The following is a 112,278-nucleotide window of genomic DNA, read 5'->3' on the forward strand; positions in this document are numbered from 1 at the left end:
CCACCATCAGTTTGATGATCTTCCATATCATACATAGTGTATTTTATTTGGTAGTCATCCATCTTTTAATAACAGCCACTAAATATTAGGAGTGGCAATTTATGATCCAACCCGTCAACTCGATTCGCAAACGACCCGCTTTAAGCAGGTTTAGGTTTGACATAAACGAATTTAAGTCATAAATAAGTCAACTCATCTAAATCTGTTTATTAAATAGGTTGGGTCTAGATTTAAACCTTTGACCCGTTTAACCCTTTTTGATCTATTTATTAATTGAGTCGGGTTATGACCTAACTCATTTAACATGTTTAAAACCTATTTAACCTGTTTGAAATCTGCTTAACCTATGTTTGACCTGTTTAACCCGACCTGCTTAACCTATTTAACTTGATTAAATCAATTTAACCCGTTTAAAACTCGCCTAACCCGTTTACACTGTTTAATATATAGGTTATGTGAGTCAAGCTAGGTTATTTGTTTAATAAATAGGTCGGATTTAGATTTAAAATTTTGATCTATTTAATAAATAGGTCGGGTTTGTGTTAATGAATTTTTAACCCGATTTGTATCAAACCCGATTCATATCTAACCCGACCCGACCCGACCCGACCCAATCCGATTGCCACCCCTACTAAGTATTGTACAACACTTTTTGGTATAAACAGTGCACAGCAAAGGACCTTGGGTTTAAGAACAAACTTATTCCTAATCTATTTGATGTTGCCTTTAGAAACTTGCTTGGATCTAAGGGTAACAATTCACAAAAAACCAAAGCTTCTTTAACTCCAAAAATTTTCAACACGATGCAAACTGGGACTAGAGTTAGGTACTTGGCAAATTCTTTATTTTCAATAAAGTTGTAAATTTTTACACTAACCTCGATAGAGGCCAAACAAAAAGAAGAGTACATGAAATTTAGTTTATCCGACCGAAAAGAAAAAAAGCAAAAGCGACGAGGTAAAGAGCTTTATTCCTCATCTTCACCACCCACATTGCTGCTGAGGTACCTAGTTTCTGTCAGTTGAAAAGAGGAGGCTCTTTGTAGAGAGCCCACCAGCTAGGCTGTTGCCCGAGGGGTCGGGTTCTCAAATGCAATCCGCGACGTCAAGGCCAAGATCCAGGACAAGGAGGACATCCCCTCGGATCAACTCTGCTGCCCCTCCCCTCCAATGCCTCTACCATTGCAGCCACCATCGCCGGCCTCAACGTCTCTACGGACTTCGGGGTCATTGCCGCCTTCACCGACGTCACTGTCATCGTCATCAAGCACGGAGAAGTTCATCCCCGAAAAAAGCCACTAAGCTTGAGCTCAGCATGTCTCGAAGCCCTTCCCAAAGGCGTCAGCCGCAGCCTCCAAAGCCTTCTTCTAGAACTCCTTCAAAGTGTGGTACTCTTCAACCGTTTCTGCAACCCTTGCCTCAGTATGAAAGGCCTGCTCGATGGCCTCGGTAGCCGTCGGTCTGCCTCATTAGCCCGCTATTCAGCCTCTTAGGCCCTCTGCTCGGCTTGAGCCAGCTTCGCAAAAAGATCCACCACTCTCTGATCGGCGGCTTTGAGGGCCTTCTTGGTCATGGATATCTGCGCCTCCTTCACCTCCGCCTAGATCTGCATGGCCGAGGTGCGGGCTTCTGCTGACCTGGACTCATCCTTGACGTACTTGGCCTTCACCTCGGCCATCATGGTCTTCACTTCAGCCAGTTTAACCCGCTTTACGGTCGCTTTCCATTGCTCCTCGAGCGTCAAAATATGCTTTGAGAGCTTCTCGGCCAACCGCTGCATCTCGCTGACTATATGGGCATGTTAAAAAGGGAAATGAGATCAGTAACCAAAGTGAAGGTTAGAAACTAAATGCACTAAATGCTAACAATGACATTTTGGTCTTGCAAGTAAACTAAACGCCAATTCTAAAACTTAGCAACGTTCCCTTAATTAAATATTTAATCACTCAATACGAGATGTTCCCTTGGAGCTTTAAACATTGTTCCAGTTCTCAAAGTGTCCCCATAACACTAGATGCATTACGGATCACCTAGTTGTTGTCTACAATATTTATCAAATTAATTGATAAATAATAAGTTTGTTTGGGATTTGTTGAACCTTTCTCAAGCTACCATCAGCCAAAACTTTCTCAATGCATTATAAATTCACAAAGTCCAAACAGCACAAACTTTTGCGCAGCCAACCTCAGTGCAATTCACAGCAACTCCATTGACCACCAAAACTTGTTAGCTGGTCAAGTTTATATACTTCTTAGCAAAAACAAAATAATAATTTTATAAAATTTTATCATAATAACAAGTTTATACACTCACACATCCATGCCTTAGAGTAGGTGTTAAGAATTATAAAATGGCCTGATAGTGTGTCCATCTCCATCATCCATGCCTTGGCTTATATGTTTGTCTCCTTGGAACGTTATTCATAAGGAAACTTGGAAAAGATGAGTAAGAGATTATTCTTGAAGCAAAGAATTATCCACCAAATATTCGAAAAATGGTAAACAAAGCAGTGCTGTTATGATAAGTAGTTCATTCAAAAAAATTTATTCTATATAGATTAAAAAAAACTTATTCCTCTTAATTATAATTTTATTTATATCTATTTGCTAAATACACTAGAAAGAAGGATTTGTCCTTGTAATAAAAGCCCAAATGATTATAAAAACCGATGCTTTCACTTACCTCTCTGCTTATTCTTTCAAATAAAGATTAAAGATAAATTAACAAACATATTCAATGGAATAAAGTATGTAGAAGGGATAACAACTGGGGCAGGCTTCGATGGCTACGAGGGTTGTTGATTGGCTGCAGAGGTGGGGCCCAGGGGGGCAGGAGCCGTGTCATATGAACAAGCCGACGAGATTTGTCTGCAGTCTTTTGGACTGCTTCCTCGGAAAAGAAAGCAGCGGGCGGTGCAAGGAAAGACGAGCGGGTCTTTATCTAATTGACTGTGATGCTCCCTCATAGTCTCATCTGCAGGGCTCCATTTGGATGCCTCTGGCCAGGCTGATACTTCTACCTTGGTTTGTGCTCTTCTTTTCTTTTTTTTGCTAAGACGCGGAAAAAAAAAAAAAAGAGATAGAGAGAACCTCACCTGTATAGCAATTTTTACTGAGTCTGCTCTCTGCTGAAAAGTATTCCATATAGATAGAATATTTTTTACTCATATTTTTTTCACTTGTGGCAGAGCTCCACCAATGTGGCAGCCCTATCCTCGTATGAATATATCACACCAGCACCACCTAAATACTGGCAGACTAAATAGCGACTCTAATTTGTACTTTTCTTCCCCCACTTTTCAGACCTATATTATATCCGGCAATGAACAGGATGGTACATTTAGGAGTGGTTATTTATAGTTTGATCCATAATTATTTCATTTTAAGCATACTTGAATTTGATATAAATAAATTTGAATCATAAATAAATTAACTTGTTTAAGATTCCTTTATTAAATAGATTAGATTTTAGATTTAGACCAATTATGACATGTTTAACCCCTTTTGATCAATTTAAAATTGTATCGGTTATGATCTGATCAATTTTAACTCATTGAAGACTTGTTTAATAACGTATTTTACTTATTTTATCTTGTTTAATTTAACCTGCTTAACCACTTTAACTTGTTTATCTTGTTTAACCTAATTCAATCTGTTTAATAAATGAGATATGTAAGTCGGATTGAGTCGCTTGTTACTTGGCCCAATTGGCCGTAGGCCCAAGCTCCTTTGTAGTGTGGGGTTTAGGCCCTCTCAGTCAAGGTTTTCATCTTGTCCGAGATCTTGGCCAAGATCTCGACCTATGTCGGTGTTGAGCATCTCCCGACATGATATATCAATCAAGATTACGATATCATATCGATCGAGATTACGATATTTTGATTCGAAAATATCAATCAAGAACTTGGAAATCTTGCTTCCGTCCAAATTTGGTTCCTTACCATTCTAGTCGATATAAATTGAGACCTTAGCTCATCTCTAGCTCATCAAGATAATGGATATATTGATATTTTAAAAAAACTAATCTCTAGCTCATGGTTGAATGAGATATTCAATCTCTCAATCATGACCATTTTTGTTTTACACAAGAATAATGATTAGTAAGGCCTCATATACATATCATGGTGATATCGCAGCATGCCATATATCATAGCCCTATATTGATTAATAAAAGGAGTGCCATATGGATTTATTATCCTAGTCTAACTTAAGCTTGTAGACTGTGAGTTTATGACAAGTGGTATCAAAGCGAGGCCCAATATGCATTACAACCTTTATTAATCATGCGGTCTCCTAAGTGGCTTGGTTATAGTTCTTGGAAGAGTGGACACCTATAGAGATATAGTGAAATGTGGCTTTTGGAGAGCGGGTTCTTGGGCTAGAACGCGCGTTGCACTCAAAAAATTTAACTTGGCACGGAGCTTCATTGAAGAGTATTGCATTGAACTCGAGGAGAGCTAAAATTGGTTCACACCTAAAGGGAGAGAATTTTTAGGATCATGCGTGAGATCGTGTGAAATAATTAGTGGAAGGTTGATGGTTTGGCATAGACTGAATCCAAAATGGTTTAAGCTTCTAAATTAAATTGGGTTCTAACTTATGCCTCCTCTTTCTTGAACTCGGAGTCCATACTATGGCTCTTGAAAAGTTGGTTCTTAGGCTGGAGAAGTAACACATGTTAAACTTCGAAAAGTAACTGGGTGTAGAGCTTGATTAGAGAGTGGTAGAGTGGATTCGAGGAGGTGTTGAAATGGGTGTGAAATTGAGAGGTTCGCGCCTACTCTGGCTTTCGCGAGACATGCAAGAAACGATAATAAATCTCATCGTTAAATTATTTAAATTTTAATAGTTTGCAAACCCCGAGATATTATTACTATGAAGGATAAACAAAGATCAAAACTTCTAATTCAAATAGAAAGAATGCTGAGGATCATGTACGAGATTTAGTACCATACATGAGATAATTAGTGGGAGATAGATGGATTGACATAGATAATTGAACCCAAGACTTAGTGGCTTTAACTTTTTAAGTTAATTGAATTTCCATTGTACCACCCTGTCAAAAGCCCCTCTCAAGCATGTACTTGCAGGCTAGGAGTTTGCTCATGCAAGTTTGATGATCCTTAGAAACCTTGATGCCGTACATAATTTACCAAGTTGAGAGGTTCTTGTGTTCTTGACCCACTATAATCACCTTTTCCAGCTTGGTAGAGCTTTGATCACAGTGATGGCTCAGGAAGCTCGTTTATCAACCATTGTATAAGCTTGGTTATAATGGAGTAGGCCTTGAGGAAAGTCAAAAAGAGAGGAGTTTTCACAGGAAGAGCGGGGATTCGAAGATTGGAGCTTGGGAAGAGAGCAGGAGGGAACCAAACCAAAAAATGGTTGAGAAAAAAAAAAGATTTTCTTGTTTGGGAATACAGGCATATAGTTGAGACTCTGATCCTTTAACCAACTTCACTGTTACTAAAAGTTCAGGTAGGCTACCTGAAATCTGCTTATCTTTAGATCAGGACATTAAAGGGATGAACCTTTTCAATTTCAAGAGAGACTGCTGTATTTAACTTCAGAAATGATTTTAGTATTCAGAATTCAGTTTACATTTCACAAATGGATATTGATGACACTACTCAGAAATCAAATAGGTCCAATGACAAGATTTCCTTATCCGCGATTGGATCTCAAAGTTTGCTTCCACCTTTCTTAGAAAGGCTTCCCATGGCCCTAGCCTTCTCCCTAAGAATAAACTTCTGTATCTTTCCCGTTGAAGTCTTTGGTAGATCCTCAAACACAACAGACTTGGGAGCCATATAATGAGGCAACCTACTACGGCAGAATTTTATGACATCCTCTGCAGAAACACTAGCACCCTCCTTCAGCTTCACAAAAGCACAGGGGGTCTCACCCCAATGGTGGTCTGGCCTCCCTACTACCGCCGCCTCGAGCACCGCCGGGTGGCTGAAAAGCACCGACTCTACCTCAATTGTGCTTATGTTCTCGCCACCTGATATAATAATGTCCTTCGACCGATCCTTCAGCTGTATATACCCATCAGCATGCCTGACACCAAGGTCTCCCGATCGAAACCATCCACCCGCCATTGCCTCCTTCGTTGCACTCAAATCTTTATAGTAACCATTCATCACTGTGTTGCCTCGAAGCATTACCTCGCCAATGGTTTTCCCATCAGCTGGAACACTCTTCATAGTGATTGGATCCTTGATGTCAACCCCCTCAATTCCGATATGGTTAAGCCCCTGGCGGGCCTTCATCTTCGCGCGTTCCTCGGGAAGCAAGGCATCCCATGCAGGCTTCCAGGTGCAGACAGTCGCTGGGCCATAAGTTTCTGTGAGACCATATCCATGGGTGACATGAAAACCAAGCTCCTCCATCTTGAACAGCACCTGAGGTGGTGGAGGAGCAGCACCAGTCATCACACCTACCTTGCCTGGAAGTGGTTTCCGTTCGGTGATCGAAGCGTTCACGATCACGTTGAGGACCGTCGGAGCACCACCCATGTGTGTTACCTTGTGAAGGGCAATGTTATCAAAGATTGCCTGTGCTGTAACATTTCTTAGGCAGATGTTGGTGCCTCCCTGAGCTGCCATACCCCAAGCAAGACACCATCCATTGCAATGGAACATGGGCACGGTCCACAGGTACACCGGCATTGTAGTGATGTCATTGAAAAGGACCGTCGCAATGGCGTTCAGGTACGCACCTCGGTGGCTGTAGATGACACCTTTCGGTCTGGATGTAGTGCCTGAAGTATAGTTCAGAGAGATCGGGTCGCATTCATCAAGAGGCCATTTGATCTCAAAGCAAGGTGAAGCAGTCCTCAGAAGAGTCTCATATTCCATATTTGCTGAAGCAACAGGACCCCGGATTGCAGCAACTGAATCATAGGATTCTGCAATTATGACCAGGAGAGGAGGCTTGACTTTGGATTCAGAGAGAATCTTGAGTGCCCCTTGGCCAATCTCAAGAAGCTGAGAATCGACAAAGATGACCTTTGCATCCGAATGCTTCAGCAGGACCGAGACCATGGCTGCATCAAGCCGGGTGTTCAGTGTACAGAGGACTGCACCGGCCATGGGGACACCGAAATGTAATTCATACATTGCTGGAATGTTAGCAGCAAGTGCAGCAACCTGGTGGACAAATATGAGTTCACCGAGACAAGGAATCAACATCGCAAATATGAACTAGAGATCTATGTAAATACAGCAGCAGATTAGTGATTAATTATGACAGTGAAAAGCCAGAAGGCTGGCAATCCTGATTCATGTGCCTAAATGTACACGCACACAGAAGTGTGGTAAATACTGCATAAACTTGTTATCGAAAGAGAGAACTGCTTCAACTTCTGATACCATGATAATAGGGGTTTCAGCAGTTCCATGAGCAGCAATAATGCACAAATAATCAGTGCATAAATCTGTACCATGAATCACTTAGATTCGCAATTGTTATTTTTAGGATAATTAAATCTGAAACTTGCCGAACCGAGTTCAGATACTCTCTTCTCATATGGCTAGCAGATGCTTACTGAAAGAAGACATGATATATTTCTGAAAAAAAGAAAGAAGATGCTTATATGCATGAATGAACAAGAACCAGATGAAAAACATTAGAATTTGTCCTTTTTTCCAGCTAAAAATCGGGAAAATGCAATTATACATGAATTACAAGAAGCACCGCAAGTAGGTTTGCAATAAAAATTTCATCTTACTCAATCCCTTTAAATAAGTCTGCTAGGGGAAGCAAAATGATCGGTAAATCCTGAGCACAGCTATCACCATTTCAAAGGAAATAGCAATAATATCAGCTAATCAGGTCAACTTTTCTTTTTTCCTTTCTTTTCCTTTTTTTTTTTTTGAGGAATACAAATTAGGCCAATTTAATAGTATATTTTCTTGCCTATTTCCAAAACAGAAAAAGAAAAAGATCTACTTGTAGCATGAATTTCCTGTATAGCTATCAACAACATAACCATAGCTTCACAATTTTCTCTATAAAGTGTAACAAGTTAGCATCAAATCCAAAAGCGAACATGAAAACAGAGATATCAACAACATATAGCATGAATTTCCTGTATAGCTATCAACAACATAACCATAGCTTCACAATTTTCTCTATAAAGTTAAACAAGTTAGCATCAAATCCAAAAGCGAACATGAAAACAGAGATATCGAACTGCATATCATGAAGAACCAAACAATACAATGTGGGGATATATTATTGATCCAATGAAACAATTCATGCATCTTCCACCATTTTTCTCAGAAGGAGAAAACTGTAAGAGCCATGCTGGTTTTAGACCGATGGTATTGGAATTAAAACACCACCGAACTCATTACCTCCGCCATCGTCACCTCTGCTTCTTATCCAGTTTAACATAAATTTCGAGAACATATACCCAAGATATCAGAAGTAAGGCTAATCAAAGATGATCACCCAGAAAGGACTCATAACTTAATCCATCCCAAGGTTTAGCAGGCTATCAAGACTCAAAAACTAATGATGCAGCACGATGTTCAGCAGTATAGTAAAAAAAAAATTGACAAATATTAGATAGAAACACAAAGCTGAAGAACATGGATGGTTAAGCAAATAGATAGCATAAATATCCAAATAAATCAAAACCCAATTAAGCTAGCTAAAGTGTCCAGAAAAGTTCATCAACAGACAAGACATAAGAGATCAGAACAGTAATTGGCAGATCAACATGTCCAGAAAAGTTGATCAACCAAAAAGAGCAGAGCCCAATGAGCAACCAAAGCAGCAACAGATGTAATTTACCAAACCACATATCAAAGTCAAAATCCAATAAAAGACAAGAACTATACTTCCCTCAATAAAATAAAATAAATCAGAGACATAAATAGAACAGTTGAAACAAAAAATCGTAAAGATAGAAGCGCTAAAAACAGTAATAAAAAAAAAGCCTTACGACGTCGCCTCGAGAGATCCCCAAGCTGGTGAGAGCAGAGGCGAGGCGGAGGCACCGGTCGCGGGTCTGGCTCCATGTATACGTGGTGGAGCCATAGACGACGGCCGTCCGGTCGGCGTAGACGACCGCGGCGCGCTCGAGAAAGCTGAGTGGCGAGAGGGGGACGTAGTTGGCGGAGCATAGCATGCTTCCCTCCATGACCTCCTCAAACCCACTTCCAGAGACCCAAAACAAAAAAACAAGAGGAGAAGAAGTGGGAAATGATTGATGAAAGACCGTGGAGTCCACAAGAACAGTATATCTCAAGAGAGTGCATTTTTTATCATTTTTTTTCATACATATCTTATTAAATATTAAAATTTATGTTATTTTTTTTAAACAAATAATATATATATATATAATATTTATTTTGTGTGTATATATTTTTTTTATTTTTTTATATATGTCTGCATCATTTAATACCATCAAAAAATTAGCGACTCAAAAAAAAAATATAAAAATATATATTAATAATTTATACGTAAAAAAACTATAATTTTATTTTTTTTTCCTCCATGACCATGGAGTCGACAAGATAAGTATCTTTTAAGGGAGTGCATTTTTTATTACTATGGAAAACAAAGAGATTAGCAATCTAAATTAAGATGTAGGACCCATCAAATAACCAATCACCATCGATCACACCAAAACGTTGACTAAAGCTTATTGGCCCCTTTTCCGCTGGTAGGTTGGAGAAGCGCGACCTGGGTGCCCCAACAACACCACCACCACCAACAAATAAAATTACACAAATACCCTTCTAAATATCAAATTTTATATAAATATTTTTTCAAAATTAATATTTATATATATATACCTTCGTAAAACATTTATTTTACTACTCTATTCTTTTTTATGCTTATTTTTGCATATATATCCATACCATCTAACGTCGTTAAAAAATTAATAATTTTCAAATAAAATGACTAAAATACTCTTAATGGATGATGTGCAAAAAATATATTTATATGACGATCACAATAAGAAACAAAAAAGTAATTTAAAAATTTTATTTTATTTTTAATTAAAATAAATATAGTTTTTATTAGCGGTGTTAGAAAAACAGTTATATTATGGGTATTTGTGTAAAAACAGTGTTTTATGAGGGTACAAAAATAAATATAAATTTTAAGAGATTATTTATGTAAATTTAAATTTTTAAAAAAAATATTTATGAAAAAAACCTAAAACAAAAATTAGTGTTTTGGAATTTGTGCAAAAGAATGATTGATCTTCTTTCATAAAGGGCATCCCTCACAGCACTTGTACTGTTTTGTTATTATCCATCTATGCACATCTCGGAGTGATGATTAGGTGATCCAATGGTGGCTTCGCACGAAAAAAAGGTGAATCCTTCTTTGGTGCGAAAGATACAAACCTGAGTCTCGGAGCGCCTCCTTTGACTGGCCGGCTGGCCGAGCCCACGGCGGAACCGGGGGAGGAAGGGGAGGGGTGTCGCCGTCGTTGACGGGGACGACGACGACTCTGTGGAGGCGCGAGTTCACCATGCCATAAACGTTCCACTACGTCGGATGAAATATTGACCTCAAAAGGCCGTGGTGGAGGTTAACCGTTTGGAGCGTCAAACCAAATTCCAATACATAGTTTATTTTTCTGGTTTATGAGTACTTTAACTTCCTAAGTATATTTTAATATGTTTAATAAAAATCAGTTTAATTATTGATTTTATAAGAGAAAATATTTTAACATACCAGCATAATAAAAACAGCCTATTTCCACTTCTAAGTTACAAACTATTAAACTAGATAATTTCAAAATTTTTGATACTTTTAATAGCGTAGGTCATCATTAAGATCTGGATCTTTGAGTCGGATTCAAGAGAAATAAATACCTTCTTTTTTTTGAAGTGCAAAATCCATCATATGCATATGTGTAAGTGTGTGTGTCTATATATATATATATTTGAAAAATAATACTTCAAGAATTATTTAACAGTTCTTGAGTTGGATACTCTGTTAGTGGTCTTGGAGAACCTTCTTTTTCTTTTCTTCATTAGAGCAAAATCTATGATATACATACATGTAAGTATCTGCATATATATTTGTACGTACATATATACATATATCTATATATATATACATATATATTTGCAGAATAGTACTTTGAGACTTATTTAACAGTTCTTGAGTTCTGAAAATTATTTATTAGAAACAATCAAATTGCTTTCTAAGTCTTAAAATATGTCCGCATGATTGGGTTTTTTCATGAAATTGACATACTGTTCCTTCCATTGGATTTGTCTGTGCTATCTAAAAAAAAATGTATGAACAAAGTTTCTAGATAATAAACATAAATGAGATTCCAATGTTCCAAACCAAACAAACAAGGAAAACGCTGGGAAGTAAAACCCACATGAGATTTCATTAGCTTCTGTGCAACGCGTAACCCTGCCTCCTGTAAGCTCAAGTGCGATGCTTTGAGACTCTGAAAACATCAAGAGTCCAATGAGTACTGAAAAAACTAAACAGAGCGCGTGAAAGAGATTCCAAATCAAAGAAACTCGTAACATGCTGGGAAACAAAATCAAGTTAAAATAATGCTACAGCCTGCTCATTTTATGCCTACAAATTGTTTTCCCATGCGAGTTATAGAATTAAGTACTTGGCAAGAGGTGATGCCATTTAAGCAAGTACCTGTTGATGTGTAGGCATCATATCTTAAAATACCTTCTTCTTCTTTTTTGTCCACCATAAGAACATATGTAACAATTCAGGACCTCATCCAAAATAGCTAGTCGGAGTATATTTCTTAAATTTTCTAGTTTTGTAGAAATACTCAAGATCTCTTCAATAGCTAGTAGGATTCAAATTCATTCAAATCTAATCATAAGTACCGTGATCGGTCCATGGTCAGCTCAATAAACCAGTGCCGCAGTATTTTCATAGGCCATGGGTCGAGTCCACTCTGATACCATTTTCAACAATTCAGAATTTCAACCAAAAAGACCAGACATAAGGTATTTTTAGAGTTTCTTAGTTTTGTATGAATACTCAAAAACGCTCCGGTGAATAACCGGTATGGACTAGACATGCGCCCGCACGGATTCTCATAACATCCCATTGCAATTGTAATAGAATGCAATCTAAAATGTTTTCTGTCTACTACAACCGATTCCTACACAAAGGGCATGGACTTTTAATCAATGTCTTCAGTTGAGGTCTTGCTCCTGTTGCAATTGAAGATGCGGTCTGAACCTACTCCTTAAAACAAGACATCAAGAGCCAGTCTTGCTTGCTCTGTGTTCTGTTTGCGTTGACAGTAATCCTTATGCCATGCTTATTGTTTTTTGAGTATTGGTTTATTGTTATTGGTTGCTAATGTTCTAGACTTCTAGTCATTGGTTGCTTTGACCAGAGGCACGGTGAGAGTGGACTTGTGCAGCACGCCGGACTTGGGCAGGAACTTCTTTGGGCCTCTAAAATAGGAGGTCTAACTAGTTAAGTGGGAGTAAAAGCCAAGGAGGGATATACCTATCCTTGGAAGGGAACAGAAGACAATAAATATTGTTTAATCTATTAATTTTATTTTTCATAAAATATTGGATATTTGTGGTTTTTTTTTTGAAGGATAAAATAAGTATTTTTGAAAAGTTAATTAAGTACTTTTTTTTTCCAACTTATATTTAGGAACAAATTGCTCCACTATGTAAGATGGAGTAAGAGCAAAGAGGAATAAGTTAACCTATGTATTCAGAACTAATTAATTCTACTTTCAAATGCAATTTTAACATATTCTTGAGAGTATAAAATTTTGCTAGCTTCGTATTTGATTGATTAAAGTTTAGCAATAAAAGGTAGGTTCAAAGTTAAGATTTCCTAATTGTTGGAATCCAAGGTTGGGCACCCATGAGGGTGCACTCATGTCTGTCTCAAGCCTTAGTTTAGAAGTTATTATATGGTGATAACTACTTGGAATAGTTATCACAAACCCCATGAACTTCCATAACCCTGGGAGAAATCAAGTGAGAAGAAATCTCCTCTCTATTTCAAATCCTCTAGTTTTGTAGTGGAAATTAGAGCATACCATGTTTTTCTTCTTTTGGATGATAAATTTTTCTATTTTCTTCTTTGTGTGCGCGCGTGCGCGCGCGCCGGGGAAGTGAGATAATAGAGCAATTTGCCTTGTAGAGGCCCTAGAATTGCCGACGGCACCAGGTGCTAGGGAGAAAACGGTGCTTACGCCGCTACGCTGATTCACTGGTGGACCTCGACGGCTGGCAGAAGCCGTCGAGGTAGCTTGGCAGAAGTTGCTGGAGAAGACTACAGGAGGACAATCAAATGGTGACTTGGGAGAGCAGGTAAGTCTACTCAGGCGAGTGGCTCAGGCTCAGACCGAGTCGAGCAACAAAGCCGGATCGGACTCTCCAGGCCAGCAACCTGTGGGCCGGGCCGGCAGCCCGTCCAAATTGCGGCCCATAGACTCAAAGGGTCTCGGACAGGGAAGGCGGGCCTGGGCCTGCTTAAATCCAGTGGAGGGCCGGTTTGTGGAGCTGGAGTTGGGCCGGGTAAGGGACCAAGCCTGAGCCCGTTAAAGCGGGCCAGAAGCCCGACAAAGGCGAGATCAGGGGGCCTAACCGACACCTGTGGTCTACCTGCGTCGCCTTCTACGGCCGAAAGCTCAAGAAGACGGAAGGTGGGAACCCGCCAGAGGAGCCGAAGTTCCCACCCGCCGACGGCGACGGCCAGTGACGGCGATATGCGTGGACGGCCCTGATGCGACGGTGGAGGGGGAAGGTGAGGCAAGCTCAATGGGTGAAATCGGCAAGGAGAAGGAAGGCTATAATGTATCAGGTGGTGGAACGGTTGATGTTTCGTGCCATTTGGCACAGGAATACAGTGGCCGGACTCACAATCAACTGCTTATAAAGATTATGGAAGCAGTGCAGAAACCGGCATCAGAGGAGATGAGTAAGGGTAGTGGTCTAGCTGAGAATAGTGGGGCTGGTTCCAGGCCAACAACTTGGGTTGTCCATGAAGATTATCCTTTGGAACTATCGGGGGCTGGTAAACCCATCTTTGCTCTGGCTTTTCGAAGGTTGGTGTAGCAGCACAACCCAGATATTTACGTTTTGTTTGAGATCTGGTTAGCCGGGAGGAGCATCTTGAGAGCTAGGAGAGCTCTACCGAGATTCTGGGGGTTTTATACTGTGGAATCCCAAGGGTTATCTGGAGGTATTATTGTCACTTGGAAAACTTGAATGTTGTAAGATGGACATCTTTAATATATGCAACCAAAAGGTAATAATGGTGATTTCGGAGGGTAGGTGATGACCCAAAGATTGATTTAAAGATTGATTTTGATGATCACAAAACCTTGAAGTATAATTACTAATGTTTGTGATGACCCAAAGATTGATTCATAGATTGATTTTGATGATCACAAAACCTTGAAGTATAGATACTAATGTTTATGTTGCAAGGAGAAAGATATTTATTTTGCAAGGAACATAGCAAGTTAGGAGAACACAAGAAGGCCTCCAAAGCTCTCAAGTTGGAAGAAAGCTACAATTTATTGGCCCAAGCTTAAAGTTCAAAGGATTCAAATTGGAGGAGTAAAATCAAAGGAAAAATTCAAAAGAATAGTCTTCGAGTCGACTCCTGAGAAATTCGAGTCGACTCCAATGTTTACCGAGTCGACTCCGGGGAAGTATGAGTCGACTCCTAGGAGTCACAGGCAGAAAAGTCAGAGAGCAGTTTTCGGGTCTGAGATTCGAGTCGACTCCAGTGGAACGCGAGTCGACTCCGATGGTTGGTAGGTCGACTCCAAAGAAAGCAAGAGTCGACTCTCAGCGGAACACAAGGAAAAAGTCAGAGAGCGTTTTTGGGACTCTGAGATTCGAGTCGACTCCCGCATTGCACGAGTCGACTCCGAGACTCCGCGACCATCAACAGACAGAAAACCAAGTTACTGCCTCTGAGATTCGAGTCGACTCCCAGACAGCTCGAGTCGACTCCAAGACAGCTTCACATCAAAAAGGCAGAAGACCAAGTTTCGCAAACTGAGAGCCGAGTCGACTCCAAGGAAGTTCGAGTCGACTCCAAGACTGGACGAGCCAAAAGACAGAGGATCGGGAGTTCGGGCTCTGAGATTCGAGTCGACTCCCAGGACAGTCGAGTCGACTCGAGAGGACAAAATTCAAAATTGGATCCACGGACTTCAGTGGATGAGCCGACTCCGAAATTGCCAAGTCAGCTCCAGAAGTTGGCGAGTCGACTCCAGGTTAAGACGAGTCGACTCCCAGTCGAGGCAAGCACATTAATTCAAATTTGGAACAGTGGCCGAGTCGTCTCCGGTAAAACACGAGCCGACTCCTGCAACAGGCGAGCCGACTCCTGATCGCGCGAGTCGACTCCGATCCCAACGGTAACATTGTCAGGAAATGCAGACTGTGTCCAACGGCTCTTTTTCTTGTCTCTAACGGCTATATTCTTGTTTCCACGCCATCTAAAGCTATAAAAACAAGAAGAGAGCTAGGGGAGAACTCATGGAAGTGGGAGAAAACATTTAGGGAAGAGATTCCAAGGGAAATCTCCCATAAGCACAATAAGGGCCATTCAAAGTGAAATAGAGAGAAGAAGAGCTTCCAAGTGTATCCCAAAGCTTCCTCTCCATCCGTGTGCTGCCGCGGTGATCCTCTACTTCGTGCCAAATCAGAAGAGGGTCAAGTAAAGAAGAAGTCGAGCTCCTCCATCTTCAAAATTCGTTTGAGGGCTTCTCTTTACTCTATTTGTTTATATTGTTATATTTGCTTGTTTAAGAAGCTTTGATTTGTTTTTATTCTTTGTTTTAATATCTTGTAACTTGATTCAATCAAGGGATTGAATCAAGGGGTTAAAGGTTTGTTGGTGAGCCAAAGGGAAAACCAACGGTGTAAGGTTTGTTGGTGAGCCAAAGGGAAAACCAACAGGGTTTAGGTTTGTTGGTGAGCCGAGGGTAAAACCAACGTGTAAGGGTTCGATTGTGATCCCGGAAAAACAATCGGGGGTGGTTCTAGTCGGTGAGCCTGGGAAAACCGACCGAGTTCGTTGTGACCTCGTAAAACAACAAGTTGGGTTGTGAGCTTGTAAAACAACCGGCTGTAATCTGTAGGATTATAGTGAAATTCCTAAGAAGTCTTGGGGAGTGGATGTAGGTGCTGAGGTGCACCGAACCACTATATGTTTGTTGTGTTTGTAATGCTTCTGCTTATTGTCTAACTAACACACTCACTTACTTAGATAAACTGCTTGCTTAACTCTTATCTGGACATCCTTTAGTTGCAAGCATATTTAATCAAGTCACATTCTATACATCAAACTGTTGCTAAGTTTAACTTTCACTGCGCATATATACAACTTAGCATAATTAATCAAAAAGTACTAGAAGTAGTTTAAAAGTTTTAAAAGACCCAATTCACCCCCCCTCTTGGGTTGTATCTACTGGGCAACAGTTTGTGTTGCAAGAAGAAAGATAATTTGTTTTGCAAGGAACATAGCAAGGTGGAAAAATACAAGAAGGCCTCAAAAGCTCTCAAAATGTTGAAAGAAAGTTATACTTTATTGGCCCAAGTTTCAAGTTTAAAGGATTCAAGTTGGAGGAGCAAATTCAAAGAAAGATTCAAAAGAATAGTCCTCGAGTCGACTCCTGGAAGTTCAGAGTCGACTCTCGCACTCTGGAGTTTCAAGGAACAGTGCTCGAGTCGACTCCGAGACTCTGCGAGTCGACTCTGACTGAGAACAGACAAAAAGACAGAGAGTTGATTTTCAGCGCTACAGTGCTCGAGTCGACTCTGACTGAGAACAGACAAAAAGACAGAGAGTTGATTTTCAGCGCTACAGTGCTCGAGTCGACTCCTACTTCAGCGCTACAGTGCTCGAGTCGACTTCCAGCTACAGTGTCGGCAGACTCTTATTCACGAGTCGACTCCTGCTTCAGCCGAGTCGACTCGAGCACGTTGGAAGGCATAACGGCTAGTTTTTTCTCAACTCCAACGGCTTTATTTTTGTCTCTAACGGCTAGATCTTTGTTCCTACGCCATCCAAAGCTATAAAATCAAGGGAAGCGCTAGGAGAGAAGTTAAGGAAGTGGAAGAGAACACATAGGGAAGAGATTTCAAGAGAAACCTCCTAAAAGCACAAAAAGGGCCATTCAAAGCAAAAGAGAAAGAAGAAGAGCATCTGAGTGAATCCCAATGCTTTCTCTCCAACTGTGTGCTATCTTAGTGATCCTCTACCTCGTGCGAAATTAGAAGAGGGTCAAGTAAAGAACAACCTGAGTTCCTTCATCTACAAAACTTGTTTGAGGGCTTCTTCTCTTTACTCTATTTGTTTACATTGTTATATTTGCTTGTTTAAGAAGTTTGTATTTGTTTTAAACTCGTGTTCTAATATCTTGTAACTTGATTCAATCCCTTGATTGGTGAGCCAAAGAAAAAACCAACGGTGTAAGGTTGTGGTTGGTGAACCGGGAAAAACCAACTGGGTTTGATTGTGAACCCGGAAAAACTATCGAGTGGTTCTAGTCGGTGAGCCTGTGAAAACCGACCGAGTTCGTTGTGATCTCGTGAAAACAATAAGTTAGGTTGTGAACTTGTAAAACAACCGGCTGTAATCTGAGGGATTATAGTGAAATTCTCAAGAGGTTTTGTGAAGTGGATGTAGGTGCTGGGGTGCACCGAACCACTATACGTTTGTTGTGTTTGTGATGCTTTCTTTCATTGTTTATTTTTCTCACTTACTTAGATAAATATCTAATTGAATTGCTTGCTTAACTCTTATCCGCGCATCCTTTAGTTGCAAGTATATTCAAATTGTTTAATCAAGTTTCTTTTAATAAAACTGCATTAAGATTCATTATATTGAAATGCTTGCTTGGAAAAATCTAGACTAATTGTTTATTGAGTCCGCTCCTTAATAGTTTTAATCTTGATCAGATTAGAATCAAACTATTGCTAAGTTTAAATTTCACTGTGCATATATACAACTTAGCTTAATTAATTGAAAAGTTTAGAAGTAGTTGAAAAGTTTTAAAAGACCCAATTCACCCCCCCTCTTAGGTTGTATCTACTGGGCAACAGTAGGGGAAGGCCATGGATTTTTGCTGCAGTCTATGCCAGTACAGAGTTTAGGGTGCTGAGGATTTTGTGGGAGGAGGCATCAAAGCTGGTGGACCAGGGACAACCCATGCTGATGGCAAGAGATTTTAATTGTATAGATAGCCCACAGGAGAAAATGGGGGGATGGCTTTTTCCTATAAAAGAAAGGTGAGGGAATTTCAGGAGTTTATAACTGCAAATGGGCTGATAGACTTGGGCTTCTCGGGGCCAAGATTCACTTGGTGTAACAACCGGCAGAGCTCGGCCAGAGTGTAGGAGAGGTTAGACAGGGCTTTTGCCACGGCTGGTTGGATTTAGGATTTCCTAGACTACCATATCAGCCATCTGCCAAGGATAGCATCGGATCACAGTCCGATACTGGTAAGTATTGATCGACCTATTCCTTTTCATTGCCCATTTTGGTTCAAGAAACTATAGTTCTGCTATCCTCAATCATGGGATGCTGTGAGTGAGACATGGGGTATGCCGGTAAGAGGGGATAAGAGGGGATGCTATGCATCGTGTGACCCGTAGATTGGATCTGACCAGGGGACGCTTACGGAGGTTGGAACAAAGAGAAGATGGGGAACATCTTTAGAAGGAATGAGGAATTAGAGGATGCCATCACTAGGTTATAGTCACAGGAGGCTTTTGGGGGGGGGGGGGGGGATTATCGGCAGATGAGCTGTCAAAGCTTAGATCTCTCCTAGCAATGCATGATTATCTCCTTCGTTAACAAGAGATCTTCTGAAGGCAGAAGTCAAGAGTGCAGTGGATTCTGGAAGGGGATAGAAATACCAAATTCTTTCACCAGTTGACACTTATCAGGAGGCAGCGAAACAGGATCAAAGCTATTAGGGGTGAGGATGGTCAGACCACGGAGGACCCGGATATGATACGCAAGGTTTTTGAGTAGTTCTTTAGGGCTAGATGGACAAAGCGGACGGGGAGTTGGATTTCTTCTGATCTTCCCATGCCATCAGAGGGAGGTTCAGATGAGGACACAATAGTGTTGAATAGGCCGGCGTTGGGGAGGGAGATTCAGGAGGCGGTGTTGTCCCTAGCAGGGGACAAGGAACCTAGGCCGGATGGCTTTCCACCAATATTTTTTCGCAGGTATTGGTCGATAGTTGGACAGGATGTGATTGAGGCTATACAGTAGTTTTTCAACATAGCTGTGATGCCCTCGGAGTGGCAGAGGACATTTGTGACCCTAATTCCTAAGCATTAGGATGCTACCGAGCCGGACTACTTTCAGCCGATTAGCCTATGCACTCCATTGTATAAGGTCACGGCGAAGATCTTAGCAACCAGACTGAGGAAATCTTATCCATAATTATCAGTCCAGAGTAGGGAGCCTTTATAGGGGGAGGAACATATCAGATAATGTCCTAATTGCTCAAGAGTTTATGTTTGATCTCAACAGGGCCCCGATGAGGACGTGCGTCATGGGGGTCAAGCTTAATATGAAAAGGGCATACGATAGGATGTGCTGGGAGTTTCTTCGCCTGTCTTTACAGAGCTTTGGCTTCCACGAGATATGGATCAGATGGGTCATGGGTTGCGTGGGGGGGGCCCCCTTCTCCATTTTGGTAAATGGTACGCCCTCTCGTTTCTTTGATTCATCTATTGGATTTCGCCAAGGATGTCCTATGTCCCCCCCTACTCTTCATTATTTATGTAGATGCGCTATCTAGAGCTCTTCGGCATGCCGTAGGGTCTCAAACTCTGGAGGCTTACAGGCCAGCGCAGGGGCTATACCGATTTCTCACTTGTTGTTCGCCGATGATTGCCTATTGTTGACCCGGGCTACCAGGCAAACCGCCCACATGATTGGGAGGATCCTTTGTGTCTATTGTGCTGCTTCTGGCCAACAGATTAACCTGGCCAAATCTACAATCTTCTTTAGCTCGAAGACCAAGCCTCATGTAAAGGCCGAGATTATGGAGATTTTGGGAGTTGGTGAGCAGGAGAGTCAACTAAGATACTTGGGTGTTCCGATACTTGGACGACATCTACGCCGAGGGGACTGCTCCTCCCTAGAGCTTAGCATCAGACACAGGATTGAGGGGTGGCAGATGCATACACTCTTCATAATGGGCAGGGTCACATGGGCACGGTCAGTACTCAGCTCTATTCTGATATATCTTCTATCCAACTCTATCCTACCAGTGGTGTCGTTGCGGTCAGTTGAGCAACTTATCAGAAATTTCATCTGGGGGAGGCATGGTGATAGAGACAGTACCCATTTGGTGGCATGGGAGGTGGTTTGTCAGCCGGTCAGACATGGAGAGTTCGAAGTACCGTCTTTGGTGGCGAGACAAGAGGCATCGGTGTTGCGACTTGTAGCTAGCTTTTTGTTGGAGCCCGACAGTTTATGGCCTTCATAAATGAGGGCTAAGTATGGTACCTTGTCGATTAGTGCCTAGGTGGGATGTCACCACTCCCCTATCTGGAAGGAGATTTGTGCTAGAGCTCCATTGGTACTACCAGTGATCTGCTGGGCCATTGGGACGGAACTTCTGTGAATATTCTGGAGGATAGTTGGGCGACTGAGCTACCGATCAATAGATTACCAACCATGGTGGATTTGAGCAGGTTGGAGAGATGAATATGTGATCTGCTAGTCTCATGTGAGGGGAGATGGGATGAGGACTTGGTCCGGTTGGCCTTTGGGGAGCAGTTGGTAGAGGAAATTTTGGTGTTATCGATCCCTTCTCGGGTGGAGCCAGACAGATTGGTTTGGATGCGCACCAGATATATTTATGCATGGACCTGCGGGGAGCCAGACAGACGGATTGATGGTGGATGAATTTGGAGGATGGGGGTGCATCCTCAAGTGGCACTTTTCCTCTGGAAGGTGGCTTTCCGACTAGGAGTGTGCTTGCTAGGCGGGGGATGAGGATGGCTCCGCTATGTGAGGTATGTCTGGATGCTAAGGAGACTATCAACCATGTACTACTTCGATACCCTACAGCTATGCATATCTGAAGATGTGCCCTTGTGCTGCTGCCTTCGCTATGGGAGTCGGTGGAGGACTTGCTTCGGTATCTGTGCAACTCTGTCCAGAGGCCTAGCACCGCGGAGATGGGTATTGTGATTGCTTACTTAGCCTATCATATATGGTTAAATAGGAACGACCGTCTATTTAAGGATAGGAGGTCGTCCTCACAGGTTGTGATGAAGAGAGCCATGCGATGTGCGGAGAAGGCTACTACGTTGGCCACATTGACTTCACCTGGGAGGGCCAGGGATATCTGGGGTATCTGTACTGTTGTCTCAGCATCTAGGTTTATCTTTTTCTCCTAGGTACCCCCACCCCCTGATTTTCTTAAGGTGAATTTTGATGGAGGTATGGTGGTGGATGGCGTCTCGGGGGGCGTGGGTTTTGTGATTAGGGACCATGGGGGAAGATTTATTGCAGCTGCGAGACGGGTCTTGGGGGTCGATAGCTTATTTCTTGAGGGTGACTCATCCACGGTGGTTGACTAGATCCGGAGAGTGGATAGGTACGGCGATGGTCACCCTCTGATACAGGACACACGTAAATTGGTGCGGGAGTTGACTTCTTGTTAGATAGTTTATGTGTATTGGAAGACGAACAGTGCAACAGACTGGGTCGCCTCTTATGTTGCCGGGCATTTTGAAGAGTTCATCTAGAACGAGCCTAGATTGTATCCCACACCCATTGCACTGTTTACTTTCACTTGATATGACTGATTATAATCACGTTAGAGGTATTTGAAATAAAATGCCGTTTTGATCCAAAAAAAAAAAAGGGCCCGAGGGGGAGCGTATCCCAACGGTCTGATTTTTTATTTTTCCATTGAAAAAGATGCTCTAATATTATGCTTTTTGGGAGAGTGATCAAAAATCTACAAAATAGAATATGAAAATTGATCTTCCCCCTAAGATTGCATGTAAAATTGTCATATGTATATTCTTAGGCTACTATCTATTCAATAAAAAAAAATTTAAGAGGAGGCCATCTGTTATTTTTCGCATAGAAGTGCCACTTGTCACTATATTAAAAAACTATACGAAGACGAGCCAAAGAAATGGAATTAGCTATTAGCCCTATTTTTAGATAAGTTTTTCAAAAATTTGTATTAAAAATAAAATTTAAATTGCCTTGTTCAGAACACGTCTTTTTTTTCTATTTTCTCCTTTCGTGAGGACGGCGATGCCAAAAGGGGCTGGGCTGTGGCGGTCGCGGGAGTAGGCCAGGCAGCGGCCGCGACAGCTTTATTTATTTATTTATTATTTTATTTTATTGCAATATTTTTATTTATTATCTTATTTATTTATTTATTTATTTATTTCTTCGTTCATATATATATATATATATATGTGTGTATTTATATATGTATTTATTTATGCATTTATTTATTCTTTGTTTCTTTCGGGTTTTTTTTTCTTTCTTTCCTTCGTTTTCTTTTTTTTTCTTCTTTTTCTTTCCTTTTCTTTTTTTTTCTTTTCTTTCTCTTTTCTTTATTCTTCCCTTTTCCCCCTTCTTCTTCTTCTTTCTTCTTTCTTTTGCTTTCTTCTCCTCCCGCAAGGCCGGCAGCGCCGAAAGGGAAGAAGAGGCTGCCGCAGGATAGGGCCACGGGAGGGGGCCCAGGAGGTGGTCGCGCTGCAGCTGACGACGGCTGGCTAGCGGAGAACTCTTCTCCCGTGAGGCCAGAGGCGGCCGCGGCCGGCCAGCCGCGGCAGACGCGGGCGGGGGCCTAGCCAGCGTCGGCTGCGAGACGCGGGAGGGCACCCCTTCTTCCTCTTTTTCGACACCTCCCCATCGTGAGGGTAGGGGCAATTCCGGCGCTACAGAGCCATAGCGGCCGCGGGAGGGGGTCAGGCCGTGTCCGGCGACGGCCACAACTGGTCATTGCGATCGATCTCCTTTTTCTTCCTCTTCTTCAGTGGGGATGGGAGAACAGTAACGATAGGAGCAATTTCGTCTCATAACTGATATTGAAATATAGTTGGATCGGTTGTTAAACAACCGGGGGATTAAAAATTAGAGTCGCGTGGACCGGTCATTAGTCAATAGATATTAAAAATTAGAGTCCGGTCAAAAAATGGACCGGTAATTAGTCAATACGGATTAAAAATTAGAGTCCAAACAAAAAGTCCAAACAAAAAATGGATAAGTCATCAGTTTTTCCATTATTTTATTTGTCCTCGTGTCTCTTTCCTTTTTTGGTCTACGTTGAATTTCTTTTTTTGTTTACGCCGGAACAGCAACGCCGCCTAGGATGATTTCATCCCACCGCTGATCCTACCTGCCCACACCATTTGTCATTAAACAAGCCAAAGCCTAGTCACCCTTCAATTCGCATGCCCTTTCTATAGCTATTGCACTCAGCCGTGCCCCCTTCCACCTCTTAGCCGTGCCCCCTTGCACCAGCCATGGAAGGAGGCCTCACCTCCTCCCTCCTACCCTTCCTGATCTCCCTCGCTTTGATCCTCCTTATCAAAGCCATCTTCGTCAAGGCCAAGCATCCCAAGCCACACCTTCCGCCCGGCCCGTGGCCCATCCCCATCGTCGGCCACCTCCACCTCCTCCGCCCTCCCCTCCACCAATCCTTCCACAAGCTGACGAGCCGCCACGGCCCCCTCATCCACCTCCTCCTCGGATCCACGCCCGCCGTCGTGGCCTCGTCGCCCGACACCGTGAGGGAGCTCCTCAAGACCCACGACCTCGCATTTGCCAACCGCCCCCAGTACACGGCCGTCCGCCGCTTCGCCTACGACTCCGCCGGCTTCGCCTTCGCCCCCTACGGCCCCTACTGGAAGTTCATGAAGAGGCTTTGCATGTCGGAGCTCCTCGGCGGCCGGACGGTCGACCAACTCTCCCCCGTCCGGCGTACGGAGCTCCATGCCCTCTTGCGGACCTTGCTCCACAAGGCCAGATCCAGCAACCCCGTCGACATCAGCTGGGAGCTGATCAAGATGACCAACAACGTGATCACCAGAATGACGGCGAGCTCGACGACTTCTGACACGGAGGAGGCGAGGAAGTTGGTGAAGCAGGTGGCCGAGCTCGTTGGGGTGTTCAACCTCAGTGACTACATCGGGATTTTCCGCAACTTGGACTTGCAAGGGCTGAACAAAAGGATCAACGCGGTTCATGAAAGGTTTGATGCGTTCATGGAGAGGATCATCAAGGAGAAAGAAGAGATTAGAAAGAGAAGAAAAGAGAGAGGAGAGGGAGATAATGGTGTCAAGGACTTGCTTGATATCATGCTCGACGTGTCCGAGGACGCGAATGCTGATATGAAGCTAACAAGAGAGAACATCAAGGGCTTTGTTCTGGTAAGTTACAATGATCTTTTAGGCCCCGTTTGGAAATGGAATAAGCCCCCTAATCCCGGTGTTAACCCATGTTTATTAAGGGATTACTGTGTACGTGGCCACCGCCCAACGGCAGCCTTTTTATCCCCATTTCTCACCTCTCCGTTTCTTCATCGGTAACTGAGCCTTTTGAGCTGCATGTCACCTCTACAACCAAAGAAAAAACAAATTTCACATCACAATATTTTTGAAAAAAATATAATTTTTAAAAATATAATTTTTAAAAATATAATGTTTCAAAAATAGTTTAGAATATTTGGTTGGTTGTAGAAAAGTAGCACATTATAAGTTATATTTAGTTGAGTATTTGTTTTTCTAAAAATATTAATTAAATACCTACTATACTCATGATAAATAAAAAGATTTTATTTATAAATTTTGATGGCTTAAAATTATTTTTAGAAAAAAAAATGCTGATTCCTAGTTGGCAGAAAAGTAGCTTTTTTTTATTTTTTATGAATTTTTTTACAAAATATAAAAAAATATTTTTATAAAAATACTACTTTCTCATCTTCCTCTCTAAAGAAATCCAACCAAATAAGAAGCATTTCCATAATTTTTCTTCTTGTTTTTCCATGAAGCAAATGAGTCTGAAATATCCTACTCCTTATTCTTCCTATATTATGTAGGATATTTTCACAGCGGGCTCTGATTCGTCAGCCGCTACGGTGGAATGGGCGCTAGCGGAGCTCATCAACCATCCATGCATTCTAAGAAAACTGAGGGAAGAGATTGACAAAGCTGTAGGCAAGGACAGGCTCGTCCGAGAGAGCGACATCCCGAATCTACCATATCTTTATGCTGTCGTCAAAGAGACTCTAAGGCTCCACCCGGCGGCGCCATTGGCCATAAGGGTATCAGACAAGGAAGTGAAGGTGGGAGGCTACGAGATTCCAGCCAACACGAGCCTCTTTGTCAACGTGTGGTCGATCGGAAGAGATCCCAACTGCTGGAAGGACCCGCTGGAGTTCCAGCCGGAGAGGTTCACGGCGTCCGGAGAGGATGGGCTCGGTTCAATCGACTTCAGAGGGCAGCACTTCGAGCTGCTGCCATTCGGGAGTGGCAGGAGGGTGTGCCCGGGGATCTCGCTGGCTTTGCAGGTGATACAACTGACGTTGGCTGCCTTAGTGCACTGCTTTGAGTGGAAAGTTGATGGTAAAGAAGAAGAGAGGAGTGGAGGGCTAGACATGAGTGAAGGTATCGGCATGGTGATCCTTAGGGCTCAACCTTTGGTGTGCGTTCCTGTTGCACGCTTGGACCCGTTCCCACCGCTCGATCCATGAAAGCTATTTGCCATGGCATGCTAAGGAGGCATTTATTTATCTATTCCAGTAGTTTTATGCTTTGCTCTTTGGTGGTTTTGTAATATCCTCTAGACAGATCTCGTGGAGATAAGTCGGGTTGCTTCAGTGTCTTGTTTTGTCCTTTATTTAAACCATTGTGAAGGTTATTTAAAACACGAATAAGTATGCTAGTGCTGGATTCGTTCTCTCCTTATGTGAAGATCCATCCGGATGTATATTTTGTCTCATACTAGTTATTTATTGAATAGATTTTAAATACTTATACAAGATCGAGAAACTCAAATAATACATCTAGATAGTCTTTTCAGGTGAAATCCTAAGTCGTGACAAATAATTTTGCTAGTTTCGTATTTGATTGATTAAAGTTTAGCAATAAAAGGTAGGTTCAAAGTTAAGATTTCCTAAATGTTGGAATCCAAGGTTGGACACCCATGAGGGTGTACTATCATGCCTGGCTCAAGCCTTTGTTAGTTTAGAAGTTATCATATGGCGATAACTACTTGGTATAATTATCACAACCCCCATGAACTTCCATAACCCTAGGAGAAATCGAGTGAGAAGAAATTTCCTCTCTATTCCTAATCCTCTAGTTTTGTAGTGGAAATTAGAGCATATCATGTTTTTCTTCTTTTGGATGATAAATTTCTCTATTTTCTTCTTTGTGTGTGTGTTCGCACGCGCACGCGCGTGGATATAGAGCACTTTGCCTTTTAGAGGCTCTAATATTGCTATGGCATGTTTAAAAGAATATTGATTTTAATACTTGCTGCAACTCTTGGCTCAAATACTTTCAACAATGAAGCAAGTCTCCAATGATTCATTTCTTCCTAGCAACCCTGCGTTAGTTTTTATTTTTAATACTAATATATGCTTGTTTTTTTCATCTCATTCTCAAGTTAAGAGCTTGCATTCTTTATTACCATTTCTCTCTTCAAATATAGAAGTCGATTTGCATTGCTTGCCAAGGCATTTTAACATGATCCCCCAGAAGAGCCTTTGGTGCCTCAGATGGTGCCTTAGACCCCAACTTTGAGAACACCAAATTGCTTGGGACTCTAGTCAATGCAGTCTAGTGGTATAATTGAAGGGAAGAAGAAAACAACTGAAGCTTCCTTAACAACACTTGACAGAATGTTCTTCGAATTACCATCTCCTTCTACGCATCTCAGCAGTCACTCCAAATTGAATATTAATAACCAGACATTCAATGACTGAACTCTAGGATCATTGGATTCAGGGATTATCCATCATTCTATGATTCAACTTTGCTTTCTCCATTTCCTCCGGTGTAACCTCTCTCTTCTGTTTCACCTTAGCTTCCTGCTAGGGTGCATTTTCTCAATGAAGCAAGTGGAGCCTCGCATCTTTCTCTCTCAAGAAGAGTGAAGAACTTGCAATTCTCCTTGTGGTTTAATTTATCCATTAGTATTCACATAACTACAGAGGCAATTTAACAATACTAATATGAGAACAACAACTTAAAACGTTGAAATTATTTTACAAAATACTAAATCCACCTGAATTCTATGCAACATTTAAAGCATAAGTTCAATTTATGCGCAGTTTTGTTTATCGCATGCAATTTATGGAGTTTCTTGCTTCTTATACCTTTTCCCTTGATGCTTTCTAGCTTCCCATAGCTTGGAGACTTAAGAACATATATAGCGCGAATAACATTTTAACCCGAAGTTTAAAAAAAAAAAATTATAGCTCTACCCCTTATTCGCAATATTCTAGATGACAAATTCATCTTCGTATCCAACACAAATTGAAGAAACTGTGAACTAAACCCAGCCTAACAGAGTGGGGTCAGATAATAAAATATTGCAGAAAAACAACAGAATAGATTTCAGTAACTCAAATTTGATTCCAACTCATCCACATAAACTTAAATGACAATAGCTTCCTTGTTCTTTAAACCGCAAACAAAAATCTAACAACTGGTAGATAAAGAAAGAGCAAACTCAGTGTCATACAGCAATATCTATAAATAAAGAAAAAAAATCAGAAGCAAAGCAGATAGAGCTGATTTCCTGCAACAAGAGATCATAAACTCAAAAGTCCAAATACGAAAAGCAGTAGTTATTTTACACTTTGTTGTGAACAGAGCAACAGAACAAACTTCAATGGATTGAATGTAATTTGATGGCAATTAGAAAGCTTTGATGTGGTTAATTATAGTTCCCACTTGCTTTAAACGAGAGGAAAGAGGTGGGGAAGAAAGAAAAAAAAATAAAAAAGGTCAAATCAAGAAAGCCATATCTCAGTATGAGATAGCAGTATCTATGAATGAAGTGCAAAGAAACTGTGAGCAATAAGCTAATTTGCCACAACAAGAGATCATAACGCAATCTACCAAGGAGGAGAGACAGATCTCCTCTTTCTTTTTTAATTCACACCTTTCGCACCGACCGGGTTCCGATCCTCTTCCCAGTAGCAGCAGGCTTGTCAGGATATGTCGGGGCAGAAGGCTTCTTCATCTCCTTGCTGCTCCTCACCGAGGATCTCAAGACACGGCTCGACGAGAAGTCGGCCGGCACCGATTTCCGCTCGCTATCAACCTTCTTCGAGCTCCTCCTTTTTGCCAGTTCGATGGCGATACTGGGGTCTTGGGCGATCGCCTCCTCTGCAATCTCCTCCTTCTTTCTCTTAAGCCTCGCATTCCTTCGAGCCGAGTAGAGTTCATAGAACCTCCCTCTTTCAAACATGGGACTACGGCTGCAAGCGATGGAGGAAGTAACGGCGCCACCTAGATCACCATTGGATCCAAACTCTTCCTTGGCCCTTTCCGCCAGCGCCATCAACTCCGATGAAATCATCTGGTAGACGGGCTGGATTGGCGATTCCATAGAGGAGGATCGAGCATTTTTAGAAGTTGCTGCACCAGGGAGAGATTCTTCACATAAACTGCAAGATCGGTAATTGTGAGGGAGAGAAACTGAAATGGATCGATCTCATACCTGGTGGGGTTCGAACAGAGGGAGTGGAGTGCGGAGGCCGGCGAGGACGAAGACGCCGTGGCGACACTGCAAGCGGAGGCTTCCGATCCATAGGAGATATCTGATGATGGATCAAATGTTAAGCAAGATTATTCCGGGAGGAACAAGAAAGTCGCAAAAGATCGGGAAATTGAGAGATGGATGGGATTTCCTCCCTTTGGATTGTGAATCTATGGTGTTTGGTGAGTCGGGGAGGAAGATGGCAATGGGAGAGGAGGGGGATTACCTTCACTTATTTCTCTTTCTCTCTCCCTGGGGTTTCCTCGGGTGAGATCTCCTGTCTCTGTTCTGCGGGCTTTTTGTGGGAGGGGAGGGGGGGACTCGAAATTGGAAGGGATTGAAGGGGGGCCGAGGGGGAGCGTATCCCAAATTCCCAACGGTCTGATTTTTTATTTTTCCATTTTTTTTGAATCTGCCGACCGTTGACACTTTGTGTGGGGCCCTCCGAGCGTTCTTACCCGAATGGTCGGCAGCTGAATCTTGCCATTGAAAAAGATGCTCTAATGAACGCTTTTTTGGGAAAATGATCAAAAATCTACATAATAGAATATAAAAATTGATCTTTCCACCAAGATTGCATGTAAAATTGCCATATGTATATTCTTAGGCTACTATCTATTCAATAAAAAAAAAAATAGAGGAGGCCATCTGTTATTTTTCTCTTAGAGAAGTGCCATTTGTCACTATATTAAAAACTATGCGTAGGCGAGCAAAAAAAATGGAATTAGCTGTTAGTGCTGTTTTTAGATATATTTTAAAAAATTTGTGTTGGAAATAAAATTTGAATTATCTTGTTCACAGCACAGATGTGCTTTATATATAAGTTAAGTCTCAAATATAGCAGAATACAATAATAAAATTCCATAATTATGAAAAAAATATTGAAGATCGGATATAATATGACACAATAGCAAAATTCTCTGATTTAATATAAATACTAATTTTAAAAATTACAATCAGATCCCATGATTTTTGAAGATTGATCTTAAATATCATACCAAGATTGTGCATACAATATGTGGCAGCTGTGATATTATACCAAGATTGTGCATGATTCTAAGCTGTAATATGTTTCTTTGTCATTATATTTTTAGAATTTGTTTAGCACTCTTTAGGATAATGCAATGGCCAAACATGAATTAATGATTATATTTATTATTATGATTATTATTATTATTGAGAAAGGTAGAGTTAGAATTTATTTATATGGAGAGCAGTAGGATAAGTTTAATTTGGTTTCACTTGCAAAGGTTTAAGGCATGGCATCCACAAAATAGCATAATTATCAATGATTCTTATTACGATAAAGAAAAGACATAATCTCAACATTTAAATCTATGATAAGAATAGCCACAAAACTCAGTCAATAAAATAAGAAGAGTGAAAGGAAATGGTAATCCTAATAAAAAGCATCACCAATGTGTCTAGTATTTGCTAACCAATCAGCTAGCAGGTTTGGTTCTTCATATAGGAGGAGACTTTGAAGCTGTTGATGGAGAAAACAAAATGATGATACCAAATAGGTTGAACAGAGAACTTTTGTGGCCTTAGATTGGAGACCTTGTAATAACTTTCAATATTAGTCTATTAGAATATATTTTAATATGGCATATCCTCTTGTAATTCCAAGTTCCAAATATTGTCAACTAGGAAAGCGAAGGGTCCAAAGGGAAAGCATTTATGTACTGCAGGTTCATTCTTTCTTTTCTTTTCTTTTCTTTTATTTTGGTACCCAGGACAGTGGAAAATCACTAAAAATTCTATTTATATTTATGATATCATTCACCAGCTATAATGGGATGTCTAGTTCTCTTGTCTTTTCTTTTCTTCTCTCTCTCTCTCTCTGCTAATTTGGAGGGCTTTATAGAATTTTTTAGATTAAAAATATTTTTGTGATGAGATCCAATAAACTAATGATACAACTTACTATCAATGTTAATCTTTTAAAAGAAGTCAAAAATTGGTTTGGTGCTCCCGTGTGATCAAAAGGTTACTATCAGTAGGGTTGGAAACAAAGGCTTCATAGCTAATTTTGGAGATGTATATAAAATATTAGTTCAACTCAAATTTTTACCGGGCTTTATTTCACGCATATCAACTCCAAATATCTTGAATAACACTATAGCATGAATTTAATCAGTTTCTATGTTGCTATACAAAGGCAATTCATCTGAGACCATTTGTTATGCCTTATTGTAAAACTTTCTTAGCATCACACATGAGAAGAAAACTGTACATTAGAAAGCAAAGATAACTACAAATTTAACATAAAAAAGAAACTAGATAAGTGGTGGCTATAGAACCTCGTTGTTTTGCTCTTTGCTCCTTAATAAAGGATTGTTGCTAGATATGGACTTGGTCCGCCCATAGGATCCTACTGCTATGAACATATTTCATGATCACCACTAGGGGTGTGTGCAGTTTAGGTTGGGTCGGTTTAAGGTTTTTTTTGAAACCAAATCGAGTTCAATCGGTTTTCTAAAATTGAAACCAAAATTGAACTGGCCATTTGTGAAAATTGGTTCAAACCGACCTAAAAAATTTGATTCGGTTTGATTCGATATATCAAGTTGAATACAGTTGGGCTAATTGGGCTTCCCACAGATTTCAAAATCTTAAAAGGCATGAGGTTACTTTCTTGCGCAGTTGCGCCATCATTTACAAGAGGGCCACAAATGATTTGGCCACAACAATCAAGTGAAAGATAGAACCAATTTTACCAATAGGTTGTAGCCACTAGGACAAGTCCAATACCACTCAAGGCTCACAACTAAAATACTATCAATTATATATAATATGACAGTATCTATCAGACCTTACTCCAGATTCAAAACCAGAGAAATAATAAACATTTAAAGTGTTGAACGCTTCATGAAATAGCCAGCTTAGACAAGGATTTCTGTTGAGTTTAAAATGAGAAGAGTTCTTGAAAGTTCTGTTTGTTTCAAGAAGTGTCTTCAATTTGGGTTGTGCGGGGTGGCTCGAGCGTTGTTTCTAAATCTTTTTAAACTAAATTTGCACTAAAGTTGTTGGAAAGAGATTCGACCAGGGCTAACAAACCCGTGGCATCCTTTTGATAAGTCAGTGTGGGAATATGACAATCTTCCTTATACAATCTCGCGATGCACTCATCACAGGTGGCTACCACTCAAAAGAGAGCTAGGGAGCTCAACTATAGTACTACCTATCATAGAGTCACAAACTGGCACAGACTAATAAACCTAGGTCGCACCCTTTTTTATTAGTCAATGTGAGACTATGATATAATATAGGCCAATTATTCTGTGACCCAGATACATAGTATTGAGGTGGTGTCTAAATAATGGATCTAACAACTGAACATCTATTGGATTGGGCATGGGTTTAGACATGTTCAAAAATCTGGAACATGTTAGTTTTTATACACGCCTATTCATGACATACATACATATCTAGATGGGTCCATTCATGAATTTGCATGCATGCGTACATATATACAAAGAGCATTGCTGAAAAAATCAAGAAATGCCAGGCTATTGAACCGCAATTGATGCATCCTTCAAAAAAAACGAGTTCTTATGCACATACTAATTTAGATCCTTTTGATGAGAGGCTACCAGAGCTATTATAATTCTATACATAAACATAGGAATTCTCATCCACAGTAACAACGTTAAGGAATCAAATCTATAGTATTAAACAAGTAGAACTCAAAATCAGCAAATGATACACTAGCATTCTCAATCTTTGTGACATGGTGGGCAGAGAAGCGAGAGCAAAATCTGATCCGTAAGGACGCTCATTGTTAAATGCTGGTCAGAAATTAAGGTTGTTTGTCATCAGATGCCGATTGAGAAGAAAACTTGTCGTCACTCTCTCGTTGGGAAGGATGCTCGTGATGGGATGGCAATGGGAGAAAAGAACTATAGCCAATCAATCTCGAAAAGAAAGAGGCTCTTCAAGAGTCTAAAAAGTGGAAAAAAAAAATTTTATTTTTTTATAGAGATAAATTTAATTTTTATAATAGATAAATAATTTTACTAATACGATCAATTGAATTGAATAATTTTGACTTTTCTAACGTACCTCGCCTTTACTTTGGATACCAGCACTCATGTCCTCCATCCTCCCCTCCCCACCATCGAGAAATTATTGGATGGACCCACGTTGAAATTATTTTATTTGACCTCCGCCTCGTTCCAATTTTTGGCGGACGCCGCACGCCACTTGGCCTAGGGTGATTGCATCCCACCGCTGCTCCTACCTACCCGGTCCACTTGCCATTAAACAAGCCAATGCCTCGTCACCCTTCAATATTTTATTTTTTTTTGCTAGAACACCCTTCATTAATTCGCATGCCATTAATTTCTAGAGCTATTCCTCTCAGCCGAGCCTTCTTCCACCTCTTAGGCGTGTCCCCTTCCACACCAGCCATGGAAGGAGGCCTCACCTCCTCCACCCTACCCTTCCTGATCTCCCTCGCTTTGATCCTCCTTATCAAAGCCATCTTCTTCAAGGCCAAGCATCCCAAGCCACACCTTCCGCCCGGCCCGAGGCCCATCCCCATCGTCGGCCACCTCCACCTCCTCCGCCCTCCCCTCCACCAATCCTTCCACAAGCTGACGAGCCGCCACGGCCCCCTTATCCACCTCCTCCTCGGATCCACGCCCGCCGTCGTGGCCTCGTCGCCCGACACCGTGAGGGAGCTCCTCAAGACCCACGACCTCGCATTTGCCAACCGCCCCCAGTACACGGCCGTCCGCCGCTTCGCCTACGACTCCGCCGGCTTCGCCTTCGCCCCCTACGGCCCCTACTGGAAGTTCATGAAGAGGCTTTGCATGTCGGAGCTCCTCGGCGGCCGGACGGTCGACCAACTCTCCCCGGTCCGGCGTACGGAGCTCCATGCCCTCTTGCGGACCTTGCTCCACAAGGCCAGATCCAGCAACCCCGTCGACATCAGCTGGGAGCTGATCAAGATGACCAACAACGTGATCACCAGAATGACGGCGAGCTCGACGACTTCTGACACGGAGGAGGCGAGGAAGTTGGTGAAGCAGGTGGCCGAGCTCGTTGGGGTGTTCAACCTCAGTGACTACATCGGGATTTTCCGCAACTTGGACTTGCAAGGGCTGAACAAAAGGATCAACGTGGTTCATGAAAGGTTTGATGCGTTCATGGAGAGGATCATCAAGGAGAAAGAAGAGATTAGGAAGAGAAGAAAAGAGAGAGGAGAGGGAGATAATGGTGTCAAGGACTTGCTTGATATCATGCTCGACGTGTCCGAGGACGCGAATGCTGATATGAAGCTAACAAGAGAGAACATCAAGGGCTTTGTTCTGGTAAGTTACAATGATCTTTTAGGCCCCGCTTGGAAACGGAATAAGCCCCCTAATCCCTGTGTTAACGCAGGTTTATCCAGGGATTACTGTGTACGTGGCCGCCGCCCTACGGCAGCCTTTTTATCCCTATTTCTCACCTCTCCTTTTCTTCATCCGTAGCTGAGCCTTTTGAGCTGCACGTCACCTTTTGAGCCTTTTTTTTTAAAAATAATTTTAAAAAAAATATAATGTTTGAAAAATAGGTTGGTATATTTGGTTGATCGTAGAAAAGCAGCATATTGTAGAGTGGCTTATATTTAGTTAAGTATTTATTTTTCTAAAAAATTATATTAAATATCTATTATACTAATGGAAAGATCTTATTTATGAATTTTGATAGCTTAAAATTATCTTTAGAAAAAAATCTAATTTCTAGTTGGCAGGAAAGTAGCTTTTTTTATTTTTTTATGAATTTTTTTTACTAAATATAAAAATTTATTTTTATAAAAATACTACTTTTTCATCTTCCTCTCTAAAAAAATCCAATCAAATAAGAAGCATTTTCATACTTTTCTTTCTTGTTTTTCAGTGAAGCAAATGAGTCCAAAATATCGTACTCCTTATTCTTCCTATATTATGTAGGATATTTTCACAGCAGGCTCTGATTCGTCAGCCGCTACGGTGGAATGGGCGCTAGCGGAGCTCATCAACCATCCACGCATTCTAAGAAAATTGAGGGAAGAGATTGACAAAGCTGTAGGCAAGGACAGGCTGATCCGAGAGAGCGACATCCCGAATCTACCATACCTTCGTGCTGTCGTCAAAGAGACTCTAAGGCTCCACCCGGCGGCGCCATTGGCCATAAGGGTATCGGACAAGGAAGTGAAGGTGGGAGGGTACGAGATCCCTGCCAACACGAGCCTCTTCGTCAACGTGTGGTCGATCGGAAGAGATCCCAGCTACTGGAAGGACCCGCTGGAGTTCCGGCCGGAGAGGTTCGCGGCGCCTGGAGAGGATGGGCTCAGCTCGATCGACTTCAGAGGGCAGCACTTCGAGCTGCTGCCGTTCGGGAGTGGCAGGAGGGTGTGCCCGGGGATCTCGTTAGCTTTGCAGGTGATACAACTGACGTTGGCTGCCTTAGTTCACTGCTTTGAGTGGAAAGTTGATGGTAAAGAAGAAGAGAGGAGTGGAGGGCTGGACATGAGCGAAGGTATCGGCATGGTGATTCTTAGGGCTCAGCCTTTGGTGTGTGTTCCTGTTGCACGCTTGGACCCGTTCCCACCACTCGATCCATGAAAGCTATTTGCCATGGCATGCTAAGGAGGCATATATTTGTCTATCCCAGAAGTTTTATGTTTTGCACTCTGGTACTGGTCTTGTAATATCCTCTGGACAGATCTCATGGAGATAAGTCGGGTTGTTTCAGTGTCTTGTTTTGTCCTTTATTTAAACCATGGTGAAGGTTATTTAAAACTGGAATAAGTATGCGAGTGCTGGATTGGTTTTCTCTTCACATGAAGTGTGGACGTATATTTTGTTTTATATCAATTATTTATTAAATATATCTTAAATATTTGTACAGGATCGAGAAACTCAAATAATACATTTCAGATAGTCTTTTTGGATTAAATCATAAGTCATGACAAATAATATTAGAGCGAATCCACCCGATAACTTATAACACTGCAACACATACTTATTGAGACTGACCACAGGCCGATCGTGGTACTTGTGATTAAATTTAAATGGATTTGGACTTTTAATTTAACAAGAATGCTAGAGCTTAAAAAAAAGAAATATGTGAGGATCCGTACGGACATATGTTTAGTCTCATATCGGCTATTCATTGGATAAATTTTGGGTACTTAAATTAAGAAATCTAAATAATATTTTCCGGCTAAATTTTTTGTATGAGATTCTAGATTGTTATACTTTTAGTTGTACAAAAGACAATGGTGATAAGATTTTAGTATAAGGTGCTAGGGTGCCCCACCATGAAATTTTCTCTCGGAAAGAAGTAGCTAGGTTTGGTTGATATAGTATTTAATTATACTATTCTTTTACTGTTCTTGTTGCATAATGCATGTCTGAAGTGTTGGCGTGAGTCTCTCTCAACCAGTCAAGAATGGAAAGAACCTATTTACCTAACCGTGGGTATGAGCTCCTCCATCAACCGAACATGGAGGAAACAGATATAGAAACTTCTTCATTCGAGAATTCATAGCTAAATGTAGCTGTAAATACTTTATGGAATTACTAGATTTAGAAATTTCTTTATGCTGGGATTAATAGTTTCCTAAAATAGCTTTTCTTGTATCTCTATAAATGTATATTCATTCTTTACGGAAAAAAAAAAGAGAAAGAAATTTTACATGTAGACGAATGGCCGTGACTTTTGCCTTTTTGTTGTTTGTCTAAAAAAATGAGAGCAAATCGTGGGGGAGGCAAAGTTGGATCTTCCAAGGAGAAATGCTGTATAATATAATTTTATATCTGCTAATAAAAATTCGTACAAGTGTGGGACTCCCAATGTTATGGATTCGGTCACCTACATCAATTCATCCACCTTCCAACGCACGCCTGATATAGAGTCCATAATAACCCTACAAAAACCTGAACAAAACCCAAAACTCAACGAATAATCACTAACTTTAGTATCCACCGTTGGGTGTTGCTGTAGGATTAATTATTAACTGGGTTTTGATTTGTTTTTTTTTTTTTTATGGGTAGAGAAGACTGAAACCAAATTTACCATGGGAGTCGATGGGTGAAAACCAAATAGAGTTACATCACAAGAGTTTGTATCATAAAACAAATATGTTTTCATTTTTAAAAGAAAACAAGAAATATTTTTGTTAAAAAAAAATATATAGCACTGGTATAAATGTTCTATTAGACTTGATGGCCATGATAGATACAAGGGTGTGGATGAAACAAAAACTGGGCTGCTTGGACTCTGGTTTGCCCATTTTTGGTAGCAAATCAATGTACTGAATATCACATGGATGAGAACGCCAACATGATGGTGATAGAAGGAGTTTCCTTTTTTTTATGGCATGTACATGCGATGAAATCTCTCATGGGTCACGGGATCACTGTTGTCCATGAACTACTACCATCATTGTCGGTTGTTGTCGGGTGGGAGTCGGATTCATAATGCCCCTGTAATTGGTGCTGACAGCATGGGCAGGCGCTGTCTCTGTAAGATTTCATCCATTTATCTGGACGAAGCCTCAATTACTGTGTTTTTTTTTTTTTATATAGCTAAGGCAGATGAATCATACTAAACGAGTACGGATGCACCCAATAAAATCAAAATAACTCGAAGTGCCAGAGGCGACTTCCCATCTCTAGCCCATAGAGTACTACCGGAGTGACTGACTATATAAGCAACCACCCAGTCCGCAGTCCCATTATCTTCACGGAAGACATGCCCTCCATCCCTTATCATTGTCCAAATATCTTGGAACAAAGGGTGGACGCAATCATTACTCCTTGAACCCCCAGATCCATATAGGGCTCGTTTGGTTCGCAGGAAAAGGAGGGGGGGAAAGTGTGGTCAACGGGAAAGTAATGAAATGCCTCTTGTTTGGTTGGAGTTTTCAAAGGAGAGAGATGGGAAAGTTGTATTCCCATGGGAATATGATTCCCACATTTCATGGGAAAGTCTTTCCCATGAGAAACATGGGAAAGTTACTTTCCCATGAGGTAGGAATCACTCCTTTTTTATTTTTTCCCAAAAAGACCCTTCAGCATTAAAGAAGCATTAAAGAGGCATTAAAGACCTAATTTTTATTAAGGGCATAATAGGAATTATACATAACTTTCCTAGGAAAGTGGATGGTCAACCAAACATAAGCACTTTGGAAATTTGTCACTTTCCCATGGTTAACCAAACATGCCAAAAGTACTTTCCTAGGTATCCTCTTCCTAGGAATCTGATTTCCAGGAATCATGTTCCTAGAAGGAAAAATACTTTCCGCGAACCAAACGAGCCCATAATATCTGTGGTCGAGTCTCCCTCCAGGACGATGGAACTGGTCCGTAAGGGTGGACTCAATTGTTGTACTTGGCTGGATCCGAGAACAGGCTGAAAATAGGAACCATCCACCTCTGCTCAAGAATATTTGGCGATATGCGAGAGAAGGTGTACATTCTTCCGAATAATAACAGAGCGGCGGATTGAGTTTGCATCTTTTATGGCATCGCATTCTGACGCGATAGTGTGGACCGACAGCATCAATATGCCCGCCTCTTTTTGGAATATTTTGGCTTATGGTTTCACTAGATGTATTCATTTGAAAACCCTTCTTCGGAAAATTTTGATTTCTAATTTCAGTTGTTGTATTCATTTGAGATCTATATAAATGACTGTCTATGTCAACAAAGAAAAAAAAAACCTATTGCCATCGTCCTTCTCCTTCAAATATTATTTTATATCATTTAGTTATATATATATTTTTTTTCATGGCCCCATGATTTCTCATGAGATGTCTCGTGGATCGGAGACAGCACACGCGTTCAACATTACTGGGTTATGGACGTCAATTACGTACTCTTTCTTAATCAATCATGCACATATATACATGCCATATTTTGAAATTATAGCTATCCATCATGTTTTCCATTCAACTACTTTATCCTGGTGCTCAAACAAAATTAAATCAAATTGCATACATTTCATCACTAGAGTCTAGTGCTTGTGGTGATTTTTATAAAATCAATATATTTTTTAATTTTAGAATTTTTTTATTTTAAGAATAATGCATTCGTAATTTATTTTTATCCATAAAGTTATCTAACTAGGAAATATTATTATTAATTAAAAATAGTTTTGATTTTTGAGATTCCTAATTTTTTTTTTTAAGATAGAAATTTGAAAAGATCCTATGAGAGAAAATTTTCCACCTCTTCCCCGCAAGATGTTGGTAGGAAGTTAGTGAGAAGATTGGAAAGTCCATCGGTGGGAATGTTAGGTTTCATTTATTTTAAGTTTTTGGTGGTCCTTTTAGAGGAATCATAAAGTTTTAAGATAGATTTTTTTTTTTTTTTTTGGGGTGGGAGGTAGAAAAGAGGAGCTGAAAGATACATTAGAAACGAGTATGAGGGCTACAGCACATCACCGTATCACTGGTTACCACCACAAAAAAAAACATTCAGGCTACTGGAGAAAGATAAAATCAAACAGATTAATGCAATAAAAACCTAAGATAGAGACTTTTAAGCACGGAGGAGATAACCAAGAGAATAAATGAATATTTGTTAGAAGGAACCTCTCATCTTAACAAATTTGCTGGAGACTGTGCGTAAGTGCCATGTGGACAAAGTTAGATAAAATAAATGTAGATGGAAATCACATGATCCTTACTGAGCTGGGTATAGTTCGGCTACAATAAATGCTACTAGTATGTAGAGGTACAAAATAAAGAGGTAGAACTAATCCGATCATTATACTAAGGACCAGACCAATAGATCAAAACTTGACCATGATCAATTATAATACAAAACTTATGAAGTCGGATGGCCGACAGAAAGAGTAGACCGATGACCAAATCGGTCTCCAAGGTATTTCTAAGGGATGAAAACCGCACTATAGGTCAAATAAGGAGAAGGCCAATGCAAGTATATTGGATGAGCCAAAATCGAAAATGCATACTTATCAATCTGATAGTTAGTACAAAGCAACTATGCTAATTAACATCCATAGTAGGAGGACAGCTAGCATCAGTTATTAGAACAGTTAGAAATGGAGGTCGGATATGGATAGTAACCATCAAAATGAATAGTTATTCTATTCAGTATAAATAAGTGGTGTTATACTTTGTTAAAGGAGCCTTTGATAATCCAACTTACATATGCATTTTATGTTAACTTAGCTTAACTTACTAGTAGCTTTTTACTTTAGGAATAATATTAACTTAGATTTTTACTACTGTAACCCAGGCTATATCTTTATCTCTATCGACATCTATCTCCTTCGAACAATAGTAGAACAATAGCGAAAGTCCTTGAAGGTCAAAATTTTTGGATGCATATGCTACTTTCATATATTTTCCTTCAATCACTATCTTTCCGGTTGTCCTCGTACTTCTGTAATATCCAAAAGAAAAGAATAACAGCCAGATTCCATGCGGCTAGGTCACATTTTTTGAGTGTCTTGTTTTGTACTTTATTTAAACAAATGTGAAGATTCTTTTTTTTTGGTACCATACCGTTCTAGCATGACTACATCTAAAGAAGTCATAAAAAAGAAGGTGACAAAGAGGAGATGGAGCGAACTCGTAGGTATCATAAAACCAGCTACTAGAGCGCTGCGCAACATACGAGGTAACCTAAACAACTGCACTGTTCGTCTCTCAGTAAGCATGGGAACCTTGGAGGCCACACAATCCCCCAAGAGGTTCCGACTGTCCTGCAACAGTGGGTGCTCATCGCCTACCCAGACGTGGCCCTAGATCCACCAAATCACAGTCACCGAGTCTTCTTGCAAGTGGATACGCTCTGCCTCCAAAATGACCTGCACGTGGGTGATCTCTTCTCAAGCAGCTCTGAGCTCGGTTTCAGAAATAAAAGTATCATAGAGCCGACTACTACACCCTATTGCGACCAATTTGAAATGAGCGTTTTTGATCATAAAGTCAGCACCTCCTCGACCTCCATCCTCATGCATACTACTATTGAAGTTCACATTGAAAAAACTCGGAGATGGGGGCTCTATGGAGATGAAATCATCTAAGTTGCTTCTGAACAAATAAGGGAGTCTTGGATTCATTTCCCTTTTTGTGTGCAAAGGACAAAAGCGACCATATTTTACTATTAGCTTCTGGTGTGCCCCACGATGAACTCAATTATCTATATCAGTTCATCTATCTCTACTAAAATTTTATGTAGACCTAAATATCACATGTGAAGCTTCGCATGGTGGACTTGAGGACAATGATTTGATAATGATATCTCTTCCCTCTAACCCATCTATTGCTGCCAAAATCCGACCCGACCATGAGGCACTTTATGATTGTGCTGATGAGCTCAACGAATGTTGATAAGGTCAGCAAGGTTGGTATGAGCTGAAAGATTGGCTATTGAGATGGCTGTGGCTGTGCTCAGATGGAGAAGGTAATCTGGCATGGACCGTCCGACTAAAACCAAGAAAAGAAATTCCACTTATTAGAGTTTATCCGATGGAGGATTCTTCGATGCCTAAGACTGGCAGAAATCTTAGAAAAATAGCTGAGACTTGAGAGAGATTGGCAACATGAAGAAAAGCATAGAGACTGTCAATAAAAGTGTCAAGAGAGCTATTTGAAGGTTCCTCGAATGCTGTCTATATAGGCGAGAGTCGACATCTGTTATCAAGTAAGGCAGACGTGTGCCTTAACTATTACATAACTGCCCGCTCTTTACGTGCATCAGCTTAACTATGTGCAAACATGAGCCAAGCTGTAATTGTTGTTGGAGGAGATTTAATCTTTATAGTGTCCTTAATGGAGGCCATAAGACAAATTCCAATTTGTCTATATGTGTCCTCATTGAAAGATGTCGGTTCTAGGCATATCACCATCCACTAGTTTACTTTTAGCCTTATGCTTTAATAGATGATTGATTGAGATTGATTCCAGAGTAACCCTGAAAAAACTTGACAAATACCTAAAACTCAACTAATAACTTAAACTTTTGAATCCACCATTGGGTATCCATGTAGGATTATTTATTGGGTTTCGATTTGGCTTTCGATTTGGCATATATAATTTGTTTTTGTGTATGGATAGAGTAGGCCGCAACCCAATTTATCATGGGAAACTGATGGATGAAATTAACAAAATAGAGTTAGATTACAAAAGTTTGTATCATAGAACCGGTATGTTTTTATTTTTAAAAGAAAATATGAAGATGCTATCAAAATCATGTGTAAACCTGTCATCGTTAGATATAACGACTAATACAAGTCCCACTATTATGATGACAAAATCTCCTGATAATCATACCAACATAGGTTTAAAGCTTAAATAAAATCAAAAAAAAAAAGCTATTAAAGGTCTAAAATTTTAAAAATTTTAAGATTGATAACCAGTTTCCAATTAACTTCTTTGTCCTCTCTACTTGAATGGTGCAGATTGAATTTGACAATAAGTTACTAAACCAATATCAAAACAATTCTTATTTCACTATACCTCAATGTTGCATATAGTGGCTAAAATGGTGGACCTTACTCATTTAAAACATATATTTATATTTGTATGTTAGAGGATTTCATCTAGTCTACCAAAATTCAAAATATATAACAAAAAGTAACTAAGCGAAACTAGAAAGGTACATGATACATAAACAATATTTAATAAAAAATTAAACAATAAAATTAAGTAATAATTTTTTAAAAAGAAAATTGTAGCATTAGGATAAACTTTTTTTTTAGACTTATTGGCATGATGCCAAATTAATGTACGTCATCGGCAGCAAATTAATGTACCGATGAATATATCAAATGAATGAGAAGGCAGAATAGTTCATCAGAGAGCGCTATCAATTCCAGACAAATCATTTAAGCATACTGTTAGAACGAAAAAGTGACTGCATCTCGACCAAAGATATTGTATGTTTTGGGGAGCACGCACGTGCTTAACACCATACGTGGTTCGTGCACGACAATTTTTTCTTCACGGCTTTGTCCTTCTTAAAAGGACCCTCTGAAAGGAAAGGGGTGGCCCCTCTTTATAAGGCACAATTCTTTTCGCTACTCTTTTGATATGGGATTAAAGTTCCGGGTCCCACATCTGCCCTCCAACACTACCTCCGGCAGAAAGGATTCGTACGGGGAAGTTTTGGTAGGCCCCTCCTAGCGCTATTTGTTAAAGCGGAAAAGTGACTGCATCCCAATCAGAGATATTGTCCATTTTGGAGAAACATATACGTGCTTAACACTATGTATGGTTCGTACACGACAATTTTCTCCTCACGACTTTATCTTTCTTAAAATGGTCATCTGGAAGAAGAAGGATGACCAAAATGTTATTCTCACATCAGTTATACATCATCATCAAGGACTTCAAAATTATTACCCAGTACTTATTCCCAATCACCATCAGTTATACATCATCATTAAGAGGATGAAGGCCAGAGAGACGAGGAATTCAATAACCCAGTACTCCTGCATCGGTTCACCAATCCGCATCATGAAATGCTCGTTTGTGGATCATGGACAGCAAACGTGTTCATCATTAGTTGCTGGGTTATGGCCATCAATCATGAACTCTTTTTTAATCAATCATGTGAATATGCATAATGTTATATTCTGAAATTATAACTAACTCTCATGTTTCCTATTCAACGACTTCATCATGCTTTCTCAAATAAAATTAAATCAAATTACTTACATCTCATTCCTAGATTGTACGATATGAGGTGCTCTTGCATAAATATAAATAATCTGGTAGAGGATGTATACAGACACCTCTTCAGTCAAATTGCCATAGAAAAAGTCATTATTGGTATCTAATTGACGAAAAAACCAATTGTCGCCAATAATGACGGCAAGAACATAATATATTAGAACTAATTTTGCAACGGGAGCAAAAGTGTCTTTATAATCAAGTTTTTCAATCTGAGTGTACCTCTTAACTACCAAGCGAGTTTTATGATGCTCACTGGATCCGTCAACCTTAAGCTTAGTTTTGAATACCCACTTGCAACCAATGGTCTTTTTGTCGGAAGAAAGGGATTGAAAGGTCGATGTGTGATTAGCTTTTAAGGCTTGAATTTCAGCTGCCATAGCATCACTAATGAGGGTCACGCACGGCTTGAGAGTAAGTGATAAGATCGGTGTGACAACAGATCAGATAAAAAAGCCAAATGATTGTTAGAGAAACGATAACACGAAAGAAAAGAAAACAAGAAATGAATCGTACCTGAGGAGTGCGGATGAGCTGGTAAAGCTGTGGAGGATGTGGACGGGAGAGTAGAAAATATGTAGTCTTGAAGGTAGGTAGGGGGCTTATGGGTACGTTGAGGGCGAGATTAAGGACAGGAGGAGCTTGTGGTGCAGGAGCAAGGGTGAGAGGAGGCAGGGATGAGTTGGTATGGCTGGGAGACGTGGAGGAAGTTATCGAAAAGAAATTATGAGGCCTAATCTTCTAGAGCAATGTTAGCTCAACATGGACTAAATAATATATTGTTACTTATCTTACAAAATTAAGGTATCATGTATTTATATTTATTTGATAACTTATTTCGAGTTTTTTTTTTTTTTTTGAATGCCCTTGCTTGGATCATTTCTGAGCCACCAAATCTTAGTGAAGGTGAGATTTAAACCCAAGTTTTTGGTATATCCACCAAGAGATTTTACTTGATTAGTAGGTTGGCATCTTTTGCCATCAACCAATACTTTTGTTTATTTTGAACTTCTCATATTTATTCCTATTGTATAATAAAGGATGCGTAATGCATGTGAGTGATGTAACCATTAAAAGATAATTACATAAAAACAAAAAGTGACATTGATAGCAAGGATATGGAGTCATGCACCCACTTTATGGTTATAAAGATAACAATATATCCAACTAACATTATACATGTCAAGGAAAGGCTGTAATTATATGAGAGGAGGTTTTGATATTTGCAAAGCAAGTCATCATGTTTATTCTTAAGAGGTATTACATCCAACTAGTATAACACATGTAAGAAAAAATATAGATAGTTTTAAGACATAAGATGGAAATTCTAAAAACCATGAAGAATGATCACCATGTGCCAAATGGTACAATGTTTATAAGAAATGGCATGAAATCTCATAAAACTTTCTTACAAACTTAAATGATAATTTGTTGCTATCCTGAAAAAGATTATTACATCTTGAAAATTCTCTCTCATTCTTGTATCTGGTTTCTCTTTTATCTATTGACTGGAATATAATGCTAAAATTAAAAAAAAATCTATATAATGGAAAAAGTTTCAATCTCAATCTTATGTAGCCAATTTCGTAAAATGAAGCATCCATAGAACTTTTGCCTTCAAATATCTTAACTCGAGGTAGGATCCACTATTTTAAGTAATTATTTTTCATGCTTGTTCTCTATTTAAAAAAAGTTAAATACATTTTTCATAAGTGGCTTGATTTTTCTATTTCATTGTGTCTGTTATTTGACAAAAAGAGTAAAACAAAAAGTTATGTTGATCATAGGTAGTAGTAATATAATGTATTCTATCATTTGTGTGTATGTATTTGCATATACTAATTTATATCAATTTTAAAGTATGAGAATATTTGTTATAGATTCTATTTATTATTTTTTGCACCAAGTATATTATTTCACTTTTCTAGAATACATATACAATCATCCAACAAATATGCGAAGAAAATAATTTCCTAGATAAGGAAGAAAACTTAGTTACAACTCAAGAAAGAAATATATCATAATGAACAATTTGATGAATCTAGGTTTATTTTCTCTAAGATGAGAAAATAAAAAATCACAATAAACCAATATCAATTAAATCATTTCCTAATTTTTCTTAACTATGACAAAAGGAAAAAAAATATTCACTTTTTCTCTTTTTTTTCTCCATCCTCATCTCAATTATAGACTCCTCATCTATATTCTCTGACAATTATATTTCAAGTCAAATCTGAATAGTCCTACTCATAATCGACGTTAAGTAAATTAGGATCTTTAGTTCATATTTATATATCTTATATTTTATTTTTTAATTTTATGTTTCATATCTATTACTTATTTTCTAATTTTTCTTTTTTGCTTAGATACAAACTAATAAGTATTAATTATTTTTTTTTCCCTGAAACGTATATTACACTTATATGTTTGCTACTTATTTATTTATTTATTTATCTCCGGTTGACAGATGAGGCCGTTACGTTACCGTCTCCGCATCAAGGTCTCAGAATATTCTTTCAAAAGGCTAAAATATCCCTAGTTATTTTCCTAAGTCGCACCTCTCTGCCACCTCGGAGGTCCATCTCCGATCCGAAACTCCAAATTTTTCCCGTCTACCGACCACCGAAGGAGAAGAAGAAGAAGCGAAGAAAAATAGTTAAAACCCTCTTTTCTTCCTTTCTTTCTCCCTCCGAGCTCTCATACCTCGGATCGCGTCGTTCTTGATCAGGTCAGGATTCCCTTTCGACCCGATTCAGATCTTTCCAACCTGATTTTTTTTTTTAAATTGCAAGATCTGGGCATTGGATCCGAGGTATTTTGATATTAGGAGTACTATTCATCGGCAGACTAATCTTGTTAGGAAGAATCGGTAATGTTGGGGTGAATTTTCTTATAGTGGGAGGGATCCAGTCTTGGTTGTTGGGGACTCGATTCCGTAACGGTAGTTCTTGTTTGATATTCGCTGGCATGACAAGTAATGAGGGTTTTAGGGAGGGATAATAGATAAAAGGGTGAAAGATTGAGTCATACATTTGTAGAATTTTCCAAGAATATTAATAGATTGCGAAATTTCAGATCTTGAGACAAGGGTTTGATGCATTGTAAGTTAATTCGGGCGTTAACAATCAGCATGTATGGTAGTGTAAAGTCTTTACTCAGATCCCAATAGTGAGCCGATCTTCTGAATAAAAGAAGGAAGGGGGAGGAAGTTTTTGAAATTTTATGTCTAGTTCTTGGATGTAACTAGAGCTGGATAGATGAAATTAAGCTACATTTCGTCGATCACTTGACTAGCGTGATGAAGGAAGTGGATTGGAGTTTGCTTGTATGTTCTGGAGTATGTGTTGATTTCTTGAATTTCGGGGTAGAATTTGTTGCAGAAATAGCTGGTTTTGATTATTTGTTTAATTACTCGTGAAACAGCCAATGATGGTAACGCATAGTTGCAAAAGCTTCATTATTTGTTTGACTATTTTATAATAACTGGAATATGAAATCACATTCTATTTTTAGTTTAGATTGTTATGCCTTGCTGCATCAGTGCTTAAGCTGCTTGTGTCAGTGGTAAGCTTTCATTTTTGCCTTTGTATAGGCTCAAATCAATATAATTTACAATGGCTACTGGGGAGAACACAGCCATCTCCAGTAATGAAGAGAGGATTGGTGAAAAAGTGGAAGGTCTGGAGGATGCTGCTGCAAAAATAGATGGTTCATCAGAGCAGTTTGGTGATGTATCCAACAAGATAGATGGTTCTGCTGCAAATTTCAATGTGGAAAATGGTATTCATGAAGATAATGCTAGCCCTGATGAAACCCATGACCAACTCACACAAATGGTTATTGAGCTCAGATTACAGAATGAGTACTTGAAGGCTCATTTTGGAGACCTCAAGTCAGAGATTCTTAGGTCAAACGATGCTTGTAAGCAAAACAGTGAAAATGGTGAAGATAAAGAGGCTTCTGAACAAGTGAACCGCCTACATGAACAGATAAAGTGTTTGAATAAGGAAATTCAAGAGCACAAAGAAACCCAAAAGGCAGCAGATAATGCTCTGGAGCATCTCAGGATGTCATATTCTGAGGCTGATGGAAAGGTTCAAGAGCTTACTGCAAAGCTTGTTGAAGGTTAGTTGTTTTTTCTTAATAACAAATTCACAAACTGCTTATCTTGATCTGTATTGCTTTCTTCATTTACTTCTGATTCAATTGCTTGTTTGACATCTTAAAATTAACAATCCATTATTCGAATGTTTACTCATCTTTTGTTGCAATGCTAGTAATATTAAATAGGAAAAAGTTAAATCTTGTATGCAGCACAATTTGATGTTTGACATTTCGTTAACTTGGGTCTCTTCAGGCCTTCGGTGGTATGATGCTTTCTCTCTCTAGTCTTGTCTTTCTCTTAAGATTTGTGTTCTTACAACCTACTTTCTCAAAATGGGTCCTTGCTGTTTTTTTAGTATTATTTTTCGTGCAAACTTACATGATAGCAATTTCGTTTTGTATCTAGCATGAACCTGGTTGATGATATGACTATTTTGGCCTATTCTCATTATCATTACAACAAATAATAGCAAAGCTACATGCAGAAATTTCTGAAAAGCTCTACGGTCCTCTCTTTGACAACTTTGATATGTAATGTAGAAAGCTCTAGGCTATTGGCTGCAGCGCTCAATTTGGGATGTGCCAAATAAAAATTTCTAGACAGCATCCATAGATTAACCTAACTTGAAACCGTGACATTCTTCACAAACCCTTCTCGAGCTGTCTCTAATCCTCGGGCTGCATCACAGAATCAGAGGAAATGATGAAATTGAAAAGAGATAGACTTTTGGAAGACAACTATTAATTTTTATTTGTCTCGCTACAAGATGAGATTATAAGAAAAAAGTCCTGCTATTAATGTCTATAAGATCCCATAGTGCAGAGAATCCTTTAGTGGTGGAAATGTCCTTAAATGGTCAACTGTTGAGCCTTATGATAGCCAATCTTAAATCCGAGTCAATAATTATAAGATGTTTCCATAAGATCTGCTTTGTCATGGTTTTATAATTAAAAATTATAATCAGTTTGTTTATCTTTGTGAGAGCATTTGTATGGCATGGTGTATCACTTTCTTTCTTAAACTCCCTTTGAAATCTTAAACCATTATTTAGTTTCATTTTTGTAGCTCAAAAGAAGATGGAACAGGAAATAAAAGAGCGTGATGATAAGTATGTTGAACTGGACTCCAAGTTTGGAAGGCTTCACAAACGTGCAAAACAACGTATACAAGAGTTGCAGAAGGTGAACAGTTTAAACAGATTCTTATTTGTTTTTTAGTTTTAGCGTTTGTTCTTTTCTCCTCTTTTATCTTGCGTACATTAAAATGCTCTTGCATCCACATGGGAATCTGTAGGCATCTATGGGGTCACCAAGAGTTGTTTTGAATGACATTACAAAGTGTACCATTAGTGCTGATTTTTGAAGTGAGAATAATGTAGAATAACCTTTAATCTGAACTACAATAATTTGTGTGCTGAAATTTTGGTCCATATTTTAAAAAAGAAACATAGATCTGAAATAAGTTCATATCATACATAAAATTTCTTTGGGGTCAAATCCTTGACTTATAATGGTTAGTCTCTGACTAATTCTAAAAGAATTAGTTAAGAGATACTAATTTTACAAGAATTAGTTAAGAGATAAGAAGATGAAGATACATAGAAAAATTTGTACAGTTCAATCTTTGTCTAAATAATGAAGTAATAACACTAAAATGTTCCCCTTGGAGAGTCCTAACTCCAGTATTTTATCTCCTAGTGAGAGGGATCTTCTTGAAAATTCTTGTAAAAAATAAACATACAAGAAAGTCATAATTCTTGGAGAAGGTCATGATTCTCCTCTAGGTGTCTTATGGCCGAGAAAGGGAAAAGAATTAAATTCTGCACATTATAGTGGCTGATACCTTAGAAATAGGGGAAGAATCATTCATATATTGTTCCTTTCCTTTCTCTTGATCTAGGTTATATTTCTCTTCTATTTATGTGTCCCTTTGTTATGGAAGCCAACTACTGTAAATAACTCATTGCTTAAAGTTTATTATAAAAGCTTTAGGACGTGTAATAGTGGTTACCTATGAAGAACACATTTTTGCCTTAATATGCATTTGTTGGTCCTATTAGAAGCTCATGTTATTGGTAGTACTAAAAATAATGAGCAACACTAAAAATAATGAGTAACACTGATGCTAATCTTCAGTTCTATGTAAATAAACCTTTCTTTGTTATGTAAATAATGAGTCACCATAAGCTTTTGTATGGAAAATAAATTCATAAATTAAAGTACAACTGCTTTTGTTGCAAAATTTTATGCGTATTTTTGTTTAGACATCTTTTGTTAAATATGAATTTTTTGTTTTAGAATTTTCCATCTATATTATTTATGACCTTTAATATTTTTCAAATTTTTGACTCTTGGCCTGATTATGTTTGGACCTTGCCAATGAGAGTTATATGTTGGCACTTTGAATGTTCCAAAACTTACACTATTCTGGCCCATTCCATAGTGTATAAATGCGGTACTTGGGCCCACTTCATAGGATATAAATATGGCATTCTAGCCCACTCTCCAGGGTATAAATCTTGTTCTCTGGCCTTGCCATAGGATATAAATGTGGTCGTAGTTTCATAGGTTGTTGACTTGAAATATGAACTCTTAATTTGTTCTTAAGAATATAAATATTTGAGCATACTTCTCATTATTTGATCTTTTCTTTCTTTATGCATCTTAAGAATTAGTGGCTGATAGGGCACCATTGTATGAGTGTGACAAGATGAAAGAACATAATAGTTAATGTGGCTTAGAAGTTAGAACTAGTTTTTATTTTTTAGTATAGTTTTCATAGCTATTTTGCAGCTTTCCTTCTTCGATTATATTGAACATTTGGAGAGTCGTTGAAGTTAGATTCTTTTGAACAAATTTCTTGTATTTCTTGTTAATTTTTGGACTTGTTAATTATTGAATTTGAAAATTTAGGTGCTCTGATTTTATCCACTGTCTATGTTGGATTTATTATACTATTATGTTTATATTGATTTAATTACATATTGGATGCCTTGCATGCTTGTAGGGCAATGCCATATGAGTATGAGGCGGTTGCCATGTCTCTGGTTTTTGATTTTGGGTCAGGGGTGTGACAAGTAGATCAATACTTCCTCTCATAATGAGTTTGTTGCTGCATGGTCCTCCCTTTATCTTTTGAGTGTAATTAACCAAACAAAGAACACTTCACCATCCAAATGGACCCGTTTATATATTCTAAATTTTCATTGTCCTTCATAATTAGTTTTAAATTTTTAATTATTACATATGCATATACAAGCCATCTCGATCTTTCGAGGAATGTATACTCTACCTTCTTGTTGTTGCTTTTTATAATTGTAATTTCCTCAAATTCAGGACAGCGCCCTGATTTGATGTTTTGTTTTTAATTTATTTTTTTCAGGAAAAAGATGACCTAGAAGCTCGCTTCAACGATGTTAATATTAAGGCTGAGCAAGCTTCATCTCAGCAAGCATTGGCACAACAAGAATTGGAACGCACTCGCCAACAAGCCAATGAAGCATTGCGATCAATGGATGCTGAAAGGCAACAATTACGGACAGCAAACAATAAGTAATCCCTCTCATGTAATTGTAGTTCAAACAAAAATAAGTGTACCATCTGTAGTGTTTCTGATAAAGAAAGTAACTTTTGAAAATCATGGTATGCAACATTTTGGTTACTTTCAAGTTTCAAGATAGGCTGGACAGAAACACTGCATAACTAAAAAAAATAAAACAAAAACTTAAATAAAGTTATCCTAGGAAAGCTTAGAAGTTGGAGGGAAGCAAATACTTATAACATGTCATCAGAAAATGATAATCTTTGCTAATCAGTTTGAACCAAACTCTTAAATAACATTTGAGGTTGTACCCTTGACACCAAGGAATATGAGCAACATAATAGACAATATTCATTATGTATAACATAATTGACCCTATTTATTAAAAATCAATCTACTGACAACCTTCAACATCTTCCGTAAGTTTAGATGAACCATGTTGAAGATTGAGATGTTGCAAGTGGGATAATATGAAAATGAATCAACACTCAGTGTCCTTGTATAATAGATGATGATACTATATGCCAAAAGTAGTATATGCCAATTTATGAAAAATATGTACCAATTTATGAAAAAGAATATCCTAGGCCCTTTTAGTATTAAATACCACTTTGGAGCATGAGGTGCTGCCTGTTATGTTTCATGCTATTGCTAGTCTCCTTTCTATTTACAATGATTTTGATATCTGTTCTAGGCTCATCGTTGGTTTATAATATCCAACTATATCTAAAATGAACTTATTTGTGATTTAATACACGAGAGTTCATATTCAGTGGCTTGGAGAATATGTTTGGCTGGAAGAAGCTTGACTGATAATGGACGATGGACGAGATGCCCTGCTCCAGGCTGTCCCTTGGCTTCATGGGGTTCTTCTCAGCCTTTTGGGTTTGTGATAGTCAGAAGATTCCACCATGGAGAACTTACACAATGCACAGGGTTTGAACTCAAATTTACATGTTGAGCTAGTTGTGCCTCCTCTAAGTGATCTGGTATTCTGGACAAGTGAGATTTATCTAAGTTCCATTTTGAGATCCACTTTCGATAGAAATATCCATATCCATAGCTAAGTTGAATTGAACTGATATTGACACCATATATTAGTAGTATGGTCCTGGTAAATAAACTCATTAAAGATGCAGATTTTATTCAAAGTCAGATATTACTTTTGAACAATTTGAACTTTTTGTGTGATGATCCATGAAAAGTTTTCCTATAACCGTGGTGGTTTACTTATTTACCAAGATGTTGCATATATAATTTAACAGTGGCACAAAACTTGTTGAAGGAAGCACTACATTGAATATAGGTACTTCTAGTAACTGAACTTACTCTGACTAGCATGCCCTTGCTAGAGTGAGAACTTGCCTAGAAGATATCAGAAAGGTTCTGGAATACTGATTGCAGCCTCACTAGATTGAGGTTCAAGCTGATTGTGGTAAGATTAAATAGCATAGTAATAGGGAAGCCAAGAAACCAGATGATTTGATGGCTAGGAGCCATAGGTTAAACGAACTTATCCTTTCTGTTTCTTGCCCTCAAATTTTCTATTATTTCATGATGTCTCTCAAACTGTCTAAAGTTGGCCATACTTATTTTAGCTGTTGCATGTTACAAGAATTTCATTGTGTTTACTTATTTTGTTCCTTTCAGGCAGTGAACTGCTATGCATCATTTTGATGGACATATATGAGCTGATATTTAGCAGAAGACATGTTGCTATTTTAGCATTACTTCACTTCATATTATATTTTCAACTTAAAAATGGTATCTTGCGACATATATAATTTGCATCCTAGCGACAAAATATGTTGGCGGTAACCAACGCTGTGTTTATGCAAGTCCCTATCCCCTTTTCTATAGTTACAGCTTCTGTTTAGAGCCTCTAGATTATAAGATGCTTTTACACTTCTATTGATATAAGTAATTTGCAGACATCGTGATAACATTGAGGAAATGCGTCTTACATTGGAAGCCAAGGAGAATGCCCTTGAAGGCTTACAGCAGTCCTTGCTTGAGAAGGAGCAGGTACTTTATGCTGTTAATATCTTCATTAAAACCATATGATTCCTATCATAATGCTTTTGCTGCAACAATATTGATGCATCACTAACATAGCATCTCATTTGTTGCAACAACATTGAATTATGTGGAATCCCGTTCTTTGAACCACTAATATAGCCAAGAATTGAAGTGTATTATGTGCTGATAGTGTGCAGGTATGGCATTGGCATGGAAATACTGTGCCATGTTTTGTCATTTCGTGATAGGGCTTGACACATACCGCCACAATAGCATGCTTTAGTGCTAGCACATAATCAGTATTGTATTGTTACCACATGCCATGAGGCACTAGCCTAGTGCATATTGTTGGCATTGTGCTTTGCTGATCAGCACGTAAATCAGTTGTTACAACATGACGCACTATTAGTTTGCTTATCATCATGTCACCAAATTTTAGCTGTTAATGTAATTCATCTAAAACCCTGTCAGTGCTACCACACTGGGTTATGGATAAGATTGGCGGTTGACTGCATTTTGGGGCACACTTGAGACCTCAATCTCTTCCATATTAGGCCACTTGGTTGGTATCGTTTGGTACCTAGCAAGGTAGGGATCAAAACTATTTGGTAATGATTGATTCTAACCTGGAAACATAGAAAAAGCACCTTGTTGTTGGCATTCAAAATGGGAGAGGAGGAAGGGAGAAAAAGAGGAATCTGAGTTTTAATATTGTGGACAATACACCCTGCATCTTGACATTTGGGATGGTGGAGGTCCTATCCCACCTCTATCCATTTCCTGACTTGTCTTGTTCCAACACTCGAGATGGTGCCCCATCCATCACCCTGTTGTCCCACTAATATTTAAAACATTGAAGAAAATAAAAAAAAGAACAATTAAAAAAATAAAACAAAAGGAAAAAAATCAAAACCAATCTTGATTTATGACCTAAAAAAACATGAAAAAAGCCTAAATAACAATTTAAAACATTAAAACAAAGGGGAGACAAAAACAGATCACTACATATTTTACTCGGATCACCACGTGCTTTACCATCATTCATGTCCTACTCCAATTACTTCTCTATTAGCGAAAGTGAGATAACTGCTGAAATATTCCTTTCCAATTCCAGAATTGTCACTTTCATTTCCATCTCCTTCTCGGGTATGTATTCTTCCCAATCTTCACCTCTTTGAACCTCTCAGCATTGCTATCTTTATTAAATTCTTTTACTCATCTCCATGGGCATGATACTTCTCACCAAGGTCCACCATACTATATCGAACCAGACGGTATGGGGTGTACCGTACATACCAGTTCGATATCGGTACGTGATACTGGGGGCGTACTGACATTCCGTATGCCGAACCGGCGTTTGCACTAGGCATACCAACATAGTAACAAGGTGGCACCGTTATGGGGTCCGGTACCAAGATGGTGTAGCTTGTTTCTCACCATCAATCTATTTTTTGAATACATCAAAAATCTGGCAAAGAGATTGAGTACAATGATGCAAAAAAAGAGGAAGATGGCTTCTACTCTTCATGTCACTTTTTGATGGTTGTCATTGTGCGGAAGAGGTGATAGCTATAGCTACCCTACTAGCATGGCCTTTCTTTTTCATCCTTCTAGATTTTGGTCTGTTTTGGTGGGTTAGCATGCAAAAGGGTTAGATGTTGCTTTACTGAGTATGTGTTTTATGTCCATGTCTGCCTTTAGATTTAAGGCTTTGACTTGTTTGTTAGGTGGGTTGGGTCTGGGTTGACTATCATGGTTAGATACTCCTGTCTTAGCATACCACGAATTTGACCATTTGCCACCCATATTTAAGCAACTTCTCACCAAGAAATGCCATGAATAATCATCTACGTCATAACGCATGAAACCCTGGGTTTAAAACTATGACTCACATATCTTCAATTAAAATAAGAAGGTAAAAATGAAAAAAAAAACAACAACTAACTTATCAACTATAATGATATTCGTGTATATGAACTATTTTACATATATTACAATCAATATGAGAATGTCCTAATGTAGGTCTACTTATGGAAGTATTCACTTCATGGCAGATTTTTAACTCAAAGTAACATATAGTTTATCCATAATCAGATACAACAAAGCCCCCATTTGGCATTGCTGTAGGTAGTAGAGCTTTTGTCTGTAAATTTTTGGTAGTAGAGCTTTTAATAAAAAGACTTTTGCTGTTTAGTAAGTATATTTTTGAAATGCTGTGAAACTTTAACATCTATTTAGTAACCGAACTGAGAAAGTACTTTTAGTATCAAAAAATTTATAAATTATTTATTTTGATATTTTAATCTAAATAATTTAATAAATATTTTTTTTATATTTAATAAAAAATATGATAATATTTATAGTATTATCATACTATTAATGATATTATAGTTATTATATAAAAACATGACCTTGTTATTTCAATGTATAGTATTCAAATGATATTATATTATAATATAATAATATTGTATTATTTATGATTATTATAATATAATAATATAATATTATTATATTATGTTATATTATATTATTTATATTGTACTATCATAAATGTTTGACTTTGTTCAATTAGTTACAAAATGGCAATAAAATTGTTGATATATTCACAATCATAATAGCGACATAAATATTCACCAATATTTCTCAATATCTGTTACAAGCATAATTATCCTAAACAACAAGTCCACGACTCATAAGACGATTCGCAATATGATCACGCAAAACATCCATCTCATTGTTATTTAATGTTTGACTTTGATTTGTGCTTCATTTTCCCTATGATTGATCAATCTCTTAACAATTAGAAAGGGGTAGATCCTCTTCACCATCATAAGATTAAACTCAAATCCTTGATTGCATGATTATGGCAATAAAAAGACACCAACTTAAATGATTATGGCAATAAAGAGTTTTCAATTAATTTTTTAAAAAATTCTGTTGTTGGGATTTGAACCTGGATCTCCCGGTTGAGCTTTTGCCTAAAAAACAGCTTCTCAATGCATCTCAAGTAGAGCTTTTACCTAGAAGCTGCAAATTGGAGCTTTTCTTTAGTAGACCTTTATTAGCTTTTGGAGGAGGCAGAAAGCTGTTTCAAAATTTTTACCAAACACTTCAAAATCATCCGAAAAAGCTTTTGGCCTTCCAAGAAGTGCTTTTCATCTTCAAAAGAAGTACCAAATAGGGCTTATTTCTCTTATTAAGTTGGGTTTATATAAACTCTTAAACTATGTCACCTTTTTTCCATCAATTGGAATTCTGTAGTAATTGGTACTGTGCAAGAGGAGCTCGCAGAAAATGCTTAGTTTGTTTTGACATATGTCAAACTGAATAAATATATAGATCTGTGTGTGTTTCTCACATTCTTTAACATTCACTTGTTGCAATGCCATAGATTAATTTTTACAGTAACATTAACAATTACAATACAGCGAACTTTTTAAGTCTTATTATTTTTGTTTTTTTATTTTAGTTTTGCAGTCAAAATATGAACTGATTTTTGAGATAATCCTAGTATTACTAATAAAAATTTCTGATAGATGTTAGAGCAAATTCGGGGTTCATTGCAAGCTGCAGAAGAGAAGAGGCAAGCATCAATAGCAGAGCTTTCTACTAAGCACCAAAAGGTAAAAGATGTTGGTTTAGGTGCCGTTCGGTCTAGTATGCCAGTTAAAAGAGTTTAATTACACATTTTGGCCATATATCTTCATATTTACTTCTTCATCTGCAGCAACTAGAAAGCTTGGAAACACAACTTGCTGATGCTCAATCAGAGAGAAGCAAAGCAGCTGAAACAATCTCATCTCTCCAGGTACTACATAGTATGTACCAGGCGGTTTTGCTTTATGTGTTTTAGAAGAGAGTGAATTACACTCCCTGAAGTGCTGACTCATAGGTCTTCTGGTCAAGGTCATTTCAGAACCTTGAAGTTGTGCAGTCTGACCGCAATTCTTTATTGATGTAGTTATTTTAATGTGACTGAGACTAGTGATACATGTGGATTGCACTTGCACAGGCCCAGATCCACCCTGCACCAGACCACATTGGCTCTATCTGTATCTGTGATCTGTTCATATTGAACCGATTTGAGTTCCAAACAAGACGAACCTCCAAACAGATTAAGTCTAAAAAAGGATCTGATTGGACTCCACCTGATCCATTATGAGATGACGAAAGTTACTTAGAAAATGGGTATCTAGCAACAAAGTTTTGGTTGGACACATACTCAAAAATATTTAAATCAACTAGTCCCACTCCATGTATACATCTAGATGTTGGTTTTTGAGAAACTGTTCATTTTGTGACCACATGGTCAACAGCTTAGAAGCTCTGAAAGTATCTATTCGGTAGTTTACAAACTTGTTAAAATTTGGTTCGTTTATTTTAAGATGTATAGATCACGAACCATGATGCAGAGTCCCATTGTATATAGCATCCACTGGATGTTCCGACTATCAAGATTGTAAGTTTGGAGCCCATTATCCTCTCCTCTCTCCCCTTCAAAATCACACACCTACAAGTTTTCGTGCATATGTAAATCATTGTGCTTTATTTTTATCCACAAATATCACACCAACTTGAAGATTTTATACTGAAGCCACTCATAACTTTAATTGGCATGGTATGTGTTGAAGTTTCAGTATGCTACACTCCATAGGATCATGATGCATGTGGCAGTATTATTACATCCTACTTATTATTGAGAAAGGGATGAACACATTTAAGGGCTTTCAGATGATCACCCTAATAATTTAAGAAACTAATTATCGAGTTCGCGTTTTCAATAACATTTTGAAATTGATTATTTCCTTGGCATTTTTAACTTCAATATTTAGTTATGGTCAAGCTGGATTCGAGAATTTTTCAGTTCTTTTATGGGAACAAGTAGTTCGTCTTCAACTGCAGAAACAATATGATGAATCGAATAAAGCAATAATTAGTTTGTTAACCTGTGTACTTGTATCTGAACTTTGTGATGTAATTTTATGAAAATACGGAGGTCACTTGCTCTTGGTCATTGTGAATGCTGGCCTTCCTTGGCTTTCCTTGGATTGCTTTGGCTTTCCTTATGCTTTGTTTAATGTTTTCTGCAAATGGGCTTTCTGAAGGACAGTTATTTAAGACATAAGTACCTTGATAAATGCTGGGAACAAACTGTGGCTCATATTTGATTGTTTTTATTTTTCTGCAGATGCTACTAGCTGAGAAAGATTCAAAAATTGCAGAGATGGATGCAGCTTCAACTGGGGAAGCTGTAAGACTTGGAGCTGCACTGGAGGAAGTGAGAGGAGAACTTAACCATCTTAAAGACCAACATGTATGAGGGAGAAATATATTCATTTAGTCATTTATATTTTTGGTTAGTTAGGGATAAACTACTGGTAACATATTGAGAAAATTCTATCATTTTTTAAGAGAGCCTTAAATTGGGAGAAGGGAAGAGAATGATAAGATTAATGGCAGTGGATTGGCATGGGTGGAAATGAACTTAAAATGACTTGTAATGAGAAGCTCATATATGTGGGAGTTGGGGGGCACAGTCACTAGGTTATAATCTGGTAGAAATCATAAACATACCAACAGCTGACATTAAAGACATTATTCATCACCTTAGTATACATTAATCTTTGAGCTTCTGACTTTTACACTCCATGAGTAGCTATTAAAGAACTGTTGATATCCAAGGTTGGTATTTCATGATAAAATATCCAATGTTCTTGTACGCCGACAGAAATCTAAATATATTTGCAGCAAACTTTTTGATCTGCTATATTCTTCCTGATTTACAATTCCTATGATGTTAGCAGGCATTGTTTCCTGGCCACTTGATGTGATTGTCCAGAAGAGTTGGACATGCAAACCTTTAAAAAAAATCCAGAAATGGAAGATGTCCATATTCTGTTGATTTGTTGATAATATCATCACCAATTTAATTTCCAATCATCCTGACCGTCAGAAAACCTCCAGCCTTGCCTATCTCTACTGAATTTTTTTCTCAATTCTCATTGGCATGTAGGCACTTGACTTATGTTGCTTTTTTGGTTTTATTGAAAATCTTCATCTATCTCTACATGTTCTATATATAAACAATGTAATAGGGTTGTGATAATATAATAATTATTTTAGATCATGGTTCTTAGGCATGTTTCATTATTTTGGTTTGTAATATGAAAAGTTAGTATTTGGGGGCACTTAGATGTGATATTCTTCTATTATATTATTAAAAATTGTACATTTTTTTGACGATGTCAAATAACTATAACATGTAAGCTAATATATGCCATGGTGCTCTCCCCTTTTCTTCACTAGTAGACTTGGGGCAAAATCCATTGTCATAGATTGACAGTATGTTATTTACAAAAGGTTCATATGCTAATGATTTGTGACTCTTTTTTACTTCATTTTCTTCTGTGGATCTTGCCAATTATAGTGCAAATCTTTGATGTGAATAGTAAAAGAGTTTGACATGTACCAAGAATGATGAAAAGTTTGACAAGTGCTGATGTAGATAAAGCACTATGTTTTAGTTTGTCTATTGGCATTTATCTTGATATAGATAAAGGCATAAAGCCCTTTCCTTCCTCCCACGTTCAAATCTGCATCTTCACCCACTGTTAAGTAGGCTAATAATTAAATTGCAATATTGATTAGAAAATGACTGTCCTTTTTGGATGTTTGAGCTTTGCATACATCAGGTGCATACCATTATTATTTTATGACATTTATGATGCTATAACATTCCACCTAATTCAGCTTTACATGCCTGTTGATGAACATTTATCTGGGAGCTTTGCAACTTTTGTTTTGTAAAAATAATTAGATGGTATAAAAGGTGACTGACATAAAGCGGAGATAAAAGTATGTAAAAAATAACCAATAAACACAATGTAAAATCCAATAATGAGCCATTCAGCAGTATCACTATATTTTTACCGATAAATGCATGTTTCTCTCTCTTTTCTAAGATTTCTAGATGATTGCAGTTGTCTAGAGCTCCAACACGTAATTGATGCCCATATGCAAATTTTCTCTCTGCAGGCTCATGTTTTCATATGTGATTGTTATATCTGTTCTGAGTGACAATCCTTAACTGTATATCTTATTGCTTAGCCTCGTGTCATTTACATTCTCTTTCTCTGCTTTTCTTTTCTTTTTTTTTTTCAGGAAAAAGAGCGACAGAGTTGGGAAGTAGCATGCCAAACGCTTAGAACTAAGCTAGAGGCATCTGAGAGTGCCTGCCTACGATCTGAAATTGAATCAGCAAAAATGAGAAGTATATTTTTTAAATTATATGTATTTCTGTAATTATTTAGTTTAAGGATAAAGAGATAACACAACTCTTGTTGACTTTACAGGTCAATTGGAATTAGAGTTATCTATGCAGAATCAATTACTGAATACAAGAGATGCTGAACTTATGGCTGCCAAAGATGAGGTACATCAACTCTATTAGCAAGTGAATTACATAAATATTGAATCTAATGCCCTCTTAGATAGCATTTAATGTCAAGGCTCAAAAGCTAGAATTTGCTTTCAGACTCCACCAGGGCATTGGTTCTGGTAGTATCAGCAGTTTTTCCTGGGTAGTTAATATCCAAAAGGAAAAAAAAGTCCAAAAAAACAAAGGGTAAATTACAAGAAAATTCTTGGAAGATGCCACTTCCATCGAATCTTCTGTTTCGTAGGTAGTATCGGCAGTTTTTCCTGGGTAGTTAATATCTAAAAGGAAAAAAAATCCAAAAAAACAAAGAGTAAATTACAAGAAAATTCGTGGAAGATGCCACTTCCATAAAATCTTCTGTTTCGTAGGGGAATTTTTGCTTTTGTTCGCTATATAGTTGAGTGGATGATTTTTCCCTAGAGAAAAGTATCAGATGGATCCCGTCTGGACATCATTAGGAACTTAGGATGGATACATGATATTTGAAAGTGAGACCCACATGAATTGTTCTGTCCACTTTTACGCTCCAGAGTTATCACCCAGTTGGATCAAATCACACGATATCTCTTCCATGGGTCCCATAGATCGTGATGCTATGGAACTTGTATCAACACATGACCTATAGATCGTATGATATCTCTTCCATGGATCAGCATGACCCATAAATAATATTTGAAAGTGGGGCCCACATGAATTGTTTCATCCATTTTTACCCTCGCCTATTATCACCTAACTAGATCATATAATATTTCTTCTGTGTCCCCCATAGATGGATAATGCTGTTGGACGTGGATCAACACAACTCATCCTTCAGTTCTACCACCATGCCTTCGGCACAAGCCTTGTACCGCCTCGTACAGAGACATACCATCTCGTACCGAGGCGTACCAACCTGTACCAAGGCGTACCAAGATATATCGACCTGTACCAATGCGTATCAAGGTATACCGATCTGTACCAAGCCGTAATAAGGTATATCGAGGTACGTACTGGCCCGTACCGAAGTGTACCAACCTGTATTGAGGCGTACCGAGATAAAAAATTGAGAAAAATAGTTAGAAAGCTATTTCAGTACAGAGGCGTATTGTACTAAACCAATAAGGAACCGATACGGTGTCTAGTGTCGAGATTGTAGTCCTTACGGCAGATAGATCAGGATAGGGATAGATAGCCAGAGGCAAGCTTATTTGCATGTGCTATCATTCAAGTAAATGAGATATTTACTTAAGTCACTATATGTAAAGAAGAAAGGACTCCCTATTTGAATTCACAAAAAATACTTAAAAATTCCAATTCTCTAACAATAACAGTTGATTTCTCAGTTTTAGTTCAAACTACAGATTTTTAGCCTCGGGTCAAAAATTCAACTTTAAATGCTAGGATATTTCTTAAATCTTAGATTTCATAAATCTATTTTATGCCAAAATGTTGTTAAAATCCAATAATCCGGTAAAAATGTCATATAGATTAGTCTCCAAGACATATAACTTCTTTCAGCATTATGGCAATCACATTCATGACACTACTTAGCAAACACCCTCTTCTAGAATTATATATTTTCTTTTAAAGAAAAATCTAAAACAAATCTACGTAAAAGAGTGTGTTGCACGAAATTCACACCAAACTAATGGATTTCATGTAGGTAAGCAAATTCTACTGTGTTTTGTTAGCTTCCATAGATCCAAGTAAGGAAATAAAAGGTGTTCAGTTTAAGCAAATTACCTATTTTGGCTTCTTGCTGAACCCAGCAAGAGATTTGTCTTAAATGCATTTAAATCCAGTCAAATAATGGAATGCTCACTCTGAAACATGAAAACCTGGCCTCTGAATGTGAAATTAGAAAAAGGGGGCTTACAAATGGTTGACGATGTGTGAACACACATGCAGCCCTGCCTAAGAATGAGCTGCTGTTGGCTTGCTTGTGACGGCTGGTTGCAGCTGAAACCTATTAAAGCTGCCAAAATTGAGTTTCACAGATTAATTTTAGCTCAGTTCTAGTGGCAAAAACATTAAATTTGAATCTTGATTTACTTTTCACAAGTAGAATAGGTGGATGCTCAGCTGGGGAATATTGGAGTGAGGTCAGGATCAAACCTAGATTTCGTCTATCAAGACAAGAGGCTTTACCAACTCGGTTGGTTGGCATCTTCTTGTTTCACATATCTTTAATTAGTATCCATTATTTAGTTTTTTATGCTGGATTTTATTTTTGATTGATCACTTATATGTTATGTAAGTCCTTGATGTTGTGTAAAACTCACTTCATAGTCTTTTTACTCATGAAATAAGTTGTTTATAACATATGATAAACTCATTGTACTGTGTTATGCTGATGTATTGGAAACTCTACGTTCATAAGGTTAATTTTTGGTAGCAAATATTATAATCATCTGTGTTATTCAAACTTCCTTGCAGCACATTTACTATAGCTCTTGCATGACCTCTGAAATGTTTGTCTATACATGCCTAGTGTTTTTTGTGTTGAATGTTCTCAGCTAAGGTCCATGGTGTTGCATATTGTGCAAGTATTTGTTACTTTGAAAGTAATAGACTGTGTTCTGCTGAATATTAGCACAGAATTACATAGAAGGTACTTAAATCATTTGAAAGATTTACTAGAGGTACATAAGGACTCGATTTGATGACCTATTTTTTTCTAATTGAAATGTTTTTCTATAGCCTTAGAACAAAGAATATAATTGTTTCTAAACATATGTATCACATAATTGGTTCATTTAAAAACTGTGAATCCTGTACATCATTTTTTTATGCTCGGATTATTCTGTGTTTATACCCATGACTTAAATTCCTTGACATTATTAAGGTACCAGAATCAACAATTATGGACACCATTATGGGTCAATATTTTTTGAAAGTTTCTTCAACATCCAGTTACTTGAAGAGGTCTAGTTGAAAAATGAAAAGATTCCCATAATTCTATGTACCAAATTTCAGTGAATTCCATACCTGTTTACATTCTTTCACTACCTTTAGCTGACTAAATCACAAGGACATTTATATGAAGCATAAGGTCAAGGAAATTGAGTTACTGGGTTTCATCAAAGTTATGCCTCATGTAAGCTGGCTAGAAGGAATATCATAAAAGCAACAAGCCTATCCACCACAATTACTTCACATGACATGCATAACATCTAGCAAATTCTCATGGACCATACTAGTTGTTTTAGTAAGGTCTTATGAAAAAACTCTTGATATTGATGTTCCTAGTCTCCCGATTGAGTTGGCTGTCTGGATTTTCTTTAATTGATTAGTTCATTCTTCTAGCCCTTCTGAGTTCTAATAGATGAGAAGGCTTGTGTTTTAGTTTGTCTGCCTTCTTATATCATCTAGAATAAGTCATGTTTCCCTACAAAGTATCTACCTTTGATAGCAGCATATAATATGCTGAGATTGTACAAAATGTTATTCAATGAGTGGAAATGAATGGTTTCAGAATTTTTAACTCCTAGTCTAGATTCAGTTTTTTTTAGTTCATCTTTTAATCTTGTAGTCTCAAATTTATATTTTGAGTCCTAGATCGAGTGAGCAGGTGAAACTAATTTTAAGAACAATTCTCCATAAAGATTTCAAACTTTTATTTGTCAAAGGCCTCCATTGTATGACAGATCAATGCACATCTTTTTGGAGCCATAATAGGTGTTATTTAACATTATATACTGGGAAAATGCTCTTCAAATTATATACTATTCATTTGTTGGATGGCGGTTTCACTTGCTATTTTTTTTTGCAGATCGACCGTTTAGAAAGTGAATTTTCTGCATACAAGGTCCGCGCACACGCACTTTTGCAAAAGAAGGATGCTGAGCTTTCTGCAGCTAAGAACTCAGAATTAATCAAAGCTCAGGAGGAAGCAATCAGAGTATGCAAATTTCTTCATTATTACAGCCTAATGATAACCTTAAATGCATTTGGAAGAAATTTTTGTTTCCATGTTACGCTTATTGTGCCCTTTGTTTACTTTAGGAAGCCGAAAGAGAAGTAGTTATGGCATTAGTAGAAAGGGACAAAGCTATCCACGATCTTCAAGATGCTTTGGTCAACCATGATAAAGAAATTTCTGCAAGGTAAATAGGTTTCCATGTACGACCACTACTTTTAAAACTGTCTCCTTGGCCAAGTAGGTGCCAACCCCAATGTTTTTGCATCTTATTAGTATTGAATAGTCATGTTGCACTTCTTATTGACTTGCTACATCTTTTTTGATATGTATTATATCATTTTATTTTTTTCTTATAACTATAATTTTACATAAGGTTTGTCGTACTAGTCGGCACCGTACTGTACTGGTACTGAACTAGTACGTTATGTCATACCGAATCGACACTCGGTATGCTTAGTGTATCGTACTAAATTGCATACCGATACTGTAATAGGATAGTACCAATCCGAGATCTAATACCGAGACGACGAACCTTGATTTTGTATTTCTCATCATATTCATTACTCATTAGATCTCTAATTTATCATTTTTGGGCTGACCTTGGGTGCAGGTGCTAGGTGGCTACTTGGCTTCCTATTTGCTGCCTATGTTATTCTAAAATGTTCTGTATGACAAACAGACATATCTAGACGATTAACTAGCTATGTCAGAATTGTTCGATTCCGCTTGGTTTTGAGTAGTTTGACTCAGTTCGAAGGTTGAATCGACCTAATATTACATTTAAAGCCTCCTACCCTGATTCATTTGAGTCGTGCTTGCCATGCGCGAGCCTCTTGCTCATGATCTTTTGCAAGGTCAAGATCCTTGTCGCCAAGGTTTTCGACTTTTCAGTATCATCGCTACCGATGTGAACAATGAGCCGATAGTGGGTTCCCTCTCTGCTTGTCCCTCCCTCTCTCCCTCTCCATCTCTCTCTCTCTCTCTCTCTCAGTCTCCCTCCCTCTCTCCGTCTCTCTCTCTCTCTCTCTCCCCCCTTGCCCTCTCTCCCCCCTAGCTCTAGTATGCCACAGGCCAGTACGGTATTGCTGATATCGTACCAAACTAGTGGCTTGTGGTATTGCTGATATCGTACCAAACTAGTAGTCGGCTGGTACAACCTCTGATACTGGTTCGGTAGACCTTAATAATAGTATTATTAGTGGATTTGGTGTTATGTGAGTGAGGGAACACTGATATGAAACAATATGCAAGTCCTATTTCCATAATGGGGAAAACATTGTGTTCATTGAGCCACATCATGTATGGGTAAGGATATTGCAAAGTAACTCTATATTCAAACAAAGAATATGCAATTTGTTCAGAGATAAACTTGTAATCGTTATTGTTTATTTGTTCTACGGGGGCTATGTGAGAACCCATGTGGGCATGTGTTTAGCTCCACATCTATTATGTGCTTGGGAGATCTTAGGTACATATACATGGCTGATGAAATAAATAATAATTCTCTAGCTAGCCTTTTTGGAGTAAGGTCTTGGGCTGTTACAAATGGTATTTGAGCGGACTTGGCTAACAGCCATGCAAACAAAAAGACAATGCAACACAAATTCTTTTGAGGCTAACTATAGGCCGATCCTGGTATTTGCAATTGGATTTAATTGAACCTTGAGCCTAGAGAGGATGCTAGGACTTAAATGGGGGATTATGTGAGAACCCATACAGGTGTGTGTTTAATCCCACTTCTATTTAGCAATGGATTGATCTTGGGCACTTATACCGGTCCAAGAAACCCAAATGATAGTCTTCTGGCGTGCCATTTTGAATGAGGTCCTAGGTTGTTACAAAATGAATACTTGCAATAATTTAAAATAAAAAGGTCAGCAAATTGGATCATGTTTTTTTTCTTCTGGAAAGGCAACATAATTCTGAGATTCACAAAAAATGGGGTGTGTGTGTGGGGGGGTAGCAGTCCAAAGATAATGCCAAACCATTATTCAAGAAAACAAGATCAGTATGGTTGGAGTATTTTGCATTGTGGCTGTGCTTTCTAGGGACCAAGACAATAGGTATAATGTGTTGGCACTTGGCATGCACAGGAACAAATAGGTGGATACTAAATCAGTCCTTTAAAACATTATCCTTGACAAGATGGTGGTATGTTTCTTCTCCAAGTTATGTCAAATATAGTCATTTACAAGATGTTGTTTTGATCTCTTAAACTGAGATTTTTGGGCTGATGTAATATCATATTATCTGATTGTCTGGTTTGATAGCAGTTTTCAGAAGGTTTATGGGCTGTCACATCAATTTCATTGGAAAAATCAGTCCCATGTTGAAGGAGAATATGGAGTAAATTGTACAAGGAATTGTGATAGCAAGGCATGAGAGACCATGCGTACCAGGATAACCATTTAGAACCTTAATAGTGATATATTAGGTGGTTTTAACTTGGCCTAGAAGTGAGGGATTCAAAATCTTGTATACATGGGATAATCCACAGAAGGGAGGGATTCTGAAATGGAAGAGGATCGATTAATTCTGCGGAACATTTGTTTGTTTCTAACTTTTAACTTGACTTCCACATGTGGTCTAAAGGCTTCTCTCTGAGAAGACGAAGGTTAATCACATTGATTAATCTTGTTAGAGAAGCTCTGTGATGTAGAACATTGAACAATTACTCTGTCAAAGCTGAAATGCCAAAATAGTAGAATTGACAGAGAAGGACCATAAGTTAAGTTATAAGAGAAGTAATCTCATGATATTTCTATTTCTTACCAATGAAGGTGGCAGCTTGCCAGAAACTAAGTTTAGATGAAGGCCTTATTGCTGAGTTGTGATCACCCATTATTTTGGGTCTTAGGTATGGTCTTTTCCTGCTTACCATGACCATTATGCTAAATTTTAAGTCCCCATCAGTTTGACCCATGACTTTGTTTCCAAGTGAAGTGTGTTATGGAAGTCAACTCTCAGAATATGATCTCATAGACAAATCATGGTGAGCAGTCTAGGAGACTTATGTCCATCTATGTCTATAATTGTAACAATAGCCTTGCTATTGGAGTCCAAGTATACTCATTTTTTGAATGGCACAAACAATTGATTGGATTCTTTCCCATGTGAAGGCCAGAGAACAATTTAGTATCTTTGTGCTCCTTGTCATCTGACTAATCTTGATGAGAATCTTTGTTTCTAATTCATATAGCTTCTTTCTTGTGTTAAGTAAATTTTTTCTACCTCTCTGGCTATGTTGCTCATTGACCCAGTAATATCAGGCAATGCTTCTTCGCTGTCATGATGCCCAATATTCTTTTGTTCTATCTCAAGTCTGGAATAAAAAGTGTTACAAGCAAAATGAATTTTTGTAAATCTAGAAGGCAAGAAAAATTTGTTCAGTGTCAAGATTTGGGGATTTTATGCCATGGGGAAACACCCTTATACCACACCTTGCTTTTCCTTGAGAAGAAAGAGTTAGAATGCAAATATAGGAGATAACCCATTAGTAATAATCAAGCTCTGAATATATTATTGTATCAAATAATGATTTGGTACTCAAATAACATATTTTTGTTGTAATTGCAGTTGATGACTTGTGGACAGTTTGAGGATTTGTCCTAACATTTCCACCTTCAGATATCATTTCATTTGGCAAATCTTAACATATTTATCAGCTAAACATAGTATTCTGCTAGCCTAAAACCTTGATATTCTGGGACCAATTTTCTATTATTCTTTGAAATTTGTTTGAACTTTTCAGAACAGCAGGTTGTCCAGTTAAACCTTTTAATAGCTTGCAAATGTTTTGCAGACTTTTAACAGCAGGTAGATAGAATCATCTTCAATTGAATTTTGATTTCAGGGATGCAGCTATTAATGATGCTGAGGAACGGATAAGAAACGTAACTATGAAACTTGATGCTGCTGCCTCTCAATACCTGTCTGAAAAAGAAACTTGGCAAAAAAACTTGGAGAGTATAGAGGAACATTGGAGATGTAAACTCTCTCAAGCCTGCACAAGCACATGCACAAATATATGCATGCGTGCCACACACACAGAGAAGCACAAACACATAGCGCTGTCTAGTAATATGGTTAATAATATATAAGTAAGAGGTATACACTTTGCAGTGAAATATCATACATTGGAGGCTCAAAATATTAACTGTATTGGAGATGATGTGCAGAAGGAGTTGGAAGATCTTAAACTACAATATGAAAAGCTCAAGGTATCTTGGACTTGCAATTAGATGTTTGGTTTGATCTATCTTGTTTAGTTTCTGACTTTGTCAAATTCTAGGAAGAGCATTATACATTTCGTGATATTGCTGATAGAGCAATTGAAGAGAAAGAAAAGGAGATGACCAGACTTATTGAGGATAATAAGAATCTTCATCACTCTTTGGAATTGAGGCCATCTGTAAGTGCATTGACACCATACTTCTGTAATGCCTTTTTTGTGTGTTATTTTCTTTCTATATTTGAATAGATTCGAGCATTTATATTTGTTGTCTGAATTATAATCATTGCCATTTGCTTTTTACTGTTAATAAAAACATGTACATGAATCTTCTGTACTTTAGGATTTTTGCTGAAAACCCATTCTGAAAGTTTAACCTTGTAAAATAAAATCCTCAAGCAACTTGACCATTTGGGCTGAGTGAGGAAACTGCAATTAATATTCTTAAACAGGGTCCTGAAGTTTGCAGGAAACGACCAATTGCCCGTAAGCTTTTCATGCTTTTCCCTTGTAATTGTCAACTCAGACTCGTTATTCAGCATAAGATGGATAGGTATTAGCATCCCATATCATCCATTCCACTTTTAGTTAGTTGCTACTACAGTCCTACTGGAGAGAAGTTGAATCTTTTTGAAGTTTCTTTCGGGTTTTTTTTTTTGCATGCCAAATAATCTGATTGGTTAGGGGTTAAAGAAACCACAGTATGTCAATCAAAGTTTGCTATCTCAGTACCGGATCACATACTGATGCCATACTAGCATAGTATCGGTATGGTACGGTACGTAGTTTTTTTGGCATACCGAGTGTCGGTATGCCATACATATCGGAGTACCGGTACGGTACGGTACGCTCCACACTGTCTGGTTCGGGCTGGTACAACGTACCTTTTAATGTCAATTAATCTTGAAAAAAAATAAATAATGAAATGAATTTGAAGGTAAATGCAAGATTACTTGTACGAGGTAGAACTAATATAAAAAAATCTTGTCTTATTCACATCGGCTGTGCCTTCTGAACAACTCTTCATTTTGTTTGGGATGTTTAATTTTAATTTGTCATCTTTCATTTGTCATGGGCCAAGATCAGAGTCAAAATGAGTTTTCACCCTTAGTTGGCATCATTTCTACCTAAAAAATTGACATAGTATTACGAAAAAAATGGGGTTTATTTCATAGTTCAACCCTTTCTTACAACGCGTTCTCATCCTACTGCCATCTATCCACTTTTTTGGTTGCCTAGAACCAATATTAGAACAATGTTGGTGTATTGTCATCAGTACAACTATGTTTTCCTGTACTCGACCGTATCGCTTGGTACGAGGCACACCATAGTGTACTAGTGGGGTATGCAGACTCAGTATGCCTCTCGAGTCAAGTGTTGGTACTGGGGTATGTATCCTACCAAACACTTGGTATAGGGTGTATTGGTTGGGTGCTAGTATGGGGTCCAATACCAAGATTTCAAACCTTGAGTACAACAAATTATATAAAACCAGTTAGACCTAACATTGCAAGTATGAAGCACGGTCATGGATACATGATACAAATATGGCACAATATGGATGCTTCAATTGGCATGTCTTGAAATGCCAGATATAATATGTTTTGGATATAACATTTAATGTATTTGTTTTCTACATATATATGCGAAAAAATATTTGTAAAGAAGAGTGGGTTGTTAGAGTTGAGGAACCATGTAGTTGTTTTGTCCCACATCTTGTATGCATTGGGGAGGTCTTGGACAAGTAGGGCCAAGGACCTCAATTGATAACCTTCTAGCTAGCCATTTTTGGATAAGGTCCTAGATTGCATGGTATATAGCTAGGGGATACTATAACAAAGATCCTTTTAGGGCTGACTTGAGATGATCTTGGTGTTTGTGATGGACCTTTCTTTAGCGAGATGTCAAGGCTTAAATGGGGGGAGTGTGTGAAGACCCATCTTGGTGTGTGTTTTGTTCGACAAATGGTGTGAACTGAGGTCTTAGGTTCTTAAGCAGGGCCAAGGACCTTGATTAATAACCTTCTACCTAGCCCTTTTTGCTGAAGTCCTGTATCGCTGTAATGTAAGCCTATGACCCATGTGGCTATGGAACAATATAGCGCAGGCTTTTTAGGTCTGACCACAAGCTAGCTATGGTGTAGAGCTAATCATGGGCCAGGCCTCAGGCCATTTAAAATATATTCACTTTTAGTCAGGCTTTGGACAGGGCCTATTTAAAATTTGACATTTTCTATGCTCAAGCCTGGCCCATGATGAGCTTTAGTATGGTGTTTGTGATTGGTTCCTTTCCTGGCGAGGGTCATAGATGAGGGGAGTGTATGAAGATCCAAACAGGCTTGTGCTTAGTCCGACATCAAGTTTGCGTTGGGGAGATTTTGAGTACTTAAGCAAGGCCAAGGATCCTAGTTAATAGCCTTCTAGCTAGCCCTTTGGGGTGACATCTTGAGTTACAAAAATTAAATAGTTCATGCTTTATATGATAGCATGAACTTCCACAAACTAATATTTTGGTTATCAATCAAATTCAAGAGCCCAATCCATACTCTATATGCCAATATCAATATCACAAACTCTAGTTCATCTATTTTTAAAAGGTTAGTGTTCATAAAAAGGAGGCAAAAATGCCCTCCTTCATTCTTGAAGGTATTGCGAAGTATCTTAAGTGTATTTAGGAAGTACTCAGCACTTTTTTAGTTTGGAACAACAGGAGACTTAACATGACTATCATGATCCCTAAGGTATTTCGATTAGTATCAGTACTTGATACTGTCACAACATGCAGTTTGAGGTATCCATGCATTCTAGGAGGCAAGGAAGTTAAAGGAAAAAAATAGAGAAAAAAACTATATTGTCCTTTGCTTGATTCATGAAGTATTTTGGTATCACCATAGTGGTAGCATTTATGGTGTCTTAACCTGGATTTCCATAGTTCTCGTACTCTCATAATTACAGAGTCTGGCATATAAACAAAATTACTGAAACATGCAAGTATTTAAGAGTGTAGATGAATGTGGTGTAGGAAAATGTAATATGATTTGTTCGTCAAAGAATCAAAAGAATTTGCACCCAAAAAAAAAGAGTCAAAAGGATTAACCAGTTTAATTTTCTGAAATTTTATGCTCTAATATTTGCTTTCTAATAGGGGCCATTGCTTGGTGCAATGGCAAAGTCATGGGATGACAGGTGCAATGTTATAGTCTGACTCTGGGGCAGCCACTTATTGTGAACTGTGAAAACTACCAAAGGTTAGGTTTGTCCCTAGTCCACTCTCTCAGGAATCTGGATCATTGGGAACATAGCTGGGTAATGATCTTTTTTCTATTTGCTTTTTCTATTGTAATTCTAATAACAATATTGTGTTTGTTCTTGATATTCTTTTGGATCATAAGCCTTGGGCTTCATTATCTTATCTAATTTAAAATTCAACCAGGCAAGACATAATTTTTAATAATATATTTTCAATGTTGACTATGTAATATCGATTTCTTACTAACCGGTGACCAAAGTTTTTGCATACAAACACCATAAATGTTTTGAGCATGATCAATGTATTGTGTGTGTGTTAAATTATAGTGGAACAAGATTGTCCTGCTTTTCTTTATGAACAATGTATTCTTCTTTTTGTAATTTTTAACAAGAATCTATGTGTTCTTTTTTTCTTCCATATTGAAACTGAAGTAATTGCATCATTAGTATTATATATAATTATTTTGGTTCCCCTGCATTTGTGACTTATGGATTTCTTAGTCTTAAGAAAAAAAATTATGATCTTTATTGTGTTTCAGGTTGACCATAACAAGGAACAAAATTCAGGTAAACATATTTGTAACTCTGCGCATCCACAAGGATTTGTTCATATCCAATAGTGGATATTAGACTCTTGACACATTTGAGTTCTCAGCTGCTCCAAAGCAGGATGCCCAAAATTTAAACATCGCAGCAGCTGAACAACAAATTCTGGTAAGTTTATTTTGTAATTCATTGCCATTTTAATTTGGTGATATTTAGTTTTAATTACTTTTGAGTCAATTTTATCTTATTGCTATGAGGTTTTACAAAATCATTGGAACTAGGATTGATGGTTAAAAAAATGGGTTGTAGATTTAAGTCATGGTCATCATGGCACAACACAATATGGTACTTATCGTGCGATTATTAGTATTGACATGATATGTTTATGTAACATCAATTGAGATTTGGAGGAGCGTTAGTAGAGGTTCCCAAAGCTCTGCTATTTAGCTAATTGTGATGTTAGATGGGAAAGATGTGAACAATGAGCGGCTCTGGGGAGCCAACAAGAGGGTGTGGCCTACCATCTAAGGAGCAAAGGACAGTGGTTGGATGCAGTCAGCATCATGGTTAGATAAGGAGACATAAGTAGAGTGGGTTTTCTAGAGATATCAGAGCTAATAGTGATGGTGAAGAGTAGATGCTAGTGGTGGTGAGAGCTAGCCTAGGGGTGGCTATAGGTGAGAAGGGTCAAAGTTATCGGCTCAGGCTAAGAATGGAGGAGCAAGGTTATGCTAGGAGATTTGATAAGAAAAGAGGAAGACAATGTCATGCTAGGATCCATTGTGTGGATCTAGTGAGTCAAAATGAGGAGATTGCCGCAAGGGGGTTTTGGGGGGGGTGGCTATAGGTGAGAAGGGTCAAAGTTATCGGCTCAGGCTAAGAATGGAAGACAATGTCATGCTAGGATCCATTGTGTGGATCTAGTGAGTCAAAATGAGGAGATTGCTCAAGCGACATTCTCTGTGCCAGGGTTACTTTGTTTATCTTGTACTTATGAGATCAAGTTAGTTAAATGGGTAGTTTGCAAATATATGATGCTGGTCTTGCTCATAACATCCACTAGAACATATTTGATTATTCCATTTTTCTTCTATATGTACCTCGTTCATTATTTATGCAAAATTTTCTTTATCTTATTTTGCTTAATAATGACAATACTGAATATAAAGTCTGTGAGCCTACAGCTTTCATTGTACTAAAACAATTGACATCTTAAATTCTACGTATATCATTGTGAATTTCAGCTTTTGGCTAGGCAGCAAGCTCAAAGAGAGGAAGAACTTGCCCAGACACAACGACATATATTAGCACTTCAGGTAAGCTTCAAAAATACTTTGGTATTTTCCTATGTCCATATGTAAATTAAAGTATCTGATTTGCTCTCTCTTCTCCAGGAAGAGATTGAGGAGCTTGAGCGTGAAAATCGTCTTCACAGTCAACAGGTAGGAAATCTTTATGCATTTCTGGTCCTTAAAGGGACAGGTTTATGGACAATCATTTGTGCAGGGCATTGTATCTATGTTGTTACATGTCTATCAGTTGAGAAGTCATCATTTGCTTCTATCTTCTGATTTTTTTTTTTACATAATGGTATCTTAAAACTTTTTCTTAGAATAACCTCACGCTGTTAGAAGTCCGTCATTTTCTCACCATGTGTATTCATGTACGTTTGGGTGGAAAATTGATTACTCAAATATCAGGATAGGGAGGTTTTTGAGTTCAATTTCACCTGAAAAATTGGTTATACTTTTCAAGATATACTAACTACATTAAGTCAGAAATTTGTAGATGAGATGACCTTGACCACCAATCCTCATACTCAGACCTTTGTTGCTTTCAACATTTAGTTTTGGATTTTTCACAACTTACTTTCATGTGTCTTCTTTTGTTTCTTTATTACATGGATTACAACCTTGTGGAACTCACTTAAAATTCATTTTAAAAAATTCATTAAATGGAGTAAAACTTGAGATTTAGATAAATGGGAAGGACAATCCTTAACCTATTTGTTCAGGCTAGCTTTAAGATTAGATAATTGTTTGTTACATGATACTGGAAATAGTGCATATGCATAGCATGTGAATGCCTTGACCTGTGCATCCATGATGCACCATAATGTTTGCTCTATGAAATGATAGCCTTTGAATGAGGCATAAGCATGTGATTTGTTCACATATTAAGGTAGCTTAAATCTCCTAGCACTAGAAGGAAAAATTCACGGCACATTCAAGATAGTTAAAACGAAATAACAATATTGTTGTTTTAAAGGTCAAGCATTTATTTGGCTTGCTTTCATAACTTGTGATATTTTAAGAAGTGTAGCTATGGGTACTTGCACTCCAGAAATGTAAAAAGTTCACCTCATACTTTCCCATCAACTATATCCTTCCTCTGAGCAGGAATAAAATATTGAGAACACATTTCAGATAAATGGGCCAGTCTTTCTTTGGCATCTTATTGTCAGCAGCTATAAGAACTGTGGCTATAAGCTTAATTTGGACGTGTTCATAGGATAGAAAATGCCATATGTTATCTTGTCAGTAGCTCCAGAAGCAGCATTATCAGTCAGAATGCTTATAGGATCGGTTGCAAGGTCCTTAATTTTGGTACCATGTACTATACCAGTACCTGACCAATACAGTAAGGTATCAAACTGGTACCTAATCAATACGGTACAGCACCGAGCTGTATCATATCGACACCCAGTTTGCAAGTGTGTACTGGTTCAGTAGAAGTACAACATTCTTGGCTTTTTTTTTATTTTTTTCATTTTTTTATTTTATTTTATAGGTTTGTTTTTTAAGCTACTCAAATATTTTAAATATCGTTAAGCTGAAGGTGGATTGGGAACCTAGAGTTTACCATGAGATGAATGAATTTATTATATAAAGTGTATCCACTGATGGTAATCTATTATATAGTAAAATATGGATGAGGATAATCGAAGGAATGACCTAAGTGGTGAATTGGGATGATGCTTGACCATTAATTAGTGGTAATCGGTCCGAGGTGCCTTGATGCAAATGATAAATAGAAGCTATAAGGGTATAGTGCGAGTGATCATGGAGGCCAGCATGTGATTCAAGAATCTACCAAGATGAGTTGCAGAAAATATAATCAATAGTTAGTATAGTTGCATGAGACGGATAATGATCAAATATATGAGTATAAATTCTATCAACTGCAGCTTTTTTGGTATCAGTTGTCTATTGGGTGAATTCATATGAACTTTAATTAAAAATACTAGTTTCTTTCTGCCAAGGTACGCAGTACCGACTGTACCGACATACCGGTGGGCATCGGTACCGGTACGGTACCGAGCCAAACCGAGCCGAACCGGTACGGTACCGATGAGGCTAAAAGCCAAAAAAATTTGGAGCCGGTACGGACTGGTCGGTTCAGGCCGGTACGCGTCGGTACCGGTCGGTACGGGCCGATACGCGTCGGTACCGGTCGGTACGGGCCGATACGCGTCGGTACCGGTCGGTACGAGCCGGTACGCGTCGGTACCGGTCGGTACGGGCCGATACGGTTCGGTACCGAAATATGTAGCTGTATCGTACCGTTAGGATCCGGTACCGGTATGTACCGGCCCGTACCGACCGGTACGGCAGACCATGCTTTCTGCACATACTACATAGTTAGTATCTTCAATGCTTCCTTAGATCACCTAGATCTTAAGTCTGCTGTTAGAATCTTACTGGTTCCATTATTTCCTTTTCTTATGTTGTAAGACTCCGAATTAATGCGAGTATTGGAAATTATGATTTCTTAGCGGCCTGCTACTAGGAAAGAAGCAAGGTTTGCCATTTCAATACCGAATCTTGTACCAGTGCCACAGTAGCACGGTGTCAATATGGTATGGTACGGAGCTTTTTTGGTGTACCGAGTATCGGTACGCTATCCATATTGGATACCAGTACCGAATCAGTATAGTATGCCCCGTACCACCCAGTTTGGGCCGTACGGCATACCTTGGGAAGAAAAAAAGGAAAGAAAGAAAGGGAAGAAGAAGAAAAAGGAAAGAAAAAAGTGAATGAAAGAAGGAGATGAAAGAAAGAAAGGAGATGAAAGAAAAGGAAAGAAAAAGGAAGGGAAGAAGAACAAAAAGGAAAGAAAGGAAGGAATGGAGAAGAAAAATAAAGGAAGGAACGGAGAAGAAATATAAAGAAAGGAAGAAGGGAACGAAGGAAGAAGAAAAAGGGAAAAAAAGAAAGGAAGGTAAGAAAGGAAAAAAGGAAAATAAAGAAGACGGAGAAGAAGAGTGGGTGTGGGGGGACCGAGCAGAATTAGGCAGTTATACTCAGTCCGGCCTGGTTCAGGACTGCCAAATTGACCCAATACCCAGCCGCTTAAGGTTGATATGCCCCAAACCAAGCAATTCAGGTCGGCTTGGCATACCTTAGCCACTTGCATCTCTTTTTAATCAAAATGTGGCTAGTTCTCAGTATTACCATGTTACCAAGGCCACAACTGATATTTCTTATTCACTTCCTAGTCCATGTCAGAACATTTTATTTGCTTTTGATAATATTACCATATATAATTTTGTTTTGCTCTGGAAATTTCAGCACCAAGCATGACAAATTATCCGTATTTTACAGTTGGTAAACTAATATAATGGATATGTTAAATTGAGTTGTCTCTATGAATTTACTGAATATTTTCCCATTCAAAGACATTCTGAACTTTGAAATAAGTGTGCCTCCTCATATTCTATGAATAAAATCTTTTTCTGAATAACCTTGTTTAAACAAGTGTGAAAATGTTTGGTTGTTTTGGTATCATCCCAATTTGATTATATGACTGTTGCACGTTGATAATCATGATACTTGGTAGACACCAAAAACCAACTACGACAGAAAACTAACCTCAAAAGGACAGGATATGGTATTGGATTACCATCTCCTATTTGCTTATTGGTACGTGGTCATACTTTGTTTTTAAATAATCCATCATGGTTTTAAAATGTGATGCCTGAATTCAACAGATTAGTTGGATTGTCCAGTTAATTTTTAAATATCTTTCTTGGCGTTGCACAACTGTTACAGGAAGCGATGTTGAAGGCTGAGCTTCGGAACATGGAGAGATCACAGAAGCGAGAAGGGATAGACATGACATATCTTAAAAATGTGATATTGAAGCTACTTGAAACAGGTATCTGAAAACCTAAACTTACCATGCTTCAAAAAAATGTACACCATGGCTGGTAGGTAAAGTGAAGACTTAAATGATCATAGGATTTAAGCAGATCACCTTTTACGCAGGTGAAGTGGAAGCCTTACTTCCTGTGGTTGCAACACTATTGCAATTCAGCCCTGAAGAGGTCACATCAAATTCCTCTTACTATTGTGGTTAAATTGGTTGATTCAAAAGTCCTACAGCCGATGCCTGTAACCTTTGACCATTTTCCTGATTTCACTATATGATAATGAAGAATAATTGAATTCCATTTTTCTTAAAAAATGCTATTAAGAAATGCTACCTTTTAATATCATCAACTCCTAAAGCCTTATAAGCATGATTATCTTTTACCTTGTATTTCTTAACCAAGTATTCCTTTTACAGATTGGGAAATGCCAACAAGTATACCGCTCCTCAAATGATGCTTCATCTAGTCCGGTGTCTTCATTTTCTGACACTGCATCTACACCCCGTTCTCTCTTCTCAAGATTCACATTTTCATGAAGAGACCAGACTTTTTTTTTCCTCATTTGCTTCGATTGGGTGCAGTGGAAGAGCTGCTGAGGTACGGTTTTGAGTTGAGTGCGGCAACCAACTAGAATGCAAAGAAGATCTCTGGGTATCTTAGAAGGAAGATTATACTCTGTTTTAAATTCTTTTAGCAACCATAGGCATTGTACCTTTTGTAACAGTATTATGTACATAAAAACAATAATATATAGTGAACGTATTTATGTTTCTGACTGACTAAAGGAAAAAGAAATGCGATGAGCACCTTTTTGATATTTTGATGTTATTTCTTCCTTATGTCTCACCCCATTTTGAGTTTGTTCTGAAGTCATTAATTTGAATGGATACTATTGATTCGATCAAATAGAATGTTTCTGATTGACAGGCCCCTATATAGTTATCAACACATACCATTTTCTTCAAGGTTAAAAGAGCAGGCTGACATAGCTTGAGCGATGTCATATAATGGTTGATAAAATGAAGGTTCAAAGCTCCAACAATTACAGATTTTTATTCATTATGGCTGGCTCACGCATGTTTTCTTTATTTGATTGATGAGGCCCCTAATTTCCTTGTATTGTTATTATTTACAAGAAATAGCAACTATAATAATTGTTACAATAGTGCTATTTCCGAAACACTCTTCACTTAATGAAAAGTTATATTAGGTGGTACATGTTTTTAAAGAAAAACTTGCTTTTTGAAAATATTATTTTTAAAAAGAACAATGCAAGTACCAAACAATTTTGATTTATTTTTATTTTCTCTCTTCGTACCTGGCTAGAAATGGTTAGAAGGGATTTGCTCGGTCGAAAGTAAAATATTACAAGGATATTTTTGGATAAGGGTATTTTGAGAATTTGAAAATTTTCACATAAACCATAGAATTTACATAACTAAAAATAATATCTTACTCTGCTATGATTTCATTCCTAAGGTTGAAGTTCACAAGGATTGAGAACTCATGCAAAGAAGATTGTAGAGTTCTATCTGGTGCACAAATTGTCAATTTCTACAGATTGGTAGGGGTAACAAAAGAAGTGGGAGGCATCAGGTTCAGTTATTGGCTTAAGATTCCAAAAGATGGGCAATGATGGGAATTCTTTTATTGCGAAAGATTAAGATTCTTGGTGAGATGATATTGGGGGCGATTTTCTGTGTGGTCCGGGGTGGTTCCTGTACTACAATTTTCATGTGCATGAGAAAACAGTCGAACTCAAAACCAATTGCAACTGATTTACAGTGAATACTTCCATCTCATCATTTGCATGACTCAAATGTTTACATGCTCTTTTACAACAACACTGAGCAACATTTAACAACAAATTATAATGTCAGACTCTTCAAATAATGTTACGTCAAAACAGAGTTTGCAATTGGTTTTGAGCGATACAATGGTACGTTATGACAAAAACTTGGCATTGTGAATTTTATCAGAACTTATTTGTAGGGTGGTTATGATGATGGTCTCCATGATATTTGTATTTCTGTTCATCTTCAGATTCTTCTTCCGCATCAGCAATTTCTTCTTCATATTGAGAATCTAAACCTTCTAAATAATCAAACGGGTCCCGATCCTCATCTGCATCATCCCTAGATGACTCCTTGTCAGGATAATCATTCCTTGGATGATCTTCCGTTGCAGGCCAAACAGGAAATTTATTATGCAACTCTAGTGCCATTCACAGAGAGATCAAGGAATAATAGACATACCAATGCCACAAAAGCTTTTCTACATGCGGAAAAGGAACAAGTATTCCCCATTGAAGAAGACAAGCCCCATCCCTCTGATCACTCTGTCCATTCATACTCTCCAATGTCAATTCTTTGACTACCTGTCGGCCAATGCATTATACCACATCCATGGTACATTATACCACATCCATGGTACCGGTGCATTTGTGTCGATGGCCATCTAATATACTAGGTCTTCATTAGTCTGATGCCTGGAAAACAGCATGCATAGTCTGGTGCTTGGAAACAACATGCATCGACCCTCTATGGTTAATGGATATGCTTGCAGCTGCGGAGAAGGTAGGGAATAATGTCTTGAAGGAGTGGTTGAGATTGGAGAGGTTAAAAAAATTGCAAAAAAGGGCACTTCTTAAGTCATCTACAGATGTTTACAAGTGTCGCAAGCAAGATGACGCTCAGATGGATGCTATGGTAAACATGAAAGAAGCATCAGCAATGCAAGCATAGAGAAGGTTGGGCTCCAATGGGAGAGTGTGCTGATGAAATATGCTGTGTTGAAGAGGGCAAGGGGGGGCTTGGTCATGTTTAGCTTCCATTCTACCGATCCTGTGGCTTATTGATATTTCTGGAAATACTGGTGGTCATGGTGGTCTATTATTATATTTCTAGAAAATACTGTGTCTGTAATGTGTTTCAAGCAAGGGATCCCTCTACATTTAGTAGATAAAAATTTGAAGGTGATAATAGAATCATTTTCTTCAGATTTTTTTTTCCTCAATTTTGTATGAGATGTTCTTCGCATCTTCGAAAGATAGTTGCTACTGTGTATAAGTATACTGCTTTAACTACAGCCATGGAAGAGTACATACAAGAAAATGTGAATTGGGAACCTAAGCTACAACTGAGGACTGCATCATGTATAAACTCTACACTTCCCATTCAACTTTCCTTTTCACCGTATAGAGTGCCTGCAAATGAAGCAGATCAGGTTTAGAATTAATTAAGATTAGGAACAGAATTTAACAAAATATTTATTTTTTCTAATACACAGCGTATTATAATAAGGGTGCTACTAAGCATTTCTTTGATCACAAAAAATAATATGAACATAATTGTAAAATTGGATTCTGAATCAAATACACCAAAGACACTTCAGAATTTTTACAAATTGGTTGATAATTCTATATCTAAATAACTGTTTATTCTTATTGTTTTGTACATAAGCTTTGCCCACGAATTTCAAGTGGAGTTCTACATTTATTTTTATTATATTCATAAACAATTTATTAACAACAGCCAACAGATGGACACCAGGTATGCAACCAATATAAGCAAGTCTGCATGGCCAAAGAATTCTACACCCTATTTACTAAATGTATAAGGCATGGCGCATGACATATAATTTTGTCCCTCTTGTTCGGTCATAGTTTTTTTCCTATTTTTTCATAGAAATTGCACGAGAAGGCTGCTGCCCGGATTTGTACCCAGGAACTGTCCCAAGTGGAGAGGCAAAGATGGTTTCCGACCAAGCAAAGTCCAGTTTGCTTTGATCGCTAAATTTTCAGACCCAACTTGTGTGCCTCCCGTATAATTATTTAAAGGTGCAAGGTGTCACCTAACATGAACATCTTAAGCGCTATCCTTTGCACTATAAAGCCTTACCACTAAGCCTCAAGATGCTTCTGGTGAGACTCATTTGACTCTTAGATAAGCCTTTTTAAATATGCAATTATTCTGACTTCTACTTTTCATATTTTCAGACAAAATGTCTTCAGAAAAATTCATACTTTTAAAATGCTCATGCATCTTATTCATTGAAGTGATGCAAAGAGAACATCTGCTTATCAACATGACTGCATGGCCATAAAGCGAACATAAGCGAACATGAAATCTTAGGGTGACGGGTGACCTAACACTAAAACTGTTAAAACAAAGATTGAAACTGATTGTGACAGCCTGACAGGTTTGACGTAATGGGTTAAGGTCAATGGGAAACCATTATTCCCACTTTGACAAACCTAAATGGAACTGAATTTGGCTGTATATTCATTTTCGTTGCACATCTTCAAATACTCAATAATGGTATTCCTCAACAGATTCACAACATACACAACCAGCTCTTCAATGACTCTCTTAATACAACTGGCCAAGCCAATATCAACACAATAAATTAGAAATATCTGCCTAAACAACAAAGCAAGCTGCAAATAAAATGAGATGTTTATAAGATGGACTATGGTAAAATGTGAAATACTAGCACATCAAGATTGAAGATTAAATCCAAGATTTAGTGTATTTGTTTTTTAAAATGGAAAAAATTCAATAGCCAGGCCATCATATCAAATAGCACACAAGTTCAACATGTACCATGCAGATCTGGAGAAAAGGCAGGTAAAGATACAACTAAAGTTTAGGGGCATGGAAAAAGGATAGAAAAGTAAGAGGTTTTGTATATTGCACATTAAAAATTTCTTTTAATTGGTCTTTGGATATTGAAGTGGAAGGATATGAGTTGACAAGAGAAGATCGTTCATAATCTATGATATTTATGTACAATCAGATCAAAATCGGCAGGCTTCTACATCATTTGAAATTTGGGTTGTATGTAAATATCATAATATATTCTAAAATGGCAGGGTTTTTTTGATAAGGAAGTTATATATATAGACACACACGCACATATATACACATATACACATGTATATGCATGCATACCTATATGTACATATATATACACAAGGTTTTAAATTCCGTAGGATAGGGGTGCCCCTGTTTCTCTATGAAACATGACAGCCCGCTGTCCATTCCATCCAGACAGCAGTCCCTTTCTTTCTTTTTTTCTTTTTTCTTCTTTCTTTTCTTCCTTTCTTTTATTCCCTTTTCTTTCCTTTTCTTATCCCTTCCTTTATTTCTTTTTTCCTTTTTCTTCTTCTTTCTCCTTCCTGTCTTCCTTCTTTCCTTCCTTTCTTTTTCTTCTCCCTTCCTTTCTTTCCTTTTTCTTCTTCTTCTTTCATTTCACTTTTTCCTCCTGTTTTCTCATAGGAATAGGATGGGACGGCTGGGATGTCCTCCGTCCATACATATGTATACACATGCATATATACACACATGTATATACATATCATATGTATGTCTACATATATATATTGATGCACATGTCATGGACTTGGTTGGCATGTATTTGAACCAATGCATGTCAAAGGCTGACCAAAGGAGCAAAAGTGTTCAACATTTGGTCTAGCCTAAATCAGTTATGTAAGCCTACTACATATCTAATTAAATAAGACCCGTACCAATAAAATCCAGGTAGATTTGGAAGGACCCAATATCAAGATCACTCAAAAATATTATCCAATTAAAAAAACTTATTATACGGTTATTCCTACAACCACTTTCCACATTGCACCAAATAAAATCCTAGCCTATTATGGAGAATATTATTTTTTTCTCTTATTTGTAGAACCCTTTTACCCTGCCAGTAAGAAACGAATGTGGATATATTTGTGGATAGGTTTAAGGGATCCTACAACTATAACTAGGGATGCCTAGCTATTGTAACAGACATCTTCAATTGAATGAAATTTCTAGCTCCCTTCTCTATTATTTTCGGAGAGCTCTTTATTGTTGCTTCTTCCTACTATTTTATTACTTCATTGTTGGGTAGATCTTCTTCCTCAAGGAGAAAGATCAATATGTGCACTATATATAAATACTTACATATGTATATACACACACATATACATACACATCTATATATGTACATGCCTACCTTAATATATGACTTGCCTGCATGCAATTACCATATATAGTCAGTCCACTTAGCACTGCGCAACAACGTATATGACATGCCTAGTATTGTGCAGCTAATATGTGAACCTACTTACCTTTGGAGTCACATATGCAGCCCACTCTTTTGTGGGCTCAAGCAGGGGAAGTGGATTTTGGCTGATGGTTAGGTTTGATGTGAGTTTCAAGTAAGCCTAATTATCGCTGCTAGACATTAAGTGCTAACCAATAAACGAAATTGCTAGTTATTGTTATTTATATTGGTGTTATCCATCCAAAAAATATTATTATACTAATATACCATGGTTACCTTAATAACAACCGCACATGAACTTGCATATGCGGGTCACATACCATATGTGCACTATGACGTCCCTTGACCACCTGCATACAGCAGCCACCTTTTAAAACATTAGATATGCTATTAGGATTATTGTACAAAGTCAAATTTAAAAAAGGAAACGCCATTGGTAGTTTTGCAGATGTTCCCAATTCACAGATCATTTTCAGAATTAACAATATCAGCACAAACACTGTATGCCTAACAGAGCTGTTCCCTCAATCCTATTTATGGATTGTATAGCAAAGTATGAAATTTTTTTTCACTCATTGGAACTAAAAAGAAGCAAATTTATGTAACTTTGTAAGAATTAATTAAAATTCTGGCTGATATAATTTGATGCCACATAGTTCTCTTTTTTTCTTAGGAAACTTCTGATGACTTACTTTTGATGTAGACATGGCTTATGATAGATCAAGATGGGAACCACCATGTGTTTCATGAAATAATAGTTAAATGTCATTATCACCATTAGCTCTCCTCTCCGTAGAACTAACAGCTACATGTTCAAAATAATCCTTCCTGGCATCTGCCATTGAAATAGCATAATATAAGGAATCAAAGCTAATAAGAGCACAACATTAGGATCTGCAACTACAATAGCTAACGAAAACTTCTCTCGAAAACAACTTACCATGCTTCATTGTTAGAGATGGATCTTCATGTTCTAAATAACCAGCTATTCTTGCTGGATTTCCTACTGCCATGCTTTAAATCAAAAATTAAAAGCACATCAAAAATTTCAGTAACAACAGATATCTCATGCTGCTATTTAAGAGGGTTAAAGAAAAAAGACAATATAATATTTTCTCATCACAAGAAAAGATAAGATATAATAGCAACTATGTAAGCAATGCATGTTCCCAATTCACAGCCATGTCAGTATACAACTGAAATTTTATCCAAACTGACAAGAAAGCAGCAAGCATATCTACCTAACAATAACATTTCTGAAAGTTTCTTCTTTTGAATTTTCCAAGGTGCACATGCTTAAATGTTGCCAAAGAAGTGCATTCATGCACATAAACATAAATAACTCCATAACAAGAAAACAATACACTAATAGTTTAAATTTTACATGAGCTGTAGATTGAGAAGCTGTTTTTGATAAATGCCATCTTTTAAATTCTTAACAAATTGGAAGAAGAATCGTCATGAAAGGAGGGAAGGATCATGCAAACAATCAACAAGATTGCCATATATCTGAGAACTGCTTACCACTTAGATCAAGATCCACCATATCATTAACCAGATCATTCAATCAATAAAATGGTTTATTAAGGTTACGATGTTGAAATAGTAAATGATAACTAAATGGCCACAATGAGTATCTTATCTTCTTATAATAGATGAATATATAGGGGAAGGTGTGAGAGGGGTAGTCAAATCAGGGTGCCTGAAAATAAGCCTTCCATTGTCCATGGCCCAACTGGATAATTCAGGTATATAACTGTATATTGATAAATCCTAACTGATGCAGATGATGTCTACGACAATATAATAGGGAGACAATGTTGTCTTCTAATCTAATAACTTAGAAATTCAAACTAACATGCTGAGAAAAAGAAGAAATTATTAAAATTTTCGTGAAGTTTAAAGTCACTAAGAGAAAGCGAACCAAGATACAAGATGAAGAATTCCAAGAACTTTTGACCGAAGTTTCAAGGTGACAAGGTCCCAAGAGAGCAATGATTGATTTCAGATGATGCTTGGCCTCATATTGACTTCAAATTTGTTTCAATAAAAGCCACATATGGCAAGGAATGAAGGCTGGCTAGACCACTGTCAGCATGTTTGATAAGCTTTGCAACTTTACAAGAGTAGACATTTATTTGTTTCAAGTGAGTGTCCAACTTTACAAGAATTTGTCCCATCCCTTTTATCAACAGGAGTATATCTCACTTCTATCTCTTATTGCTCTACTTTCTTTGTCTCAATATAAATAGTAACCAGTCAGGGCTTTACAACCGCATCTTCATTCAAGCTATAGGGCACATTCACATGAACATATATTCCACAATTATCTAGTTTAGTTTCTGATGAAGCAACAGGTGAAGAAACTGATTCTAAGCCAAATTGTGGATACAAATAAGAAGTCTCATTCAAGTACTATTGGTTTTATTGTATTGAACTTGTGCTGAAACATTGTATTATTTACGAAGCAATGATTATGGACATCTCCTTGCACAGATATCCTTGATGCAATCAAGTTTCTTCCAGATCAAGTGACACCTAAAAGTATAATCAGTCAAATAATTCTTCACTATATATTATTTTCTTTCCAGCAAAAGGGGAAATGATAGTGCTTAGAAATTGATGAGTACAAGTTGATGGACATGATGATTATGACAATATTATGGCATTCCAATTCAATTAGTAGTTAGAACATGAATAAATTCTTGCTAAAAGAAGCTAGAATTATGATTTCATTAGCTTCAATGCCATTAAGGAGGGAACTAGAATAGAAGTTGGTGGAGTTTTAGAAATTTCTCAAGTTTCAAGGCAGTTAATTAGGATAAGAGAATTTATTAATTTCAGACACTGTCCTTTCATTTTAAATTTGTATTATATATATATATACACACACACACACATGTATGTGCGTATGTACGTACGTACGTATGTATGTATGTATGTATGTATGTATATTCAGTATGGCTGGGGATAAGATTAAGGTTTACAATCTCGAACCTTACCACCTGACATAGGGCTACCATACTAGTAGGTAGGGTATCAAGACTTGGTATGCGCCCCATATCATATGACGGCACCAAGGTATGCACTGTACCAACACAGAGTATAGAGCGCACGAATTGGATATTGGTACGTGGTCCAATAACGAGATTGCAGACCTTGATAAGGACTTTAAATTCTCACCAGAATATGAGAGCACAGTGACTCTACCCTCTCAAATGAGTAAATTCCAAATATAGGTTGGTGATCCCTTGACCTGGGGTGAGTCCCAACCTTTTGATCCCATAATGATGTCTATCAACATAATTATATATACAAGAACGAAGGCATAATCATCGTTACCAAGTTTTGAGTAGCATAGAGTAATTTTCCTCTTGAACAAGACCAACTTTCCATTTTCTGTTTCATCCCATCCTCTTAGCAAGAGAAGATTTCCCCTTTTCTTCTTTCTATTTTCTCTACTGCATTTTCCACTTTTCTGCATCAGCCTAGCGAATGAGTCCACTAGCTAATTACTAATATAGAAGAGCATTAAAAAACAATCTGAGGTTAGACATCCTTAATTTTATAAGTTCAAAATAGTATTCTCAGGAAGTTAATTTCTTCAGTAGCTTCCACAATCAACTCATCTTCTCTAAGGTTTTAGCTTCTGTTTCATTTGAGCTTTTTTTCCTTCCAACTGATGGATGATGCAGGTGAAACCATACCATTAACAACAAATACCCTGATCTAATATGCAAAACTTCTAGCACCCAGATTAATTTTGAAAAGTATCAAACTAGGGATAGGTGAGCTGGAACTCTCCCAGTGCAAATTCATTATCACAAAACCTATCTAATTACAAAGAACCAGTTGTTCCTCATACCTGCATACAAACCAAAATAGGGATACCTTTTGTATGATCTACTAACTCATCCAAATTCCACCCACATCAACATAAAATCAATCAAGAACTGGTCCAGGAACCACTTATAAACCCCATTGCATAACTTCAGAATATCCACAACATGCACTAAATAAGATTGCACATGTCTCCCACCTTACACAAGCCAAAAGATCATTTTCATATCCCAATCATGCATGAGCTGTCATAATGATTTCACTGAAGAGACTTCCATCTTACTCATGTTAGCAAACCCTATTTTTGGGGAACTTTTGCATTTATAAAAACTTGCACAATGCCCATTCGAGTCTTATAGCTATCCATTTGCCAACTAAAATCCTCATGTTGGTTCATCCACCTGGTTTCAAATTACCTTGGTCAATCCTTCATCCTACTTATGGCACACACTCACCACCATATTGCTTCTCTCTAGATGTTACTGTTACCAGCCTATCATCAATTTTTTCTGCTTCTTGAAGGTTATCCTTCAATAATGCCATTATCAAATATGTAACAACATGGTCATTATCAACATCTTCCAACATGCATATCCTTACTCCATTTAAAATGGATTGAAAGTTTCCTATAAAAGCTTGAGAAAGCTATACTTTTCACTTCTGCTACATCTATATGGCCTCAATTGCATCAATAAATTAGGGTCCATAGAAGCCCCAAAAGTCTGTACACGTGTTCTTGTCTGAGTCATTTCTCTCCTCTATATGGAGTAACAAGAAAATTAGCATTGATTTATACCTCCAATTAGTTAGGGAACTCAAAGAAAAAGTGCATGATCAGCCTAGGTGCTTACTAAAGATTAGGCAGTCCACTAGCAACCCCACTTAGTAAGGCCCAATCGCTCAAGCAACTTCCAGCAAGGTTTAAAGTGGTTATCCATATTGTAACATATCTATGACAAGTGACATGATACATAATCAACATATTATGAGGCATCGAATTCTAATAATCAATGTGCATTATTTTGATACATGTCTAGCAGTATTGCAATGTGAGCTCATGTCAAGAGTGTAATTCTCGGTATCAAGCCCCATTCTAGTTTGCTTCTAGGGTATCAAGAAAAAATAAAAGATAAAAAATTGTGTCTCAAGCCATGGCAGTCCATCTCGACACTTCGAATGCACTAGGATGGACCAAGAAGTCCTAGTTCAAGAGAACCAGTGCCCCAAGTCTTGGTCTCCTATCAGTGGTACGACACCAGTGATATCTTTCTGTTGCAGTGGGAGTTGAACCATTGGCTTGTATCTTGCTCTTTATGTTCCCAACTTATTCCACCCATCCCGAATAGTCTTTCTTCCTAGTCTAGATGGTCTAAAACCTTCCCTAGTTGGACTTTTATTAGAATTTTCAGAGTTGATAATGATCTTTATTGATTTTTCATGATTATGTAAGATGTCAGTATTTTGTGTTTGTCCATGTGCTGGTCCTTGAAGCTATGGCAAGTTTCTTTTTATCTTCACTCCTTTGGTCCCATACTAGTGAGGAAAAGAGAGCGGGACCGTCATTTATTAATTACATCCTCTTGATTGAAGCTTTAGATTCTCTTATGATCCAGATTATGGTATACCATACCGGCTCAAACTAGATGGTACGGAATATACCGTACTGTACCGGTTTTGTACCAGTATCCGGTATGGGTGGCGTACCAACTCTCAGTACGCCAAAAAAAATTTGTACTATATCGTACCAACACTGTGCTAGTGCAGCATCGGTATGAGCTCCGGTACCGAGATGGCGAGCCTTGATCCAGATATTTTGTACTTCTACAGAAGGCCCTAGTCTATCATTCTATGTCCATTCATTTCTTGGGAATAGGTCCAATTAGCTATTGGATAGTAGGCATCTTATCTCCAGGCTAACCATTTTATTGCCATTGAAAGATGAGAGGATAGAACTATCCATTAAGGCTAGCTGTGTTAAATTTTTTTGGCTAAGAAATACATTTTAGGAAATCCCAAAATGTGGTTTTGAAGAGAGAGAAGCAGTTATAGGGAAAGGACGACAAGGGGTCCGCCGCCAGCTTTGTACCTTCTGTTCCCTTGCCTATTTGCCATTTGTTGCACCAAGAGGAAAAGCAGGAGATAGATGGTGAGGGAGAGAGAGAAAGAGAGAGAGAGAGAGAGAAAAAGAAGAGGGGGAAGGAGGCATTTATTTGGGTGGGGTGCTAGGGATGGGAAGAGCATGTGGAAAAGAGAAATAAGAGGCAGTGACGGGGGATGGGGAAGAGAGAGATCGAAGGAGCAAACCAGATGGTCATGGAGGACAGAGAAACATGTAGTGACGGGGGGATAGAGGTTTTCCTTTCAAGTTTTTGTTAATAGGTACTTCTTTTATGATAGTTTAGTCGCCTTAGCTATTTATTGCTAAAGTTGATGGTTTGTTCATGTGATGAAAGGGAAGACTTAAGATCGGCTCTATATAAGTGCACACGAGTTCAAATTCCATAGCTAGAATTAATTTTTCCCTCAAAAAATAATATTATATATACATTATATATTTTATATTATATATTTATATTTTATTTTTATATGGATGCTTCCTAGGCACTTCCACATCTTAACTTTTTTAACCTATCTGCATCCTCGAACTCGCACCCACTTTAGGCTACTAAAATTTAGGCCATTGGGAATCTTAAGCCAAACAACGGTCAGTTGGCCTAATAAGATGGGGCCAACATGTACCTAGTTGTTGTCTATGATAAGATGGTCTAAGGGCTTGGGCCTCGTCAAGAGAAAGTAGAAATCTCTAGCATAACAAGGCTAACCAATCAACAACCATTTATTTCTCGCAAATATTTTTCATCTCGATTTGTGCAGAATGTTTTGCTCTCTAGGGCTAAAAATGGATCGGATACAAATCAAATACCAAGATATCCATATCCATACACATTTTTTAAGCGGATGCTAATATTAAATGGATTCCAAAATTAGTATCTACATTTAGTCTAACTGAATATGGATATGAATCGAATATCAAGCATATTCATATTTATTCTAAATGGATACAAGTATAAATCGGATATTAGTTATATGCATATTTTTTCACCCAATATGGATATAAGTCAAAAAATTATTCGGATATAAATAATATTTAGAGAAGAATTCAATAATGAAAACTAATATAAATGATAACCATAGAGCATAAAAAGAAAATCCAATATCTAGATTGCATGCAATGCATGGGTAACTGGGTAAGTGCCTAGGGCATAGATATTATACCCCCACCGGGACTAACCTGGTCAAGGATCAAGCAGGGTACGCTAAACCAGTACCGGAAGCCATACTGGTCGGCGACCGGACCGTTTCAACTCGTTCGGCACCGTCTCAGTATCAGGCCCGTACTGGGAGAGCCCAGCTGGAGCTAGAGCCGGAGCCGAAGAAGGAGAAGAAAAACAGCGAGCAAGCGAGGGAGGGAGGGAAAAGGAGAGGTTGGGGGGGCAGGGGGCGAAGGCCGAGGCCGCGGCCGCGACCTCCGCTGCCTTCCGCAGGCGTCCGCGACGGCTGCTTCTCCCTTCCGCCCCCGCTCGCTATTTCTTCCTTTCTTCTCCGGCTCTGGCGCATACCGGTTTTCACGGTAGAACTGTACCGGTAGGCCACCGAACCGGTCCGGTACGGTACGAACTGGTTCAGCATACCATGGAATCAAGATCATTAGTCCTTTTAGATTTATTTAAAAAGATATATCAAAACTAAAATTATTCAAAAATAAAATATATAATATAAAATATTTATTAATTTTCTACATTAAATACCACCATTACCCTTTAATTGCAACATAAATAAAAAATAATCATGAATTATCCTTTTTTTAGATATTTTGCAAGCAAACTACATAAAATAGAAATATGCAGAAGTTATTGATATTTTTATATATTCTAAATAACAAAATTTTGAAAATATCATAAATAATAAAATGAAGTACATTCATTTTTTTTGTTTTTATCAAAGGATTGTTTTTTATGTAAGAAGTAATTATTATATATGAAATATTACAACAAACTTCACTTGACTCTATTAAATGACATGAATAAGTTATAAATAAGTATAAACCATCATTACAGAACAACAATAAATGTTGTCCTAGTGGTTGAGTAACTGTTATCTAAGTAAAAGGTCACGGGTTTGATTTCGAATTTAGTTATATTTAGATATAAGTTTTTATGGATATCTAGACAAAAAAATCATTAAAATCTGGATCTAGATAACTGGCAAAATTTATAAGGATGAATCCAGATCCAAATCCAAATCTGATTAAATACAAGAATTTCTATCTGAATACGATCCAAACCAAACGACATAGATATAATCGGATAATATTTGACATATTTTTGACCATATTGCTCTCATTTATACTTTCATTTTCCACTCAAATTTTGTTTATTAGGCAAAGGAGTGCTTGGGTTATCATATGCTTCATTGTGATCATGCTCATCGTGTCGTCAATGACCCTACGTGTGGTTTTACCTTGGGAGTCTCATCAATTGTGCCACTTGAATAAGAGGAGGCAATAGAGCTCAAAAGGTAGCAAGTTACAACCCTTTATTGAGGCCAGGCTTTTGCAACTTTATTTTCTAGTATTCCATTCTCTTCTTGATTTGCATACCTTAGTCTCAAACAAGGTTTGCAAAACTAATAAAGAGAAGCATATCGATATATGTAACTGGTTCAATATCGTTCAATCGGGTAAAGTATAATACATATCCCGTACCACGACAAGCTTCTAACCATGGTACGCTATACTAAGATATATCATCTCGGTACCGTGCCCCGTACTGGTGCTACACTGTCACTATGTCGGTATGGCACAGTACGGAACTTGTTCAACATACAGAGTGTTGGTATGCCCCCCATACTATGTACCAAGATCCGCCGTACCGGTACCGGTACCGGTCGGCGTACCGGTGGCGGCCCGGACCGGTACGAAACCGGTCCCGTACCGGTGGCGTACCGGTCCCGAACCGGTTCTTCAACAATAAACTACCGGTACCGGATTCCACGTTGATCCGGTACCGGTCCCAGGCCGGACTGGTACGGCAGACCATGCTATGTACTAGTACCTAACAATATGGTACGATACAGAGGGTGTGCCAAGTATCAATACGCTAAACCGGCCTCCATACTGGGCATATGGACACAGTGATGGGGTGGCACTGAGTATGGGACCCACTATCGAGATGGCGTACCTTGCTTTTAACACTTTTTCTTACTCCCTGCTATGGTATTGCTTGGAACCGAAATGGTATGGGTTAGTACCGAATGGTACGAGATGGTTCCGCTCAATCCAGACTGGTACGGACCAATTCGGCTCATATACTGAACTAAACCTCATTATCATACAGCTTACCTTACTAGAATGGTATTGTTGGTATGAGGTGGATGGGTTGGTATGGCAAACCTTGATCTTAAACCTTAGGCTTTGTCAATTGTGTTTATTCAACTTTAAAATCCCTTTTTAATGCCAATTATAAACCATTATTCCCAACATTTTTTTCTTTTCTTTAAACAAGGATGTAAAAGCTTGTTTTGCAATTTGAAAATGATAATTGTATGTAATAGTTATTGTGTTTTTTCACATGGGTTTCCAACAAAGATCCAAATATTATAAGTGGTCTTCACTTCTGTGTTAGAGAGTGGAGGAAATGGCTGATTAGCAATTCTTTTGAGTTATAGTAGGATTCCCTTTTGCCTCTTAGTATAGGGGGTTCTTTTTACATTCTAAACTTCTAAAACTACAAGAATTTGTGAATACCTCCAAAAGGATAGTCCTCTGTTCTCAGTTATATTACAAATGCTGAGTAATAAAGCAATAATTTTATCTTCTCCTATACAGGAAAACTATATGATACAATCATTCTTATCTCTCTCCCTCTCCCTCTGCTTTCAGCTTACTCCAAATCCTACTTTAGGTTTCCAAACCGCCAACCCTATTGATTAATCACCAAAATGTTCCCTACCTTTTATCCTTGTCATTCCATAAGATAATAATGTGAATTTATGTTTGATTGACACTTCGACCTTCATATGTAGTTGGAAACAACAACAAAGTTGGAAAGGACGATATTTTTCCAATTTACTGGCATGTTTATACTTCTAAATATACCAGGATTTACAATCTCTGGCTTGTTACATACAGAAAATAACAGTCATGCAAACTTTAGTTGTTATCTTCAATATCTAAGTTAACAAAATCAAACAGAATGCTTCAAAAGTAAATGAATAAATAAATAAATAAGTAAATAAATATATAGGTAGGTAAAAGGTTGCACTTTGTGCAGAAGGGTTTGACATAACTATCCCTGAGTAGACAGATTATAACACTAGTCACTGAAGCCTAAGCTTAAACAGAACCAACACTCCATATCCCCATAGTTCCTTGCCTCTTTTATTTACCCCAACACGTAAGAATACTAAATTGCTATAAAAGAATGACAACAAGTACACACATAGAACTATAACATCTTCCGTATTTCCCACCAACAAAAGTTAATTAAAAGCAAATAAAATTAACTAAAAAGAAAAAAAGCGGAAATCTACATCCTAATATAGAAAATCAAAATATTGAAAATAAGACAAACATTTTGAGCATGTTCCTTCATCAAGCAAAGAAGGATAAATTATTTCCAACCTGTGGGGAGGCACATCCTTTAATACAAGGGAACCAGCTGCAATCATAGCACCAACACCTACTACAATATTACCAAGGATTGTCGCACCAGCTCCAATTAGAGCACCTTGACCTATTTTAGGGTGTCGATCTCCAGTTTGCTTACCAGTCCCTCCTAAGGTAACACCCTGTGACCAAATTTTCACATGTAAGGAAATGAACCTTCTCTAAATTACCAAAGTAGATGCATTCCATGAATTTTAGAAGTCCCCTAAATGAATGAAAAGTTTAACATATTGCTAAAGGTAAAATATATCTAAAATGTAAATACCAAAAGATAGTTAACAATCTAGATATTCACATTAATTACACTAATTCGAACAAGCATGAATACATGGATATATGGTAGCAATTCATTAACTCCTCATAAAAAGGGAAATACAGAAGAAGACCAGAACTACAATGGCTATCAGAATAAATGCAGGCAGAACCTGTACTCTATGGACTCTTCTTTACTTTGAGATTCTGTTTCCTTTATTCATTAAATAGAACACAAAGGGATACACCTGGTCTTTCCCAAAAGATGGTAAAACGATATTATCATATTCATTGTACTTTCCTGCAATCTTTTTATTGCATTGTTGTCACTGATAGATTCTTACTTCACATTTAAAATAAGACGCTTGCCCACAGCAATGGATTGTCTTTCCCACAAAAAAGGTAAAAAGATATATCAAACTCATTGTACTTTCCTGAAATATTTGTATTGCATTATTGTTACTTATAGGTTCTTGCTTCAATTTAAAATAAGAACTTGCCCACAGCGATGGCTTGCATATCCAATTTTAGCAATCCAACCAGACAAAGTAAAGCCAAATCCTGTCTCCAGGATTTCATGCTGCTTCATGTGAAAGTATTACTTTTTTGCATAATATTGTACATGGTACACCTTATATTCAATCAACATTGACCCTTCCAAAAGGAAAGCATTAAATATATGAAGAGAAAGCTAGTAGTTTAACAAGTAGATTCAATTGATTTATAGGAGTTCTATATCTGTATCACTGTGCTCACCAACCTGCATAAATATACTGCCACTTATTCCGATAAAAAGGAAAAGAGATGAATGATGTCGTAGCATAAAGAAAAAGGAAGGCATGCTAAATTTTTTTATTTCTGTAAGAAGAATGCTTGAATTGTTCTTGTAAAGAATATTTACCCCTTCCAAAGGTTCATCATCATTTGCCTATAATAGGATAACAGGCCACAAACAGCTGGCCTCAAGTTTCCTCACTAGCAGTCAGGTACTTATTCCAATTAGGACTTCATGCAGTCACACTAGCAAATCAAGTGTAGCTATTACCATAAATATCTGGGTCATCTGTTAACCCGTTAACCCAGATTAGAGCCATGCGAATAGTGCATGGCGAAGTCTTGAGTTACTCCAGGATTCGTCATTAAACTAGAACCAAGAACATTTTTAAGAGAGAATAACAAACAGAAGTACTGATTACAAATTATTAGACTTGACCAAAACTGAACTTGAATATGTCACTCCTAGCTGGATACACGTCCAATACATACAAGTTAACAGTTGAGACACTTCAGATAGACTTTCAGTTCTGACTCTGCATTACTACAAAATGATGTTTGTTTTTTACTTATACCAAACAAACACCTAGGTGCAGCTATAAACCGTATTGTCAACATTGGGTAGATACGAGTAGTTGGGCTTGGTTAGGTCAAGTTAATAACATATGCAACCATGATTCAGAGTACTAGTTTCAGTACCCATACTAGTGCTATGCTTGTACACTACCGGTATGGATCGGTTCATGGTATTGATACTTGGTATGCCCTCTCGTATTGAGAATTGGTTCACTATCAGTATGGTAATGATAACTGACACAAGGCAGCATGGTCCAATATGGTGAACCATGTATGCAACCTTACCTAACTCAACTAGATATCTAGTAAGGACTATTTGACCCATACCTGCCCATAGGACAATATTTATGACCTGACCTAACCCAATTATCCCATTACCCACTCTACTACACATGACTAGGCTAGAAACAAATCTGACCCAAGCTACCTACATACCCATACGTCTACGGATTCAAAGCAACTAGAACAAGATGGTATGATCAGTACTGCACCATTCCAACATGAAAATGGTACTGATATGTGTATCGGGACATTGAAACCTTGTGTATTATGTACCAACCATACCAATGTAACCAGTGTATTGATGGTACCATACCAACCATATTGGCACATATCAATAATTTTTCATTTTTTGATGCTGTCAGTTAGTGTACACACTGCCGGTACCATAACATTCGATGGAAAAATAGTATGGGCTTACTACCAGTATTAAAACCTTGCATCTATTGCTGATTTAGTTCCAAGGTGAATTAAGCAGCTAAAATTAAAAGATACCAGCCATTCTCAAAATCTTACCCTACGATCATAACCCACCCAATCCAACCCAACCCCGCCCAACCCAAATAAAACAATGATCTCATGACTCAATCATGGCGAAACGCCGAAATCTATTTCTATATTCAACTTATCAAAATCCAGGTCAAGAAACTTGACTTAAACCTGATCCAAAATAAATCATATCTAGCACAAATAGGGCAGTGTCTTGTTAAGCTTTTGGATCATGCAATTTCTGCCACCCCTCGCCAACAGAGCCCTATAAAGAGCCAAATATTTTTCAGAATCCTACTGAAAGATGGTAGGGCCATATGTCTAGGTTCCCTACAGAAAAATTATGCTTGCCAGAGTTTAGCATTTTCATCATCAAGAAATTTCTACCTTATTCAGTCTAAAATGCTGATTCTTGATACCACAAAATTTAGTGAAGTCCTCCTGGAATTGTAGCCCACATGATACGATGACAAGCACATAAATCACTGTAGGGGCATTACCAGCAAACACAGCAAAATGATTACTGTCAGTACATCCATCGATATGTAAGATGCACAAACAGGAAGATATACTTGCCTGCATTAGAGAAACCCAATTTCCTACAACAGCGGTCTCACCAATAACCAAACCCGTTCCATGATCCAATAATATTCCCTCTCCAATTCTTGCAGCTGAATAATATTGTATCAAGGAATCAGACATGAGTTTGAATAAGAGAAATAACAATGGAAATGACAATTTTTTTCCACAGAGGAAATGACAAAAGTTGATAAGAATCATAAGATAAGGCGGCCTGTGCAAATCAAGAGTGCAATGCTGAAAATACTATGAAAATACACATGTTTGTTGATTTAAGTGATATAATTGTGATGTAAAAAGGAATCATTCACTACACTTGGTGCTTAGCAACCTAATTTCAGTTCACTGGAACAGTTTACAATTTATTTAACTCAGCCATTGTAACATATGCATGAGGGGCAAAAGTCTGTGACTGCTGCATTTTTGTTTTTATTTTTAAACTAAAGTAGTGGAAGATATAGAAACAATATCTAGAGTTATGAAAAGTGGATAAAACTTCTTCTGTAGGCTCTCACACTCTGGGATACTACTGAGACTTAAACATGCTGTAAGACTATAAACATCATATGAATCAGTGAAAAGGCGCACAGGAGTTAGTGAGCTTCACAGACATAAAAATCTAAAATATTTTGAGTTACACAGGTGACACGTACAGATAGGAAGGAAATTAGCATATCAATTAGACAGTGTGAGTAGCATTAATTAAGATTAGAATGGAGCATAATCCATTTGAGGTGGTTCCTGATCCTTGTGTTAATATGTTGTGGATTCAAGCTAGTCAAACAGAGTCAGCAAGCACAAATTAAGTAAACGATAGCGACAACCAAGGTCCGCCGTACCGGTACCGGTCGGCGTACCGGTGGCAGGCCTGGACCGGTACGTACCGGTCCCGTACCGGTTCTTCAACAATAAACTATCGGTACCGAATTCCACGCTGATCCGGTACCGGTCTCAGGCCGGACCGGTACGTACCGGCCTGTACCGGACGATACAGACCGGTATGGCAGACCATGACGACAACCATATATAAGGGGCACAAAATTTTAATAAATTAGCTTGGGGAAAATCTTTAAAGTAAAGATAAATTTTTGAAGAAGTTACACTTCCGATATCTTTAACGATGTGAAGTAATATAGGTCAGATGGGTTTCGTTTGGGTATACTTGATGCCCAACTATATATGGTTCCCAAAAAAGGGTTGTATGAAATTGAAGTATATATGGGTGAAGCAAAAGGCAAAGTCTCGGGAAAGGTGCTTGGAAGCTTGTGGTTGGGTAACCAACAGGAAAATACTCTGGGTTGACCCCGAAGGCCGAATTCTATGGTAGAGAAAGTTTTAATAAGAATTTGGCCATGAGAGACCTTATTAAGTATTGCAAAAGAAGGGGCCTGCTGATAGAGCTGGGCGGGGAGGCAATACTAGTTATCATATATGTTTCAAGTCTGACCGCACAGCATGATAAACACCACGCATATGTAGATTAATAACCAATACCATACTGATATATTTTATGGTACATAACAAAAGGCAGTTTATATATAAATATAGGTAACACATAAGACTCAGATTTTTCTGAGTGTAGCATTTGACTGAGTTTAGCTTTCCTTCAGTATTTTGCTAATATGACATTATAATGCCATACTCCAAATGTATCGAAAGGGATGTAAAACTGCCAGGAGAAAATAGGCATTTCTCCTCAAAAAGCACATCACCTCCTGTGAATCTCATGAATATGTATGATGAAGTTCGTAACAGTCCATGGATTCAAAAAATTGAGGTACAAGACCTATCAGTTACTGGCCAATACAGTACATACTGCAGTACCCTATACCTACAGGGTTCTTGAATCCATGCAACAAGCCAAATGTATTTAAACAGCCATGTCTTTGTTTCCTCATATGGGTTTGTCCAACTTAGTCTAGAGCAAGGTATGCTGAACCAGCCCATACCGGCAGGTTCAGCCCGTACCGGACCGGTCCGATGGCTTAGCAGTACGGTTCCATCGTAGTCGTTTCACGCCGGAGTCGGAGAAGAAAAAGAGAAACAGCAAGCAAGCGGGAGACAAAGGGAGCAGCAGCCGCCGCGGACGCCTACGGAGGGCCGGCGGAGGCCGCGGCCGAATCCCCAATTTCGAAAGAAACAGGGGATGCGGCCGCGGTAAAGAATTTGGAGATTTTTAAGTAAAGTCGACAAATTATTTGCCGATTTCACTTAAAAATTTTCAAATTTTTTAATTTCAAAATTTTTAAGTGAAGTTGGCAAATGTTCTGCCAACTTTAATTAAAAATTTTCAATTTTTTTCCGCAGCTGCATCACCTCCATTGGGCCTCCACGGCCGCCATCAGGCCCCCGCGGCCTCCGCCGCGCCCTAGCGGCCCTCCGCGGGAGTCCGCGGCCTCTCCTTCTCCGTCCTTTCCCCGCTCGCTCATTGTTTCTCTTTCTTTCTCCGGCTCCAACTGGGCTATCCTGGTACGGGCCCCGTACCAAGACGGTACCGAACACGTTGAACCGGTCCGGTCGCCAACCAGTACGGCTTCTCTTGGTCTAGAGTACCCCAAAAAAAGTCTTTGACGGGCCACACACTCGCCATCACACGTAAATCATCAGAAGTTTGACACAATAGACATATGTGGCCAAGTGTTGAACAATACAACCATCATATGATAGTAAAACCATGTAATTTCTCAATTGTTCGTTAATAAATTTCTAGATTCTTGCCACAAAGCAAACTAGGGTGTTTTTTTACAGAACTGCAACTAGCTGCTATGGGATGCCAAAAATGTCATCTGTGCTTTCTTCAAAGAAATGGGCCCACAAAACTAAAAGAAAGATCTAGTATTAGCTGCTACAGCAGAAAGCATATCCTAGCATGACAACATCTTATTGGAATCTTACATAATACCTTAGAGGAAAATTGTTACACACCTACTTTTTTCTGATTTCTTTCCTTATGTAAGTCCATGAAGGGAAAACTTGCTTGTAAAACATGTGACCTGACACTCTAGAGAGAAGGGGAGGCTCTGTTGAACATCGCAGACTGTTGGCTGAAAAATACCCTCAGTTCAACAGTTCTCCTTCCCCATTTTATTCTCTTTTTCCTTCTCTATTCATCGTTAATTCTCCATTTTTTTCTTCATTCCAGGTTCTTGTTTTTCTATTTACTGAGCCACTCATCGATCTATCACAGATCTAATCATGAGATCGAAACTTTCAAACCCCTCATCCTCAAAATTGACACTAAATCTACTCAAGATTTGACTCCCTGCAGACCAGTCCATGGAGAGAGTAAACTAGAACCCACTGAACCTTCTTTCTGTCAGTTTATATCAATTAGCGATCTGGGATTGAAACCTTGTGATGCATACTAGCCCATTCCTAATCCTTCAGCTGCATGACTGCATCTGTTGGTACATTCTGCATATGACTACTACACCACCCTCTTAAACCAGTCATACACCCATAAAAAAGTCCACTATCATCCTAGCTTAAAACTAATCTATGTATCCAATAAACTCGTCTGACCATTTTTCCTGCAATCGCTCTTTTCTATCAGTTAGTCCTGCTACAGATTACAAAACAAGAGAACCTTTCTTCTAAACAAAATATCCTAGCTTCTCGGCTTCCCTAATTGCTTATTGATGAAACACTAAACTAGCACATAGGCATGTAATCAAGACGAGTGGGGTCTGATTATGCTTGATTTGCTTATTACTTGATTCAGCTCAATTTGAGCTTAATTCCAAATCGAGCCAAATACAAGCTTGATAACCTCAGATCAAGGTGAAATAAATTCGAGCTTGAATTTAGCTATATCAAACATGACTCAAAGTTTCAAACTTGGTTCAAGCTTGAATTGAATCTTGGTTCTGGCTTTCGGTTGAGATTTAACTAAGTCAAATAATTAAATGTAAAAGACAATTAACATTTAATCATAAAACATAAATATAAAATAAATTAATAAATATGAAAATATATATTCACTCCATAAACATAAATAATTTGTCATCAGGCAAAGCTTTTACATGGTAGTATAGAACTAATGTCAAGTACCATGTATAACATGTATTATATTGCATTACTTTTTTAGCCTTATCAAGCCATGTTGATCTAGCTGGATCAATTGCCAGCTCAGCTTGAAATTAATTTCAGGCCTATGAACAAAGTTCAAGCTTGGTTCAATAAATTCAAATGAGCCTTCTTTGAGATATGACACGGCCATGCTACCATGGGGTATCGCCCACAATAACATGAAGCCAATAATAGTAATCTTGTATATAAATTCATCTCAAATAAAAGGGTCCAAATTTATCATCCATTAAATAAATACATAAGTACCGGTACAAAAGCATCTAAATCCAAAATTCTCAAATATTCAAAAACCCATATTTCAAAAATCCATGAAAAATTTTAACTACATGTCCATAATCAACTAATAAACCAAAATTTTGCTACAAAATCTTTTTAAGCTCTTCCTTTATTTATTTATTTGTTTGATTGCTTGTTTGTTTGTTTATATTTATTTATTTAGTCATTTCTTTATTTTTTCAGGTGGAAACAAGTCCAGAAAGTCAAAAAGAAAATGCTAACTTTCATATCAACCAACCTAAACTGAATTACAAGACTGTGACAGCTACATAACATATCTGCCAGTCATTACGTGCCACAGGTGGTCTTTTGTACCAACCATGCAACTATCAATATGAAATAATAGCAACTTCTCAATGTAAAAAGAACTTTTTAAGTTTGACATTTTCTACAAAAGCATAACATTATGTCAAAAGAAGTCAAATTACCTGGATGTATATCTACAGCAAAGACCTACAATGAACCAAAACAAAGGAAACCACATAAGAAAGGATAAACAATCATATACTGTCTGCCACTTAAGAAAGTAAACATTGTGCAGAAATCACCTCACTAATTCGACTTTGCAATGCTAAGGCTAAGACTGTACGTCCTTGGTTCCACAATGCATGTGCTATACGATATGACTGAAGAGAATGGTAACCCTGAAAGAAAATAAACAAGTACTTAACAGTAATAAATACAAAATACTTTATGAAACAATGGAAATGTAAGAAAAAATACAAATGCCAAAATCAATGTATAAATTTCCATAAGCCTATTAATGAGAAATTCTGTATTGCTGTTGTACCCAGACTTGGGGAAAAGCAAGCACTCAAGGCATTTAACTATATTCCAATGGGACTTGGGTCCATTGGATGCACAGGGCCGGCCCGAGCCCTAGGCGACTGAGGCGGTCGCCTAAGGCCCCGGGCCAATGGAAGGCCCCCGGGAGGCTGACCAAAAGGAAGCAAAGGCCCCGATCTGGGGCTGGCTACGAGTCTTCTCCCTTGATGGAAAGGAGGTGGAGAGTTTCCTAGCCTGCAGAGGGGCAATTTGGGATGTTGGGGACAGTAGTTTTGTTTTGGGTGGGGAGAGCGAGAGAGAGAGAGGAGGGTTTTGGTTGGCTTGATAGACGCCTGAAGCCACTCTTATCTTTCATCCCTTCTCTTTTTTGGTTTTGGTCTTGGTTTTCCTTCCCTCACATTACTCCTGATCCAGCTGGGCCATCCGGAAGAAAGATAGGGGGATTGGAGATGGACTTCTTCGAGGGTGGAGATTCTTTTAGTTTTCTCCTCTCGGTTTCTTCTCCCCTCTTGGGTGGTAGAGAGAGAAAAGGAGGGAGGGGGTTTAATGGCTGTTGCCGCTTGGGTACTTACTTGAAGGGGAGATGGTGGGATGGGGTGAATTTCCCATAATGACCCTACTTTCTCTTATAGAGAGGTTCCTTTATGGAAAAATTCTTTTCTTTACCTTGACCATGAAGTGCCATGGGATGACCTTTTTCTATTTGGCTCTTGCTTGACATGGTAAACAGTATTGCCAAGCATTATCTCAGTTATTTAATCAGTTTCATGGCCCTTCATTTAGTATAATTACTTTTATGTGCTTCCATTCAAGAATTATATTAAATTAAAAAGGCTTCTTGTCTATCTTTGTTAGATTCATGTATTTTTGTTAAAATAGTGTACTTGATAGCTATCTATTTTTATATATTTTTTTAAGTATTTTATATTTATTAAAAAAATATTAAAAAAAAAGGCCTCGTTCATTGGATTCGCCTTAGGCCCCAGAATGTATTGAGCCGCCCCTGTGGATGCAACCCCTCTCCTCAGTTCATGTTCTAGGATGAGGTTCTTGGTATGAACTTAAAAAGTAGCATTCCCGCTATATTTATCAAAAAAAGGAAGAGAAAAAGAGGAAAAAAATCAATTCTATAATACACCATGCCATTGTACCATTTCAAAGAAAGGTAACCCCCAAAGAAAGTCAAAAAGTCTTCCATAATAACAAATGTGAAGTACCTCATATGACATAAAATAATAAAGCAAATAGTGCTTAAGCCAGAAATCAACATTTAAAATACATAAGACCAATGGTGAGTAGTACTGTTTGGCTGTATCCTCTCCACCCCTAGGGAAAAAACATTCATAGCATTTGTCTCTACAAATCCATGTGCTTTATTATATGATTGCAAAGAACGATAACCCTGAGAGTAAATAAACAAGCATGAAGTTTTAATTAAAGGAAAATATATGGTACAATATAAACTAATTCTAAAACAAGATAGCAGCAGTACGAATGTCTTCCCTGCACAAAGCTCCCCATCCACCTGCAAGCATGCAACACATGCACAAAACAAATATTGTAAAGAATAATATACCTTATAATATAATAGTGCCCAGCTATGTGACGCACATGCAGGATCCCTATCTTTGAATGCCTGTATAGAAAAAGTATTTCTACTTATGGTCAATGATCTTCTCTTAACATCAAATACCTTCAACTACTGAAGATATAGATAAAGGTGAAATTCAGATGCCTCCATTAAAAGGCAAAGGAATCACCTGAGCATCTAGGCGAATGGCACGTTGAATACCTCTATCCTTCATCATAACATCATCAAAAATGTCTATTAGTTGAGTATCCAGTAGTGTCGGGTTCTGGAGCCTGTTGGCAAGTACAAACCCCAATGCCCGCTCCAAACAATCATGAGATAAAACACTGGCATACAAAAAACTACTTAAAATTGGCTCCCTCTCAGCCTGAAAATATGCATATACACTGATTAGGAACTTCGAGCATGAAAAAAAAGACACTTTAACCACATCAGCAGGACATATCCCAGCTACATAGGTCAAATAACTCAAACATATATATTGGATAAATTCATTACAACAATATGTAATTGTTGTAAGCATGAAAATAACTTGATAGGCAATATGATTAACGTATGATGACCAGAACAAGGAAGCTGTAATATTGCCTCACTTATCATAATCAGGTCATGAAATTCTCGTAATCTTTCACTTGTTCACATTTTACAAGGAGCTTACCACCTCCATTTAGAAGGAAAACAGAAAGGTAGCAGCTTTATGATATCTCTTTAACCAAATAAAAGGTGTTAACGATATATGTTCCAAAATCACGAGACTCTAACAATTTTGGTGAAGTGGACTTCAGATGGAATAGGGTCCCGGTTTCCATTTATACTTCATAATTTTACCCATCGATGGATAAATTAACCTCTATGACCATGTCAAATCAAAAACCTTTAAGCTACTATAAATCCAAACACTATTAAAAATCGATAATTCCATTTTAATCTGGACCCTCGGCTTTGTTTGACTGACCATATCATCTCCTAGCTATACATACACAAAAATTGGAAGTTTTTCCACTGCCGCGACTCAATTAACCAAAAGAAAAGCAAGAGAGGAGGAAAAACTACAACCTCGGACTTCGATTCCGCTCTCACGGAATCCCAAATGGAATCGCCGGCAGAATCGAGGATCGTCCGGGATATCGCATTGGGCCTCCAATTCCCCATGGCGTACATGGGGAACATGCTCTCCGACCGGCATCTCCGAGGGCCCAAGGAAGAAGAAGAAGAAGAAGAAGAAACCCTGGTCTTGGACTTGGCCTCCTCGCCGTCTTCCACTTCTTGGAGAACAACGCATCCGCACGACATCGAAAACGACGAGAGCGAGAAAGAGATGTCCGTCTCCCCCGACGATCGAGGGCCTAGGGTTTCTTCTCCCGAATCTAGCTTCTATGTTTTCGAACAAGAGAAGATAGAGTTCCACGGCAGGGCTTCTTTCCTCCCGAGCAACCGACGGGGGAAAGAAAAACCCTGAGGAGGAGAAGTTTTCACAAAAGCCCGTGGATTTCCGCAGATTCACGATTCTGCCCCTCTCCCTGGCGCCTCCGCCGCCTGCGACGTGGACCACCCGATGATGATAAGTGATATTGATCAATTAGCGGTACAGCATAAACGGGTACGTTATAATTATAACGGCTATGATAGCGGTCTTTTGTCATGCAACTGTCACTATTGTTATAACGGCCATCATTTGACATCTATCTCCAAGTAAAAACAAAGTATCTATTTATGATTAATAATGTAATTAAATTTTTGTTATTTGTTGTTGTTTTCTTTTGAAGTATTGCCGCTAATAAGCGTGATTAGAGATTGCTGCGATGCAAGAAAACATGAGCATCAGGTGAGTTTGTTTATGGTTTGGTGCAAACAAGAACTGATGAATGATGCTGTCATGTTAAGTATTTTTCTTTTTATCATAAAATAATAAAAAATAAACTCTTTATTTTTTCTATGGTACCATTACTACTCTGATAAAGTTTAATGGGAATAAATAATGAATGATGCTTATTTAGGAATCATTGATTTGGATCTATATATCAATACATCTTGTTATTACTCTTTTTTTTTGTTATAGTACTTCAACCATCCATCATTCTCAGTCCTGTATGCCAATGGAGAAGATCATACGGACCAAAGGAGATTATTGAGTAAACGTAGCATCATCCCTGCTATAATACATGAGGACGTGTGGGTGTTAGGTGAGACAAGGTGCAAGATAATCATTTTATAAGCATCAATCATATTGGCATCTCATCAAGAATGATTGGAGATGAATGGTAAGGCTAACTTATCTTAATGCACATATTTAATTTATTCGGAGCTGTTAGAACGGAATCCACTTTTGGAGGAATATGAGTTGAAGCAATTATTTCTAGCGGAACATCTTTCACAATCCCTGGAGAGATAGTTCTCTAATAGATAAGTAATTCGACTCTTTCCTATCTTCCGAAGAAAGGTCTAAGGCCGTACTCAATTTGGCTCGTTGAGACTTCACTTTGTATGCTTTAAGCGTATAAAGGCGCATAAAGGGCGAGGGACTATTTGGCATTTGCATTATTAATTAGTTGACAAGTCAGGTCTTCTTTGAATAGGCTTCCACCATCAAAGCCCTCTATTGCTATGATATTGACCGCAATGAAAAGCTAGGGTAATGAGATTATGATATTATTTGAAACTTTGGAAAGGGTTGAGAGAGAGGAATGATAAGGTCTCTATCGTTCTTCTAACTTTCTTCTTTATGGTTCCACTGGCATCAGTCATGCATCCCAATACGTGAATTTAATGTAGAATTAGTGGCATGCTCTGTGTGACGTCTAAGAAAAAACTACTTGCAAAGGGCATCAAGATGATCCAAATGCTTTATCATTATGCATACCATGATGGGAAGCATAGATCCTCAATATCATTGGCACCACAAAGTATTGTGTAGCACTCGATGGCTATCACCGGCAGATAAATAATCATCAAAAAAAATAACTTTACATGTCATATATGGTGCCCTCTTTTGATGGCCGTTCATTTTCTGACGATAGCCATTAAGTGCTGCACAGCATTCTACGATGCAAATAGTATACCACATAGGATCCTAGGTCTAGGATGGAAGAGGGAAAAAAGCAACTCAGGTAAATTTACTAAAGGCTGCAACTTAGACCTCGAAATAGGTAAAGAGCAAATACTAACCCAATACAATCTATATATCCCAATCCTTACCCAACCCGAACAGAAAGCGGGTTGAAATTTCTAAACCCAACCCAATCACCGCTTAAACTGGATTCAGATTAGGTCAAATTAGTCAGGTTGGGTCCAGTTGGGCCATATAAATCGGATTAGATTGGGCTAAAAAAAACTTTAAAATAAAGGATTTGGGATACTTCTGTTGGTTTAAGGCTCAATCATTTATTAGTTTAAATAACAACTTACAAGATTAAGAACATATATAATCCATATGAAACATAAATATGAATCAATATGATACACAAATTATTTAACTTTTATGCTAGGTTGGGTTAGCTTGGATCAGGTCAGGTTGGGCTCCGATCAAGTTTAGTTAGACTGGAGATCAACCCTAACCTAACCTAACCAATGATCGGGTTGATATTTTTGAGCTCAACCCTAATCCAAATTTGTCTAGCTACAACCTAACTAACTCAATGAGCAGGTTGGATGAGTGGGTTTCGATTGAGCCCAACCAAGTTACACCCTTTAATTTATCACATGTGGGTTCAAGATTTGTTCGGACAGATGAAAACCGATTAGCATTACTCGTTTAAATAACATGATGCCTCACCAACAAAGAAAAAAAAATCATATTCCTAGGTCTTGGTATTGAAATTTTAGCCAATATCTTGCATCCAAAAGACTTTAATAGCAGGTCTCTAGGCAGAAATAATAAATCTTTATAGACAGCAATTGCAAATATATTAAATGTTGCTGACCACCATATCATAAGCCACAATCTTAATGGTTAGCGCCAATGATCAAATAATATAGAGGACCATGAACCACAACAATGCAAAGCATAAGTTGGATGACTCGGCTCTTCATATAAGGAGTAGGTGGCTTCCTCCTTCCCTCTGAATTCAGCGATTGTATTTATAGGTAGCAACAATAAATGTTGGCTGGGGCACTTTTCTCAGATGGACTTTGTCCTTCACTCCTTTGGAGGAGGTCTAAGGGCTCAACTCCTAGATTGTTCAAAGGAAAACAGACAACATATTCACATCATCTCAACTTATGACCCAACTATCATCCATGGCTTCCACCATAATCAAACCGATAACTATGTTGTGTCGGGATCGATGAAATTTCAGATCAATTTCATCGAAAACATGGTGCGGGCCAAACCCAATTTTATTTGAACGCAATTTCAGATCATGATCCGACCTATTGATGAATTGGGTTAGATTAAGTAAAACTGTCCAGATTCGGGTCAAGTCAAAACAATCCAAACCCAACTAAATGCATTTGGGTATGGACCAGGATCGATCGATGTCAAGGTTCATGTGTTGGATCCCGTTTAATTAAACCCTGATCCCGTTTAATTAGAACCCACATCTTGACAAGTGTCCCTTGAATTTCGTAAATCTTGATAATCACAAGGGCATTACGGTATTTTCACAGCAGTGAAGAGTTACCTTGATGGGGGGTGACTCTTCACGGGTGTAACCACCTGCAGTGTTTGGTCCCTGGAGAGGGCTATAAATAGCCTGTTAGACCCCTTCTCAAAACACGCATTAAGTGCTCTCTCTCCAGAAGATTACTCGCTAACCTTTGTTCAGATCACCGGTGATCGAGACTGCGCACGCATTTCAAAGCCCAGAGCGCAATTAAAGATGGATTTAGCGAATCAAGGTATGATTTATAATTCATTAAGTTAATCAATTCCATCAATGGTATCAGAGAGCGGGTGGATTGGATTCCAAAATAAACCATACCCGTTTGGTTCGCTGGACGGTGGTGCTTTGGACACTGATGTTATTTACCCATATGAAAGAATTTTTTCTGACCGATGTGGGACTAAATACTTCATCTCCTATTCCCCTCCTTTCACCTCGAATAAAGAAAAATGAGGAAGGGAGACAGTGGCCAACAGGGCCACCATCCCCGTCCTAACCGGTGGCCAACAGGGCCACCGTCCAGCCACCGCGTCCCCGGCCGCCGCTACGGCCCGCCCCTCGGCGAGCCGGCATCGGCTGCAACCCGCCGTGGCCGCCATGGCCACCGCGGGCAAAGAAGAAAAAAAAAAAAAATCGGCCGCCATGGCCTGCGGCCCGCAGCCACCGCGTCCCCGGCCGCTGCCAGCGGCGCCAGCCGCGCCACCCACGGCGCCCGCAGCACGGCCTCCGGCCGACGCCCCTGCGGCCCGCGACCGCGGGCTGTGGCCGCACCCTGCGGCCGAACCCCGCGGCCTCCGCGGCCGACCCCGGCCTCCGGCCCCGCCTTGTGGCCGCCCCGCGGCCTGCTGCCATGCCTACGGCCGGCGGTGGCGGTTGCGCCGCCGTCGTTTAGGAGAGCCTTCTCCTCTTTTCGTTTGGGGAAGATGAACAGTGAAGGGATTAACGGGTTTCGGGTTTTCTAAACCCGCAACCCGAATCCGGTTAATTTAAAAAAAAAAAAAAAAAAAAGTGAAGGGATTAACAGGTTTCGGGTTATTGGGCTTCGCCCCGCAACCCGAAACCCGAATCCTTTTGACTAAACTGTGAGTTTTGCACAGAAACCCCTGACAATATGTTATTCTGAACAAGGGGATTCCGAAATTCATCTATGGTCCCCAGACGAAAGATAAATTACAGAAAGGTCCTAAAATATATTTATTTGATCCCTGTACTTAGGATTTATTACAGAACAGTACACCGATTATTACATATTGGTCCCTGTAATGAATTTATTACATAAATGATCAATTTAGATGCTTTCTTATGATGATACATGATTGTTTAAATTATTCATATTTTTCATGATAAAAGGATGATATATGCATGAGACGAGCCAAAGCATCTTATATAAATGATTAAATTTTTGCATATTTGTGGTGACGAGCCAAAGCATCCCATAAATTTTAGAATGCTTTAGTTTAATCAATAAAGAGTCTTTTTATCATCATCTCATGAAATTGAATAGTTGCATCATATATAATGAACCGGCCCCAAAGGGAAATCATTATACAAAGTTAATGATGGGATGAAATAATGTTATTAGTATGATATTTATGATGAAATCTTGTTGCCCAAAGGCCTTGAATTCCTCATTAACATTGAACAATATCTAGTAAAATTTTATCCATTGAATAACGGTGTCTAAGAAAAGCTTGTCAAAAAGGCATACGTGCCTAAGAAAGGCTGGTACTTAAGTGAGCCTAGTGCTCCACCACCGATCTGGAGCTGATCTGGCTGTTATTCTTTGGATTTTTCAACTAGATATATAAAGTTCATTAAATATCATACTTAATACATTAGTTTTATCGTAAAGGGGTAAATCATGTAAAGTTAATTTTGATTTACTCACTAAATTGCTAATATGGGTTAGTGATTTAGATAAGGTTTTAGCGTAATTATAGCATGCATATTGATAGTAAGCGTATGTTTTGCAGCTTTGTTTCCGACAGTTTTTTCACAATCTACATCATGCATCCCAATACTTAATGGTTCAAATTTCTCGGAATGGAAAGAAAGGCTAACATTTACTTTAGGGTGCATGGATATTGATCTGGCACTTCGTGAGGACATGCCACCTGTCCCCACGGAGGAAACTACGCCAGAGGAGAAAAAGTTGTATGAGAGGTGGGAGCGGTCAAACCGCTTAAGTCTTTTACTCATACAAAATCATATCTCCAGAAAGATAAGGGGCTCAATTCCAGATTGCAAAACTACAAGAGAATTCTTAACAGCAGTAGAAGAGCAATTTGTGAGTTCAAAGAAAGCTCTAGCTAGCACCTTAATATCAAGGTTTGCTTCCTTAAAGTATAATGATAATGGTGGCATACGCGAGCATATTATGGAATTACGTGACATCGCTGTCCAATTAAAATCATTGGAAGTAGACATGTCAGAAACTTTTCTTGTACACTTTGTCCTTAATTCTCTGCCTATGGAGTATGCACCATTTAAGATCTCATACAACACACATACAGAAAAATGGACTATGAATCAACTTCTAGCCATGTGTGTTGATGAGGAGCAGAGAATAAAACAAGAGAGGCAAGAGAGTGTTTATCTCACCTCTCATAAGGGAAAAGGACATAAAGAGGTCGGCAGTACCAGTCATCATATTCCTGTTAAGAAGAAGAAAATGAAAGTGTCAGCCAAAGTGACTGACAAAAGGCAAATAAAGTGCTTCTTCTGTAAGAAACAAGGACATTTGAAAAAGGACTGCATCAAGTACAAGAAATGGCTCGAAAAGAAAGGTACTTTTCTTTCCTTAGTGTGTTATGAATCAAATTTTATTGATGTACCTCATAACACATGGTGGATTGACTCTGGTGCTACTATCCATATATGTAAAACTTTGCAGGGATTGTTGAACAAAAGAATTCCAACGGAAAGTGAGCGAAGCATCATAATGGGAAATAAGATGCGTTCACATGTGGAAGCTGTTGGAACGTTCAAATTGACCTTAAAGACTGGCCATATTTTGTATCTAGAAAATACCTTCTATGTACCTGGATTTTCAAGAAACTTGATATCTGTTTCTAAACTTACTTCCTTTGGATATACCGTTTCATTTGGACGGTCTTTTGTAAACCTTTCTTTGAATAATATTGTTGTTGGTAATTGCTTGTTAGAGGATGGTTTATTCAAATTAGACCTTGATACATCCTTTGAGCTATCCCTTTTATCCCTGCAAAATAAAGATCATTATGGATTAAAACGTAGCCTAATAAATGAAAATTCCTCTATGTTATGGCACCGAAGATTAGGCCATATCTCCATAAAAAGAATCAAGAGATTAGTAAATGATGGAATTTTACCAACTCTTGACTATGGTGATTTTGAAACTTGTTTAGACTGCATCAAGGGAAAGCAGACTAACAAGTTTAAGAAAGGTGCCATTAGAAGTACAAATTTATTGGATCTCATACATACAGATATATGTGGGCCCTTTTCGACCCCATATTTTACTGGTCATAAGTATTTTATCACCTTTATTGATGATTACTCACGCTATGGGTATCTCTACTTGTTGTATGACAAGGCTGAGGCATTAAATGCCTTTAAGCTTTTCAAAACAGAGGTAGAGTTACAACTTGATAAAAAGATTAAAGTTGTGAGATTAGATAGAGGTGGTGAATACTACGGTAGGTATACTGAAACTGGACAACATTTAGGTCCATTTGCTCGATTTCTTCAAGAGCAAGGTATAGTTGCACAATATACTATGC

At 38.1% G+C, this 112,278-nt stretch overlaps 6 protein-coding genes across 14 annotated transcripts; 3 read left to right on the forward strand and 3 right to left on the reverse strand.

Annotated features, from left to right (window-relative positions):
• Window positions 1–5,537: 5,537 nt before the first annotated feature.
• LOC103708711 (butanoate--CoA ligase AAE1-like) lies at window positions 5,538–9,216 on the reverse strand. Its single transcript, XM_008793767.6, has 2 exons — window positions 8,952–9,216; window positions 5,538–7,149 (listed from the first exon to the last, which is right to left on the reverse strand). Exons 1-2 carry the CDS (start codon window positions 9,147–9,149, stop codon window positions 5,680–5,682), a joined length of 1,668 nt encoding a protein of 555 aa, XP_008791989.4. The 5' UTR covers window positions 9,150–9,216; the 3' UTR covers window positions 5,538–5,679.
• A 14,181-nt stretch (window positions 9,217–23,397) lies between these two features.
• Window positions 23,398–25,932, forward strand: LOC113462711 (cytochrome P450 93A3-like). The gene is made up of 2 exons (XM_026804574.4): window positions 23,398–24,396; window positions 25,065–25,932. Exons 1-2 carry the CDS (start codon window positions 23,491–23,493, stop codon window positions 25,716–25,718), a joined length of 1,560 nt encoding a protein of 519 aa, XP_026660375.4. The 5' UTR covers window positions 23,398–23,490; the 3' UTR covers window positions 25,719–25,932.
• Window positions 25,933–27,852: 1,920 nt separating this feature from the next.
• LOC103706881 (uncharacterized) lies at window positions 27,853–29,052 on the reverse strand. The gene is made up of 3 exons (XM_008791146.6): window positions 28,965–29,052; window positions 28,700–28,799; window positions 27,853–28,617 (listed from the first exon to the last, which is right to left on the reverse strand). Exons 2-3 carry the CDS (start codon window positions 28,788–28,790, stop codon window positions 28,133–28,135), a joined length of 576 nt encoding a protein of 191 aa, XP_008789368.3. The 5' UTR covers window positions 28,791–28,799; window positions 28,965–29,052; the 3' UTR covers window positions 27,853–28,132.
• Window positions 29,053–33,075: 4,023 nt separating this feature from the next.
• LOC103706880 (cytochrome P450 93A3-like) lies at window positions 33,076–35,548 on the forward strand. Its single transcript, XM_039123852.3, has 2 exons — window positions 33,076–34,056; window positions 34,678–35,548. The coding sequence occupies exons 1-2, from the start codon at window positions 33,151–33,153 to the stop codon at window positions 35,329–35,331; spliced, it is 1,560 nt and encodes a 519-aa protein (XP_038979780.2). The 5' UTR covers window positions 33,076–33,150; the 3' UTR covers window positions 35,332–35,548.
• Window positions 35,549–45,926: 10,378 nt separating this feature from the next.
• ATGRIP (Golgi-localized GRIP domain-containing protein) lies at window positions 45,927–78,418 on the forward strand. Of its 2 annotated transcripts, XM_008791142.6 has the most exons (22): window positions 45,927–46,149; window positions 47,014–47,546; window positions 48,592–48,707; window positions 50,908–51,077; window positions 52,998–53,091; window positions 56,622–56,708; window positions 56,813–56,893; window positions 58,274–58,399; window positions 60,247–60,355; window positions 60,438–60,517; window positions 64,275–64,403; window positions 64,508–64,608; window positions 68,278–68,411; window positions 68,547–68,644; window positions 68,716–68,835; window positions 72,443–72,470; window positions 72,559–72,617; window positions 73,694–73,765; window positions 73,844–73,891; window positions 77,501–77,606; window positions 77,717–77,775; window positions 78,018–78,418. In XM_008791142.6, exons 2-22 carry the CDS (start codon window positions 47,036–47,038, stop codon window positions 78,135–78,137), a joined length of 2,448 nt encoding a protein of 815 aa, XP_008789364.4. In that variant the 5' UTR covers window positions 45,927–46,149; window positions 47,014–47,035; the 3' UTR covers window positions 78,138–78,418. The 2 variants fall into 2 exon arrangements, with proteins under 2 accessions (XP_008789364.4, XP_008789365.4); XM_008791143.6 differs by lacking the exon at window positions 45,927–46,149 and having other exon boundaries at window positions 47,413–47,546; window positions 48,578–48,707.
• Window positions 78,419–79,379: 961 nt separating this feature from the next.
• LOC103706877 (putative serine acetyltransferase 2) lies at window positions 79,380–105,354 on the reverse strand. Of its 8 annotated transcripts, none has more exons than XM_008791139.5 (11): window positions 104,973–105,354; window positions 104,086–104,283; window positions 103,902–103,961; window positions 102,088–102,183; window positions 101,968–101,992; window positions 97,172–97,266; window positions 94,181–94,347; window positions 84,599–84,672; window positions 84,351–84,493; window positions 83,935–84,008; window positions 80,577–80,806 (listed from the first exon to the last, which is right to left on the reverse strand). In XM_008791139.5, the coding sequence occupies exons 1-9, from the start codon at window positions 105,207–105,209 to the stop codon at window positions 84,417–84,419; spliced, it is 1,029 nt and encodes a 342-aa protein (XP_008789361.2). In that variant the 5' UTR covers window positions 105,210–105,354; the 3' UTR covers window positions 80,577–80,806; window positions 83,935–84,008; window positions 84,351–84,416. The 8 variants fall into 8 exon arrangements, with proteins under 8 accessions (XP_008789360.2, XP_008789361.2, XP_089785530.1 ...); XM_089929404.1 differs by having other exon boundaries at window positions 83,935–84,025; XM_089929406.1 differs by having other exon boundaries at window positions 104,086–104,242; window positions 104,973–105,109.
• Window positions 105,355–112,278: the final 6,924 nt, after the last annotated feature.

Source organism: Phoenix dactylifera, chromosome 3 (genome assembly GCF_051530095.1).
Source record: "Phoenix dactylifera cultivar Ajwa chromosome 3, Ajwa_hap1_PhDact_Kaust_v1.1, whole genome shotgun sequence".
Lineage (NCBI taxonomy): Eukaryota > Viridiplantae > Streptophyta > Magnoliopsida > Arecales > Arecaceae > Phoenix > Phoenix dactylifera.

Bases quoted from the DNA above. Each gene is read 5' to 3' on its own strand.
- LOC103706881 (XM_008791146.6), bottom strand. From the start codon at position 28,790: ATGGATCGGAAGCCTCCGCTTGCAGTGTCGCCACGGCGTCTTCGTCCT. The intron at 28,618-28,699 runs GTATGAGATCGA...TCCCTGGTGCAG, and splicing joins CTCTGTTCGAACCCCACCAG to CAACTTCTAAAAATGCTCGA.
- LOC103706877 (XM_008791138.4), bottom strand. From the start codon at position 105,209: ATGTCGTGCGGATGCGTTGTTCTCCAAGAAGTGGAAGACGGCGAGGAG. The intron at 102,184-103,901 runs GTATATTATTCT...ATTTTCTTTCAG, and splicing joins GGGCACTATTATATTATAAG to GGTTACCATTCTCTTCAGTC. The intron at 84,494-84,598 runs GTAAGTTGTTTT...TTTCAATGGCAG, and splicing joins ATCTCTAACAATGAAGCATG to ATGCCAGGAAGGATTATTTT.
- ATGRIP (XM_008791142.6), top strand. From the start codon at position 47,036: ATGGCTACTGGGGAGAACACAGCCATCTCCAGTAATGAAGAGAGGATT. The intron at 56,709-56,812 runs GTAAAAGATGTT...CTTCATCTGCAG, and splicing joins TTTCTACTAAGCACCAAAAG to CAACTAGAAAGCTTGGAAAC. The intron at 58,400-60,246 runs GTATGAGGGAGA...TTTTTTTTTCAG, and splicing joins ACCATCTTAAAGACCAACAT to GAAAAAGAGCGACAGAGTTG.
- LOC113462711 (XM_026804574.4), top strand. From the start codon at position 23,491: ATGGAAGGAGGCCTCACCTCCTCCCTCCTACCCTTCCTGATCTCCCTC. The intron at 24,397-25,064 runs GTAAGTTACAAT...TATATTATGTAG, and splicing joins ACATCAAGGGCTTTGTTCTG to GATATTTTCACAGCGGGCTC.
- LOC103706880 (XM_039123852.3), top strand. From the start codon at position 33,151: ATGGAAGGAGGCCTCACCTCCTCCACCCTACCCTTCCTGATCTCCCTC. The intron at 34,057-34,677 runs GTAAGTTACAAT...TATATTATGTAG, and splicing joins ACATCAAGGGCTTTGTTCTG to GATATTTTCACAGCAGGCTC.
- LOC103708711 (XM_008793767.6), bottom strand. From the start codon at position 9,149: ATGGAGGGAAGCATGCTATGCTCCGCCAACTACGTCCCCCTCTCGCCA. The intron at 7,150-8,951 runs GTAAGGCTTTTT...TTTGTCCACCAG, and splicing joins GGATCTCTCGAGGCGACGTC to GTTGCTGCACTTGCTGCTAA.